This window comes from Phalacrocorax carbo, chromosome 1 (assembly GCF_963921805.1).
Source record: "Phalacrocorax carbo chromosome 1, bPhaCar2.1, whole genome shotgun sequence".
Classification (NCBI taxonomy): Eukaryota; Metazoa; Chordata; class Aves; order Suliformes; family Phalacrocoracidae; genus Phalacrocorax; species Phalacrocorax carbo.
Window position 1 is genome coordinate 78478070 of NC_087513.1, and position 121896 is coordinate 78599965.

The 121896-nt window shown below is 40.2% G+C and overlaps 1 protein-coding gene and 2 long non-coding RNA genes across 9 annotated transcripts; 2 read left to right on the forward strand and 1 right to left on the reverse strand.

Moving 5' to 3' along the window:
- Positions 1-9759: 9759 nt before the first annotated feature.
- On the reverse strand, positions 9760-23041 carry LOC135315132 (uncharacterized). 2 transcript variants are annotated; one of them, XR_010374576.1, is made up of 5 exons: positions 22469-23041; positions 22239-22351; positions 15598-15692; positions 14856-14984; positions 9760-9857 (listed from the first exon to the last, which is right to left on the reverse strand). It is a non-coding gene; the product is annotated as an uncharacterized LOC135315132 (long non-coding RNA). The 2 variants fall into 2 exon arrangements; XR_010374577.1 differs by lacking the exon at positions 9760-9857 and adding an exon at positions 9921-11666.
- Positions 23042-23162: 121 nt separating this feature from the next.
- FBLN1 (fibulin 1) lies at positions 23163-104634 on the forward strand. 5 transcript variants are annotated; one of them, XM_064461275.1, is made up of 17 exons: positions 23163-23961; positions 39087-39186; positions 46888-47023; positions 53059-53230; positions 55742-55801; positions 57979-58080; positions 59158-59295; positions 61523-61660; positions 62798-62941; positions 63757-63885; positions 64388-64513; positions 65066-65185; positions 66013-66144; positions 66709-66832; positions 80231-80373; positions 82356-82487; positions 103487-104634. In XM_064461275.1, the coding sequence occupies exons 1-17, from the start codon at positions 23886-23888 to the stop codon at positions 103624-103626; spliced, it is 2112 nt and encodes a 703-aa protein (XP_064317345.1). In that variant the 5' UTR covers positions 23163-23885; the 3' UTR covers positions 103627-104634. The 5 variants fall into 5 exon arrangements, with proteins under 5 accessions (XP_064317345.1, XP_064317352.1, XP_064317380.1 ...); XM_064461310.1 differs by lacking the exon at positions 23163-23961 and adding an exon at positions 24485-24568; XM_064461291.1 differs by lacking the exon at positions 23163-23961 and adding an exon at positions 31100-31858.
- A 3559-nt stretch (positions 104635-108193) lies between these two features.
- Positions 108194-121315, forward strand: LOC135315135 (uncharacterized). Of its 2 annotated transcripts, XR_010374579.1 has the most exons (4): positions 108194-108350; positions 109765-109802; positions 113170-113269; positions 118257-121315. It is a non-coding gene; the product is annotated as an uncharacterized LOC135315135 (long non-coding RNA). The 2 variants fall into 2 exon arrangements; XR_010374578.1 differs by having other exon boundaries at positions 113170-121315.
- Positions 121316-121896: the final 581 nt, after the last annotated feature.

A 121896-nucleotide genomic window follows, 5' to 3' on the forward strand; every position in this document is an offset into this window, starting at 1 on the left:
ATTAGGGAGTCTCCAGATGATTTCCAGAGGTCACTTCCAACCATAGCCATTCTGTGATTTCATTTCTTGGCTCTAAAGAGAAAAAAAGGAATATATGTGTTGGTGTTTAGATGAAGAATTCTGTTTATAGTAGCATTCAGAGCTATCTTTGTGAAGATAGTTAGCATGTCACAGTGAAAAACTTTTAAAGTTTCCAGTGCAGAAAAGTTAATATGGTTCTCAATTTTCTTCACTGTCTTTCAGTTATTCTCTACTTATTAGTCATCAGCGGGAGAGGAGGCAAATGACTCTGCTGGACTTGATGTGTCTATAGTTGGGACCTAATGAAGACTGAGCAAAAGGACTGAGTGTGATATTCTAGCCAGACAAAGGTTCAGCAAGTGAGAATAAGAAGAATACAGAAAATACTGTACAGATCTCCTTACAGGGAAAAGTGTAGACAACTGTTCTGTGTGTTGTTTTATCTGGATGGCTCCCTTAATAAGTTGGCATTCCTTAGCCAATTTTGATCACATTTGACTGAACAGGAAAGGTCTCGGTGAGAGGTTCCCATAGGTCTGAATACAGGTAATGGAGTAGGATTCGCTAAAGGTCTAGTTGAAGAAAAGCCTGCAGCAGTATTCATTGCCAAAAACACTATATGGGAGAAAAAAAAAGTCTTAATTTCTTCAGCCACAGGAAACACTTCAACTGGACTTTGTATCTTTTTAAACATCTGCTTCAAATAATGATGGGAAAAAAACCCGTCAGGAACCAAGTGTTAGTTTTGATATTTTATTGTGGCTTGTCTTAATATTTACCTAGTGTCCAGGAAAAATGATGAGAAGAGAACAAGAAAGGAAGTGGAAGATTGGAAGAGAAAAAAGAAATGGCATCTATATGAACTTTTTTTTTTTTCCATTTAAAATGTTCATCTATGTATCTAAACATCTTTTCATTTCAATACCACTCTGACATTCAGTGGAACAAAGAAGGAACATCTGTATGTCATCTATATGTCAGCAACATGCCGTACCTTTGTTAAGCATAACCTCCAGACCATTTGGATGACTGTATAATTATCAAGGCAAGTAAGATACGCCATTTCTGAAGTCATATACAAGCAAAGATAGAGTGTTAGTTTCCATAGACTGGTTTCTCACAATTTGAGGCAGCCATGGAGTTACATAGATGCCACACAACTTTTTGTTTAAAACTGGGATAGGGGACCCATCTTTCTTCCATCTTTTCAAATGACATGTTTTTTACTTACTTAATGACAGAATCCAAGAGCTGGTTGCTTTTTTTTAGTTGTTATAATAGGTCTATTACATACAAAAATGTATATTTTCCAGTGTCACATTCCAGTTCAGAGACCCACTCACAGTGATTAGGAATTAATAAACTTTCCTCTAGCATGATACAGAATCTCTTTATCATCTGTAACACAGTCCTCCTCATATAAAACTGGAGTTAAGCAATCATTTTGCAGTTTGCTATGCCAGTTACTAATTTATCACTAATATTTTTTTGAAGAGTTATGTGCAAAATAACTAATGATGCTTGCTTCATATATGTGTCTCAACTTCACAGTTTAAGAACTTCTAGCTGCTAATTTAGTTTTGCCCAAGGCTGAGAAATTTGTACATTCTTTCTCTCACCTGATACCTCTTATGTCATAATTCTCTGGCATCTAATTAAGTAGTGACCTGGGATCAGATAAGGTCATTCTTTATCCAAGTACCTATTGTAACAAGCCTTAATGGAAGTTAATCTTTCACACATTTATGTGTCCATTGAATTTGGCCCAGGCTGTGAAAATAATTTACAAGAGTGAAGTGTGAACGCACTAGGAAAACAAAAGAGCAATGTAATTCAGTTTTTTAAAAATATTTTAGACAATTTTACCTCCTTTCTGCCTCCTTTTTTTTTTTTTTTTTTGGCCTTTAATGTTTGCCCTAGAAGACTTTTTATCAACAAAGATTATACCAACTCAACTAGAAATCATGCAGGACAGTTAAATGTAAAAGGCAACTGGAGTAACGCAGATCAAGCATAAGCTGCAGGCAGGACATTTTAACGTGCTGAGGTTAAAAACTGTTTTTCAAAATTGCCAGTGTGCTGAATAGGCCGGTCTCATACACTGTCCCTTTACATTAGCTCCCTAAGATGTAACACAACCTAAGTGTACTCAGGGAAGCAGCAGTTCACAGTGGGAAGTATTTTTCCATTCATTGGTAAGGCAAGTCATGATCATTTCTATTGTGTTGAGAACAGTCTTCATCTGACGCTGAGGTTCAGTATTTGTACTTTGAGGTACAGTGTTTGGATAGAGAAAGGAGGGATTCCAAATGAGATTATTTACTTAAGAAGTTTCTTCCTAAGATCGTTCTCTTTTGGAAAATTCTTGAGTCTCACATTATATGGTGCACTGAAGAGGCAGGTAAATTGAATTTCAAATTCGTATTGGAGATAAGCCTCCCTTATCAGGGACAGCTAAGTATTCCTAACAGATCAGTTTAGCTAGAAGTGTTAAAAGCAAAGGATTTCCTTTCCACCACCCAGTTCTTAAATCTAGGTATAAAAAGGTTATGGGGTACTGAATGCCTGCTTGCTCTACAGCAGATTTAGTGGCGAACAGACATTGGCCTGGCTATCTGAATTATTTGAATGAAGTTGAATGGATATTGGGCTTTGCTACTATTTTAGACAAAAAAATGTATTTATGCTAAGATGTTTTTTGTTAGAGATGCCCTGCAAACAAATCAAACCTACAACTCATTACACTCTCAAATGATTACAGTACATTGTAAGCTTTACAAAAAAAAAAAAAAATTGAACACACTTTTTCTTCTGTGCAATAGTGTTTAATTGTAACTATTACTATTATAACCACTAAAGGCCAAAACGTTCTTCACTCATCTGCACAGCTTCTATTGCCAAAGACCCAGCAATTGCCCCTAAAATACTCCGATTTTCATCTTGTTGCTCTAGTTGCCTCTTTCGTCCATGCTGATGAAGCTTACAGTAAGAATGCTGTAATTGTAACATGCTCCATGCTGTCTTAAATAGTTTTCACAGCAGTGTTTTCAGAGTGTCTGTGAAGCTTACCATATGGTTTCCACACTTCAGTGCTGACCAGGGTCTGGCTATTACCAACAGTCATGAACAACATATCCTCAGAAACTCGCATTCTTTACTCCTTGCTCTTGCATCAGTTCATTTTTGCAAAAGATCTGTCATAAAGTAGTCTTCATTAAATCAGGAGAAACTGAAATCAATTGTTTTGTATATGTAAAGCTCCTGCTGACACCCAGGACACTAATCTGTGGCTGCTCTTCTAGCACTGTTTGTCCTTGTACACCTCTTGGGTTTACTTTATAGTTACTTTGTGAGCTGAAAATACTTACTAAGAGGGTACTAAGCAGCTCAACTATTATGACAAACAAGACAGCTAATTTATGTGAACACTGACATCTTTCTATTAGCCTGTCCTCCATTTGTGTGTTTGTAGTTTTCTGTCCTAAATTTTGATACGGAACATTTTGGCACACATATGCTTTTGTTTGCCCAGTAACAAGGATTCTGTTTCCCATTTTGTCCCACACGGTGGAGTTTTAAATATAGTGAGGTGGTAATTCATGTTGAATTCGGAGAGAATTAAATACTTTAACAAATATATTTAGAAATGTAGCCAACTTTAATAAAAATACTAATCAGAAATGTATCCACTACATTGGAAATGCCATGATCCAGGCAATGTTTTTTCACTCAGCTTTGATTTTGCACTGTAGGGAGCTTTCATGGATGGGCAAGGAGACAAGTCTTCCTCCACACAGTAGACAAAGAAAATATTTCTGGTTAGGATCAACCTTCTAGGGATTATGAGCCAATGTGGCGTATAGAGGATAGAGGGTAGTGCAGCTGGCCATGGAACACTGGCTCTGGGTATCACTTAAAAAAAGTAACTTTAGTTAGTGCAGTTATTTTTAAATCAAATTCCATCATAGGGAAGAAAAAAGTTCAGTTAAATGCTGTATTTTTCTTTGAAGATTTTCCTAGGTACGTTTAAGTAACCCTTCATCTGGCAAGAAGGGGTTCAAATAATAACTATATAAGTTTGCTTCCCAGACAACTTTAGCTTTCCAGGTTTCTAGGTTTTCACAATTAATTGTTTAGTTCTTTTCCTTCTCATGAATTAAAGAAAAAGAATGAATCATCTGACTTTACATTTTTGGTAAAACCTGTGATTTTGGCTTACAGAATGGTACATTCCAATGAAAGTAAAAGCCAAGCAATCCAGTTTGCCATTGATGTAAATCAATACAGCTTCGTTGGCTGCTGCTTTTGCACACTAAGAAATCTAGTATTTTATGGCATGGCCATGTCCACTGCTCAGGCTACAGTAATATAGACTGAAAATAGCAGAGCCATTTCTCCACCTTGAAAGATAATAGGGTCTTCTGTCTGAGCTGACTCTGCAGGTTTCAGAAGCACAGAATGGCAGATTCTGCTTTGTGAACCTTGCTCACTGAGTAACAAGGTCTCTTTCGTGTGTTCTCAAACCTGAATGGAAGTTTAGAAGATAACAGTTAAGATGCACATCCTTCTCAACTTCGGGATCTGACATGCAAAAGTAAAAGGTGCAATGTATTCACTTGCTCCCCTTCCAGACCAGGCAGCCCGAACATAAATGAAGAGGATTAAATGTAGCTTTGGTGAGCTACTTGCCAAGCTTGGCTACTATTAGCACATGGCAGTGCAAATTTACAGCTAACACAGCCCACAGGTCAGTTTGTATTCTTCAGAAGTGCCAAGATAACAAGAACGAATTTCTGATTTTCTGAGCCATAATTATTTCCCCAGCAATCTAGCAGGACAGTAAGGTATCCTATCCTTTATACCCTGGGCCACTGGAACTATGGCAAGGATGCACTGTCTGACTCTCCTTAAGTCATTGCCTTTCTTCCTTTGCCTTATTGCCCCTGTATTTGTAAAAACATTACCTGTTTGAGTTTGGAAATACTAATTTGTTGGTGTTTATGATGTGCGGTCATCTGTTCCATGCAAAATTCTGTTATGAGTTCATAATAAAGATTAAAATGAGTGGAAACCTAACTAAATACGATCTACATAAGAGACTTGATATGGCTTCTATAAAGGAAAGTTCTGCTTTACGGACCTCTGGGTGATCTTTCAGAGGATCAACACATTTGTGGACAGCACTGTTCCAGGCAATATAGTCTGTGTAGATATGTAATGCATTTAATGAAGTCCCTCACTGAAAGCTTTTAAGAAAATTAATTGGCCATAGAAAAAAAAGGAAGGTCCTTGCATAGCTAAACAGTTGACTAAAATATCGACTAAGAAGGATAAGTGTAAAAAGTCACTTTTACAATGGGCTGGTCATTTGCAAAGTTCAGCAGTGGTCTGTGCTAGGATCTGCCCTATACAACGTACTCATAAATAACCTGGAAGCAGAGGTGAACATTGAGATTAAAAGTTTGTGGAAGATACTAGGATATTCAGGATAGAAAGGAGAATAGAAGACTGTGAAGAAGAACTTATAGAACTGAGTGACTGTGCAATAAAATGGCAGCTGAAATTCAGCGTAGATGGATATGAAGTGATACACATGGTGAAAACAACTCCAAAGTCATATGTAAAATTGAACCAGCTGTTACTGCTCAAAAGCAAGATTCTGAGGTTATCATCTTTAGTTTCATAAAGCATCGATTCATCGCTCAATGACAGTCAAACTCCAAATCAACTGTTAGGCATTTTCAGGATTGAAAACAAAACAAAACACCATTATGCCACACCATTATGCCACCGTGAACATTTACAGTTCAACCATGTTTTGAATACTGTGCAAGTTCTGATCCCTTGATCTCAGAAAGGAGTATATTAAAACTGGAAAATGTTCAAAGAAGGCAAAGAAAGTGATGAAGGTAAGGAGTTTCTACAGAAGTGATGGATTAGCAGGCTAGGCATTTTTAATTGGGAAAAGGGTGATTTAGAGGGCCGATGACAGATCCACAGCACCCTAGCTTTCATGGGGACAGTTGATGCAGATCAGCTGTTCACTGTCTCTTCTCATACAAAAACTAAGGACCACCAAATGAAGCTGGCTAAGCCAACCTCAAAACAAATATAATATGGTAGTTCTTCATGCAAAGGGTAGCAGATCCAAGGAACTGCTCGCCAAAAGGCATTGTAGATGCTCATATTTATGTCTATTTTAGGGGAAGACAGACAAGCACTTAGAAAAGAAATCCACTTAAGATTACTAAACAGAAAAGCTCCATTAAGCTCAGGAAATTGCATGACCTGAATATAACTGGAGGCTGAGGGACTACAGAATGGAAAGTCAAGTCTGTTTTTTCCCTGTTGCTCTTCACTGAGCTCCACTTATGGCTACTGTTAGAAAAACGATACTAGGCTAAATGGACCCCTGGTTTGAATCCATAGATGCATTTCTGATCTTATATGAGCCTTATTTCTTTAGCTCAGCTGCAGATGCTGAGCACACATGCTGAGAATATAAGAAGTGCAAATAATGTGTTTCTTTTTTAAAAACAATAAAGACTGAAGTCACCCAATTAGAGATGGTTGGACATGTGGTGTTCTGTGTTAGTAGGCTATTTAGATATCTAAGGAAGAATTTAGACCTGATATTTGCATATGTCATTAAGAGCGCCTGGCCTCCAGATTGGACTGAATTGCAGTCAGGTTTTGATATTTTGTTGTATTTGTTGTCCTTGAAAACTGGGGCATAAAATAACACACAGGCAGTCTTAGAGAGTAATGATTCCGGTTAAAATTACGTTGACTTTTGCACGTTAATTAGGGATTCATCTCTTCTATTATTCTTTAAAGTTATTAAGCTGCCATACATCCTTTCAATACAGGGTGAGTAGAAAGTCATGTTTCTGTTTTAAATTTTCATCCCCAAAGCCTAAAAAGAAAAAATAGGCATTCAAAACCAAGCTGATATTAATCACAATTTTCCAGGAAACATGACTGTTTCATAAATGTATTCTGTTGTTCATTCAAGCAGGATAGTGCTCTGCATTTGCTGATTCACTGAGGCTCCTATAGCACTCCAGAATGTGTAACCCTTTAGAATGTCTTTTTCTGAAGAATTAGCTGGCAGGTTTTTTTCCACTAAGACTCAACAAAACGTTATGTGGTTCCTTAATGCATATATTTCTTAAAACCTCAAACTAAACAGTTTAAGATCTAGACGAATATTGCTGTCCAAGATTATATTAATGCTTTGAAATATTTCATCTGAGAATTTATGTATGAATGGACATTCCCAAAGCATATGCATTAGATTAACATTGAGTCCACCACAGCTACAATGCATAACGTTTTTCTTTAATGAATTCCAGGGATTTGAGTATATTTTACATTATTAACTTCAGCTTAATGCTATTAACAGCAAGTAATCCTCTTTTTTGTTCAACTTCATGAGCTTTATGCAAGTTTAGGATTTTGAAAATAATACTGTTATACTAGCATAAAACTATTAATGAAGGGATAAATAGTGAAATCACTATTTATTCACTGTCTATCCAGTGAAAATTCACTGTCTATCCAGATGCTACTATGCTGTCCGTCATTAACGTGCCTACTCAGTTCACAGTTAAGTAAATCTTCCAGATAGCAGACTCCTGCTGACCGGTATATCTAGCAATCTAGTACAAGATTACTGATAAAATTAGGAATTTTCTTACTACATTAGGTTTTTGTTTATATTATTTGTTGCTTGCAGTGTATATTAACCCTCTTGAATCTTCTGTAAGGTTAGCAAATCACTTTAGTTCTTAATGTCAGATTAATGTGCAATAAAACAACATCGGGTAGTAGGCAACTGCCTGTTTTTTGGTCTGCACATCTAGTAAATAATATAGTGCAAAAATTCAAAATTTTTGAGTTGGAATAAGTTTTTTTAAGTTTTGAATGAAGGAGGGAAAACTCACTAAGAATTTTGCTACCAGCATCAGTGCATCCAAAACTCAAGCCTAAAAATACAAGCAGAGTAGATCATAATTTTGTTATTTTAATTTTTTCTCCTCCTCTAGCTCTAATAAATAATACTATTAGCCAGTTTGCTTGATGGCATTTAGAATTTTTAATATTTCAGCTTATTACTTAAATCATAAGACAGAGTGCATCAGTTCCTGTGTATTGGGCCTTCATCTGGGAAGATGCTTAATGTAGTTTGTCACTTTAAACAGGAGTCATTTTGTTCAATTAAGAGCATTGTTCAGGTACTTAAAAGTTATGCTCCTGTTTAAATTCCTTGCTGCATAGAAGATCTGTTTCTTAAACTAATGTATGCCACTTTTGACATAACCAAACAATTTCCATCTTGCCAACAGATGATATGTGCTTGGATTGGGGCAAACTGCTGAAAAGGCTCCTCTATATTATCTTTCTCGTATTGTTAAAAAATTGCCCATAGTACCTCAGAGGGCCTACTACAGGCAAAGCTGTTTGAAATTCAGATTCGAAAGTGGTTGTAAATGGCTAGTTTTGGACCAATGAAAATTTTAGTCTACAGCAGAGGTTGCATGGCCTTGTTTTCGTTAGCCCTGTAGGACAGCTTTGAGACCTGTGGCTGTGTGGATATCTTTTAATATGAACAGCATATAGTCTGAAAATTTTACTTCTGATCAGCACAGTAGATTTATTTTTCCTGTTCCTCGCTAGGAAGCCAAACTGGCTGTTTGAAAGGAGACACAGCAGGTACAAAGAAAAAGATTTGCTTTTAAATTACTTTGGGATGTTCAATCTCTTTCTTGTTCTCTTAGTACTTCTAGAAGACTGAGGGAACTGCAAAAATGCTATAATGTTGATTCTTATTCTCATAGTAATCTCAGTGTTTGTATTTAATTTCCATAATGAATTTAATGTACAGCTCATAACTAACAGTAACTACCAGTAAATGCTTTGAGCACACTATGGACGTTATACCAGAAGCAGCATTTGTACCTTTTGCCTCCAGCTAAAGTTTTTTGTTCTTACCCCTTCGAGGTCCATGATAAAATCATGCTCTGCTTCTGCTAGTGCCTCAAGTGGGGACATGTTAGATGCTTACAGACTTGATGCAGTCACAGAGCTGGAAGGGAAGGCCCCAAATTCCAGTACAGCAGAGCAAGTACTTCAGTGAGTATCTTGCTCCTCTCCCTTTGTATACCTGCATTACTAGTCATAAGACATTAGCCTCTGGTTACGCTGGATATGTCTGGCTATCTCTTCAAACAGCTGTACTTCATGTATTTCCAGTGTTTGGTCACATTGCGTGTATATATTTACAATTTGATGGGAGCTGAGTAGCCTATGTCGGTGTTTGCCTGCTCCAGTTCATGGGGGGGAGAAAACATTACTGCACTTTGTAGTGATGCTGCCACCTCAGTGTTTTGTGTCATGAGGATCTGCTTTAAGTCTTCACGCGAGCTTGTTGCATGCACTGAAATTGTCTGTGACTGTGCCTGCTTCTCTTTTCCCAGTCTGGTGTGGAGGTGTATGGCTACGTAACATAATATAAGGCAGATATGAAAATTCCTATCGTCTTCCTTTTCTTCCCTCCACAAGCCAAAGTGGCCACTTCTGCCATTGTTCAGGGTGGATACTATTTTGTTTCCTCACTAAATGTTGAAGATGATAAATTCTGAGCTTGCAAGGGTACTTTGGACACTTCATTCAAGATCTTGAAATATCCTGTAAGACACATTGGTGAAAACTTACTTGTGGCCTTACTTGCCTGTTTTGCACAATTGTTGTAAGAAAACAGCAGTTTGCTTTTCTCCATTTCACCTGCATTGATGAGCCTTCTGAGCTCTTCTGTTTGGTGACTTTATACAAACCTGTTAAAAAAAACAGGGATTAAATGAACAGAAAACTACAGAATCTTTTTAAACCAACAGGAAGATGAATCCCTGATAGAATTCAGGTGCAGCTGCCAGTTGCACTACGTGAAAAATTTACAACAATTTTCTTTTAAGTGAAAAACTCAATTTTTGTTGAAATGCAATTTTAAGTTCCATCTCTGCTTCTCCTGAGCCAAGACTTCCAAAGGGGATACACCTTCCTCAATGCCCAGTGGTTGTCTGGCTCCCACAGTACATCACAGTATGTCAGTGAGAGCAAAGATTACTATAACAGGAAAGGGAGCCAGACTCTCTAGTGTTGCATATCAGAATAATTATAATGACCTATGGATCCAGCAATAAAAAATGGGAAGTGGGCTCTCGCTGTTTAAAACCTTTCTTTTCAGAACCAGTGTACCTCAACTGCAGTATTCAAATGCAGATCTTAAGATTCACAAGACCATGAAATTAAGACTAAAAAGAAATTACACATGAATAAATGACATCCTGAAATAATAAATATATGGTTAATTAGTATACATGTACATACCAACCACTTTATTTGAAGGACAGACTACATCTAAAGTCATCTCCACAACATAAAATGTTTCACATAACTTGGATTGGATCCTATTTCCTATGAAGTAAGGAGAATTTTGCCCGAGAAATTCAGTGGACCTAACTTGCCCAGATGCTTATATAGTCATTTGAGACAAAGCAAAGACAGTGAAAGAAAAATCCCACCATCATTCTGCCTTACTCACATTAGCACCAGTGATAATGATTAACATGAGGCACAGGACAATGAATAATCAGGTTCACAAAATACTGTCATTTGGGGCATGCCAGAATTTATATGTTCAAGTACATTGTTACACGGTACTATAGGAAAAAGTCTTATAAATACTAATTCAACATTTTTAACTGAGCAGAAGTGCCAGTATCTTACTCAAATAATTAGCAGATAGTAAGCTGTATCAGGCAATTTCAACTAGTTAAAATGTGTTGAGAATGGTTAGTTGACTTCAGAGGTCTTTGGACCAAGCTTGCATGTAAATGTACAAACTCTCTTGATTATTTGTAATTAGATCTTTTTATTTTTTTAAAGACTAGATTTCAAATTAAGTATGGCCTATTTTAACCCTGTGGGCAATACGTATTTCCGTTGATTTGTTTAATGCGACTGTAATGTAGTTAGCTTGATCCTTCTACCCTTGAAATTAATGGCAAAATTCTTGCTGATTCCAGCAGCAAAACCAATGCTACATCATAACTAACCACAATTCCCTCTACTCCTTCTTTCCTCTCCAAATATCTTGTTTATTACAGAAAATTAATTTAAAAATGTTCTTTAATGATCTGCTGAAAGACATTTAACTCTTTCAATTTAAATTTACTTCTTAAATGTCAGAAGTTAAGAAACAGGTCACTTGATATGAGAAACAAAATACTTTGATGAATGGATTTCTTTTTCAGTCTGTGCATATGCCAAACCTATGGATAGAAAGGAGATGTTTACATGGTACATGGTATATTGCAAACACTAATAGCATTTAGAAAGACCTGTATTAATGCAATTTTCCTGCTTGAATGTATCCTCTGTGTTTTGCGTGGTACTAGTTAAAGCTTATTATCATACAAACTAAATGAAAGAGCCTAGTGAAATAGGCTGTTGTTAGATCCCACATGATGAATTGTAACTTCAGGCATCTCTGTTTAAATCTCTCTGCTAACCTGTTCCCAATTAGTGACATCTGGGACCAGATTTTCTTTCATTTGAAGCAGAGGCTTTTAGAAGTTTTGACTCTGGGAAAAAAAAAAAAGACGACATAAAAAGGGAGACGGGAAATGTAATAACAGAAAGAACTTTAAATCCAAGTCCTATATATGATTTTACAAGCAGTGTCAGAATATTTTTAAGTATTACAGCTAAGCGTAGTGCTTTATACTATGATGTGTTAAATGTCTGATTTTACAGTGATTGGTATTTTTCCAAGTCTAAGTTTCAAAACTTTGGCTAGGATTTCTTAAAGGGCTTTTTTTTTTTTAATAAAGAGATTAACTAGAATATCTTTGAAGAAACACTAGTAAACTTCCTATCCTACATACAGAAATATACAGGCTACTACACATCCTTTTTTTCTAAGGGTAGGAAATACTCTTCTGCTGCAAATTGGCACAGTTTTGTTGAAAAGAGTGGAGCCATGAGGATTTACACAGTTGAGAATCTTGACACATATATATTTATACTTCCTTTGCATTTTTGGTTATGATATCACTTCTGTGTTTCTTCATGCCATGGATGACTTTTTAGACTATGCATCTGTTCAGTCTTTCCCTGAAATTATGGCTGGAGTGCAGGAGTCCTGAGGCAAAATCATCTAACTTGCTGAAATGTACAAAAGGTCTTTTAAACAAGAATTCTTCATTTTGAGAGACATTAACCTCCCATGCATTTCAGCTGGAACAGGGGATGTGTTGATCCAAAAACCAGGCCAGCATAAAAAAATGCATGCATATAGACACAAATACACAAAAAAGCAAAGAAATACATGCTCAAACTTAGCATTTCTGTGGTGTTTCACAGATAATTATGGGTGTTTTCATATGTATTAGGGTGAAAAGAGAATGTGGTAATTTAAGTACATTTAAGTAATTTTGTGTGTGTGTCCCAGAAAATACAAATCCTGTTCTTGTGATAACTAAGAGTGCTTAAAGAATTCATTGTATAAATGCAATTATACGTGCTATAGTGACAGCTCCAGTCCCACATTGCAAAGGAAATGTCAGTCCACTGTCCTATGTACAGCTATTCCTTTTACTTTTATTTGAGTCCTCTGAAGTAGAGAGGAGCACCATGAAAATGTCTCCAAATAAAATACAACCTGGGTGGTAAATTGGAATGCCAAAGCTAAAGGCAGTACAAACTGAGTACAATGTTAGCCAGACAAACTCACATTGGCTGAGCATTTTCTGATATTCTAAAAAAAAAGTATAAATTTTGAACACTGTCACATGGGACAGACATAGACAGACAGACAGACAGAAATCATTATGTGAGTATTCTGGTTCTCAAGTGGTGTAAGGCCTTTGCTGTAGGTTGCTGTATATGTTCCTCAACTGTGTCTGTTAATACGAAAGAGATTGTACACAAAACCCTTTTGCATTACTCTGAACAGAACAAAGGAACTTTAAAGTGACTATATTAATCAGCATGTCAAAAAAGCTGAGAGAAACTGTGGCATACAATGGTTCCATGACAGTTAAAGCAATCATCAAAATGACTGTAAAGGAAAAAAAGAAGCAAAACCCCAAAGAATACCAGGTATGAAATAATTAAAACATCAGTCTGAGATGGAGGAAAAGTACAAATGACTTGTTGTTCTTGGCTGTATTCTTAAATGGTCGTTCAAAGATATGACAGAAGCTTTCTCTAGGACCCATATTAGTTAAAAAATAAGACATTTTACGAAGCAGTATTTTGAGGTTCCCCTGTCATCATATGTCTAGACGTAAGGGCCATATAGGGCATAAGACCATAGGAAAACATTTAGAATATATTGTGAATGCTCACAATGAGCTTGAAAGAGTCCATGCTGAAAGCAGTATAAAGGCTGATGAAGGCTTTCTGGTAAGTACCTTTTTGACCTTGCTATCCTGCTAGCATAAGAGTAAGGACTGTATGCAGTCACATACACAAGTCTCGTGTCCATCCTGGCTGTGCTCTTAAGAGCAGACTTGTCCTTCCAGCAAGAAAAATCTCTAGTTAATCTTCCATCTCAAATGCCCTGCATCTGATGAGAAGCTGTTAGCAACTTTGATGGCTTAAAGCTCAAGTATTTTAACTGGCATCTAAGGCAAATATTAAGTATTGTGTAAGGAGGAGCCATGGAATGTAGGAAGAGAAAACAGATAAAGGAATTCTTTAGGCTATCATCAAAAAGGGCTTCCCCTTGTTTTTACTGAAAGTACATATACCATTATTACTATTATTAGTTACTGTTCATATCAAGACAATATCTAGGGGTCTGTCTCACAAATGGGATGCCACTGTTCCAGATACTCTAGCAGTATACAGTTAATGTCTGTGTAATCAAATAAAGGAGTGATTCTACTATGTATAGCCGTGCCTGAAACAGCTTGCATTTAGCTAACACAATGAATAATAGTCATGGTGATGTGACAGTATATTTGTCTGTAGTCTATTGAAAGTCCCTACTACTGTGTCTTCACTCCTGATTAAAGTGAACATGGGTTACACTTTCCTGAGGTACAAACACACTCTTGTGTCTGCTGTCCAAGAAAGTAATTACTGAAGAAAAGTTGAATGACAAGCTAGCTAGCTCTTTAAAAAGGAGAACAGTCGTTGCCTCCTTCACAGAAAAAATAAACTCAGAATATCAGAAAAAAAGACTGTTCCACCTTTTCAAAATCTAAGGTCAGTTTTAGACATATAAAAGCAATGCTGACATTATTTTTCATGTCCTCTTCCCCAATACTGACTTGAATAGAAATCTAGCAGTGAAAACTTCAGGAGCTCCAGCACGGATTTTGTTACTAGAAACAGAACAGCAAAACAGGGAGAATTTATGGGCATTTCTAGTAAGGCTGGCTTTTCTAAAAAAGGAAATAGATCACTGTAACAACAAATGAAGTCAAAAGGACCTCAAATTGTGTGAGCTGTCAGAAAATACAGAAGGAGGCATAAGTAGCGTGTATGTGAAAAAGATTCTTTTGACCCATGATGGAGTCTGGCAAATGCTAGCTTTTAAATAGCACTTGAGAAATGGCAGTGAAAGACTACAGTTCCCAACATATACTTTGGAAAATGAAAAGCACGAGTGAGCTTTTCTGTTTAGGATACTTCATATAACCCAGTTCAGTAAAGAATTTAAGGCCATATATAAATTAAGGTGTGTGAGTAATCCCACTGAAGTTAATAAGACTATTAAAAAATGATGAAGTGTTTTGCTATATTGAAATCAGACTACATACCATCTCATGGGAACAAGCCTTACAGCACTCCAATAGAAATATTACCATTTACTTCGGTGGCAGTTACTTGCAAAGTTAAAGCTATTCTTAGCTTTGCTGGTTCAGAGCGAACAGTCAAATTTCTTTCACCTAGGAACAGAACAGCAGTACTTTAACATCTATTGCAAAACTTCCAGAGTTTAAAAAAAAAAATGCATCTAAACAGCTGGAAAGACTTATCAAGGGGACACAGAGATTTATTCAATGACCACTAGCGTGTATCTGCACTCAGTATGTTTAGCAAACCACTTTAAATGTGGAAGATCCTCAGTGTATCATTATAGACAACTCTCCATGGCTGAATTTTAAGGGGTTTTGTTTCACAATGACAATGTTGCTGAATTTTGTGTTACGTGTTGAATGCACTTATCTGGTGACGGTTCAGGACCTGGCTTTCAATCCTTCTGTAGTGGTCAGGGAACGGGCAGAATTAAGTTACACACAATGCATGATACGCGACCAAAGCGGGCATGATTGTAATGTATAGCTAAGTCACAGGACGTGCAGCATAAGGTCAAATTATGATTGATACTAATGCCATGGCTTCAGTAAATGAAGCAAAGGAAACTGTTGGCTTTTGGTATTGCAGCTGCTAGAATGGACCAGATCTGAGGAGCATGGCACGTTATAACTAAATGTAGAAACTTCAGTGGATTACTGAAGTAGATTGCTAAGTGTTTGACGGAAGGTGTGGAAGTGTTACCTGTGTGTCTCCATACTTTGTGCATACACATCCTTTAAGTGCTTTTTTTTTTTCCTATTCACAGTCATCCTCATATTTTGATGGGAAAAGGCAAGCTGAAACATACCAAGAATAGTAATGAATGGTCTGGTGTAAACATATATTTAAATCATCCCTAATTCTGATAGCTTCAGGTGATACAAAATAATACACTAATAATTCACCAGATTTTGTATGTTTTCATGTATTTGTAGTGAAACGTCGGACCTGAGGGCAAAACATTTCATCAGTGTTCATTTAAGAAACATGAGTTTCTTTCCGAAACAGAACAAATCTTTTAATTTCTTAAAAGCAAAACTGTCAGTGAAACTATTGGAAGATGTAAGTCTGCATAGGTGCTTTCACTTATAAAGTGAGGTTTGTTCTACTCCAGGGTAAAAGTTTGGGGATAATTTATGATGCTAGTTTTGTCTTAAGGATTTGGCAAACTCTCAAGAATAACAGCCTCAGTAATGGTAGAAGGTCAGTTCAACTTGTAAGCAGTCTGGATCGTGGTCTTAACAGAGGCAGGTCAGTTTCTTAGGCAATCTGGATTTTCCTTGTAGGGAAGAGTTAACAGCAGTATTGGCCCCACTGAAGTCAGTGGGAATTTTGCCAATGATTTCTGTAGAGCCAAGATTTCACTCGTCTTTAGCAGAGCTATTAAATACAGTATATTGCATAAACTGAGGCAAAAAGTGAAAGCTACAAATAAAGAAACTTCTTTCTCTGGATTCACATTAATGATTCTGCAAATGCTTTTCTTACTAGCTACCCGCTTTACGAGAGTTTGGACACAATTTATGATACCCTTGAATACACAGAGAATACACCTATTTAATGGGAAGTCTAAAATCTTGAAAGAATTCTGTTTTCTGACTTGCAATGAAGGTATTCGTCACACACACAAGTCAGATCTTCATAATGACTGGCCTGTATGTTTGTGGAACACTTCAGAAGTAAAGTACAAATTACGGAATAACTATCAAAGCAAATGTATATATCTTCTATTCAGCTGGAAATTTGGCTGTCTGTATATTTCTAAATTTAGAGAAAAGAATATGAGAGCTATTCTGAACACTAACGTTATTTTAATATAGATGGCTATATAGGATGCTCCTTTTAAACACACAAGTTAAGCTAAAATTGCCCTAAATTACTTCACACCACATTCATGGGAGATTAATGGCTCAAGGTTGCTAGTTTGTAACAGCTAGCTCCTATGCAGCCTGTTTGATTTTATGGAGCTCAAAACATTTTACAAATCAGGTTATTCTTACAGATAAAGTGAGGCACAGAACGGTAAATATCTTGCCAAAAGAAATCTTGTAAGCCAGAGAGAGAGCTGGAAACAGAACCTCTGTTAAAGTCTGCTCAAACTTGCTGTTTCGCAGGCCACATTTCTCCCAGATAATTAATTCCTAAATCGTTAGGACTTGCAGGGGATGGAGGGTCATTTTTGAGAGTAGACTGAGCATGGTTTTTCCACCTCCCTTTGGCGTAAGCTGCTGCTGTCTGTCTATGTTAGATCCTCTTTTCTATACATAGCACCCGGGACTGTTTTTCCCTCTCATAGGAAAACCTCGTTGACCCAGTCCCAAACTCTATGACTAGATCTAAGAACAGTTGTGAGATCACAGTCAAAAGAAATAAGAGTGGGAGGAAAGGGTTTTCTTGAATAAAATGGGTAGTACAGGGCTGGTTGGTTCGAGGTTTTTTAGATGGAACCTAAATTGTGTTGCTAACTCTGCTTCCAGAGCTCAGCCAGGAGCTGAGCAAGGAGTGTCAGAGTAGTCCCTGAGAGACAGAAAATTCAATTTTTATGCAAAACTTAAATTATACTACAGCTCTTCTCCAACAACTCTGAGCCAGTCTCCTCATCTACATGGCCTGTGGCTGATGATGTAGTATACACAAACAAAAATGTCTGCCCTGAGACCTGAGAGTCACAGGGTACATGCAGCATGGAGCAGCTTAACCCATTAAGTTCATTTAACAGGGCTAATATTTTTTTCCCCCTTTGCAGCCGTCCAAAGATATTCTGATCCATCCACCCTTCCAATTAAGAGCCCATGTCCATCAAGGTCACATGTATCAGATGTCAGCCAGTTTCTGTAGAATCGTGCCAGAAAGTATGGTAAGTTTACAATATTTTTCTTCCAAACAGTTTGCTACACTACAATAACTTTTAAATTAATTTGTATTAAGGTGCCCTCCCATAGCCACTGCTCAGAACTGTGTAAGCATTGTGTAAATGCAAGCCCCGCTCCCTGTGTGGAATATTATTAACATGTGTTTGTAGAACCAGGCCACCAAGGATGATCTTGGGTTCCTGGGACAAAGATACTACAGCCCAAGGCTGTAAAGTCTAAAAGATGTGGTACACGAGTAAATAAAGTTTGGGAACCTCTGTTAAAGAAATTGAGACTGAGGAAAAGAAACAGAGGCTGTCTATGAGGCTGAGGGGAAAGGAGGAAACCCGGAATACATGAATTTGTTGTAGAGCTTTATCAGTGTTCATACTGTTTCCGCTGACTGTCTGCTTACATTATACTGAGTTTATATCGCGGTTTCTACTGGTAAGATAAAAATTTTCTGGCAGGCTGGGGCTGTTGGCAGATGGATAGGATGGCTTCTCTCTTTATTGGACTTATGCAAAAGCATTTGTAAATGATACAGCAAATTAATAAAACAATAATGAAATAGCACTGAATGAAGCGGATTTTAAGTGATCATGAGCAAATGTAGAAAACTGCATGCTCCTGATTTTAAGCTATTAGATACAACAGACTACGGAATTTTATTTATGCAAACCTGAAATGTCTTACATTTACTCATTTATTTTCTGTTTCCCAAAGATCATTTGGTCACATACTTGGATATTACTTTTGTTTGACAGGGATGGAGCTCAGATTTATCAGGGATGTCAGGAAGGGAAATGGCCGTTTGCCAGAACAGCCATTTACTTTATTGATGGCTTTCCCCCACCCTTTATAATGAGATTTTATTTTTGTTTAAACAGTGAAAAATAGCCATTGGTACAGATGCTGACTGACAAATTTAAAAGTCACCCTCTGAGAGGTTGCAGCTAAAATAATGACTGATCCCTGCTGTTGATAGATTTGTGAAGGCCCCAAGCAGAGCCTATGGTAGATGGCATTGTCTCCTCCAGCCCATGTGTGCATGCGTCACACTGCTCTCCAGCTTACCCAAACGCGTCCCAGCCTTCCTAGGCCTCAGGTCCCAGAAAACACCTTGCCTCTTCACACATAAGACTAGCTCTGCCTGCAGTGACATGAGAGCGTCTAGAAGGGGGAAGGAAATTTATGGGAAGAGGGAGATCTGAGAGACTGGGAGGATGCATCTCTAGAAGGAGAGGCAGGAAATACCCCATGAATGTCAGATTGAGTTATTCCTGAATTCTACAAGTAACGCCACAAGGGAAATGACATGGATCATCAAAGCATTCCTTTATACCCCAATAAACTCCTCCTTGTCTTAGAAGCAGATCCTATACATATTAATAGAAAACCAGTTTGTGTTTTCAGTGTCCAAGATAGCTATATATTTTTTTTTCTTATTCAGACAGGAAAGAGAAGAAAATGTAGGCAACATTACAAAATGGATACAAATTCCAAAATGGGTAAAAACTCAAAATGCTTAGAAGCAATGATGTTGAAAAGGGCTCAGGTTTATGAGTCCCAGTCTGGAATATTTAACTGATCCATGCAAAGAGAAAAAAAATGTTCAGAGATTAATCTAGCAGTGAAAGGGTTTGTCTGTACAAGGAAAGTCTGTAAAGTAAGCTAAGCCTCTTCTAACAGTCTTTAGGTATTTGAAGCACAGAGCCCAGGCCGATACCCTGGTTTGGATACAAGCATATGTGTTGCTACCCATATGGTATAAGTAGCTTGGTCTATTGGCACTCGCATAATTATATATATATATACACATCTATGTAATATTACTCATATAGGTACTTTTATATATATGTAATATTATTTATATAAAAAACACTCCAAATTTAGGATGTTTATAAATTTGATCTGACATTGTAATTATTCTGGAAGGAGTCCTGAGCCAGCTTCTCTGCCTGACTTTAGCTACAGATAGCATAAAGGTGGTGGCTAGGTCAGCCTTCTTGACTAGACTTGGGAGGCACAGTTTCGTACACACTAGGGCACAGAGGAGGGTGTCAGTCCTCCCACCTTCCTTTGCTTATCTAGGGCCCAGCATGACTCAGGCTGGTATCCATTTGGTGTGGATAGTCAGTAGTTTGGGATTTCAGAAGGAATACGAGCCTGTGGCGTGGGGGACAAAGTGACTTATCTAAGAGGAGGTTTTAATCCAAGCTAATCTCTAACAAGGACATGCTAGGTGCCTATGAAATGTCCACAAGCTACACTACCCTAAGGTGCTTTGACGGTCACTGATGATGCACAAAGCATTGTGTACATAGTGACAGTAACTTCAACATCAGTACAAGCCCAGAGATGTATTAAAAACTAACCTAGACTGATTTAGACTCAAAACAAGCAACAAATGTTATCTGTAATGCCATTAACAGTTTCAAAAAATAACCAAGGATTATGGTGCATCCGTGTCTGAAAACCATGACAAGCTTTTTTTGTAAAGTTCTAGTTCAATTAGAAAACCTGCTTATACTATTCAGAAAGATGGGTAAGATAGTCAGAATGGTAACCATAAACCGTAAACATCCATTTCCAATATTAAGATGCTAAAACCTAAAAATTTCCAAAACTTCCAATATTAGAATGATTATGTGACACAGTTGTTGCCACATGTCTTTTAGACAGAGGTCTTCCTTATTATTCTAATTATTTTTTAATTCACAAAAGATTCAGGTAGTGTTTTCTCCAGAAAAGAAGCCAAATGCCAATTGTACTTTGCACATACCAGGGCCTGGAGCTAAGCTGAATGGATTCTTTATACTCCAAGAGCTATGGATTTGCCCCAAGAGTTTGGGGTCTTATTTTTACAGTGGGAGATGGTAACATCCACACAGGCTTTTCTTAATCCTTGTGGGTCCATAGCAGTCAGCGAAGTATTCTTCCTATTCCTAGGGAAGAGGCCTTTTTATGCATCTTACCTTCATTAGAGCCAAAAAGTAGCTTCATTTTTTGCCATACTGACCAAGCAGTCTCCCTTCAGTAACTATGGGTAGATTTCATTCCTAGGTGAATCTGTTTTCTTGCTTGTAACACCCTTTCTGAAAACAGGGAATATATAGCGATTTCTTTTCCCTCTCTTTCGTTCAACTTCTGGGACAGATGGGTGGAGGAAAAAAAATTCAGGATTTGGGAGCTACAGTAAAACAGAGGAGCTGGGACTATGGGACAGCTTTGTTCACTAGGCAGAGGTTGATGTCCTTACATAGGCTTATTCAGGCCACCTCAAGAACTCCCATTCTCATGAAAACTAAGTAGCCGAATGACAACTGTGAACCTGCTGCCATAGATGGTAATGGATTTATTAGAGTAATTCTAAATTCTTTGTCAGTCTACTTGCGTGTATCTACTCTCAACAAGACCCTTGGAAATTACTTGCGCAATGATTTGTTACACTGTCATTACTCATTAATCTGAGCTTCTGCAAATGATTTTTATTCTTCTGAATTAAAAATAAAATCCTCATTAAAGAATTTGTTTGTTTTAAAAGCTACACAAAGGATTACAGGGCCTTTGCAAACAGATGTAAGAAAAAATGTGGTTATGTAAAATGTTCCCTTTCATAAGCCTTTACTTTCCATTGACTTCCAGGAGCTTTGAATTGAGCCTGAAGTGCATGGCTTAGCTCACTACAAAGCCTGGGGTCAGTAATTAGAATCACATGTACTCGAGGCCACTGAATCTGATTGTAGGTGAGAGTGCCAATTTATTCTGGAAATCTGTATTAATATTATGCAAAAAAACCCACCCCAAACCAAGGGAAAACCTATTATCAGGTCTGCAGATGACCATAGCCAAGATAGTTTCTAGAAATATTTCTTAAACTGTTAGTTGGATTTGCCTCATTTCTGGTAAACAGCTTGTGGTGGCAAACTAAACAGGAACAAGGAATTCTTACTCTGGAGTAAGAATGTCCACACATGGTGTTAATCAGGGTAACTCCATGTGCGGACAGGCTATTACGTGTGACTTTACACTGTTTTAGTCAAACTGGTGAACTTCTTTCTACCTACCTTTAATCAATTAGGAGAGGGTTTGAAATAAAGTGAAACAAGCCAATATTGAACCAAATTCAGGGTTTCTATGGAGGGGATTCCACCTGTTCATTTAAGCTGGTACAAACTTTAGACAAGGTGTGATCTTTGTTAGTTGCCTCCTGCAGCTGTTTCATACATGAAAAACAGTAGCTCGGAGGTCGTGATGAAACGCTGCCAAGCTCCCACTATAAGTGATGTAAGATCCTTGTAAACTGAGTTAGAGCATTTAAATAAGAGACAGAAATAGACATGGATGTGTAGAAAAGGGAAGCAAGAAATACCCCTAAATAATGTTGGCCCTCCATCCTTCTTCCCCTTTTCTAGCTGTCCCTTCCCAATAAAATAGAGAGGGGGAAAAAAACAAATAAAAAAGAAGAATCAGTCAAAAGAAGATGACCTGGGCAGGATATGATAAGGCAGCAAGAGTGTGGATATGGGTCAGTTCTCTGATGTCTTTTCCTGCAGTAGAGTTAGGAGGCACCATGAGAAGGCTGGTGGAGCCAGTTGAACCTGGAACAAAGGAAACGGCCCTTCATGCAGTCACTGGTACATCCATGAAACCTGTTGCCAAAGGATATTTTGGATGATAAAGGTTTACAAGAACTCATGGAAAGGCAGGGTAAATACCTGGTATAGAAATTCACTGCGAGCTACAAGTGCACAGAAACCACATTCTGCCGAGGAAATGCTCCAAAACCAAAGCAGCTGGAGACTGGGAGAGTAGTTGGGAGAATTATCACTGTGTCTTCCTTATTCATACTCTTCCTTTGGTGACCACTTATGATCGTTGCTGAAGAGAGGCTATTGGGAGAGTTGGACCCTTGATCATATGGCCATTTTTATGCTCTTGTGTAAGAAAAAAAAAGAGCAAGCAACCTGGGGCAGAACAAAACACACACGCTTTGAACCCTTACTGCCTTAAGTACTTTTTCCAGATAGACGTTTTGAGGAGAGATATTAAAAAGTTGAGTTATTGAGTAGCTGCAAGAGGAATAGTCCAGTCAGAGTCCATGTGGCACAACTACCAAGTAAACACAAACTAACTTCCAGCTGTTTTTCTGAGTAAAACCGAGGGCAAAGTATAGAGGGGTGATGAAATCTCCATTTGTTTCCATGTGCATTCGCCTGCAAATATCACCCCCCACATTATCTTAAAGATCTTGGCAACAGCATAGCCAACGGGGTGCTTTCAAATCTAGCTCTTCCTTTGACCACTCTCAGTGTTTGTGTTCCTGTTTAAATAAGATAAGGAGGTTTAAAAAAAAAAAGGAAAAAAAAAGAAGGGAGGGGAGAGATAGAGCAGAGCAGACTGCCTCATTTGGGTTGAAATTCTCATCTTGACTTCTTAAGAGGGGGAGGAAAGGTTTTTTTTTTTTTCTTCCCAGTGAATTTCATTGAAAAATTCTAGAACCTCTCTCCTTTTTAAAAACCTTTTTATTGGCCAAAGTTGTGCTGGCGTAAAATCCACGGAAAGGCCAAGAACGGGGGTTGAAAAAATCTCCCCTCCAGAGGTTAAACCCGTCCTTCTCGGCTAGGTGGTTGCCTTTGGTTTGTTTTCCTTTGCTTTGCCTTTGTTTGTGGTTTTCTCTATCTTGGCACCGAGAGAAGTCGCTGCATTTCTCCTTCGCAGAATCTGTCACGCCGGCCCTAGCTTCACGCTGAGTATCTGTAAAAGTTTTCCGAGCTAAAGGGAGTCAGTTTTACAGCGTGTGTGGGGCTGGCAGAGAGAGAGGGAGAGGGAGAGGGAGAGGTAGGGGTATCAGAAGCAACAGGGTGTCTGCCTCCGAGCTGCGGTGGCGGCTCTGTTCTGCTAAGCACTTGCAGGCTGTGTAATTAACCGGGTAGGCAGTGAATTAAATCTTTGTAAAGCCCGCTGAGTGGGGGGTTCCTGCAAGCTCTTTTCCAACCGGTCTCAGGCGGCTGGGATAACATCAGAAACAGCAGCAACAGCAAGCAAAAAGAGGGGAGCCCTCCGGACGCTGCAGGAGAGCCAAGCCCCCGCTCGGTGCGAGTGCTCCCGCCGGCGGGGAGCTGCGGGCGGCCGATGGACAACCTCCGCGGGGCCCGGCCGCTGCGGCTGCTCTTGCTCCTGGCGCTGGTGCCTTCGCTCCGGGGCCAAGGTAAGTGCGGGGAGCGGCGCCGATCCGATCCGCGGGCGTTCACCGGGCTGCACCGCACCGCGCTCTCCCCCCCTCCCGCCACCACGGCCCCGGCGCCCAGCTCTGCCCCCGGGGGGTCCCGGGCACCCCGGCGGGCTGCGGGGCGCCGGCGCGGCCCCGCCTGGCCAGGAGGCTGCCGCCGGCGTCGGCGGGGCGCCGGGCTGCCTCTCCCCTCCGGGCGGGCTGCCCCCGTGGTGCCCGGCTCCACCGCCCCGCAGCCGGAGGGCGCGGGCGGCCGCGCTGCGGGCGGAGCGCGGGGTCGCGCCGCTGCGGGGTGGGAGCGGGCCCACGGGGGATGGGGCTGCGGGGTGGCTGGGATTCCCCTGATGTGTATATGTGCGTGTGTCCCTAGTGCCCCTGGACGTCCCGGGCAGGCTTTAAAGCGCCGCTGCCATGTTCAAGTGAGCAGAAAGGCGTGGCGTGCACCGGCTCCGCCGCAGCCGTCCGCTGCCACCGCCGGCTCCCCCCACCCCGCTTCCCCCGGGGCCGCTGCCACCCGGGCAGGTTAGCTCTGCTCTGGAGGGTCGATACGAGGCTCCACCGGGACCGATTTTGCCGCTGGGTGTCGGTGAGTCGGTCCGTCGCCGGGCTGGGCCGGGCTGCGCTGCCCGCCCGGTCCCCCCTGCCCCGCCCCGGGGCCCCCCGGGGCCGGCCCGGCGGCTCTTGCAGCCTGGTGTCCCGGGAATTGCGACATGTCGGGGCGCCGCTGCGCGAGGAAGGGCGCCCGGCGGTGGGCGTCGGGTTAAACTGCAGGCGGCGGACGGGGTCTGTCCCGAAAGCGGCGGTTAGGTGGGGTGTCAGGTCAGGTCTGGTCTGGTCTGCTGGGGGCCAGGTTGTGCCCCCCCAAACTGAGAATCAGAATCAGTAGTTGCTTGAAATCTCATTGGAGCGGGAGGAGTAGCGAAGCAGAAGATGCGGGCTTTTTGAAGGCAAAATGTGAAACGTTTGTGAATGATATGGTGTGATGTGGTTGGTTTTGAAAGCAGGGCTCTGGATGTGGGCCGTGACACCCCTTCCACACTGTGCGCTTTTTTTCCTGCTCTCTTAATACCCTATAAAAAGAGGATATTCTCTTGATATAATTCAGTGTAGTAGTCCAGCCAAAACACAACTGGTAAGACACGACAAAGAAACAACTTTTCATATAGTGATAATGAATTTATCATAGCTAACAGACAAATGACCTTTTTCTGTTAGCGTAACCCCCAAGGGGGCCGTTCAGAGTTGAGGCTTGATTATGCAGTACTCTAGGCAAACATTCACAAACATATGGTCTCTGGCCCAGGCCTAACAATGGCAGACAAAAGCCAGTGAAGTCAAGTATTTGTTACTATCACAGTGTTTTGGCTCTTGGATTTTCATATAGCAGAGCACTTGTCACAGATACCTCTCAAAATATTTGCTTTTGATAGAGGTGTTACCCACTCCTTTTAAAGAAGGAGGGACAGAATAAAGAAGGTTAGAAAAACCGCATTTAGTGCCAGAATCCCAAGGTAGCTCCTACTTTCTCTCTGACAACAGGGTACATCAGCAAAACTGGTGTTCAAATTTTTTTAACACAAAGTATAGTCAAATTTGGCAATAAAAGGCATATCAAGTTTCTATTCTCAAAAATAAAAATCCATAAAAATCCATACTCCGGTTTCACCAAGAATGTCTACATCCTTAGAACTTTGAAAACAGTACACTGGTTAAAATAAGATCTAAATGTCTAAAAGCAGAGAGGATCCTTGCGTAGCGTACTACTTTTTAAAGAGTAGACTTTGCTCAGCTGAAATACCTACTAGTGATCATAATTAACAACACAATGATTGCTAGTAATTGTAATTGCTGTAAGAAAGATTTTGTTCTGCAATATTTTACATGGCCATCTGTGTTTTGCAGGCAAATGAAGTAATTACCTTGTGAGATCATGTTGTTTAAGTGCAGGCTGTTCGGGGCAGAGCCTGTGATCCTCTGTGTGACTAGTATAAGGGGGCCTGGGGCGAAGCTGAGCTCCTAAGTGCTTTAGTGATACAATTGCCAAGTTACTAGGACAACGTCTGTCTGACATAGAACTTCCTCGTAAGCTTGTTACCATCAGTGTTCTTAACTGCTCTTCCTTACTAAATAATCATCAAATCATCAGTATCTATTAATTAAAGTCCTCATTCTAAAAACAGAAGGGACTGCCTTCAGTGGACTGGCCAGTGCATGTGAATATAGAAATGCACGTCATTCTTTGCAAGAGTAAGGGTCTTAAAAACCTTCTAAGTTTTACAGTGCAGCTTTGTTTTATTGTAACCACTGCATTTTGTAAAAACATTTTTTTTTTGTTTACGATATAAACTACCATCCACTGAAGAAGATGAATTACTCACATCGTTGTGTCCAGCCAGTGTATGAATAGTTCATCCTCTGGCTGTGTCTTTGGCATGTCTTGGTACTGCAGGCACAGACAGTTTAACTCACTAAACATCTGGAAACATGTCTTTTCAGGGTGAGCTTATAGTTTGTAATAAAAAAAAATGTTCCACTGACTTTGTGGAATGAGTTTTATTTTAAGATTATGATTTTTACATGTGCTTTTATAGCAGTAAATTTGTAAGAAGTATATGGGTGGAGGTAGGACTTATAAAAGGCTAAATCTATGCTTTCTTGCCTGTTATCATAGATAAAATCTCCCCCAAAATCACATACTACCAAAAAATGCAGTTCTGAAGTATGAGTGCTATCGCTAAATTAGCCCTCATTTGAGTTTCTTTTTAATAGCCCATTTTCAGACATGAAATTTTATGGCAATCAGTGGAAGAGCAAGATGTTAAACTCTTTTGTTTTTCATGTGCATAATTGAAAGCAGACATGTTAGTGAAATCCAAGATGAAAACCCATAAACTCGCTTATCAAGTTACTGCAGTATATTTATACTATTCTGTCAGATTTCAGGCATTATCTGATAGCAGATCAATGTATTTTCAAAAGTTATTTATTTATTGTTGCACTTCAGCCCATTCTGCAAGTTTCATATCAATTTTACATGTGTTTTTAATAAATAGTTGTGTTAAGACCAGCTTATTCTATAATACTTTTATTAACATTTTCTGAAACGAAAGAGGGATCTTAGCCCTTTGGAACTTGACAGAAGAAGAGTTACTTGGGACCATAAAAGAATTTAAGTTTGCTTTGTGAGCTATGGATAGATTTAAAGAAGTAGGTGGCAAAATCAATTCAGTAAACAGAGAATATGGGTTTACTAGATGTAGTAAAATATCTGTAGATAATAAAAGGGGCTGAGACAGAAAAGGTCAAGAAAGAGAGCTGAAAGCAAAATTTAAAAAAAATCTGTGCACGGGCAAGAATTTTAATGGTAGCGCCAAGTGGTTTAGTATGAAAAAGATAAATGAACAAAAGCTTTGGTGGAAGAGGTAGCAAAAAGCGATGGTTGACAGTGATAGGGAATAATGAAAATGAGTAAAGTGAAAAAAGAACAGAATAAGCATATCATTTTAGTCAGAATAGGAAAAACTTTTTGTAAAGTGCTCAGGAAGTGTCAGGCACGTGTATTTACATGCAGTCTCAATAGAAGGAGATAGGCCAGGTGTTGTTTTTAATAGTTAAGTCATGACATGTAAATAAACTGGGAGACTGGATAACATTGCTGCAACATAAAATGTACAAGTGAAGGCAGGAGATTGAGAAGACTACAGTGTAAGAAAGAATACAAGAATTGTCATAGAATCAGAGAATCATTTAGGTTGGAAGAAGACCTTTAAGACCTTTAAGATCATTGAGTCCAACTGTAAGCCTAACACTGCCAGTCTACCAGTAAACCATGTCCCTAAGCACCACATCTACATGCCTTTTAAATACCTCCAGGGATGGTGACTCAGCCAGCTCCCTGGGCAGCCTGTTCCAATGCTTGACGACCCTTTCAGTGAAGAAATTTTTCCCAATATCCAATCTAAACCTGCCCTGGCACAGCTTGAGGCCATTTCCTCTTGTCCTATCGTGAGTTACTTGGGAGAAGAGACCAACACCCACCTCACTACGACCTCCTTTCAGGTAGTTGTAGAGAGTGATAAGGTCTCCTCTCAGCCTCCTCTTCTCCAGGCTAAACAACCCCAGTTCCCTCAGCCACTTCTCGTAAGACTTGTACTCTAGGCCCTTCGCCAGCTTTGTTGCTCTTCTCTGGACACACTTCAGCATCTCAATGTCTTTCTTGTACCGAGGGGCCCAAAACTCAACACAGTATTCACCCACAAAGAAGTCAATGAAGGAGTCGTCAGGAGCAAGAGGGAAAACAGTGGAAGAGGGCACAAGCAGCAAAAAGGCAGAATATAAAAGAGTGGAAGGGCCAATACAGATCAGTGAAGAGCCCTAGAAGAATGTAAAGAATTACTGGCCATAACATTTTGTGAGTAAAAATTAGTTTAGAAACACTCAGAGTAATGTCAGGTAAGTGGAGAAGGAATAGTCACAGTATCTACAAAGATGATGTACTGGGTAACTTGCAGTGATGGAGACTGCATACAGTAGGGGAAAAATTGTGACAGTAACCTGCCTGTTCGTGAGACCAGGTGATGATTCTTGTCCTGCTGAAATAATCTCTGGCAAGGCACTGGGACAGTCCAGTAAAAGCTGTGTTGAAAGTCTCTGATCAACAGGCTGCACCAGTTGTAAAGAAGGATCTCCAGTCCTAATGCTTTCTGGAATACACTGGCACATCTTTGGCTAATGTAGCACCCACAAACAACAACACTGCACAAGGATATAAGATGTTCCCTGCTAAAGGGTTCACTTTTGAGTCTAGTACTGTCAAAATCTGGATTGAGACCTTAAGCTGAGTAATAAAGGAAGAAATAACAGAGATCTCTATTGTTGCCAAAGTAAGTGTATGGATATAGAAATACTTCATCTGGTATATTCCAGCTTTTTAGGATGTTTCCTAGGATTTACAAAGCACTGAAATGATATACCATACAAATGCTACCAGCACTACATCTGTTCAAAACAGTACAGTGTTCCATCTTTGAAGCACTTATCTCTGACTAAATTCCAGATTCAGAGTACTGAATACTTCTAATACCAATACTGTGGCAGAAAATCTGGAAGAGCTAGATATCAGTTTGCAGCTCAATATATATAATTTCAATAATAAGGCAAATCTCATTGAAGAAGGAGTTTTATTAATTTATTATCCAAAAGAAAACCTTTCCTAAATCATTGCTCTATAAATATATACAAAAAATGGATCTTTATTTTCTCCCTGCTCTGTAAAGTCTGTGGTTTCTTCCTTATTTGTTAGCTACTTGAACCTTGTCCCACTGTGCTATAAATTTTATCCCATCTACACAGTGTTTCCAGACTATTCTTTAAATATGGCAGTAGTAGAATATCAGAACCTTTTGTCATTGTCCATCTTTCTTTTTTATTCTGCAATAAACGTGCCTACAGTCACTTAAGCAGTATATAAAAGCGTAGTTATTCTTGCTAATTCTCAGATGCAAATGGAGAAATCCCAGTGTGAAAATGTTTTTCCTGTAACAGTTTTATATGAGAAGATAAAGGAATACTTGAATATATATATATGTTTGATACTACATGGCGTGCCACTCCGTCATATTCTCATATCAGTCCTATTTCAATTGCTTTAGTTTTAATTTAAAAATATATATACTTGGACCTGATCCAAAGCTCTTTATGGTCTATCTAAAGACTTTCATTTAGTTCAGTATGTTTTGGATCATGGCCTTTCTACAAACGAACAGGACTAATAATAGATTAATTGCAACACCTTATATAAAACTTACTAATCACATTTTTTTTTCAAGATTTGAAATGGGAAATCAAGAGAAGATAAAAATTTGCTCTTACATGAGAAAGAAGTGCCACTTTAGGCTATCAGCACCCTGTGAAGTAATTCAGTATTTGCATGAGTTTTTTTTTCATCCGAGGGAGCGAAGGACAAAATTTAGCATGCGCTTGTCAGAAAGAGCAGTTCCTGTTCTTCTTCCAATTTGGAGTCTTTTTTGCAGGTCCACCCATGTCATCTTGGTGAGACTGGGTTCTTTAGGCCACCTGTGTTCCTCTGTGAATGCACCCTCGTTTTTCATGGTCTTTTGAGTATGTAAAGTCTAGGACAGCCATTACTTATACTAAGCTGTTTATATAGTGCTGGCTCAGTGGACTCTGTAATTAATATTCTCTCAATTTCTTAATGTCTTCTAGAAAACTTCGGAGCAGGCTCAGTCTTCTAGTCTTAATATCTTTTGAACTCCAGCCTCCTCGCAGTCTGAAAAATAACCTATGCAGAAAGATGAAAAAGTTAATTTGTTCCCAGAAAAGATACCTGCATGAAGTAGCTGTCTTCAGATACATAGAAAGTTGAAGTGTGTAAGAGCCTGTGTGTAAGAGGTAGTAACAAAAGAATGGATTTAAGTGGGCTTTTGGAGTGGACAGTGAGGTAATATATTAGGTAACGTATTATTAAAAATTCTCTGTCATTAGGGACATTGAAGCACAATAGCACATTGCCTAGATATGTTGTAGCATCAGCCTCACTTGATACCATTTTGGACAACTAAATAGAAATCTGCCTAAACTGACCAAATTTTATCAGTTCTGCTTGAGAGTAGTGGGCAGGACATGATAACCATCTTGAGGGCTCCTACATCCCTATCTTCTGTGGTATTTATATATAAATAAATATATATATATAATGCCGTATAGCCTTCCTGCAATAGTGGAATCTTCTAATTTTTTTAGTAGCTAGTTGCCTTGCTTTTTTGAAAGATTATTTTTATTAGACCCGAGACAAAAAAAAACCCCACAGTGAAGCACTTTCCACGGCAGAGAAAATAAGACATGTTGCAATATAGCATTGCCTCCTTTAGGCCTATCCTTATTACCAAACACAGCAACTACCTCATCACCAGCTGTTGCCATCAACGATTTTAAGAGCTGCTTTTATAAACTGCAAACAGACACCTCATAAAATGAGGTTTGGCCATATCTGAAAAATCCTCCTAATTGTGTGATGGCCGCTGCTGGTGCTACTAGAGCCACATTCCCCATAAATGAGTGTTCTCCAGACCTAGGAAGACTTCCAGTAAAATGTTGGCTGTTTTAAAGCTAGCCACAAAACACACTAACTTACCAGGCATTTCCTTTAGGGTGCCGCTACTTTAGTGAGTGTGCTAACTGGGTTTCTTCAGTGATTTCAGCTCTCCTGAAATAATCCCATTCAGCTGAGAATTCATCTGAAGGTAAAGGTTCAAACTCTTTAAGCCTGTTTAGGGAAAACATATTTCTTAGCAGCTTGTGAACTGTGAGTGATTGTCAGTCTGTAAAGATCCAATATGACCTCCACACTTTGGGGGGAGAAGCACTGTTGTCATAGGACCTCTCTGAGGGCAAAGAGTAGTCTAGAGCAGTATGGGAGAGGGACAGCTGGTGACGAACACTGCCTTGCAGACTGCAGCAGATGCATTGAAGACTGCTTCCTGGCTCGTGCTGTTATGGGGATTACAAGAAAGTGCATCCTGGCTCCAGGTTTCATGCCTTTGTTACAAAGTTTAAGCTGGTATATTCTTTAAGTGAACCTGTAAGAACAACCTAGTAGAAGGACTAAGAATAGCTTACTGTCCAAAGGTGACTAGTGCAGCAGCTCAGCTGTGGCTATTCATCTTACCCCATCAGTATATTGGCATGTTTGATGTACATATGGTCTTGGGGTAAATAAGAATGTCTGTGCAGAAAAAGAAAAGCTCTTATTCTCTTTACTTCTTTCTCCGCATATAAAATGGATGAGGGACATCTCCATTCCAACTCCTGTCTGAAGAGGTCCAGCAAATAATCACGTCATCTCAGATGGAGAATGGTAATGCTTTCCTGCATTGCTCCAATACTCCCAATTCAAAGCATTTGTTTTAGGGAATCATGAGGCCAGATTTTCTGTTGTATGTTTTTCTCTTTCATAGTTTCGGGTCTTCCCTATCCTTTCCTCTTCTATGTGTGCCTAATCCCTAGGTTTATGCACAAGATCAAGATGCAACAAGTCTGTACTTGTCATGCTAGTTTATTGCCATTTGGGCCTTTGAAGTCAGCTGGCTTCCCACTTGTCTAAACATGACTCTAGGTCTATTTGATGCTTTAAGTGGCCAGCCAGAGTGTATTTGCATTGCCAGAAACAGCAATTCCAGTTTGTTGTAAGGACAGCCAAAAAATCAAGACTAGAAATCCCAGCTGCCAGCAGTTGACTGCCATCCATGCTACAAAAGCAGCTGACATATCCACATAATATTAGCCAGGTGTCGTTGTTTCAAGAACAATTGATTTGACATAACAGATCAGGCCAAGCACACTTTGTCTGCTCTGAACCTACAGCACAGTGGAGCCTTGGCCAAAGGGATACGCAGTTGCTCTGGTTTCGTGTCAGAAGAGTACAGATGTAAAGGGAAGTTGGAAGACAAAAAATATGATCCTGAATAATACAGATGGCTGATCTGTCATTTTGAGGATCAAATTCGGTACATAGACTTCTTTTTACTTTCAGCTGACAGTTAGATGAATGAGCATCAATAGTAAGAGACTTCTCTTGACAGGACAAGAAAGGTTTCATCAGAAAGGTGTGCTGTTTAAGTTGAAAGTATTTTTCTTACTGGAAACCTAAACCAATGCATGTCTGTTGTAAGCATGAGTTCCAAAAAGTCTGGATGACATACTGTTACTGAAACGTGTTGGACTAGTGCTGAACTTTCAGAGAGTCCATCTGCTGCCTGTATCTGCATATGTTGAGAAGTGATAATCATGTTCTGTTTTCTCACATTCCATAGTGCTGAGTCTCTTACCGAGTAAATCAAGTGAAGCACAAGACCTGCACCACATTTTACAAATGTAATCAATTAATGTATTTAAAATATTGAAAATATCTTAATAAGGAGATGTGACTTTGACCCTTTTACCTGGACTCACTTCCAAATTCATACCCAACTATAGCTCATTATGTGGGCTGAGAAGTCAATGAATTTGACAGTGGCATCACTTATTGTACTGAAGAACTGGAAAGCTTTACTAGCACTAGCTTGATAAGCCCACCTAGGCTCAGGTGTAGGTTTGGTTTGATATTACTATCAGCTTTATAACTATTCCTTAGATCAGCACTGAATAATGAACAGCTATCTAAGCCTGGATTGTACATAGGCTTTTCCATCATCAGCAGCTGTACAAAAGAGCTGCTATTGTAGCTTGTTACTTAAAAAAATCTGCCCCTTTTTGATTTAGCTGGTATGCTACTGCCATGAAAATTATCCAGTCCTTTTTACTCTGCTTATTTTTTGCACAATTCCCAGAAACAATTCAGGGTTTCTCATTCCAGGAATCATGCTTTTGGGTAACATTCTTAAGCTTATCTTTCTTTTGCAGAAAATATTCACTGTAGCAGCTGAATAAGCAATTATCACATCATAGAAGTCTAAGATTATACAGATTTTAACCACATTTCTTGCTTTGAACTCCTACACAGTATGGCAATCCTGTTAAGATTAGCAAACTACCTTTTTTTAAAACAACCATATGCTCATACACATTTTGTCTATGTAAGCATAGTTTATAGTTAGCACATGAATGCATTATGCACAAAATGTTTTAATTTGTGTGACCTTTAGTTGCTTCTTATCTGATAGGTCTTCTTCATGACAGCTGTTGTAACATTAGAGATCTGAGTTCCAGCTGTGTTTCTACTGTCCTCTTCCTGAGACTCCTGAAATCTCTCTCGGAATACTACATATACCTCCTTAACATCAGGACAGGCATCCTTGCTGTTATCATACTAGCATGACTCAAGTTCTTTTGGATGCCCTGCTGCTCATACTTTTTTACAGGGGCAAAGTACTGATGAAGCTGCATTTGATTTTATCCAAGATATATTTGGATTTTCTCAATTAGTCAATTAGCATGCAAAATTACTTTATCTGAGTGAAAAGGAAGTAAATATACTACCATCTTAACAGATCTTGGGTTTATCTTCATATTTTTCTGTCTCTTGATACCAAAAAGCTGAACAATTTATTCACAAACTTACAAAATGGACCAGACAGTGTATTCCTGCATGTCACAACTTTCCTGTAGGGTTTCTCCCTCCAAATAAAAGGGCACATTTCAGCTGTACACAGACAATATCATCAGCTTTTCCCAGAAGTGTATTGTCTCTCAGATGCCTGAGAATCTTCTGGCTGATTTGCATGAAACATTATGCACTTGGCAAAATGGTTGAAGGGGCAGCAGGTTCCGAAATGCCGTACTGTAATTCCTATTCGATCATCTTTGGCAATTCCAGCACTGAGGGGTGCCACGAGCCCATCAACTGCAAGTTGATTTACTGCAGTAAAAGACACATGGTCTCATTCAGAGGAAAAAAACCCACCACTTTCTGCACAGTAAGTGAGATTCTTGAAGATGTTGTAATCAGAGTAGTTTCTACCATCCACTTTCCACTATCCTTTCCTTTCAGACACCCTGCATTACGAATGTCTAGTTAGAAGAAACTGAGGAGGGGTGATGGCCACCCCATACTGTTGGTCCCTGAAGAGGATGTAAGGAGGCACTGATGGCCTCAGTGTGAACTGGTTGCCCAAAGATTTCCAACTGGGAGCCATATGAATATGCACATGTACAGTTGTAGCCACAACACTGGAGAAAATACAGTTATGAGACAGTAAGTCTGTCCTGTTTCTAAATAATCATTAAAACTCTTTATGCCAAAATAGTCAGAACTGATTCCAATACAATCAGGAATTGACATCCAAAGTGTGAGACATGGACTTTCTGAGATTTTGAAATAATAGAGATTTGTCCACGGATGACCATTTTTAAAAGCAAACTGCAAAGCCAAGCTAGAGACAATGTTTTTCACTGTTTTATTGTTATGTTTTAGAAGAATGGCCTTGAGGGTGGAGTCCTTTTTTTACCGCTTGTTTTTCACTTCTTTCTATTCTCAAGAGATTTTTGGCAGAATCTTTGGAGGCTATGAATTGTGATGTCACAAAAAAAAATGAGCCTGGACCACAGTTTTCCCTGAACAATCTATCCGAAATCCTTCTTTGTCTGGATGCACTCCTACAGACGAAGTTGCTTAGCTTGGCCTGCTTTGAATTCTTGAGTTATTTGGTTGGAGTAGAGGTGTGTTGCCAGAGCTGGGAGGGAAGAACTGGTGTCCAGAGCCAGGGACTGTCCTTCTGGGGAGGAACTTGGCTAAATATCCATTTGTACAAAGCCCTGCAGAAACCTGCAGCCAGCTCTGCACTTTGGCTATACGTGTATCATTTTTCAACACAGTAAAGATTAATTGCAGACAACAGCACTAAAAATATGGTTATTTGTAACACATTGTATGAAATCTGATGCATATAATATTTGTTAGCAGTACACTGGCAGACAGAGAGCACCAGACAGGGTCCCTATTCCCAAAGAAGAGATCAGACTCAAATTCATGTCTTTCACCACAGGCAGATATTTATTTACAAGACTGATTTTCTCTGTAGCATTATAAACTACAATTAGCTTTCAGACACTGGCATGAATTCTGGACACACTGAGGAATTAAAGAGAAATATTGCCTTGACTTCATAATGACAGAATTTTGAGCGTTATTTTGGGTATGTAAGTAAGACTAGAAGGATGACCTGGGTCATAGAGTACAGAACTCTCATAAACTCACATTTAATGTAATTCTGTTTGTAATTATTTTCTTATTAAAAAATGTCTGGTTTACTTGATCCCATAATTCTGATTATTGTTTACTGCTGTAATATTTGTTGACAGGAACCACATCCTTTCATAAGCTTTACTTATCTAGGCTTAAAATGGTCTATTTCTTCCAGTTTCTCCTCAAACAATAGGGCTTTGATTCCCCTGACCATCCTCCTAACCTTTCTTTACACATTTTCTATTTTAATGTAATCTTTCCTAAAGAAGGGGTAGCCAGTACTCCAGAGCTCTGCACTGTAAAATTGATAACGACCTTAAGAGTACCTACTTTAAGACGACTGATACGTCCTAAAATCTCAATTAACTCTTTCCTTTTTGCTGTGAATTGTTGGATTATAATCACTGGTCAGGAATATAGGTTGTTCCCTGCAAACATCTCAGTTACTGGAGGGGGTTATCCTCTCTACTTGTTTTCAGCTGCTTTTTACTTTCTCACGTATGAAGATCTGCCAGTTGAGGTACTCAAGTAAACTCTGTCTGATATGTGCCAAAGTAAGTGTGATCATGAACATGGTAAGTAATATTTCCCCTTATTTTGATAACTGCAACAGGTTAGGAGGTGGATGTATGGACAGATGGAGGGAGGCTGTAACCCCCATACATCAGGAGCACCTGGGGAATAATGGCTTTGTAACTGGTATAGGGAGAGCCAGAGGAGACAGATGCTTGTCCTTACTAGACTGTGCAGGAAGTCGTTTGTAAAGATTGATAGTCTTGAATATAATGCTGCTTATTGAATTTTGCTCCCTTTAGATGTGCTTGGAGCAAAACTAAGAATGAGACAATCGGGTAAGGCATTTTATGATCCAGTGGAGAGAGGAGACCTGGTGTGTGCTCTCTGCTGTGCCATCAGCTTGCTGTGTACTTTGGGCAAGTCATTTCATCCTTCTGTACTTTGGCTTCTCTGTCAAAAAGAAGTGAGATTTGCCTTCCTTTATGCAGCACAGCAACCTACAGAGGAAAGTGTCTTACTTATTTTTCATTAATTAGTCACAGAATCCTTCAGGTTGGAAGGGACCTCTTGGGATCGTCCAGTGTTTGTACAATCCCGCAGTGAAGAAATATTTTCTTCTCTTCAGGAGAAACTTCATGTGGTATAATTTGTGCCAATTACCTCTTGTCCTGTCAGTGGACACTACTGAGAGGAGTCTGTCTCCCTCTTTTTCATCCCCTCCTATCAGGTATTTATAAACATTGATTAGGTCTCCCCTGAGCCTTCTTTCCTCCAGGCTAAACAGTCCCAGCTCTCTCTGTCTCTCCTCATACAAAACATATTCCAGTGAATAAATAATCTTGGTGGCCCTCCACTGGACTCACTCCAATAAGTCCATATCTTTCTTGAACTGGGGATTCCAGGACTGGACATAGCAGACCAGGTGTGGCTTCATTCATTCTGAGCAGAGGAGAAGGATTGCCTCCCTCAACCTTCTGTCAGTGCTCTGTCTAGTGCAGCCCAGGATGCTGCTGGCCTTCTTTGTTGCAAAGGTGCATTGCTGGCTCATGATCAACTTGATGTCCATCAGGACATTTGTGTCCTTCTCTGCCAGTTTTCCAGCTGGTAAGCCCCCAGTATGTACTGGTGCATAGGGCTTATTCCTCCCCACATGCAGGACTTTGCATTTCCCTTTGCTGAACTTCATGAGTTTCCTCACTGCCCATTTCTCCAGCCTGTTGAGATCCCTCTGGATGGCAGCACAACCATCTGGTGCATCAGCCACTACTCCCAGATTTGTATCGTCTGTGAACTTGTTGAGGGTGCATTCTTTCCCAGTGTCCAGGTCATTAATGAAGATGCTGAACAGTATTGGAACCAGTATTGACCTCTGAGGTACACCACTAGTGACTTGCCTCCATTTGGACTTTGTGCCATCAATCACACACCTCTGGGCCTGGCCATTCAGCCAGTTTTCAGTCCCTCTCACTGTCCACTTACTTAACCTGTCTATGAGGGTGACAGTGTCAAAAGCCTTACTGATGCCAAGGTATATGTCATCCACTGCCCTCCCCTCATCCAACGGGCTAGCCCGGTGACACAGTACAAGGCTATGAGGTTGGTTAAGTGTGATATCCCTTTCACAAATCCAATCTGACTTCTCATCACCTTCTTGTTCTTCATGTGTTTAGACATTGTTTCCAGGAGGATTTGTGCCATCACCTTCCAAGACAGTGAGAAGAGGTTGACCAGACTGTATTTTCCCAGATCTTCTCTCTTGTCTTTCCTGAAGACAGGGGAGCATTTGTTCTCTTCCATTCTTCAGGAATTCCTCTCATTTTCATGACCTCTCAAAGATAATCGTGAGTAGCCTGGCAAGGACATCAGATAGCTCCCTCAGCACTTGTGGGTGCAGCCTGTCAGGGCCATCAGTCAAAAAACTTATGAAACAAAGAGAAAACAAGAGAAAGCTGTCCCTCTTGGTAATCAGATGTTTTTAACACAGATTGCGTATTTGTTACACAAGGAGCTGTTCAGTGTCTGGACCACAAAATAACTAATAGGAAAATGTGACTCATTTTATTCCAAGTCCTGTTACACCTGCTGTGCAGTGAACTTTTGCACTTGGAGTATGAAGCAAACCTGTAGTGCTTGTCAGTTCATTAACAGTATTTAATTTCATTAAGTCGGAGACTTTTGCAAAAATCATACTCTGCACAAATAATTATCTTCACTATGCTTTTCTCTTTAGTTTCAGGGTTGGTATCAGTTTGCATCTATATTAATTTTTCTTTCACATGTTAAGTGATCAAAATACTGTATACCATTCTGTCTCTCAGTACAATACCTTTGCATTTACAGACATACTTTTGAGTAAAACAGATTAATTGGCTAATAACCTCAGGAAAAAATAGTTCTCCAATTTAACTGGTAATGATATTCATCTGTTTTTCATATCAGACGGTTATTTGACTTTCCTGTATTCTACAGGATTTTAAAAGGTTGCTTATTACTACTGCTGCTTTTGAGAATACAGGAGTGCAACCCAACAGATCATTTTGGAGCTCTATCTGAACTGTTTTCTGATGCAGCATCAGGTCCCTAGACTGTGTCTTTATGTGGAAGGTTAAGGGAAACAGAAGTTTGCTTCGCTGAAGAAGGAATACCTCCAGCACTTGGGCTAATTGCAAGGTGCTAACAGATGCTTCATTTGGCCATGGTTGCCTTTTGGATGGGTACATTATTCTGTGTGTAGATTAGCATTGGGAAAAAAACCTGACTCTCGTGGGGTTTGGGTTTTTTTTTGTTTGATGTTTTTTTGTTTTGTTTTTTAAACTGGCAGATGCAATACCATTTACTAAGGTTGTATTAAATATGTTGTTGTGTTTGTCTTTCCTCATTTCTGCAGATCTTTCAATGGAAGAATGCTGTGACAAGGGTATTGAATGGGCAAACAAAAACAGAATATGTACTTCTCTACCGTTAATATCCGAGGCCAGAGAATGCAGGTATATAGTTATGTATTATATATTAAACTATAGTTTATACTTTCATGTAAAACCATGGGAATGGCAGGTGTGAAAGCTGGTTCAGAAGATGAAAAACTCAGCTCTTAAATCCAAGGTTTTCAAATCCACGTTTTTCAAATCCACATCTAGTCTTGCAGAGTACCTACTGAGTACCCACTTGTCATCCATTACGTCCTTTAGATTTTTGCTGTTAGTCTAGCATAGAGTCACCCGGCTCTGATCTGTTTGACATGTACTGTCTCTTAGTCAGAAGTTTTTCCACTGTACTCTACTCACAGGGCTTGGACTCTGCTTACAGTCAATACATCTCAGCATGGCTCCCCCAACGTCAGCAAAGCTTATTCACTTTATACTGATTGTGAATCTAGGCCAACGATGGTTCAAATTCTTGAGCAAAAGTTTATCAAGAAACATAACTGATCCTGTACCTGAATAATCTATAGGTTGCATAAGTACATATGTATACATATAAGACAGTCTTTTAAAACTGTTTCTCCTGTGTGGTGCCACACAGATAGTTGTCCTGCAGTTCTCAGCTGAAATGCCGGATGGGGGAACTTAAAGATTAACTAGGAGTCTCCCTGACCTAGGTATTGTGTCTGACTTCTGTCAAAAGTATTTGACCACAGGAAATACTAACCTTTAGTTAATAAATAGATTTTGTAATTCTACTGACGTTTAATGGGATACTAATTTATGTTATGTAATCTAGCAAATGAAATAATTAAGTTAAATGTTAAAATTACATGCAGAGTAGTATTTTGGTTATACTGGATCTCTTATATGGTTGGGGCATTGATTTTTTTTTTATGTCAATGATAGCTTGCATTATTTTGGCTGCTTTTAAGCACTTGTTACATTTAATTTGTGGAGCTAACAATTTGTGATTGGTAGTTTGAGGGGCAGTTTCACGAAGGACTTTGTATTTAAAACACATTACATTGCTCCCCTCTATCTTTTCAAACGGATTGCAAAGTGATTTAACCTTGCTTATTGTAGAAGTGTTTGATTCATCTTTATTACGGAAATAACATGTCTTGCAGGCAAGTGTGTCCATGTTTTCTGACTTCTGCATTTATATTGGCATACCAAGCAGTCTCTTACACAGAAGAATTGACAGGTAGAAGTTTAAATCCTGATTTAGGAAATACTTGAAGAGTCAGAAGAGTTACAGACAAAACAGAGGCAGGATTAAAAGGAAACCAAGTTTATTGAATAATCTGGGAGCGAGAATCTTGATGATTTAATGATCATTTGATTAATGTGAGTTGCAGTTCTGCTGTAAATGTAATTTATCCTTCTAAAGATTGCCATTTTAGAGAGTCTTCAGGACTATTCATAGGAACTGGAAAAAACTTCCTAATACTTCATCTGGCTTTTGTGCATAACTGATATGTAATTAAAAAAAATTATAGTGAAGTAATGGTAAATCTGAAATGGGTAAATGCAAATATTCTGTGAGAGGCGTGAGCACTTATTGACAAAAAAATAAGTGGATAAATTCAGTTCAGTTGCATTTATTCATGACTGTACAACAAATAAACACAGCCCCCCCTGAAGCTTGTCTTCACTATAAAAATGAGTAAGTAAAATTGGCACCTTTGACTACTTTCTTTAAAGGCAATATTATTTTACTCCAGTTATAATTGCAAACTAGCATATCTGTGAGAGGTATAGAAAAATCACTCTGATGCCATTTCAGACGCAAAAGTAATTGTAACTTAGTAATTAATTGTAATGTACATGTAATGTAATGTAAAGTAATCAAAACCAGGTTCATTGCACTTGCTGAGAGATCTAGGCAGGTGAGAATATGGCACAGAATGCCTTACTGGTTACAGATTTTCAGAAGAACTTGCTTCCTATTAAGACACCTACATGCAGTGGGAGCTGCTGGGCCAGATACCTGTTATTTCTGTGGTCACTTAAACCCCAGCTGGGATCTTTTGACTGTGTAGTGCAGAACAGTTTGGACAGCGTAGATATCTGACTTTGAGTGCTCTAAAAAACATGGGCTCTTGGGTGTACAAACCCATATTACTTCATGCCAGAAGGAAGTCTGTTTGCCCTGCATATTTCAGCTTCAGTTTGCAAGGTTAGCAGTTGAATACAAGGGAAAAATACATTGTAAAGTGAGCAGATTTTATGAAGTTACTGAAGTAAAAATGATTTTGCACAGTTACATTGTGAAGACCACAACACAGAACAGATTGGATGTGAGTACCTTCCCCAACACGCGTTACAAGAATTTGCCTGCTGGTTTCAGATTCAGTCCTTCCCTCAAAGCAAGCCCACTGCTAGAGTTTCTTTTGCTTTTCTGATCACCCTTTCTTTTGTTTGTGTGAGGAACAAGCTGCCTTACTGAATTAGAAGTGCATCCACTTGACTTTTTCAGAGCCATTTAAAGTGCATTCATAGCAATCAAGAAGGGTTTCCACGCAAGCACTGACATTCTCATATCTGCCGTGCATCCTAGAAACAAGCTGACAGTTGTGGGTTTTAAAATCTTTTTTCAATTCTTCCCCCAAAGTTTCTTGTTGTTCTCAAGGGACTTGCCATCTGTGTGAGCATCACTTGCTGAATATGGTACAGTTCAGACTGCAGATGTGCTCACTTTCTTGGCCTACACCACAGGTGAGCCAGCCCTCTGTGTGAAGTTCACATCATTTCGTAAGATCCATCTGGCTACTGTTACTCAGTTGCATTTAAGTTGAAACAAGGCTCTTGGCTCGATCTCCAGCCATGTCTGCAAACTCTTATTGTGGGCAATTGTCCCACAAATGAGTGTACTTCATTGTATTATCACTCTGGAAAATGACAGTATTTTTCTGTGTCTTCATGACTCAGTAAATATGACTGTAGAGTTTTAATGAATGATATCTTTGGCTGTCATAACAGCAGCTTTTTGCCCATTCATCCATTTTCTTATGATGTGGTTAAACTCACAGCAGCTGGAAACAGATGCCATTTATTTTTGAAACTCAACCTGCCCAATAAATCTTCCTTTCAAAATGAAGAGTTTCCCCTGCCCAGAGCTCGTAGCAAGTGAATTTAATTCCTGGGCCAGAAACAGCATATCTCCATATAGGAATTGCATGCCTTTAGCACTGTGTAAAGTCTTTTTGGAGGTACATTGGGAATAACATTATTTATTTATTATTGCTGCAAAAATGCATAAAAGAAGAAGCTACAGAACACTGCTAGGTGCTGTGCAAAAACAGAACAAAAAGGTGATCTGTGTTCCCAAGCAGAGAAGAGCAGAGATACAGATTCAGATGGGAACACAAGGAAATAATTAGACAAGAGTGGAGTGATAGGCACCAGATGCTTAACTGCTGGTAGATGCTTATTGATTTATGCCATTTTAAGTCTGGAAGAGCCTGAGATTTTGGACGTCAAAGTTGTGACAGTTTTATGTCTGAAAAAGCTGTTTAATAAAGACAACTTCTCCAAAAATAACTTTAATTATTACCTCTTCTCTGTAGCCTGCTAAGTGCACCTCAGTCACTAAGATTTTTAGCTTTACAGTCAGAGGGAAGACAGAAGAACATTCTGCTATGTTGTCAGGGTTTTATTGCCACTCATTTAGGATAACTTGCTTATTTCACTTTGTGAATGATGTCAAACTCAGTCCTTTCTCTGCCACAACATTATCAGTATTGTTTCTCTCCATAATATATGATATCAATATAATTTTACCCTTTACCCTCAAGAAAACTTTTATTAAGTAAAGTACAAAGTTGTTTATGGATTGCAGCTGATTAATTTCAAGGTCTGTCAAAGCAATTATTTTTACTTGAGTCTCTTGCTAATTTATAACGTGTTCAAATATATGTATTTTCATTGTTGAGGCACTCTCTAATATTTCAATTTGTCATACTGTGTCACTCATAATACCAGATCTTGCTCTTAACTTTCCTAAGTTCATTTCTCTTCCATGTTAAACTGCAAACTGAAAGGACTAAGGGTGGAAGACCCAGCTTATTTTTGCAAAATAATTCTGGAGTGGAATTGTTCCCTTTTTAATTTTAATATTTTTTGACAAAGACCTTCCACTGTGCACATGAATAGCACTGACATAGTTTGAAGACAGGCTAATAAATAGGAGAGAGGCAGAGGGGAATGAAATTAGGCTGACAACAAAGGCATTGTTTTCAGAGCTAAGTTAACTTTTAATGCCTTTATGGAAAGGAATGAAAGGAAAACTAAGTGATTATGAAATCTGTGCTGGTTTATGAGTGCATCCTCTGGGAAGGAGAATAATAAATGTGAAAGGATGGTGGAGGTAAATGGACATGTAGCTTTTCAGCTGGAAATTTATTCCATGAAAATCTGTAACATTGGTTAAATTTTAACAGAAAGATAAAGTGAGAATAGAAAACATGATTTCTTAACTTGATTCATAATCAAATTACCTAGTAATGAAATAACCTTCATTTTGGATCAGCATCTGCAAAAAAGAGTAAGGATTTTTTAAATGTCTGGGTGACTTCTGTTCACTAGTGAGGCATGAATAAAGCTCATCTTTCAGAGAAACCAGAAAATGCATTATTTTACATGAAATATCCTGCGTGGATGTCAGTTATGACGCTTCGTGCTGCTAGAGATTCTGTGTTTAGTGTTTCAAGATTTCAGCCATATTGTAAATACCTATTTATTTTAATAAAGTTCTGTTGCACTGTTGTAACTGAAGATCAGAATATGGCAGATAAGAAGCAGCTTTTGGCTTTTTTAATTATTAGGAGTAATTACAAAAAAAACCCAAACCACAGGAAAGTACTCCTCTACTTTCTCTTTTTTTAGAGACCAATATTGTAAGCCATCCATAGACATGAAGCTAGTAGGAATGCTAGACAGGAAGACTTGAAAGGTTTTATGTGAAGAGACAAATCTAAGATGTCCTATTAGCCATTAGAGGTGGCACCTTTACTCTGCTGTGAAGTAGAAAGTGGGTATGTGTTATATTGGGGTCTAAGCCAGGGAGACACACATAACTTAGCAAAGACAGGGACAGATACTCTTCGTCTCAAAAGTCTTGGAGTCTGAAGAGCTTGTGGTGGTGTGCTTTAGCAACCATGGGCTGATGTGCAAAGGGAAAAGGATCGTCAGCTGGGTGGGCTAAGTTGCAGCTGGAAGACTGGTACTGTACAGACTTTTCTAGCATTTTTCTCTGCCATCTTTCAAGGATTTCTACCTCTGTAACAGCCACACAAGTGTTTGCAGTCTCCAGCAATATTTGCTACCAGTGCAACTTCACTGTAGGATTTGAGCAATGAAGTGATTTAATTGTTGTTGCTCTGAGAATGAACAAATGGTGTTTTAATCTAGCATTCAACTGATGTTTAATTCCTTATTACAGTTGGGGTGGGCCACATGACTTATGAATACAACTGTGGGAAACATTTTAAGAAACTTTTTTGTTTTAGTTGAAATTGACAATTTGTCAGATTTCAAAGAGACAACTTAAAAAAAAAAAAAGCCACATTGGAAAGCAAACAGATCTACTGAAAGACTGCTGTTTGTTTGTTTGTTTATCTGTGGCTAACATATCTAGCTCCCCAACAGGACTTGGAGGGCTAAAGGAGCTGGAAAGTCTTAGCTCCCGCTCTCTTGGGCTTGAAGATCAGGTTTTACAGGCTTCCAAAGGCCTGACAGTCAGACCACCCCAGAGCTGGGCAGGGAACGGAAATTCTGCTTCAGAGGGAATTTCAGCAACAAAAGAGCTACATATTCTTCCAAACTGGAACTAAATCAAATTTCAAAAACTTCAAATATTCTGCCAAATAAAGTTACTGTCCTGGGCTTAATTTCTTGCTATGACTTTAGAGTCTATTTTTGAATAATTTGTTCATTAACTTATCCTGGTTTTTGTTCCTATGCAATGAAGTATCATAGCTGTTTTTGTCCAAGTGAGAACTGCACAGTCATACCATTACAAAATCCAGTAAATAAGAATCGGGGATCTTCAGAAACATAGCTTGACAACCTCTCCTCACCAATATGCACAGAGTTGCAGAATTGGAGCCCAGTGCCCATGTGTCCCCTGCTTTTAGTGGCCTGGACTGGGTAGCCCAGCCTTAGAGGTGAGGGAATCCCTCAGGCCACCTGGGAGCTGAAAGCTCATCCTATGGTCATCGAGGGCAGGTCACCTCCAGAGGTGATGCATGGGAATCCACTTACTTCAGATGACAGTAGGAGAAGCCTGTGGTTCAGTGGTGCAACTAACCCACCCCTCTTCCTTATACTCCTAAAATTTCCAACAGTGTAAATAAAAGATTTTTTAAGAGTAAAGGGTATTGGTTTGCTGAATATCTTTATATAATTTTATGTATTTCTAGGTAACCCTTGAAAAGATTTTACTCATCAGTTTAAATAACTAGAGCTGAGGAAAAAAAAAGGCGAATACTCGTGACAGCAAAGAGTTATTGGTCTGTAAGATGTAGAAGATTTCTGATACCAATGGGCATAAATATGCCTTTATAGGCTTTCTCTCTGCATTTTTTTGTAGACCTCTAACATACCAGGGCATGCCTTTTAGGTGCCCCTTTTGTACTATGAATAGAATTTATCAGCTTGGGATAGCCTTTGGGATAGCTTCCTTTCCCCCCAGCAACTCCGTAACATTATCTGTAGTGAAATTGGGTTATCACTGATTACATGGATATGTTTATATCCTTATATGTATAATCTGATTACTTACTCTTCTTTTACTTTTTTCTCTGTTTCCCAGTGTCTGTTACAGGAAGTAGTTGTGGAAGAGCTTTAAACTGCAAGCTCCACCCACAGTGCTACCCAGCAAGGCAGAGTTGCACATAAAAACATAGTGGAGGGAGGGGAGATATCTCCTTGAATGGGCTTTGCATGCAAGTGGCAGTAGCAACAGGAGTGGAGGAGTTTAAAGCCTCCTCACACAGATTATTTTCCACAGGAATGAGTTTTCAATTGATTCACTGAAACTGAGATAAAATAGAATGGTTTTATGAGCAATGGAAGTTACAAAGATGAGTTTCTTGTAGATTTATATCCTGTCTCCTCTCCACATCTTCGTGCCCTGTAATACTCTTCTCTCCCTTGTCTGTCTTCACCTCTTGCTTGCAATACGCTCCCTTTCCTTTCTCACTATGACATTCCTCAGCATCTTCACTTCTCCCTGTATCTCCAGTTGTCTCACATAGCAACACTATGAGCTTCCTTCAACATGCCATACCTGTTTGTTTGAGCAAGAAGCAGCAGGTACCAGGGTTGACTGCTGTAGGATTGCAGACTCTCACAATGTCCAGGGCCTGTCTTCTCATTATATCAGGCAGAACACTGATCTGGTTCTCGCCATCCTCTGTTCAGCCACCAGCTGTCACAAAGCATGCAAGAGTGCAAGTCCTGGAGACCTTGAGCCCTTCAGCAAATGTGGCTGAAGTCATCCATTTGCTTCAAAAAATTGTTAAGACAGACTGCAAGGTAGACAAGCAGTTAAACTGTACTGAACGTATGACCTTAACTGTATTAAACATATCACCTAGACATTTTGCCTTCTAGAGAATATTTTTACTTTGTAACTAAAATGTGTGCCCAAAGGAGCCTCTTTCCATGAGACTAGTACAAGTGCTAGTTTTCAAAACTTGCATTATCTGTTCTTTACCTGTATATGACATTCTTCTCCTATTGCTTCCATCCTTTTGTCAGCATGACTCAGGTACAGTGCTGCCACAGCCAGTTGGAGAAGCAGTACTGTTCAGATGGGATTGAATTTGCCAACGTGCGGGAGGAGTGTGATTCACATATCGGTGAAAATTCCACCTGTGAAGCTGCATACTTTAAGGTGAGACATTAGAGCTACTCCTGTTCATCTTTAAGAAATGGTATTGACTGTCTAGATTGGTATTAAGAGTTGATCCTGAAGGTCACCATACTCAGTTTGATGCACATAAATAGTTTTTTCCCACCTACACTCGTGCCTCTGTTAAGGGTGTCCACTTTGTGCTTCTTTGAGAGAAGCAGTTCCTCACTGAGTGGAGCAGACTGTCTCATTACACTTTAGCAAAGGCAGAGGGTTCAATGCAGAAGGATGGGAGGTCTTGAGTGGGTAATTGGCTAAGGAACTACTTTTGCATGAAGGGAAGACATCAAAAGTGTAGGAAGGAATCATTTTTAGACTTTAGCTTTCATTAGAGCTTCATGACCTAAGGTCAAACTCAGTAGTTTTCAGTATCGGTGGTCCAAAGGGGTAGGACTGAAGTTAATCCTCTCAATGTACTTAAAATTCCAGCTTGTGTACATGTCCTTAGTTAACATGACTTTGATTTACAATTGAATGGAGACATCTGTAAGTTTATGATAATAGCATTTGGCATTAGAATAAAAATGCCTGTCATTGGCATCGTTAGTTAATCTGTGCCCTGCCTTCCACCTTTATTACTATCCTTGTCTCTCCTTTCTTGAAAGTGAGCATATTCATACCGCTCTGCAGAGTGTTTTTGGAAGAAAGTCCCACCAGTAAGATTGTGACCTTGACCGTGACCCAGTAATGAACAGCTCTGGTCCTATTACAAATTTCTTTCAGTGGTCATGAAAATAGATGAGAGTGGTTTTACTTCTGCCCACGCCAAAGACACTGAATATTTTGGTTTATTCAGTTAAAAAAAAAATCTACTATATAGAAGATGGCAGACAATGTCTGAACTATAAGTTGCGTATCTCCAAAATGACGGGTTGATCATGTTCCTAGCAGTAGGATGCCACTGATGCCAGGGCTGTGAAGTAATCCACATTCTCGCTGTGAGTAGAAGAAAGGTAACACATGCTGATGAGGCTGACATTGCTGGGTTGTCACAAACTTGTCTGCATGTTCAGTGTGATTTTGTCCCACAGTGGAGCATGTCCCACAGCGGGGACGTATCTCACCAGTTGACCATGTCCAGGGTATGCCCTGCTCCTGGCACGGAGATTCCTCTCGGCAGCCTGTAACTGTTAGAAGCCTGTCCACCCCAGTCTGCATGTGGCATGAAAAAATATTTGGCCGTCTGTGTCAGTACTTTGAAGGACTATGAACAGATGAGCAAGGACTGTGATGGCAAGTACTCTGCAGATTCAAGTGCTTTCTACCAGAGACAACAGCACTATTTTAAACACATGCCATGGGACAACTTTAAAACAGAATGCAACTGTTCAAGGAAACCCACTTTCCCATCAATTGACTGATGTTTCCCTATGTGGGCTTGCAGCATGAGGAAGAAGAGTTAATGATGTTGTTTTTTAAAATGGTCAGACTTCTGCAAAGGTGGCAGGTTTTCAGGGTGACAGCTCTATTACTAAAATAAATGGACTGGGCCTTGATCTCTGGCCCTGAGAATAAATGGCTCAGCACAGCTCATGTCATGTAACTGACATCTTTCCCCTGCAAAACACAGTGCGTGAGGGCTGTTGGGAACACTCGCTGGCCTGTGCTAACCCCAAAATGTGCTTCAGCATTGTCTGAGAGGATGTTAGTTGCCATTAGAGCTTGCTAATGTTTAAACATTACAGACGATTGCAGGATAATGCCTGAGCCCGTATTCTAACGCTGTTTAATTTACTGGTATAAACATAGTCAGTGTTATTTAATCTGTGTGAACCATGTTCTGCCCACCCGCTCCCTAATCGGAATATCCTACACTTAACTGTGCTGAGGTAGCTGTAGGAGTATCTTTGCAGATAATATCTTTCATCGATGATGGACATAGATGACTTATGATCTAATATCAGTGAACAATCTTTTCTTTTGTTGAATACGTTTTTAATCTGGTGACTCTGAGACATACAATTTATCTGGTAATTGTGCCCTGCTGTGGTAGACTTACACATTCACACCATGTGCTTGAATCTCATTTTGCCTAAGTTGGTCTGGTTTAGTTTAGCTTCGGTAGCATGGGAAATCTTTTGGATCTTTTTTGTCTCCTTCAAGGAAGCAGAAAGAGTGATTTAGTAATTCAGTTAGTAGAATTAATCGCAGCACTTTGCAGCAAATGAGGCAGCTAATCTTTCTTTTGAATCCAAAACTTGTGTTTGGAAAGAAGATAAAAAGGCCATATTTTGAAAACACTTGCCTCAGCTTTTACACTTTAAAGGTGGTAGGCAAAGGTAACAATGGGCATAATTTTACTCCTCTGTTTTTTTGGGACCATAGCTTTTCTTGCCTTGAAAAGAGGATGCAAAATTAATCATTAATCTTTAAAGCGTTCATCAAAATACAGTAATCAATTTCCAGATTTATTGCTGTACAGGAGATGTAGAAATGTTTTTATGAAAGTTTCCATCACAACAGCCCTGCAGAAAGGAGTGAAACTTGTAGAAATTTTACCTTCTTTAAGGTGCTTAGACATTTTCCCCAAAACTTGTCATAGGTACTTTCTTTTTCCAAAGATTGAGAAACGGCCTTATCTCCCCAATTTTGTCAAGAATACTTCAGTTTTGTATATTAGGTGAGCACAAAAGTTTTATTGCTTTGGATTGTTGAACGTATTTTTAATTTTTGTTCAGATCTTCAAAAGTTCTGAAAAATTCTGCTGAGTTATTTGTATTCTCTTCATCTGATTTTCATAGCATCTACTAGTCTGGATTTCGGCAATTGAGAGACCTCTTGTGGACAGATACACAAAAGCAATGTTAATAGATGGTTCATCCTTCCAGATCTGGTAACTAAAATGGTGACATAAATAATAAGGAACTTGTAAAATTTAACTGATTAAGAGAGCTTACTGATGAAAGCAATTTCAGGTGCTTCCTAATCACACCAAAAATAAATCTTCAAGCTTCTTACATGTAACTATTTATTCTTTTATTCCTTTCATCTTTATTCCTTTCTGTGAGAAGGCAAGGTATAAGAGCAGTCAAGGGATCAGAGGACTTGAAGTAGGGCACAGCTTTCTATCCAAACACGAAGGTCAAGGCACAGCTTTGAAGCTGTATGGGCTTTTGCTAATTACAGGGGAGAGGCAAAGGAAAAAACGTTTGAGATTATTATCGGGATCATTTAAGAAGCAAAGGCTTACAGGTAGTGAAAGTGTGTAATAACAGCTCGATCGTTAGGTTGTACCATCCATGAAGGCAGCGATGGTTCTAGGAAGTGGGTGAATGGTCATTGGAACATGCCTCTGGGCAGCTGGCAACCTCCGGAAAATGGCTGCAAACAGATAAAGAACCAAACTGGTATGGAGTCTAGACTGCACTCTGGACTAAAGGATCAACGTCTTTCAGAATAGGCTAACAACCCTGAAAAAAATAGTGTGAAAAAGGAAATACTGAGATTAATCTTACCAGGATAGTGATAGTAGTTATGACATACTGCTTTGTGTGTTGAGTACCAGAGTACTCCAGAACATGAGTTAACCTAGCCTTATCACTGCTACATTATTACCATTCCACAATGGGAGAACTGAAAGGAAAGGTGACTTTCCAAGTTCACAGGTGAGATGTGGAGACATATGTGGGTCTGCAGAGTCCTGTGGGTGCTCTGAGCACAAGTCCATTCATCAGCTTCTCCATCTTTTCCTTTAGTTGAGCTGGAAAAATTAGCCTTCAGGACTGCCAATGCAGAATCTTCTAGGGTCAGTATTAAAAGCCCATTACTACAAACATCAGTTAAGAAAACAATTGGCACTTTCCATTTTTGGATCATTTTGGGTGTGGTATAGCAACATAAATCATTATCAAGATGTTAAATCAAGATGCATCATGCACAGTTAGAATAAATACAGGTTGGAACAAATAGTTCAATGCATACAATTATGTTAAACGAAGATACAGTTTCTTACAGAAATTGCAAGACTTAGCAAGCTCTGTACTTGAATATTCACGTGAGCTGGAGACAGAGGTCTTTCAAGTGGTGGCTCAACCTGGAAGAAATAAAGAACATAAGGTTATTCAGCGCTTCACGAATGGCAAGATTAATGATCACTCTTTACAAAAACGTTCAGAGAAACTCTGTAACTCCCAATTTGTGCATTGTGTGACAAGGCAAAGAAATAGATTGAGTCAATTTGTATGCCTAACAGTAGAAGCCAGTGAGGATATCCAGAAATACATCATGTCAAAATTTGGCAAGGCATCAGCTGTGTTCAGGAACTTAAATAAGATTTTGTTATCAAAAATATGCAAGCTTAAGTCAAACAATTGAATCTTCAGCTCAGTTTTCATTTCTGCCTTCTAATTTATGGTTATGAAAATTGGAAATCTAACAAAATTATAGACAGATGTTAAAACTTTGAGAAAGATGCCTCAGGAGAATGTTAGACATGTTAGACAGAATAAATATTCGAAATGTTGCAATTCTTGGAAGAGATCATCAAGTATTTATTTCTAAAGTCACCCAGAAAAGCCAGAAAAGATGGAAATATCCCAGACATACTAGTGATGAAAGCAGAGCATCTGCCACTGAATGGAAGTAGTTGGAGAACCAAGTAAAAAGGTGGGTAGTGAGGAACCATCCCACCAAACAGTAGTGAATAAGGGAAGATATGTATCTTAATGTTATGATGGGCATGAAAACAACACCCCAGCACTGGCCAGGAGACAAGAGTTCCTGCTGTACAGCATTCTGCAGCAGGGAAAGGATTCAGTTGTGTATTTAAAGACCGAGTAGAAAGTAGCATGCTTATATACTTCCAAATGCTGCAAAGTAAAAAAAAAAGACTGAAGAAAAGGGAAAAAGGATTTTATTATTTTACTTTCACACTGCTTTGGATTTTAAAAGAACCTTTCACTGCAGTACAGAGAGAGAAAAATACATAATACCTTATAAGGGAAAACATAGAATATTGGTAGGGGTATACATCTCAGAGTAGTGAAGTAAATGTAATAGTTGTCTTCAATAGGTGTGCTTAAAGCACCAGATTACAGAAATTTAGTTCACTGTTTGGTTATTTTGTATTCCATCTGTTCCGTTTAATGGTGCAGGCTATTTTCTTCAAGCAAAAAAGAGCCTGGAAGAGTAACAAAATTAACAATAAAAGCTTAAATCTGCTTTTACATGGCAGTAGCAATTGGCAGACACCAGTTCCAGAGAACCAAACATCTTTGCTGCTTTCTAATAGCAAGGAAGAAAACTGAATAAATCAGCAGCGTTCCCTCAATTTAAAATAAAAGGAAACCTCCGTGGGATTAACTGGTCCTGTGTTCACTTCTGTAGTGTATTCTGGGGCCATAGTTCAGCAGGTCTGGAAGAGGTGGATCGTGTTTCATTGCTGGAATCCATGTCAGGACTGTGATGCTTTTAAATAATGTTTGACTATGTAGTCCGTTTTTCAGAGCAGAATAGCTTCTATTCATGACCTGTTAACACTAACCTTGGATGAATCATGTTTGTTCACTTGTTTGTCTGTTAGTTCAGAGGGGTATTTTTTGCTGGGAAGTTGAGTAGGCAGTTTAATTATAAACTGAGTCATGTACTTCACTGATTGTGTCCCAGTTTAATTGAACTGGACTCAAATGGGAAGCAGAGGTGTTAAGAGTTCCCACTGTTCGCTGGTGTTTGAAACTGGGCTATGCAGGCAGGGAGCAATGAAATTCCATGTACGTGTGTGGACCATTCTGGCCCTCCACATCACCCTGCACACACATTCACACATACACAATATTTGTGAGACTGGATCCAGGTTCTGTGCTTGGGTCTATGTAGGCCAGATGCAGAGCTCACTGAACTCAAGTACAGCTTGAAATGTCTGAGCCTAAGTATACCAGGACACCCTAAAGAGTTTGCAGGAAATTTTTTTCATCCATTTGCCAAGGTGAGATAACACTATTCACGCTACTGGCAAAATTTGCATTGATTGATTCAGGGCTAGGATTTGACTTTTTTTATTATTATTATTTTTAAAACAGATATGTTGCTACTGTTGTTTGCTGGGAAAGGCTGCTCAAGTTCAAGGCCACAGTTGTGAACCCAACCCGAAGATAGGATACCAGTGTGGAATTGTCTTCAGAGCTTGCTGTGTGAAGGGTCAAGAAGGCATTGATGTGTCCATCAGCGATGATGCTCCTAAAAAGGAGCAAGGTATTTGATATTGCAAATTATAAAAATGTGAGACACAAAATGATATAGGGTACAAGGAGTGCTTGTAATTTAGGTTATTTCTGTTGGACTTCCTCTAACTTGAGATGTCCTCTGAGTATTTTAATGATGCGTGTTTTGGAGCTCATTTTTTCTGGCTAGTGATAGCTGAAACATTGTATGCCACAGGAAGCTAAAAAAGCTGGAAGTGGTCACTTAGTTCCTGGTGTCAGAACTTAACTATGAGACAGATTATTTTGGCCACTAATGATCTTATCTTGGAAACTGAGTATAAGCTATTAATTTTTAATAGCATTTTGTCCACTGATAAATTCTTAATTAAAAAGAAAATCAACAACCAATTCTTTTGATTAGATTTAAAAGCCAGATGGCCTTTGCCAGCTCAGAGAATTCAAATGTTGCCTTTTGTGTGAGAGGCAAATGCCCACAAACTGGGGGCATTTGAAATGCCTGGACTGTCTGGGAGAACTGAACATTTCTGGGAAACATGTCATCTGCATTTCTTTTGATGCTATCAAAAGAGAGGGGCATCCAGGTGGCAGCAGCTCCTGATACCCTTCTCCACACCTAGTCCACAGTGCAGAAGAGAATGAATGCGGACATACTGACCCTTACAGACCTGGGTTTGGGGTTTTTTTTTGGCCTTTTTCACTTAGCAGACAGTCCTGAAACTGCAGAAAAGTCATAGTGTGTAGCCTTGTCTCCTTCATGGGCAGTTGAGCACTGAAAACATGCAGTCTGGCTTGGAGATCACCAGTGACAGATTTTGGGACACATCATCCTAATCAATCGCTTAAATTCAAACCCAAATCCCACCACAAAAGCGTGCATTGATCTGCTTGAGCCAGTGTGGTATCAAACTTGTTTCAGGTATTTCAAACTGGCTTCCATCGGTGTATGCTGTTATCAAGTAACGTTTAGAAATGCCCTGCCAGTTCCTTTGTGTACCACTATCTCAGCAGGGGAATTCCCCTTGTCCATTATCACTGGATGAAGTGACTGGACTGGTAGATACCTTGTGCTCAGACCACTTTGCTAATAAGAAAATTTGCAGGCTCAGTCTACCTGCATGACATGAGAAATATATCAACACATGAAAATCCAGAATTGTGAGCACACTTTTCCACTTGGCCTTGTGAACAGGCGGCAGGCATAATCACCATTATGCATATGGTTAGTATGGTTATTACGGCACACATAATAACCATTATGCATTGCAAAGATGGGTCTATGTCAACAAGCAGGGCAGGGCAATGTTCTCATCATTAAACTAAGAAACAAGCAGGTGGTTGAACATATATCAACTATCCCTATCGACAATAAAAATTGCCTGTAGAAAGGCAGAGCAAGCAACATGGGTAGACACCTTTGTTAGTCATGAAAGGGAGATCAGTCTCCATTTTGTAAGGCAGCTTCTTGGACTAGCGCCTTGTCTTTATGTTATGTAATAGCAGGGCATTGCAAGGCACTCTGCAGCAGAGGGAAGGGCAGGCTGACTCCCGGTATGACGCTTAGTCACGTAAAGAACACTCCCTGGTACTATGCCCCCAGAGACCTCCACAAAATCAGACCTGACTTGGGCAAACTGTTTTCATTAGTTTCTGTGTGACCAAGATGTACCCCTATGGCTTGAGGATTCAGTGTACCAACCCAGCCTTGTGCCACTGCAGAAAAACTTGCTTTCACATCCGTGATGTATTATTTGCTTGTAAGTGACCGCTGGTTCATTAGGCTTATGGACAATCACTAAATGAGACTAAGCTTCCTATTCAATAACCAGAGTATTCTGAGACTGTTTTTTTACTAATCTCACTATCAACCTACCATTTACCCTGTGTTCAAAGTGGTGGGATTGGAGGAAGTCTATTAGCTAGTCCTTTGGGCAGGCAATGGGTTCAGGCAGTGGATGTGTTCAGCACTTTTATGTCCTCTGTGTGGAGAGAAAGAACTCTCAGGACACATGCACATAGCAGAAGTACAGCTGATCGAAACTCTCTGAGTTAAGGTATACGAAGTACATTTGAAAGAGTGCCATAAGAGGGTGCCCAAAAGTTGGGTGTGGCATTCTTTTTGGAATTAAGTCTAAATAAATAGCAGGTTAATCTGATTTTCATTAAAACTGTGAGTACCCCAAGCTACTAAAAAGTCAGTGGAAGCCAAGCATGCCTCAACAACACGTCTTATGAAAATGAGGTTAAACTCTGGTTAAAAGCCTAATGTTAAGAACTTGCATTTGAAAATCTCAGCCCATATGTAATCTATGATCACAGCGTGACTTTCATATTGAATCAGTCAGACGGAAAATGCCCCATGGCCATGTGCATTTGAATGTAAAATTTAAGTATGAAATAGCTGTAAAATATGTAAATAATGCTCTTTAATTTTGTCCTGGTTTATCCAAAACCCTCGTCTGAGTCCCGTCCCAAGCAGGCAGCTTTTCACTGTGAGAAGAAAAGTGCTTTCTCCTCTAATGCCTCTCTCTCCTCTTTTTAGTTGAAATTTCAAAGGAGGAACTAGACCAAGAAGATCCTTATCTGCATGATGGCTGCAGAGGTAAGTCAGGTGACTAGTCCTGTTAGCCAGCTCTTTTGTGATTGCCTCCAATAAAAGCGAAGCAAACTTAGATTTAGAGATTAGCCAAAACCTTTTGCCTAGGCTAGTTATGGATAAAAATAACAGAATGAAGATCCTTTCTAAGAAATAGTAGGCCATTATGTGATACCTCCATAGTTCTTGAATACAAGGGAGGTATTGTCTCCTGTAGTGGAGTTTCTCTTACCCAGCTGAAGCTTGGACTATACATTTAACTTTTATTTAACTTCTAGTGGGTAATGCCTCAGAGATGTTACCTGTTGAACCCGTGGAGTACTCTGGATTCTACAGAACGTGGGGATCATATATTAAATATGTGTATTCTTTTACCCTCATCTTGGGATGATCAGGGTGACTGAATATGAAATGAAACTTGTTTCCTTTTGAGATGCATCACCTGAAAAAAAAAGGAAGAAAAGCAGCTATTGTCCGCATTAGTCAGGCTGTTCTGCCTCCTGGGAAGAATGTGTTATTGGGATATTGTTCTGCTAAGTATTCTGATTTATTGCTTGTCACATGTGATTTACACGTCTATAAACTTAAACCAGCAGTGATTTATTATTTTCTACAAGCATTTCAGAACTAAGTAATTTATTTAGGATAAAATCAATTTAATAGACTTATATTCCAGTTAAGAGATGATTTACTGTGCTGCACGTTGTATAGCTATTACACTCTAGAGAGGATGAAAATGTCTCCTAGGTCATTAGGTAGTCAAAGCCAACACTGGTTCTCTTCCTTGTCTCCAGCTGCTAATTACAAGAGATGACATAGAAAAATATGTTATATCTTTTCCTAGCATTATTTCTTTATGTAATCAATTGTTGCATTTGTCAGTTAATCAGCTGCCTGCAAGAGATGGATTGGTATGGCTAATTACAAATTAGAGTTTCTTTCTACAGTATATTTTCTGATAAACTTGGCATGCCACAATTACTTGTGACTTTCTGATCTTCACCGGGGGAAGCTTAAATTTCCCAGGCAGCAGAACTTCCAGTAGTTTGTTTTGCAGCACCTTCATGGTATACGAGGAAATCAATTCTGTTCTTCTAACAACTCCACAATAGGTTTTACTGTGACTGACAGGAACTCACAGTATTAGCAAAGGTTCAGAAAGTAGTAGCTGTCCATCTCAACCACAAGCCTATGGTCCCTTTTAATGTCATTGCTTTTGCCAGTATTGTATACAGACTTAATTTTCTGTCGTGCATTAATGACCTTTTCCTCATTAGAATTTGTTGCACTTTTAAACATAATTTTAATTCACTCAAAAGTTTAAAGTATTAGAGCTGCATTTGCCCACATTGATTGTGCTTATCTCAGACCTTTTGTTTAATGCCTATCCAGCCATTCTGAAAAACGGAAGAAGACAGGTTCTATTTGTACTAGGAATATCAACACCCTAGAAACAAATAGTTGGAAGTATATAACCTTTTCTCTATTGTAAGAATATGAAATTCTTTTTAATATTGATTTATTTTTCATCAAGACCAGAAAAACTTCCTCTAGTATCCTCTTTCTGTCTGTCAGAGTAACCCCAGCTCTCCTTCACATTCTTTGTGACTCCTGCACACACCTCACTAGGTCCTTAGTACCCCAGTAGTAAGTCTTGATTCCTTTAGGTTCTCTGAAGACTTTGTCACCCACAATACCTTATTTTCCCTTTCATGTTTCCTGCCTGCTGAGCACATGCTATAGCTAATTCAGAAGTATGGTCCTAACAACGATGGACTAAAAGTAAAGCCTAATGCAGCTAATAGTGTGAATGTTTCATGAACTTACAGTGATACATCTTGTCTTCTTTATCGTACAGTAATCACCATACAAAATTTTAACTTCGCAGCCAAAACCTGAGGAGGTGTCTGAGCTCATCAGCGTTTTCCCTTCAACTTCTAACAATGATGGGCTATGAGTGAGCAGCTCCTTAATTTACTTCCTTCTTATATTAATTTTCAGAGATAAAAGAATTCAGTGATTACAAACACTTCTTTCAGTGTTTAGCTCTTTCCTTCTTTTGTATATGTGTTTAGTTATCAGCTTTCTCAATAAATCAGCAAGCATCCTGTTAATCAATGGTTTGTTTCAGTTCCTGTGGAGAGCCTCTTAATTATATAAGACTTCTTAAAATATCCAATTAGGTGGTGGTCCCTGCTCTCAGCAGTGCAGAGACACAGGATCCAGTTATGTCTGCTCCTGCTTTGTTGGGTATCAGCTTCAACCAGATGGTGTCAACTGTGAAGGTAAAAGAAATAAAACCATTGCCTTGATTATCAACATCTTTGTTTTAAAGGAGCAAGAACAGATTAAGAAAGATCCAGGCAGAAAAGATCAGAATATGCTTATGCCAACTGGGGAAAGAGATGAGATCATAAAAAGTTGATTTAAATGGAGTGTTGGAATGAGAGTTGTGGGAAGATGGAGTTAAGAAGGAATCAGTAGAACAGGTGAAGGATTTAGAGTGGAGAAAAAGCAGACCATCTTGAATCTATTGCTGTGAATAAAACCAAAATATGTTCAATGAGGACATCTGCTTCTGCACTAGTTAGCCTAGGCTCCTTCTGTTGCTAACTGAGAGAAACGAGCACTTCCAGGGCACAGTTTATCTTGTCTATTTTGCATAGCTATTGTAGGAGGAAAGGCATTACTCATCAGAGTGCCTTTTTCTCTCAGTGACAGAAAAGGGAGTCTAGGCAAGTAACTCAGATACAAACTTCAGGATATAAAATAGATATTGATCATGGGTCAGATTAACACTAACCTAGTGTGAAATATAAAAAGGAAGAACTTTTACAGTTGATATATGTGGATGCCAAATGTTCTTATGCGTTCAAAGAGAAAATTAAACAAATCACAGAAGAAATGTCTAGTAGTAGCCACAAAATAGAAACTTGCAACTTGTGGCTCAGGGAGTCCCTAAGCCATATGTGGGTGGGATGCAGAGCAAGGGAAGGATTTCTGAAAGTTTTCCTCATTCATGTAGTCACTATAATCATCTGCTACTGGACTCAGTCAGATGACGGCCCTTTGCTCTCACTCACTACATCTTCGTCCTCTTTCTGAAGTACAGTGCATCAGCAGTCAGAAGTCCTGTTAATAACAGGGTCAAAATGTCTTTACTGACTCATGCTCTGAGAACAGAGGTGAGCAGCCATGTTGTGGGTGTGTGAGTGTGAGGCCAAATCTGCACCATTCTTTGTATCCTGATGCTCAAACTAATGGAGGTGTGCCCACAGCTAGCCTTTGATCTCATCTCCTCCTACTGATTTCATGTTTCTTATTTACTTTTTTTTTTTTTAAAATAACTTCTCATATTCTAGATATTAATGAGTGTATCACTGGGACACACAGCTGTGGGATTGGGCAAACTTGTGTCAATACACTAGGATCCTTTCGCTGTCAGCGGGACACGAGCTGTGGAACTGGTTATGAACTAACGGATGATAGTCGTTGCAAAGGTATGTCCCATGCAGGGAATCTTCCAGACTTAAGTAAAAAAATAAGTACATCATCATGTCATACTCCTACCTTCAGTAAATACACTTGTAAGCTATAGTTACGCAGGGACACACAGGCAGGGCTAGTTCTTCTGGGACAGCAGTTTTCTACCTGTCACCTTGCAGATACCAGATCAGGCTGTCTGTAGACTACAACAAAGACTTCCAGGAGAGATAACTACATTTATTTTACACTGGCAATTTGTGTTGTGCGACAGGAGCTGGTCTGGGGACTGAAACAGTTGATTTTGAAGCCCCAGCACTCACACTGTACGCATTTTTCTGGTGTTTACTTCTGGCTGGCTCTAGTCTGGTCCTATGAATTGCTTGCTCATTAGTGAGTGGAGTGTCTGAGTCCTGCTCCTGAAGCATATCTAATGGTTTAGTTTCACCTAGAAGAATCAAGTTTGCACACTTCGGAGTGTGAAATGAAGTGTGGAAAGTGGAATGACCAGGTGATGCACTTTGAAAATGCTAAAGGCAAATGCATATTTCAAAAAAAAGTAAGCCTTTTTCCTCAGGAGGTTTAAATTTGTTACAAAGGGATTTATTTCTTAATCACAGCTTTCTTAAGGATTTAAAAATGAAAAGGGGTTTAAAGCATTTTCTTGACTACCTATGTTTGAATGCAAGGGTACTAGTTTTACTTAGTAAAGTAATGACTGTTTTCAAGTTGCATCTAGCTCAAAGTATACCCGTTACGTGCATCCATAACTTCACCTGACATGCTACCTTCACAGAGATATAAATTAGCAGCAAACTCCATTTGATGTGGAATTGGTTTCTACTGTGAGAAAGTCTGTTCCCCCAGAGCTTAGAATTGTTTATAAACAGACAAATTTCATTCCACGGAGTAAATTAACTCAACCAAAATTCTGGGTAAGGTTTTATTGTATGAACTGATCAGTGATGAATAACAGATTGAATAAAAAGCTGATGAGCAAACTCCCAATGCAAAAATCTGCAGAACATCCAATGTTTTTCAAAGTAACGTTATCGAACTTTGATCCCTTTGAAATAAAATTTCTGCTGATTTGAATTACATCAGATTTAGGCCAAAAAATGGCTTACCAGCAAGTATTAACAACCTTTTTCTGGTGGAAAAAAAAGAGTACAGACAGTAAATTATGCATGCCATTAATGTTATAAATTTCTTATCTGCATAAGTTAATAATGTCAATTATTGTTATGTTAATAGTAATGAAAATAGAAAATGAATAATCTTTATGTATGATTTTTAAATGCCAAGTAAAATGACAGTTGTGCAACATGCAGAACCCTGCTGAACCCAATTCAGTATTAACCCACTCTAAACTTAAAACAGGCTCCACAATCATTACTTAAGTCTCACAAAGCTTTAGGGTTAACCAGTTGCATCTACTGTTGCGTCAACTGCATAAATGGGAAACCTGAGGCATTCTATTGCTAGATAGTTTCTATATTTTAATAGTTTAAGGAGACTTCATCCCATTGCAAGGTGCCAAACATTAAATTTTAGCTGCTTTTATGTGGACAGGGTTACATTTGTGAATGAAGCCTCATCAGCCTTTGTCTGCTTTGTGTGAATCACAGTTTATTCACAAATATTTATTGTCTATTTTGAACTGAAAGGGAATATTAAAGTGAGCAGAAATCATATTTATGTGGATTTTAAAGCACAGTAATGCAAGGATATTGCAAGCCTTAATACGGATGAGAATCAAGGCCAATTAATTCACTTATGAAAGAAATTAACAATGTCTGTATTTGATCTAAAGTTAAAATTAAAATTGCACTTGGACATATAATTAAATCTTACTGACTTCAAAGCTGAGCCCATGTATAAGCGCACTGCTGAATCAATGCTGAACACTGCTGAACATGGTGCTTGAGGTGCTCTGTAATAATTTTGAATCATTTAGTTGTGAGAACTAAACTTGTAAAACATAATACACACACATACCCCCCCCCCCCCCATATATAACGTTAATAACAAAAGAGTAAAAAACCCTTAACTTATTCTACCTGTTTTTACTGAGATTCTGTTTGAGGTAGTAGGTCAGAATGATCGTGGTTCACTGCGCTGAGTTGCATGAAGATATGCTGCTGATTAATCTGTCTGACATTTTTGACTATGTCTTTTGTTTTAAATGTGAAGAAAAAGCTTCTGTCAAACTCCTGCTAACGATTTTTTTTTGTGATGTACCAGATATTGACGAATGTGAGACTGGTACTCATAACTGCCCCCCCGATTTTATCTGTCAGAATACTCCCGGATCTTTCCGTTGCCGACCCAAGCTACAGTGCATGAATGGGTTTATACAAGATGCGCTAGGCAACTGTATTGGTAAGGCATATTCTTATTTCAGTGAATACTTAAGTGTTGCCTGTGAGATAAGTTGTACTTTCACTGGGTGAGTTTTGAGCTTCTAAAGTCATTCTTCATGCACATATGCATTCCTTTGCTATGTATTTTTTCTGCTTCTTTAAAGGCAAGCTTGGTCCCACAGGTAAGATTTACAGACAAAAAACACATTTAAGTAAAAGACTTACCTACTAGATCTCTGGTTTTAATGAGAGTTGGTTACCTATGGCACTTAGCTGTGTTTGAACATTTTCATTAAGTCTTTGGGGATTTTATCGGAAAGAAAACTTGTAAAAAATTTGTTATATGTTTTATTTCTCTCTATCCAAAAGGTTTCAGCTAAAGCTTAGTGTAAAAAGCTGTCATTTATGACATCCTTTGTAAACCACTTTGTTGATATTAGTAGTGTGGTTCTACAGGTATGTAGGTATTTCCAGACCTGTCCCGTTTTAGTTATAGCTTATCAAGAATCTTACTATGTTTGAGAATGATGGGCCAGTTACAATACACTGCGGAGAGGAGTTTTATTTTGAAGGCTGATTACAATCTGTCGGGCTAATGCCTTGTTTCCAAGACTCCTACAAAACAGAATTATAACCTTTATATAAATACGTTAGAATTACTGTTTTCCAGCAGACTCTAAATGGAATTGTCTAATGTGACCTACAAATCTATCAGTTATTCCCTTGAGTAGTATTTTCAAGTCTCAACTTAAACTTTGAATTCCCCCAGCGGCGTAGCATGTCTTGGACTTGTGGAACTGGCTGAGCGGCAGCAGCTGCCAAGTCTAGCTCATTGTCAACCCCTCGTTCTTCTGACCATATCATACCCTGTAGTGCCGAAATCTGACACTGGAAACACGGAGGCTGAAAACCAAATTGCAGCCTTTAAAATGAAGGGGCCAGGGCTTGTGCACAGCAAACCCTTTGACGACGTGTATCAGCCATAGCTAGTGCCAGGTCCACAGTTGTTAGAAGTTAGCGTGTTTTCACTGACATTAGCAAAACCACATCAATTTGCTGGTGAATACCTGCAAGCAGTAGTTTATCTCTGTAAAAATGGAGTCTTGCCTTAAACGTCTTCAGACAGAGATAGTTACACTGATTTGTGCTCTTGTAGATATCAACGAATGCCTAAGCACCAACATGCCATGCCCAGCTGGGCAGATATGTATTAACACTGATGGCTCTTATACCTGCCAGCGAATCTCACCCAGCTGTGGCCGAGGTTATCATCTCAATGAAGACGGAACAAGATGCATAGGTAAGTAACAGTTTTGAAAACAAAACAGTTTGAGGAAAATAAATCACATCTTTTGATTTACATTTACCAGTTTCTTGCACTTTGCCCAAGTTTTTCTCATTCCCACAGTCAATTCTTGATCCTGTTCTTTCCCTCATGGCAGTCCCAACAAGTGAAAAATGATAAGGATCCACTCTCTGTTCTTCATATAACTCATGAAACCCTATATTCTGAGGAGAAATTATAATCATGCCCCAAAAATGGCATTGACTGTGACTATATTAGTGTATTGGAACAATGCCATGTGGTCTCAAATCGCCCCAATACAGAGGTATAACACAATGTCCCACATTAGCCATTCAAGTAATGTTGAAAGGCATATATGCCTTTGGCTGGCTTTTAACTAAGGTGGCTTTTGCAAAGAGAGGTGTTTTTGCATGTGTTTTCAATTTTTGTAAATGGCTTATCAAAGCACTACTGACTGTGGGTCTCTGGCATCTTGCACTAGCTGAAGATCTGGTCCATGAATATTGAGTGTGCATAATAAAACAAGTTTGCACCTGATTTCCTCCATATATTGTGTGATTTCCTGATTTATTTTCTGTCCCAAGTCCATCAATATTACCAGGACACCTGAGAGGTAATCTGTTTCAGAAAGAATAGTTTGGATTTGTGACTCCGATCTTCTTGTGGAAGCTGAAAGCTAGATCAAAATCTTGCTTTCTGTTTCAAAACACTTTATAACTACTAGGGGAATCAAATATGTTAAGATCTTGTTCTTCTCTCAACCTGCATGCTCAGAAGTGTACTTTCAATCCCTTCTCTCCTTTTTTTAGATGTGGATGAGTGCTCATCCTCTAATCAGCCTTGTGGAGAAGGACATGTTTGTATAAATGCCCCAGGCAATTACCGTTGTGAGTGCAAATCTGGCTATTCTTTTGATGTCATCAGTAGAACTTGTACTGGTAAGTTGCACCTATTCACTTGAATACAGGCAACCATAGCATTTTAAAAAATGATCCCATGTAAAGAATGTTATTGCTCTCTGTATAGCCTGTTTCATCCGAATGTAAAATTGACTACTATATTATTTGTATAACTCTAATACCATATTAAAGAGATGCTGATACTTCAAAGGAAGCTGTATTGGTATTGTCAACATGTTATCTGTTACCATGTTAAAAGGTAAGATTAAGAGAGTGTGTAATTGTTTTCTGTGATACTTTTATATGCACCTACAGCAAAACATTCCTTTGGAAGATCAAAGCAACTTTCTTCTTTATAGATCTGATTCAAATAGGCACTTGGGTGCTTCTAAATGAGCATTTGAGCAAGTTCTTCCCTCTCTAGTACAAAATTTAGATCTGGAAAATAAAACCCAAATTTTCATGACCACATTCTTGTCTAGACTACTACTGCGGTGAAGCCAGCCAATACATAGACGTCTGTGTGTATTTATCATTGCAGATATCAATGAATGCAGACGCTATCCAGGCCGCCTTTGTGCTCACAAGTGTGAGAATACTCCTGGTTCCTATTACTGCACTTGTACTATGGGATTCAAGCTTTCAACTGACGGCAGGTCATGTGAAGGTACGGCTGTCATATGCTTTGGCGTATAGTGTGTGATACAGCTCATTGCTGTTTAGCTATTTCCATTTTATTTTAGCTTGTCAGACTGCAGTGGAATAGCATGAGAAATCAATGTAGTTATGATTAATCAAGGCCACTGTAGCCCACAGCTCCAATATATTGCCTTTTGGCTGGATCATGCAGAGATGTACGAGTCTGCCTTTACTGTGTTTTGACGGGTGATTCAGCTAGATCGATTCAAGACCTTCACAACCAGCCTTGCTGATATCCAGATATAAAAATGCAGGTGTGGTCCTAAATACTCCCTCAAAGTCACACACCTTGAAGGACAGAGGGAAATAATAGCACAGTGCAGATTAATCTGTACTGCCAGACCCTGTTGAGACTAATACACCCCAAAAAAGCCCCCTATTTCCAGCTTACTCAGTGACATGCATATCATCCTTTTTTTAATTTAAAAAATTGTTTTCCAAAGCTTTGCCTTAGTCCTGTAATAGGAGTGATGAATATAGCAAGAAATTTGGGGTTCAGGTATATAATTTTGCATTTCAGATTTAAATGAGTGTGAGAGCAGCCCCTGTAGTCAAGAGTGTGCCAATGTGTATGGCTCCTATCAGTGTTACTGCCGCCGTGGCTTTCAACTTAGTGACATAGATGGGATTTCATGTGAAGGTAAGCATTATTGTTTTGCAGGTAGAGAAGGAGTAAGCATTTCTTATTTTCACTGTAACGTACACGAACAGTTCCATGTTCCTGTAATTGTTTCATTTTAACATTTGATTCTCTTTGGTATTTTCCTGTGAAACTATGAAACTGTATTTAATGAAGGTCTTCCACCCATGTCATAGACTCAAAATATCTCTGCCTGTGTGGTATCAGTTTTGCTGTTTGCACTGAATTGTAGCTTGGCATACTTTTGTAACTTACCAGAATTTCTTTTTTTCCTGAGGAACCAACAGAATTTCTAGTCTTCAGGAAGTGAAGATGCAAACACATTTATATGTTACATATGTAATACATGATATTGCTAGGTAGTATTTCATATATCCTCTTTTTGTGGGTGGTTCTGAACTAATGTAGAAGTAGGTTTTCCTCAAATACAAGGAGGATGTGAATTTCGACTTAGGTCTCCAGGACTTACTAGGCAGTAAGACCTGGGGCAGAACGCCTCACCTCAATTTTCTTTTTGTAAGAACAGAGAAAACTGTGCCTCTCCCTCCCTTTTGTAAAGTACTATGATACATGTCACTGTAAAGTGCTTGCTCTTCTCCATTTACTTTGTCTCATGGGGCCATATATGGATATTAATTTTCTTCACACCTCCATTTATTCCTGACAGCCTTTATTGACTACAGCCACCCCTATCTGATGATCTTTTTCCTTGCCAAGCAATTAGAATCATGAAATTGTGTTTGAAGCTTGCAGCAGGAGCACTATACATGTGCACTTGTTTGAGTGTCATGAACACATAATAAGTTAGTGGTGTTTTCTTCTTGCAGATATTGATGAATGTGCTTTACCTACTGGAGGGCATATCTGTTCCTTTCGATGTATTAATATTCCTGGAAGCTTTCAATGTACCTGTCCCTCCACTGGTTATAGGTTGGCACCCAATGCACGCAGCTGCCAAGGTGAGTTCAGTAACAGGAGGGGTACCTAACTGGACTGTGGACTTCTGAAAAGTTCTAGCAAGTTTTTGTGTTTAAAGATATGCCTTTCCTACAATAATACAGGTGAAGCAGTAAACATGAGCTTGAACTGACTCTGAAGAAACCGGTATTTTACAATAAATATACAGGAATTTTCTCTTATAAACTCTAGAATGCAGTGGAGAATACTTTTTATAACATTATTAAAGAATTCTAACAAATTCTGAAGATGAAGATTCCCACTGTGAAATGGTATGAGTTAGTTTAGCCATTAAAAGGAAATATCATGCTATAAACTTTTCAGCAAATATTTTGGTCTTGTCCACTTAGTGGCACTGCTGCTCTTCCTTTTCCTGTTCTTGCCTGTGGTTTGCGTTAGTTTTCTTCTTCTTTTTTTTTTTTTTGTTCTCCTGCCCTCCCCTTCCAATCCTGTAATAACATTTAATTGCATCCCATGTTCTGTAGTATCTGGTACTTTCATCATCTGGCACCTGCAAGTAGAGGAAAGGCATGTGTTTAATCCACTCACGTTTTTCCATTTGGCAGATATTGATGAGTGTGTTGCAGAAAGCCACAACTGCTCTTTCAATGAGACCTGCTTTAACATCCAGGGGGGCTTTCGCTGCCTGTCTTTGGAATGTCCAGAAAATTACCGCAAGTCAGGAGATACGTAAGTACTTCCTTTTTCAAGGTTGAACAGCCTTTTGGTGACATGATCTCCTTTATGTCATGCCACTGCTGTCCGAATACATAACAGATTCTGGCAAATATGTATTTTGTTGGTAGGCCTACCCTGTGTTTTGCACACACAGGTTTGGTCCCTTTCTCATGCTCCTATTTCAGTTTAAGAAAAAGGTATTCCCTTAAAAAAATGCCATGTCTCAGTGGTTTGCATCATAACGATCTCTAGAGCCATAAACTGATGTTCTCTCTGGCTACCTTGCAGGCAAACTGTTAGGAAGGTTACATTCAGCTTCAGAATTCTGACTTGAATTTCCTTTCACACATAGACTTTCCTTACTATTACACTCCAGTAAAAGAGTTCTTTTTAGCTCCCTCTCTTGAGTTCTTAACAGTCCGTTGCAAAGCATTGCAAGAATGTCTTATTTTTAGTACCATTTCACCTCTGTTAAAAAAGCTGGGAATCCTAGCAAGGGTGGTATGTTAGCTGCTGCTCATATTTGTGTCTCTTAACCTAGCTCAGAGAAAGTCTGTGCGTTCTGGTGTTGAAAACATGAGACAGCTTTGGGAGGAGGGGCAGCTGGCAGCTCATTTATACCCATCAAATGGTGCTAGCACGGTGGAGAAGTTGTCGCAATATTTCAGTCACATAGCTAGTTTATGGCTGATGCTTTTCCTCACACCCTGTGGCTTCGTGGCCACCCTGTACTGCAGCGATTCTTCCAAAGGCTGCTCCACGGTCCCCCCCATGTGCCCCATACCCAGGTAAGTGTATGCTCAACCAGCTAGGTAGGAAAGCTGATAAATCACATTTGTCATCAGCCTGCTATTGCTTTTCCCAGTCAGTGTTCATATGCCCACCATCTTTTAGATAAAATTGATTACTCTGTGCCTCTTCTGTAGAATGAAGCTAATGCTGATCTTCAACAGAGGGACTTTGTGGGGATTACTTAGTTTCCATTTAAAACTTAATCTGTGAAGTGCCATAGTAGTGGCACAGCAGATGGATTTGATCAGAATGCTGTCGAGGGAGTTCATGGTTTAAAAACAGATATTTATAAAATATGTTTGTATTCTGAGAAGTGTCAATAGTAATTAAATTTTAAATTATATTTGTCACATCAATAAACAAGCAGTGCCTTGTGATGCAGGTGTTCTCTGTATTTGTAATATTGTGGGTTCATTTGTATCCTAAATAAAAAAGAAGTCATTTGCAATGGGCCACTCAGCAGAATTAGCAGATTACTGCTCTTATGGACATCCCTGAGCTGCAAAGTTCAGTTTATAAAATGTGCATCATACACACACATTCCATTTCATCTTCTTTCTTATCTATATTTTTATGAATGCGTTGAAATTGATGGCTGTTAGAGATGTAAGGAATCTTTCGGGGAAGTAGTAGAATGTCTGAATTGTTTTGCTGTGCCTGGTTTGCTGGGGCCCTGTAATGGCTTACTCTGCCTAACTTGAACAGACTCATAGGGAGAGATTCTTCTGATGTGCTAGGGCTATAATTAGGCTATGAGTCAGACACAAATCCTGTAGCTGCTCAGTGAAGTTCTAATTATTTTAATTCCTTGAGTTGTTATCTTGTTGGATTTATTAGGTTTTTCCCTCTCAACAGCTACAGACACAGTTACTAAATTTATTGTCGAAAATGTGTTTGCATAAACCAAAGAGAATATGAGTTTGTTATCTCTATTGCAAAAAGTCCAAGTTAGTTCAATGGGGAGATAGGTACTCTCATACTTAGCCGGTATAGGAGTATTATACCAACATGCCAGAATCAGGGTTTTTGTATTGGGTTACCTTGTGCCCACTGGGGAGCAGTTTCATAAGACAGCTCTTTAGCACCCTTTTTGCATCCAAACTAATTTACATATTCTTGAATAATTTAATTTTGGCAAATATAACCCAACATAGCTGATAGCTAGCATATCTTCATTAGCTTTTGCATGATAATGACATTAAATCACTTTTCCACCCAACCCTGTGCCAGGACTCTAAAATAAAAATATTTGGCTTCTCATAACATTGTATCTGTTACAGATACCACTTTCCTCTCCTTTTTATTCAAAACACATTCCAGTTTCACCAACTTGGCATATCATAAGAAAGACAACACATTTTCCATTCCCATCAAGTTGGCACCCCATGGGATATTTTTACCCTATTCTCCAATATTTTCTTTGGAACAGTTATAATTTAATAGGCCTCAGCCCTGCAAATCCAAGTTGTTCTTTCATGTTTTTCCTTAAAATCCTTATGTACAGGCAACAGTCCTCAGTGATCGAGAAGCTTCCTTACCCAATACCTCTAAAGCAGGGATTTTTGCATGGTGGCTGTTGCAGTGGTGATAGTCACCAGGTGAAGTTAGTTGCAGGATCATCCCATGCTACAGGCTGAAAGCTCAGGATTCTGTATAGATACTCTGAATTTCAGGAGGAAACAGCCTGTGCAACCGTCCCCAAGACCAGCAAAGTGCCTGGCATGGTCTGATCCTTAATGGTAACAATTTTATTGAAGGCCTCATCTCTTTTGCTTAAATTCTGCCTTTTTTTTTTCTTCTTGATCAGCCTATAGGCTTGGTATTTTTCCAAGGTTAATTAAGATCTACTGCTACTGACAATAGGACTTAACTTGCTGCACTGCCTTGCCAAACACTTTTTGTTTTCAAATTGCATAACAATTAAGTTCTCTTTATGCGACACTGAAGCCTAACATTTGTAACATTTAAGCCAAGAAAAATAGTAGAAAAGATAAAGAAGCAGTTATGGCGACGTGTCAGAAATGTTTGCTGCATTGAGCCAGATTGGGAAATATTTTTATATTCTAGACATGTCTGCATATTATTAAGGTTGCCTTCACTTCTCATTATTAGGACCTGTTTTTAACTGCTTAGAATTTTGCCAAAATGTAACCAACGGCTGAAATTTTACATGCCAGGTGTCTGACTCAGGCTCAAGTTTTGGCAAATTTCAGCCAAAGCAGTTCACTCATTTCCAAGAATACGGGTAGGGAGGAACACATTGTTTTGTGCATTTAAGAGGTTTTAGTGATTTTTATTTTTTTCTTTTAACAGTTTGCTGTCATGTTTTGGAGCAGAAATCTGAAATTTGTTCAGAGATTACTTTTGTACTTTCTGTCATACTTACCAAAAACCACTGAAACTTCTGAAATTACAAACTTTGTGAAATTGCATTTAACCTTTTTTCATAAGCCTTAGGAAATTAGGACCTTGATGGATAATCTTAATCCACCCCTGTATGCCAAAACAGAGTCAGGTCTACCTGGAGTATTTCTGAGAGTTGTTTGTTTAACTTTTGCTTCAAGTCCTTGAACGATAAGGATTTCATAGCCTCAGTGGCAATCTGTCTTTGTGTTTGACTATCTTCCTAGTGCAATTTAATCCTTCCTATCAGTAGAGAGGTCTTTCTTTTTTAGCAACAATTCTCTTCTGATTTAGCAGACCTGAGCTTCTTCCAGCTCTTTAAAGCAGTCTAAAATGTGCAGGAACCAACTCCACAGACTGTCTGAGCCTGCTCCCACACATAGCCACAGGAAAGAAGCCCGATTTTCCCCATAATGTCAGTTCCTATCTGTCCTGGGTGAGGTGCTTCTGGCGCTGACATCCCCAGAGCCTGTTTCTTCTGCTCTTTCAAAGACCACCCAGACTCCATGGATGAGAAAGCTGTTTCTAGCACGGGTGAGAGAAGAGCTGACTTGGTAAGAAGATAAGGCATACTTAGGGATAAGGAGGCTGAATGTAGGGAGGGAAGAGTCTGAAGGTATGGCAAGGTAAGGACAATGAAACCGGGAGATGCTTGAGGGGTAGAAGGTAAAATTGGGTAAAACAGTTTAGAGACAAGGGGGAAACCAACTGTAGGACTCAGGAGCTTATGGTTAAGGGTGATTGCTACTAGACTTGGATGAAGACCATCAGAGCAAGGAATAATTTGGGATGGCTGCACAAAGATACTGAGGGAAGGGGTGTATGCTTTGGGACTAGGGCTGTGAGGTAGAAACTGAGAACCAAATGTCAGCCAGGGGAGGATAGAGGAAGAAGAGGAGGATTGGCACTGTCTGAGTAGACAGTCCTGATGCCAAATGTTTGAGTGAGCAGGAAGGGCAGTAGGCAAGGAGAGGGGATAGGAAGAAGGAGCCAGGTTGGGAAATATAGGTGGAGACAAGGATAGGACATCAAGGCTCAGTGTTGAGGGAAAACAAAGATGGGTCTGTCACTTCTATAGCTTGAAAACTCCTTGACACTTTCCAGCTCCAGACAGGAGGAACATGCAGAGTACTACGGTACTGCTGTATACTGTATTCCTGCCTGAGCCTGAAGTGGGACTTCAGGTTCTCCTCTGGTTAAGAAATATCTGTGAAAACCAACCATCAGTTGGTTTCATTCCAAGTTTTGGTCTGTTTAAGACAAAAACCACTGTCCCTACACAGCTGCTCTATTAACATAAATATAGAGATCCATGATGTGGTGATACAGCCTGGCCAATGGCTTATCTGGGCCTCAAAGTGTGGTGCAACCTGCTGAAAAGAAATCCACACCAATGAGAGCATAAATGAGTGCCTTTGTAGTGGAGCATATTCATCCTAAGAGGTCCAGAAGACTGCTACAGCTCTGGAAATCTACAGGGTTGAATTTCAGACATGTATAGTGTGTATAGTTTGATAATATTACTTGGCTAGTTGTTCAGCAGGTCAAGATGTTTTCCTCGTATGAAGTAAATTACAAAGCCACAAATCCTGCTAGCAAAAAGTTCTTTTCCCTTCAGCGCATGAGGGATTGTTGTATACCACTCAACTCCTTTGGGCACAATGGAGTAAAATCCAGGCTCAGAAACTAACAGGAGGGAAGGCAGAAAATACTTTCTTCTCATCTCTCCATTAGGAAATGTTGTATTCATTATCTGAAATGGAATCTCTCTAGTTTTGGTAGCTCTCCTTTATGAGTAACCGGTGTTTGGTACATGAAATTGAAACTATGAATAATTCTTTGAAACCAGTATTTCAGCCACATAAATAAACCTAAGAGAACAGAGTAGTAAATGAGCTAAAATAATCAGGAACAAATTCAGGAATAAGCGTTTAGCAGCAGTATATGCGTATTTTTCTAGCCCATGCACCTAATTGTAGAGGTTTGTGAAGGTGTATATAAAACTGTGTCACTGCAAAGCAGTGCATATTTTACTTGGGCTCTGGGCTGGGTTTCTCTGGTAGCATCTTGCTGCCTCCTCAGCACTCCCCTTTTCCCACCAGGTCCCCCATGCTCTCTCCCACAGCGACACGGCGTGGTGGCAGGGCGCGGTAGCTGTAGGGCCAGCTCATCCGTCCTGAGATGCCACAGAGCTGGAACAGCACTGGGGGTCTTGGGCTGCTCACTCACTAGCAATAGATTGTTGGATTCCCCCACTGTATGATTTTCTTCTGCCCAGTGAAGGGCAGCGTTTCAATAAGGTCTAAAGAGTACACTGGGATTTAAATGCTCATTGCTTATTGCCTTTGTGGTGCACGACCCCAGAATGAACTCTGGTTCTTGAAAGCAATAATACTTGCTATCTCTCCTTTGTGGTTATTTGATGGAACAATTAGTGCACGTTAACTAAACATATAGTGAAGTGTGCAGTATATAGTGTGCACCACCAAAGAATAAGATAAAAGATGATGAATTTTGAATAATTCTAACTCCTAGCTGCGGGCACATCTGTCTCCACAAATAAATTTCTGAATCAGCAGAATGTCCTTTTTCAAATCTTAGCAAGCTGGGAACTTCGCTTTTATTTTCTCTTACGATTCTGGCTATTATTTTAAAGTGCATTTTATTCTTTTAAAAGAATAAATCATGTCATCTTTATAAGCATGGAAGTGCCCATGAGCATGGAAGCGCTTCCAAAAAGATTTACATGAAGAAAACATTTCCTACTAAGAAATTAACTGCCTTGACTTGCTTCATGATTTCAGCAAAACCAAGTAGCCTTATGATTTCAACAAATCCAAGTCATTCTTTTTAGTGGAGTTATTGATGACATTTCAGAAAAGAATGCAGAACTCACTGTACCTGAAAATATTCCAAGAGTATCCACACCTAATTAGCCGGCCATCCTGTGAAGACTTGTGTGTGCTCTTTACACACATGAATAAAATTAAGAATGCATTTAAGTCTTCAAAGAATTGCTTTGTACTTTGGTTTGCAAGCAGTATTAAAAGAAAACAGAACACATTAACTGAAGAACTGAGGGTGCTTTTAACTACTCTTTTTGAAAATCTTTATTTTGCATATAATGAGAAGTTCCTGGAATTCAGGTCACCATGCCCTGGCAACAAAGCAGTGCTTGCTTATGAGCCACAGTTCTATTGATACCAGATACTCTTGATAGAAGCTCAATTTTATCTGTCAAAATAAAATAAATGAAATAGGCACTCAAATTTCCTTGTGTTATTTAGAAGCAAACCATGCTTTCATGCTGGAGCATTTCTTAGTAAAGAAATGAATTAATAGTTTAGGTTCCAAAACCTCAGCTTGTGGACTGAATATTGCTTTTGAGTGGAGAGACTCTTATACATGATTTAATTGATTTATAGTTGTGTATGAAGCAGGTTTGGAGCTAAATGCACAACCCGATCATCCCCAAATTTTGCAAAATCAACATCCAGCTGAGATCATCATGTCTTATCTCTACTTCCATGTACCTGTCTGAGAGGATGTTCGGATACCAACTTGAATGTGGTGATTTGGACATATCTTTAATCTGAAATTCATATAATCTTTCCTTGTATGCAATTCTCTGAAGACTTCTCAAATCTACCAGGTAGCAAGACATGTCAGATCTTCAATAATATGCTGGTGAACTCCAACATTCTTCAATAGCAGTTACTTTAATGCCCATACCTGTCTGTGCTGTATTTTACAGGACAAAGTTCACTTCTCTTAGTTACAGAAAGGGAGAAGATTCCTCCCTCCATGCAGATCCTGATTTCTAGTGCTAACATTCATTGTTCACTTTCAGCCTGTACGGGTGATCTCTTCCTAGTTCTCTGGTTTTGAAGCTGTAAAACAGTGCCTAGTGATAAGGGAAGGAAATGGCAGAGGGCAACTTGCTCACTCATTCCTGTGACTCAAGGCTGCATAAGAGTGGACTGAACGTGTAGGGCACATGCTGGAGACGTCAGGCTGTTGGATCTTGTTTTCAGTGCTTGCCTAGGTGTGTGTTGGACTGACTCAGGTTTGTTCTCCTGGTACCACAGCAAAATACTGTGCCACATCAGGAGGAGGGTTTGCCGTCGAAGCAAATAAACCTTAATATACAGGTAGTGTTGGAAATAAGTTTTACATTTCTTTGTATGCTGTCAGATGATGAACATAAATAGTGCAGCATCTAGAGTGCCTCTTCTCTCTCAGAAAGACCAACTCCTTGTACATTTGTGGTTTTCAGACTACTTTGCTTGGTCTTAAAATCCATCCAGACATCCCTTGTAGGACACAGTTAACTCACTAACCACTTAGCATCTCTTCCTTTATTTAACATATGCCCAGTCCACGAAAGCATAAAACTGGGGGGGGGGGGGGGGGGGGGAGGGAGGGAGCCAGTGTTCTCCATAGGAGAAAAGCTTAGCTGATCTAGATGCAAATAAACTCTTACCCACGATGAGGTGCCAGACTCAATCCATCTGTGCGTGCAAAGAAAGGGCAACACTTCTGAAAATGGCAACATTCTCCAAAAGCACCAACTAAAGACCAGTTCATCCTTATTTAATAAATGTCCATTTGCAATATGACTGGGGTGCCAGGCTGAAGAATGGATACAGTATGCAAGTCAGCATACCTTTTCCCACCCCCACTGCCCTTGCTCTCCTATCACGCTTGCTAAATGTACGCTAATCTTCCTCTTGTCTTGTGTTCTCACTTTTCTTGCAGTCGCTGTGAGCGCTTGCCTTGTAATGAAAATAAGGAGTGCCAGAGCCTGCCTCTGAGAATAACCTACTATCACCTCTCTTTTCCTACCAACATTCAAGTACCCACCGACATTTTCCGCATGGGCCCTTCCAATGCTGTCCCAGGGGATAAAATTCTGCTGTCCATCATCAGCGGGAACCAGGAGGGTTTTTTCACCATAAAAAAAGTGAACAACCACAGTGGCATTGTGGTCATGCAGCGGCAAATCACAGAGCCCAGAGATCTTCTTCTGACAATTCAAATGCAACTTTCCCGCCATGGAACTGTCAACACATTTATTGCCAAACTTTTTATCTTTGTCTCTGCACAGCTTTGATCCCTAACTTAGAGGCATCAGTGGCTACTTTTTCTCTTCTAAGAGTAGCTTTTTTTTCCCCAATTTTAATAAAGTTTTAGTTCATCTGTTGCATGCTGCCCTTGCATTTTATTTACCATCATCATTACAGTTCTCCACTTTCATCTGTCACTGAATGTCTCAATTTGGGGAGATTCTTATGTGTACTCTGCTTCATCATAAAGCAGAAATTGGTGTCCAAGAGCTTATTATCTGAATATACTGAGGACTGAAAACTATTAATTTACTTCACACAGTAGTGGAGTTGGTCTCATTTGATGATACACAGCTGCATGTGTTTAGGTCTAAAATTTCAAAACAATATAGGTATGTAATTGGAGCTGTCTTAACTGAGACATCTTTAGAGAGTTTCGTCACTTACAGGTCAAATACTGTGCATTTTCTGAAAGTCTATTAAAAGGGCATAACTTAGGACCTTAGAGGTGCCCCAGCACACAAGTCACTTTGGAAGTGTGGAGGCAGATTCTCAAGCTGCACTATTTATCATTGCTCTGTTGTAGCCAGTGGGCTTGTGCTGATATCCACAAGGTACAGATCCCAGTTCTAATTTTTAAGGATGGTACAAAAGAGAATCTCCTCTAAAGAACATTTATTTTAGAGTTTTTTCATCTTCCTTTCTGTGGAATTTCCACTGAATTGAAAACCTAATGATGGGAAAACAGCAATAAACTTCTTAACAGCACTCAGCTAGTAGCAGAGCTCCTTTCTGTTCCACAGGCTATATCCTGAGATGTGTCTACAGGAACATTTGAAAAAGATACCTAATTGGTCTCATAACATTTTTGTCTCTCCAACTTCCGTATCAAAGCTGATTAATTTTTAACTGTAAAGACTCTACCCACCCCTGCCACCAAAAAACCCCCAACCAAACCCTAGCAGCCCTGAAAGGTCAGCCAGAATTCCAATATCCAAATCTTTCTTCCTTTACTTCTACAACTTCCTTCCTTTACTTCTATGCAATCAAGAACAATGTAGACTATACAACTGGAATTTCTTTGGAATTCTTTTGTTTCGTGGGCTGGAAAAGGATTTGTTTTACTCTTCAGTCCTTGTATTGCTAAATATTAAAAACTCAGTCCCAGAGGTATGGTCTAAAAATTAATGTTCTTTTACACCATCCCGGGCTCAGATATCTCTTCTGCACAGTACATAGACAGAATAATCAGTCCATAGAGAAAGGAGGGATAATCCGTGTGAATGCACATATTAAAAATATGCCTCACTATGTAAATACAGACAGCACAGGCAAGGTACATGGTTAGAAACTGGGAACGTTCTAAACCCAGATCACAAGCCTTAATCACCTGAGCCCAAAGAATTACTCTATTAGCTGTAAGCTGCAGGCTCTCAGGCTCATCATCAGCCAAGGACTAGATTGGGGCATGATCGCAGCACTCTGCCAGAGTATTACATATTCCCTAAGGCAAAGTTTATCCCAGCTGGCTGACAGGAGTTCAAGTCTCATGCGGAATGCCAGTGTTTAATAAGTCTGTTGACACATACTTATAAAGCTGCCAGAAGTTGCCAGTGGGGATAGAGTCCCAGCTTTAAATATTGAAAGCGCAAGCCTGTGCTATTTGAGTTAATGGGGTTTCTTACCACCACAGAAGATGCTTGTATATAAATGCCCTCTGGCTACCAGTTCATTATGAGGCCATAATTAAGTAGGATAAAGATTCAAAAATAAACTTCATTTTTGCAAGCATTTATATATTTGTTTGGCAGGAAAAGAAGGGAGTGTGAGAATTTGGCCCTCAGTATTGTAAAATGCTACCATATTAATTGCATTCAGCAAGTAATTCAAGAACACGAAGCTCAGGTTCTCCTGTATTAGATGCTTCAATGCTGCAGTGTAGCTGGAACTTTCAAGAACATGAATGTAATTATGTAGCGCCATTTATGTGTGTGATTCTTTCCAATGAAAATGAAATCATGGCTCCTGGTCCAAAGAACTTACTGATTGAATCCAATGGAGAATACGAAAAGAAATTACACCAGGACCCAAGAAGAAAAGAAAATTATATTCAGGAAAGGATTATTTGCAAAATAATCAGAGCAACTAAGCTGTTTCTTAGCTTTTTTTCTCTTTTAAATGAAAAAGGCTGGGAGGAGGTACCAGGACCAAAGCTGTAATTTTTGTTAGAGGGAGAAAACTTGAAGGAAAGATTTGAATAAGGAAAGTTCTCAGCACTTAAGAAGAAACTTTTGTCAGTGACAGTCTCTACTATAGGAGGAAATGAGCAAAAAGGAAAACGTCAACTAATCAGAAGATCAAATGCAAAGATTATGTGTAAGGATTAAAAAAAAGTATTTTGAGATCAGAGCACATCATTAGTAGCAAATATCAGGATTTTAAATAGATGCTGGTTGTCAAAGAAGTTGGTCCAGAAGATGTCTAAAGATGTGCTGTTGAAGCAACGAGAGAACAGCGTTACTGACTGCACTTTGGATATGCTGAAGCAATTAGCAGGGATATCAAAAGAAAGGAGATGAGAGAATGAGTATTTAGGCAGGGGAAAATGAAAGCACAAACTCAAGTTTAGTAGTGTGGACAAGAGCATGCAAAAATAAAAGGTTCTAAGATTTGTAAGAGGAGAGTGAAATGGTGCAGAGGAATAGAGCTGACACAAATACTTATCTGTCACACGTATGGTTACAAGCTGGATGGATCTAGAAACTAGTCTTAGTTAGGAACTAACACAGATCACTTGTGATCATGGTGATCCTCCATTTCTGTATTTGGGGTACCTAATTCATGTCAGAATGCTTTACTCCAGTGAATCAGAAGTGAGAAATATGAACATAAGTCTTACTTACTACTTCATCTTCAATGAATTAATGGCTTTATTGGATAACAGTTTCAGAAATGTTTGTATTTGCCAAATTCTGCTCCAGCCAAGGTCAAGAGTAAAGATCCGTTTCCTTCCCAGGAAGGAGCAAAGGCAGACCAATACTGAATGCTTCAGACACTCCCACCACAATGCTTTTGCATACAAATTCTGTTATCCAAATACAGCTATGAAAATTTAGGATGCTGTATGTATTGTATCAGTACTCCATTAGTAATAATGTCACAAAGTGAGTTATGCAAGCTATTGTTTATTGGTATCCCTACAATCTTCAGGTGATGTTTAGGTATAGTTATTATTTATGTGTTATATAATGCAAAGAGAAAAACTTCTAAAGGAGCTTTTCATAATTTGTAAACATGTTATTGGAAGTAAAACCAGCCTGACTTGGCTGTTGTGACCCCAGCTCACCAGGGTACTGAATAAAGATGCAGTGTTTGTATGGCTGTATAGATGTAAATGCCTACTAAACTCCTCTATACACAGGACAAATAAAAGGGAGAGAGGGAAACAACCATGAATTTTGTACATTTTGCCTCAATTCTATTTGTTACAGATTTTGAAATAGACTGTTTTACGCTGGAACTAGACTATGTAATTTAGCTGATCCTTATTTCACAGACATGAGAGTCAGCTAGGTGGAAGTCCCTTTTTAACTTGTCAGCTGAGGTTTAAAATAAGGGAATGGAATCTTTTATGGTAGGACAAACTATTATGTCCATATATCCAGATTTAATTTGTTCTAAAATGACCAGCATGAGGCATTTCAGCAGAAAGCCCTATTCTGTTCCCTGTGAGATGTCTAAGAAATGATGAAATTGTGTACCCAGGTAAAGGTGGGAAGTAAAAGGTCTCTCCTGGCGAATCTCAAAACATCAACTCTAGAATGAGAATAACAAGTCAGACTCAGCTGGTGGAAATTAACCCAGCTTCATTGCCTTCCCCTGGACTGTGCCAGTTCACATCTGTTGAAGCATGATTTCCTTAATGTTGATTCATGTTTTCTCTTTTATCTTCATTATAGCTTCATACAATATCAGCGTGTTTGGCTTTGTTTTCTTTGATGAGCAAATGTGGGTAGCATATAATAAGAAGTTACTGATGTATTTACTATTAATAGAGCCATAAAGTCCCTTTGAACATCTGAAAAAAGATGGCTTGTAGGTGTGGACTTGGGTAACACGTTTTGAAAAGAGCAAGAACCATTTGTTTCTAGAGGTATCTGACAAACTGAAGCTTCCATTTTTGTTTCCCTTTTTCTCAGTGAATTTTTCTTCCTTTTAATCTTTTAATTCCCCCCCTCTGACACTGCAGTCTTTTCTTTTTTCCACTTAGAAATATGAAGAAATGGGCAGGTCAAAGTTGAGATCATTTGTGGGGCTTAGTCACATTGTAAGTCCCAGCATAGCCCTTTCATCTCTCATGAACACAGACCGGGTATTGTGTGAAGTTCTTGAACTGTAAGTGACTTTAAATTCACTCTAGTGGACAAGGGTGAGAATAAGTCATTTAACTTTTAATAGACTTTCAAGGACGAATGAGCAGCTGGTTGAGATGGAATATGAAATGACCCCTACCATTTCCCCTTCCCCAAACTCAGAATTCAATCTTTGAGGTTTCAAATAATGTGGTTAACTTTTTTCCTCCCCCAGCTTCCACTCCTTTCCATTTTTTTCAGTTTAGATGGAAAAGGGTGTGTGTGAAAAAAAGACTTAAGAAAGGCCTTCCTGCCTCTTGGTGCCCTGAAAATTGTGAAAGTTGGCCCTTAAGATATTTCTTGCCAGATTTCCAGAATGGAAACAATTGTTTCTGCTTTATATGACCGATATCACATGGAGTACAAAAAGGCTTGTGCAAATAAGTGTAGCTCCACTGAAAGTGGTGAAACCACACCAGTGCACTGCAGCTCTGGCCCTACTTGTTTGGTCCTGTTTGTACTTGGAAAGAGACTTTACATGGCATTTTATGCAGTCCAATTCTCCCTATTTTTACATGCCTGACTTGAAGAACTGGGTTTGACGGGGTTTTGACTGCAACTCTTCACCAAGCCAAATTTTTCAGTGGTCCAGCAGTTCTGATGATCTGCATTTGTCAGTTTTTGATCTGCAGTTTTTGAGGTGAACACATCAATTTAAGTTTCTAGCTCCTCAGATTGCAAAGCACAAAGTAATTCATTTTCAGGATATATATGCACCTCTCTCTCATTTCTCTTAGTGTCAGACTTGAAAAGACAGATACTATCCGTTGCATTAAGTCTTGTCGACCAAATGATGTCAACTGTGTGTTGGATCCAGTCCACACAATTTCCCACACTGTCATTTCACTGCCCACGTTCAAAGAATTTACAAGACCTGAAGGTAAGTGGTTTGTTCGTTGTTCCATTTAATAGACTACAACATATAAAACCTCCACCGGAAATCCTTGCCTAAAGCCAGACTAGCTACCGGTGCAGTAAAATGTTTGCACAGTTCCAAATTATAGTGTACTATTCATTTAATTAAAACCTTCGATATCCAGGACTTTTAATTTTATGGGGCGAAGAAAGTCATTCTGAGCTCTAACTCATGCAGCTTCCCAGTCTAAGGAAATACTGAGTCTGAATTCCCATTTACCACATAATTCACATTTATTCACATAATAGCCATGTGCCCCATGACTTGTTTCTTTCTTTTTTTGCAGATTTTGCCATAGGAAGTAGGTGCTCGTTATATTTCTCTCATCTGTTTATGGTCTGTTGTTTGCTATTGACAGGTGGCTTGTTCCAAGAATATAGCCTTTATCTACATGCAAACATTAATCACAAAATACATTATATTGAATATACTATCTAGTACTGCGATTTGCTGATTTTTGACCTATGAAAAAAAAAAAGTGTTGTTTTTTAAAAATATAGAATAAAGGAAGGGAAATTCCAAGGACTGGACAGAAAGATTTAAGCGAAGATTTTCAAACAGCATCCAAGTGAGTGGCTGTCCAGTCATCCAAAGTGAGATTTCCAGCCCCAGATGCTGCACTCTCATGGGCGTTCATGTATTTCTTTAGTCCCTTCAGCCTCTGCAGTACGTGTGAGATTTTCAGTCCTGTAGTTTCATACAGATCACACTCACTTTGCTTATATGTATTTAAAAATCAAGAGCCAATTTTTGCTCCTTGGCACTTGTATTTCTTTTCTGGCAGCTTCACTGTGGACTGCGTACACGTCCATAGGCGGGCTGACTGCCTTCAGCCCTTCTTCTCTGAGGATGAGCCCCCTCAGCAACTTACTGTGTGGCACAGACACAGGGAGAGAAGAAGGCAATGGAGGAAAGGAAGATTATTTTGGAGGGGTTTTTAAAGAACTTAAATCCTGAGTTCTGATGCACCGAGAGTCTCAGCCTTGCTATCCCAGAAGGTTGTCCTAAATGAAAGGCAAAGCTGATTCTTCACTTCTGTACCAGGCAGAAGGAGCAGGGCAAGAAATGTCCCATATATTGCTCATATAGGAACAATTTAACCACTAATAACTTAGCTGCGAAGAGCTGCTGTAGATTGTGTCAGGCCTGTTTCAGGCCTTGGCTGGCCCTACTTCACAGGGAATGGAGGAATGCCCCATAGTCACTTCTACTCCCATACACACCCCTTCAGCTTCACCAGGTGTACTGGCAGCAGAGCCAAGGATTTGGCCCAGGATGCTTCCCAAACTGTTCCCTCATTAGTCCATCCTCCTGATTTAGTAAAAAGAGATGAGACCTCGCAATCTGAGAGTACTACTGAAGCCCAGAAGATGTTCCTGAACTGTAATTCAGCACGTGGCCTTGGGTGAATTCTTACAGTCGCATGGTTTAGTTTCATCATCTGTAGAGTGAGGATAATAATGAGAATAATAATACTTACCTCCCTCACAAGAGGCTTGAAAAATAGTTTCACTTTTTTTTAAACCTAAACCTCTCCTCCAGTCCTCAAAACGACTCTGTAATTTGTAACAACAATACTTCGTGTAACTGCCTATGGGAATCGGAGTTCAGGGGTTTATCTCTTTGGTCCCCTTCCACTGCCCACCCTGTGGACCCTCAGTGTTGCCCTCTTTGGGTACATGCTGGAAGTCCAACTGGTTTCTAAGAGTGGTCTTTCTGGACTCTCAAAGTAAGAGTGTTTTGCCTTCAGGGCTTCTTGGATGGTGCAGGAGGAGAAAATAAATCTATCCAAATCCTCCCTTCCCCCAGATGTTCTTTTTTCCATATTAAAGGACAAACTGTTCACCAGCTTTGAGGACAAGTTGTTTGGGATCAAATTCTGTTGTGTTCTTCAGTGATGTTTTCAAATACTTCTCAGTACATTCTGTGATACTCTTTATTTGCAGAGATTATTTTTCTTCGTGCCATCACACCTACATATCCAGCCAACCAGGCAGATATCATATTTGACATAACAGAAGGAAATTTAAGAGATTCCTTTGATATCATCAAGCGTTACATGGATGGTATGACAGTGGGTGAGTAGAGTGTTTTCTGCTTACTTTCTTCCCTAAGTAATATTGTAGAACGAGGTCGAAGAAATTAACTCAAGTAATTAATTCCCACCTTGATTTTCCATCCTATATTGATTTAATATGCTCCAGTCCAGTAAGTTTAATTTGAACCAATATTACAGATTTTTTTTAATTCAAAATACCAGAGGGGTAAACTTTGAGAAATATTTTAACTTTTTTCAGTACTGGCTTTAATTACAAATGCAAATAGCTTAGCTTTAAAATTATGAGGTTTTCCCATTATAATCAAACCAAATATAAAATATGAAGTAAGTCTGCAAAGAGACTGTAAATTTAATTAACTGCTCTTTCTTGTTTAAACAGCATTGCACCAATTTTTGGATAATAATCAAATTTCTAAAGTAGGATTGAATGTACTGAAACTGTTAACTGTTTTATTTTTTAATGACAGGCTGTTTCAGTTTTAAATAAATACCTCTGCTGAGGGTAAAAGGGATCTGTCAAATGCTGTGGTTTAGGAAAAAACTTCAGAATGGAACATACACATTTGATTTACAGTCTCAGTTTGGCAGGGAGGAGACATGGCAGGAGGTATACCTGTATATATGGGTCATACGCTAGACCTGCATCTCATCATATAGCAGGGAGGGGCTGCAGCACAACCTGGGGTCGTGCTTTCTGGTAGGTTTCTTTCAGAGCAGGGCCCTTTTGGGGAGGGCATAAAATGCATACTATATCCAGTGTGTAATGTGTATAGTGTATCTAGGATTTATACATATATGCATACAGATATATGTTTACAGTGTATACTGTAGCTTGGCTCTCACTGTGGGACTCAACATGCCCAGGCATAGTTGTCAAATTACGTGAAAGTCGCAGAGCAGGAGCTGGTCCCAACTGATGTGCTGCTTTGCCCAAAGTGAGTTGGTCGTGCAGTGGCAGAGGAATATGCTGTGATCCTCATGCTTAGAGAATGAATATACCAGGTATTAAAAAGTAGTATTTGATGGCTCTTTGTTAATGTTTATTTATGAAGGTAAAGGGCCACTGTTCATAGTGAACATTGTGCTTCAGTATGTGAATGAGCACATTCTGCTCAGGTTTATGCATGTGCTTCAGGGCTTTCTAGCAGGACTGGTCTGGATGAAAAGAAGAATCACTGCTGTGCTTCTTTCATACTGATGGTTTGTGAAAAAGTCATATTTAGCATGATCTGAAGGTGGCACTGTTGCATTTCAGAAGCATGATAATACAGTGTCAGCTGTGCAAAGCTTTTATGAACTGTAGATAAAAATCATAAGTCATTAGGTTTGTATTTCTTTCTTTATCAAAAAGAAGTATACATGTGAATGCTGAGAAAGAGGGAGAGTGTATTAAAGCAGGATGATAAGATTACAGATTTCAGGTATTGGGTTGATTCTTTAGAAGAGTATAAATGTTATCAGATCCCACAGTAGTTACAGTAGTTTGCTTTTCATGCTGCGTTCTTCTTTCTGTCTGAAATAAGAAAAAAGGATGGGTTTAGAAATTAGACTGGCCAAGGTATTCGCCTGAGGCAAGCGTTTCTGTTTTGAATAATAGGACTATGTGTCAATGGTATTTTACTTGGTAAACTGGATATCTGCCTCACAACGTTAGCAGGGAAAGGATATTCTTATACACCAGGCTGAGAGGATATGATATATGCCTAAGTACATTCCCAGCTCTGCAAAAGAATTGGACAACTCTTTCTTCACCTCAGTTCCCCCATATGCAACATGGAGATGATAAAACATGCCTACTACTGTCTTAATTAATTCTTGTATGTAAGAGTCTTAATTAATTCCTCTATGTAAAAGTACTTTGAGATTAATGGATGGAGGCCACAAAGTAAACTGCCTGCAGCAGAATTGGAAAAGGAAAAACAAAACAAAACCCCAGCTGATATTACCTGGAGGGGCAGATGTTCAGGACAGCATGTTGTATGAAATTAGGATTGCAAATAATTCTGCCAGCAGTAGTTCTGCTGCTCTCATCATAATATAATTTTTCTTGTTATTAATAATCAGAATGTTAGATGTTCCCATAAAAGTGCTGGGAAGTTGTCGAGACAAATAAGATGGGATTCTAGTCCACAGGGGTTCATAAAGTGAGTCCCTCTTGTAAAGAAAGGGGAAGGTTTTGTATAAAGGTGGAAAAAGACAAAGGGCATAGACAATATCAGAAAGATTTATTGGTTATCAGAAATATTTATTGGCTATCCTATTAAGCATAGCAACGTAAGAACTGTGGGGATGTAACACAGGGACTCTAGCAGAGCAAATGCCCAACTAGCCCAGTAACATATGGGCCAGTAACAGACGCATATACAGGAATCTTTCTCCAAATATAATGTTCCAAGTTGCTGCTTCTGGAAAAGCATCCAGGACCATCATGTTTGATGACCACTGATAGGCGTATGCCTCTTGAATCTGTGTAGCCTATTTTTTTAACCTTTTTTTTTTGCTGCCTGTATTGTAGAGGAAAGAGTACATTTAGTCTGGTAATAAATTATAGATCCATGGGTAAAAGGAATAATAAGCATGTTTCATTCTGTTGTAATTTTGTAGGAGAAATGACCAGAGTATCAAAACTATTTTATCTGCTAATGGAAATTAGATCACCAAGTATCTTTTCTATACAAGACAAATTTTCTCTACAGGAGAAAAGATAGGAAACCTCTATGGGTGTTGTGTTTTGTTTTTTTTTAAAGAAAAGACATGCACTAGTTCAGAGAGGGATTAAATACATAAGAGCCTATAGAAAAGAACATGAAAACAGTGACTAGTGTTACGGAAAGAGCTGAGTGTAATAAACCTTGACTTGATGTCAGAGCAGAGGAAACCAATGAAGGGATTCAAAGAAATGAGGGAGCACTAGGAAAAGGGGGAGAGAAAGGGCAGATCAGTGAAGATGCTCTTGCAGGAAGTCCTTCATTAGTAAAACAGTTTTTTACTAGGTTGTCTCAAACAAGAAGAGATGATGCCTTAAAAAGGACCTGTATCTAAACTGTGTTTGTGTGAATGGAAAGGAACAAGATGCTCTCAAAAGTGTAACACTAAAAAAAAGTGAAAAGGTACAGGTTTCTTTTAGTAAAAGTTTAGAGAGTAGGAGGAGCTAGTGGAGATGGAGTCACAGAAGAAAAGTGAGGACTTCAAGACTGACAGAGAACTGTGGACTGAAGAGAGCCAGGTCATCAGTTTTAGCCATTATCCCTTGAAGCTGACACTGAGACATCAAGGAGAAGATGTTAGTGAAGCCGAGAAATACGTAGGATTGGATGGAGAGGGGCTGATCAGGCTGGTTTGTGATTTGTTGATGGAGAGACAGCAGCTGAGGTAATAGGAGATAAGAGTGTGTAGGAGCAGGTTGTGAGGAAGAAAAAAGAAGAAACTAGAAAGAGAGGAAAGAGCTGCCCCAGGAAATGTTGGAAGAATAAGGAACGTGGTCTCTCTCTCAAAGGCAGTGTAGGAGGAGCAGCCACAAAGGTAGGAGAAGAAAGCAGCAAGGACAGTATTGCAGAATCAAGGAAAGAAAATATGTCAAATGGGAATCAATGATCAACAGTATCAGCTAGGGAGGAGCCAAAAGTAGTACAAACAGACTCCAAAACTAGCTATGCTGACCTACAGAGACTATCCTCCAGTGGAAGAGAAGGAAGAAAAGCCAGCCTGCTGGAGTGGCAGTGTATAGACTTTGTGCAAGCTGAAAAAAAAGAACCGTGTAAAAAGTTGCCTCCAATATTTCTACCCTATTCTATTAAAAAGAGATATGAAATCCCATTCTTCCCTGGTTCAGGAAGTGCTGTAAGACTCTCTGGCCTGCTGTGGTTACAGGCCATGGTGGCACTGAAGCCAAAAGATACTGTTAGCAGCTGCACATCACTTATTAGCATGGGTGGGAGAAAAACAGAAGTGCAGACCTATTCAGTTTTTTTTTAAAAGCTTTTATAGACTTTCCACTGCATTCCTCCTTTAACCAGCTGTCAGTGAAAAATGAAGAATGCATTTTCAACCTGTACAAAAATGTCCTATCGATGCCTAAGGTATTATCAGATACTATAAAACATTTTCCCCCTCAGCTATGCATTCATTTCCTTAGGTGACTGTAATACCACCTTATAGTCTGGTAGACTTCAGGAAGATCTTAAAATTTCATAATACAGCAAAAAGTAGTTTTGATAGGCCAAACCATACCCCCATTTGATACTAACATAAGCATATATTCTTGCCTATTAAGCAGAATGGTACTATTCTTATCAAAAGCATCCAAAGCCAATAGAATTATAAAATTTCACTTGTACCTGTAGAGCTTCTCAGAGATGTTGTGCTGGTGCTTGAATACACTGATATGAATGGTTGCTTAGGATTTTACACATACATACTACCGTTCTTCATTGTTATTTGCAAGGATTTCACTGCTAACTCTGTCCTGAATTTCCAGCCTCTTCTACACATGTGATAGGTCATGATGTTACCTTTGAACTATTACAGCAAGTGTCTCAACTTCTGATAGCACAACACTGGCTTTATTAGTAGTCTGATTTTAACTATGGCACCACGATTGTGTAGTGTGTTCCAGAGGCTGGGGAGAGACTTTTAAAAAATGATCAGAAGGTAAACAAAAACAGATACCATAAGACAGTGTGCTTGTGGGATCCATATTGGCTGGAGGCAGGAGAAGGAGACTGGAAGTTTATTGGACTTTTTGGGAAACTTGTCCTTAGCACAGGGGTAGTAGTTCTGTATCTCATAAGTAGCTTCACCATTCCCAGTGTGGCAAAGTCTTTTCGTAGTCCGCCGGGCAAATGTTTATATGGTCTGACATTAAATTCAGAGTCACTGGTTTGCAAACGATTTGGTTCTGAACTTTGTTCCTGGACCCACTCAGCAGTGCTGGGCAAGTACCTTCACATTCCTCTCTGCTTCTCCCTTATCCTCTGTTGCTCTAGACTCTTTATCTTTGGGCCAGAGGCTGGCTGGCTCTTACCGTGCATTTGTTACGGTGTTTAGCATAATGAGATCCTCGGACTGATTTGGGCTTCCTGGCACGGCTGTGATGCTGAAAGTAGCAGTTCTCCTACAACTGCTTTTCTGTGGGGAAATGGAGGCTAGGTGTAGGCAGAGGCAGAGTGTCCAGGAGAGCTCTGCTGTTCACAGGGGCAAGGATTTCAGCACATCTGAAATGTGCTCCCCTTCTGGATACTCTAATAGAAAGTAAGCAACAATAGGCACCTTTTGTCATGACTATAATGTCATTAGCATGAAACAACAATGGTGTCTGGCAGTACAAAACCAGTGCTGTCCAGTCATTCACAGTGAGCACACAGAGCAGGGACATAATTCAGCAGGTTTTTCGACAGGGTCTTGCAGCCTTACATTAAAAAAGACACAGTCCCTTTCAGTATCTTTGTTCTTGTTTCATCTAGGCTTCCCCCTTTTCACAAGAGGAGCCCCTCAGAAAAGAATATTTTGTGAGTTTTTCTCTATGCCAGGTTGCCCTGTCGAAATTAGTAGCTACGCATTCGAGACAAGGGTGCCCAGAAGCCATTTGGTAAACGGGATCCTAGATTTATTGCCTGAACCTGCCCTTTCGGGATGCTGATGACTGTGCTGTTCAGTAGTCAAATCTCTCAACACCCTCCCTCCCCTCCAGAAAAAATGTCAGGCTGGAGAGCTCTTCTGGAGGCAAACAAGCAACTCGAGCAGGAGGTGAATTTTCATTTTGTATCTGAGAAATGCTGAAGGTGCTCTTCTGGTGAGAATGAGTCTCGTGCTCCAGTGGAGCAACATTCCTAATGCCAAATTTCACTCTAGCACATTGCAAGTATCTGGTTAATCAAACGCTCCTCCTTAATCAATGTTCATCTCATCCCTCAGGTAGGAATGTGTAACCTATTACAAAACATTTATACAGACCACCTTCAGTTACAGTTTCCATAAAGCCAGCAGACAAATATGCTGCAACTCTGACAAAGGTTTGTGGACTGTGCTGTGAAGTATAAAGCCTGACAACTTGGGAAAGAAATGGAGTGAGTCAGGGGACTCAGTCCCCTGCTAAGGGGACCGCTGAAGGTCCTTGATTCAGATTATGTAGCATGCATTTTTTGGTCCTAATTTTAAACAGTGGGCTGAGATATTACATAAATGAGCAAATAAAGCCAGATTTGGAACCCAGTACACCGAGAAACATACTATAGCAATTCCTCTGAAAGATGTGTGAATTTAGCCTTCTGAGGTGCTTTGCCCTGGTTTAGAGTAGTCAGAGACCTGCTTTTCTGAGGATCTCCAAGTGTGCAGTATTTGTGCAACTGATTCAGCTGCTTCTGCTGCTGCTCCTGAGTTTGTGTGTTGATAACAAGCACCTCATTCCTGTAGTAGCGCCTACATACCCTATGCAACTGGAGATGAAGGTAAGAGACTCAAGGCATATCATAAATCTTTCCCAGTATGATGCACAGATGCATGTTTCACTTTAAAAAAAACCCACCCTAACTTTTATTTTTTAAAGGGGTCAAATGTTGTGAAGTGACCCCTTATTTCAGCCTTATTTTGGGAATTTGGTCACACACATTAAGATTCAGAAAGCTTCCCTCGTCAGAAGTTCTGCTAACAATACCAGCAGAGCTGTCGCCTCTAGGTGATGACTGAGTGGCTATATAAGGGCTTTCATGTCAAATCCTCAGGATTAGGTACTTTTTCTTCCATGGTAAATTGAATCACGGAGCCATATCGTGCTGTGTGCCATAATGTGGCTCTTTGCCAAGAAATGCTTAGGGTTACAATAATTAATTGTCCAGGTGTCATGGATATGCTACTGTATCAAAGCTTGGCTCAAACTCAATAATGTGGTCGTGGGACAGGTAGGGTAAATTAAGCCACTCTACCTAAATGGAGAGGTTGCATGTGTGCGATAATATACGGTGATGGACACTAAACCCCCTGTAAATAAGATAGTGGGAATAAAGTATCAGGGGGCTGATATATGTGATTTTGCACATTTTGGACATTCAGCCTTGAAGTTTTTCCACCTGTTTTTGTAATATATAAGATTCTTATACTACATAAAACATGTCACGTTCTCAAAGGTGGAACAGGAAGGATTAAAAATACATGGTGGAAACTATTTTTTAATGAGGCTACTTCAAGTACAGTTATTGCATTTTAGGCATGAGTGATTTCGCAGCATTGTCAACATTAAAACCCATTGCGAGGTTTGGCTGGAAGGCAAACCAGAGATCTAAAAGCACTTCAAGTTTGCCAAACCAAGATAAGAGCACATCTCTCTGAAGTTATTTGGTATCTTTAATAAAGATCATAGTATTTGTAAGCTAGCCAAACCTCAGTAAAATCAAAGGTTGTTTTTAATTCTTTCATAATACCAAGGCTCCATATGATCCAACATGACAGATAATAGCTCTGAAAATATTTACCATTTGTTTCTGGCCAAAAAATGTATTAATACCATGAGGCCTCTTTATTGCCTCTTTATTTGATGCATTTCAGCAATCAAAGCTTTCTAGAGAAGCCCAAGTGTTAATGAAATTAAACTTTGTTGAGTGGTTGAAGGATAGCATTTATAATAAATTGAGTCCCAAATTTCTGATCTGTTAAATAAGGCTAATCAGAAAGATCCTTTTTCATGCTGAAATGTAACTCATGTACTGTAGTTTCCTTTTTCTTTTTTCTTCAGAGGTGAAATGAAAGGCAAAAAGAGAAGCAGATTCAGTTATAGCTAAACTTAAACTGATACTTGTACCCTAGGTGAAAACTTCAAAGGCGGGAGAGTTTGGGAGGCAATTGTTTGGACAGTCTTGAAATGAGAGCTTTGTCTTTACATGGTTTATAAATGATTACTATGGTCAACAGATACTGTGAGCATGGAAGTGATCTGGGCTGTTGCTTATGGTCACAGGTGCAGTGCAGACCCTCCTCTTTTTTTCTGAGGGGTGTCTTGCCCTACTTCTGATGCTCTTCTACACCTCTCAGAGAAGGATACACTGCACTATTGGGTTGCGCTTATTGAATTGCTCTGGGGACACAGGCATTTCTGCCTGTCCCTGAGATAACATGCCAGTGGGGTAAGCACTGGACCAACTGGCCCAAGTCATTAGGGGTCCTGTTTATGCCACTGGTGCAATGTTCACTGTTACAGTACCTAAATCACCATTGCATTTTTGTTCCCTAATAGGGAGTGTTGGGATTGTATTAAGTGATCTGGAGCTTTGTTGGTACTCAAAAGGGAAATCCCCCTCTCCTGTCTACCTCTGAACAAACACTCTAGCCTTTTCCCTGTTGCCACCATTACTGCTTGTGCAGCAGGCTACATTTTCGTTGTGTTTTGTTTTTTTTTTTTCTTACAGGTGTTAATCCAAGGGAAGGGGTGGAGGATATAGCAGGGCTACTGTTTTTGATCAGCTTAAACCAACAGTGAAATTGCCCCGAGTGTCATGTAGGTTATGAAAGTGCGATTTTATATGTCCAAACTGACTTCTAAAGCATTTAATAAGCACTTGGTTGCTCAACAGGTGAACACTAGGCCATTTTCTTATGAATTTGAATAAAGATCTGGGAGGTCCATGTTTGAAAAGTATATTTTTTTGAAAATCTTGTCCCCAGATACTTCAGCTAAGATATATGTAGCCAGCCACATTCCTGTGAAGCAGTTCTCCATCAGCATGGAAACCTTTTTAACATCCAACTTGAACTTGACTGTCCAAATCTATTATTTTGCCAAGTGTTCACCGTCAAACTTGAGTGAAGGTCTAATTCACAATGTTATGGGGGCACTACACTTCAAAGCAAGAGGAAATCTATTTCAGTACTTCTATTTTGATTAATGAGGCTTCTGAATCCTTTAACCATATTTATGTTTGTCAGGTGTAGCAGCTTAAGGATTAATGATATCTTCAGAGCTATTTTTCTGTATATGATTTGATGCCTGCAGTGATGATTACCAAGAAATATTTCATTTTCCAAAGAGCAGCCACTTACTAATAAAACAGATTATATCAGAGACTAGAGAGCACCACATAGCAGGAGCCTACATTGCTATTGCTATTGTCACAAATAATTGAGAGAAATATAGGTAACTTGCACAAAAAAAAAAAAGAGTCAATTACAATGACTATTTAGCTTTTGAGAGATGGTGGAATCTAAGGTGTACATTAACTTTATGAAGTCAGCAGACATCTGGTGGTCTGGGAAGTGCTGCAAATTGACAGCTAGATTGTGCCTTTAGGCACAGTCATGAACTAGAGAAGACTGGAGGAACATAATGCCTGTAAGTGCCTATGGAGGCACAGCCCCCTGCTGTGAAGGGCAAAAAGAAGGGCTTCTACAAGTACATCAACAGCAAAAGGAAGACTATCAAAAACGTAGGTCTGCTTCTGAATGGGGTAGGACACCTGGTGGCAAAAGACATAGAGAAAGCCGATGTATTCAAAGAAGTATTCAATGCCTTCTTTGGCTTGGTCTTTACTGATAAGACTGGCCTTCAGGAGGCCCAGGGCCCTCAGAGCAATAGGAAGGTCTGGAGCAAGAAATACTCACCCTCAATGGAGGAGGATCTGTTCTTAACCTGATTTAAACAAACTGGACATACCCAAGACCATGGGAGCTGATAAGGTACCCCCACAAGTGCTGAGGGAACTGGCTGATGTCACTGTGAGACCACTCTCTATTATCTTTGAAAGATTGTGGTGATTGGAAGTTCCCGTGGACTGGAAGAAGGCAAATGTCACTCCAGCCTTCAAGAGGCCAGGAAGGAGGATCTAGGGGGACCTACAGGCTGGTCAGGCTCACCTCAGTCCCTGGGAAGGTGATGGAGCAAACCCACCTGGAAAACTTCCAAACATATTAAGGACAAGAAGGTGACTGGGAGTAGTCAGCAAGGATTTATGAAGGGGAAATCATGCCTGACCAACCCGACAGCCTTCTACAAAGAGATGACTGGATTAGTGGATGAGAGAAGAGTGGATGTTGCTTATCTTGACTTTAGTAAGGCTTTCAACATCATCTCCCTTAATATCTTCATAGGCAACCTGAGGAAATGTAGACTAGACAAGCTGACAGTGAGGTGGATTGAAAAATGGCTGAACTGCCAGACTTAAGGGGTCGAGATCAGTAGCACACCTAGCAGCCAGTCACCAGTGGTGTATCTGAAGGATCAATAGTGGGGCCAATTTCTTCATTAATGACCTGGATGATGGGTCAGTGCACCATGACAGGTGTGAAGAGGAAACAAAACTGTGATGAATGGTTGATACACCAGAGTGTTGTGCTGCCATTCAGAGGGACCTCAACAGGCTGGAATAATGGGCTGACAGGAACCTCATGAAGTTCAGCAAAGGGAAATGCTAAGTCCTGCCCCAGGTGAGCAATAACCCTATGTACCAGTACACACTCGGGGCTTACCAGCTGGAAAGCAGCTCTGCAGAGAAAGACCTGGGGGTTCTGGTGGACACCAGGTTGATCATGAGTTAATGGTATGCCCTTGTGCCAAAAGCAGCCAATGGGCTGCATTAGGAAGCATGTTGCCAGCAGGCTGAAGTAGGTCATCCTTTTCCTCTACTCAGCACTGGTGAGGTCACCACTGGAGTGCTGTGTCCAGTTCTGGGCTTCCTGGTACAAGAAAGATGTGGACATAGTGGGCAGAGTCAAGAAGAGGGTGATGAAGATGATTAAGGCATTGGAGCATCTGTCGTACAAGGAGAGGCTGAGAGAGCTGGGACTGTTTAGCCTGGAGAAGAGGAGACGCAGGGGGAATCTGATCAATGTATTGGGAGGGAGTAAAGAAGACAGAGGCAGACTCTTCTCAGTGGTGTGGAAAGGACAAGAGTCAATGGACAGAAATTGAAATACAGGGCATTCCATTTAAACGTATGAAACAAAATTATTTTCTATACTGTTAAGTTGGTTGAGCACTGCAACAGGTTGCCTAGAGCTGTGGACTCTCCATCCTTAGAGATATTCTGTGGTGGGTTGACCGTGGCTGGACACCAGGTGCCCACCAAGCCGCTCCATCACTCCCCCTCCTCAGCTGGACAGGGGGAGAAAAATATGATGAAAGGCTTTTGGGCTGAGATAAGGACAGGGAGACATTACTCAGCATTTACCGTCATGGGCAAAACAGACTCGACTTGAGGAAATTAGTTTAATTTATTACGAATCAAATCAGAGTAAGGTAATGAGAAATAAAAACAAATCATAAAACACCTTCCCCTCACCCCTCCCTTCTTCCCAGGCTCAACTTCACTCCTGATTTTCTCTGCCTTCTCCCCTCTGAGCAGTGCAGGGGGATGGGGAATGGGAGTTGTGCTCAGTTCATCACAAGTTGTCTCTGTCGCTCCTTCCTCCTCATGGGGAGGACTCCTCACACTCTTCCCCTGCTCCAGCGTGGGGTCCCTCCCACAGGAGACAGTCCTCCACAAACTTCTCCAATGTGGGTCCTTCCCATGGGCTGCATTTCTTCACAAACCGCTCCAGCGCGGGTCCCTTCCCTGGGGTGTAGTCCTTCAGGAACAGGCTGCTCCAGCGTGGGTCCCCCACGGGGTCACAAGTCCTGCCAGCAAACCTGCTCCAGCGTGGGCTCCTCTCTCCACAGGTCCACAGGTCCTGCCAGGAGCCTGCTCCAGTGTGGGCTTCCCAGGAGGTCACAGCCTCCTTTGGGCATCTGCCTGCTCTGGTGTGGGGTCGTCCATGGGCTGCAGGTGGATATCTGCTCCACTGTTAACCTCCATAGGCTGCAGGGGGACAGCCTGCCTCACCATGGTCTTCACCACAGGCTGCAGGGGAATCTCTGCTCTGGCACCTGCAGCATCTCCTCCCCTGCTTCTTCACCGGCCTTGGTGTCTGCAGGGTTGTTCCTCTCAAAAATACTCACTCCTCTCTCCATCTGCTGTTTCACAGCAGTTTTTCCCCCCCTTCTTAAATACGTTGTCCCAGAGGTGCTACCACTGTTGCTGATGGGCCCAGCTTTGGCTGGCAGCAGGTCCGTCTTGAAGCTGGCTGGCATTGGCTCTGTTGGACATAGGGGAAGCTTCTAGCAGCTTCTCATGAAGCCACACCTGTAGCCCACCTGCTACCAAAACCTTGCCATGCAAACCAGACTGAACACAGCCCAGAGCAGGGTGGTCCAGGTGACTCTGCTTTGAGCAAGGGGTTGTACAGATGGTCTTCAGAGGTGCTTCCCACCTCAACTATTCTGTGATTCTAATTCTGGATTGTGGCTGTGCTGAAAACATGACAGGACTGGATTGCTACAAAAGGAAAAACTTTGCAGCTTTCACTCTACCAAATGCAGTAAGACATTCCCTGTTGTGCAATGTTTGAAGCATATTTTCAAAGCTAGGATACATTAAGCAATTACCCAACAGTTGATTCATTTCCCTTCTCCCTTGGCATGGCATAGGTCAGTAAGTACTCTAGGATTGGCAGAGCAGTTTAAGCACTGAAAATCATTACTTTGGCATAACATTTTGAATAAAGAGCAGCTTTTAGGAAAAGCATTTAATTAAATTATAATGTATGCAAAGCCCCAAAGCTTTTTACAGGGGAAAAAAATGGAAAAAAACCAGCCTGAAATATATGTTTTCTGTTTGTGAACAGGATGTGAATTATTTTTCAACCTTATTGATGAACTTTCTATTTGTAATGAATGCTGAATAAGAAATAACTTTTTTCTTACAAATCTTAACATGACTTCTTTGAGTTGAGGTCTACAGAGCCAAAAAGCAATTTGACTATATAGTTTTGGCTTCACACTGTAGATATGTATTTACATGTTCTAGACTGAGATAGTCTGGTATTCAAGCCTAACCTGCAACTCGTGTCTGGATTTTTTTTTCTCTTGCTCATTTCTGGAATGATCCTATCAATTCTGCCTTTTAAAATAGCCACTACAATGAGCATTTCCATAGTCCTAAACTTCCTAATTGCTTGAACATCTCTTTTGAAACTAGGACTAGGCTCTTAAGTAACACTGATGCATTTGAGATGTGTACTCTTAATTTTGAAAATCTTGGCCAGCAGTATAAAGCAAGAGGCCCTGAGGAGAAAAGCAAACTGGAAATTATAGTCCAGGATCCTGCATTAACATGAGGAGATCGGTCTTCTTGTATTGCTTTAGGGAAACTCATAAACATGCTTTTCCCCTACAAAGAGTTGTTCATCACACATTACCGCTAGCGTACCGGTGTTTTGGGCTACTTTCCTTTAACAGCCATGCAATGTCTTTAGGTTCCAGGAGGCTGAGATAACCTCTCAGCTTCATTACTGCAACGTCCACATGGGATTAAAGAAGTCTGCTAACGTTAGAGGAGAGCCTATGTCCGTCCTTCATGCATAATCATACATACCCATGGCCTGACACCGACTAGCAGACTATTTAAAAGCTGTTTTTGTGATTCCCAGAGATCCACTGCTTAAAAAAAGTTAGTTACTGTTGCGGTGTGGCAGCTAGGGCTATTCATCTCTGGCAAGGCTGTAAAATGGACCAGAGCAGGTTTCGTGGAGAAACACAGATCCAGGAACAGCCAAATGTAGGACTTCAGAACATATGCTGATATTATTTGGAAGTTCATATAAAGCCCAATAAATTACCTCAGTTTCAGTTGAGTTTAGGCTCCAGCTCCACAGCTCTCACCACATTCTCTGGTACTTGAATTTTTCCAAATCAATCATTTCATGTTCCAAGTATCCATTTAAAGCACAAGGAAAATAGCTAGAGGAAAAATTATAAGGTGTTTTTTGTGTTATTGAAATGTCTCTCTTGTAGGTGTCGCTAGCAGCTCATCCCCAAAGTTCTGTCTGAAAACAGACAGCACTAACTCTCACCATGCAATAGCACATTCTCTTGACAAGCCTTCTGTGCTTTTTTGGCAGGGGCCACATTTTGTGATGGACTTTAGCTTTCACTTACAATCAGACCTATAGATTCATAGCCAGAGGATTAGGAAAATTAGAGGGGAAAACTGATTTGCTTGGGTTTGCTGATTTGCTTATGCATCTCACATGGGATTTTATTTATCTCATGAGGAATAGAAATTAGTGTATTGCTACCAAAATGTCATACATTCTGCACAAACAAGCTACACATTTTTCAGCCCTGGTATGTATTCCTGCCTCTCACCTGTTAAACCTTATACCCTGCTCAGCTTTTTGACCCAGCTGACCTACCTGCCTTGCTGGTGTGTACTAGATTAGAAATTGCCTGGGGATCTCAGAGCTAGGCAGCCAGTGAAACAGGCCGTGTATTGGGCAAAGAAACATCATCACACATCAGAATTACCAAGAAGGTCCTAGGAGATTTCAGCTTTCCTCAGCCCTTAGTCCCTTTGCTGTCTATGACTGTATTTTGCAGTGGAGCTGATATTAACATTCTTAAGGAGCCATATTTCATGCAATAATTCATATCATATTTCATATACCAGGTTGCTGTTAATTCTAACGAATGCAAAATATTCTTTTTTTTATGGTTCAACTTGCAGTAGAGTGAATGAAGACTAATTCTCAGTTGTGATATCAGTTTCTGATTTGTGAAAGTTAACTTTAATAATGCATGGCCAGGATGCAAACACACACACAAAAAAATCGAATAGCAGTGTGTGCTTATTTTGAAGGTAAAGTGAACAATTAGCTATGCTCAGACTTGTTTGTCTGCCTTTGGTATTTCAAATATATATCCCATTCTTAATATTTCAGGTACTTTTTACAGAGTATTTAATTTAAAATAGATCTCAGAATGAATTAAAAGATGTGTTTTGTTCTATTTAGGACCAGATTAATATATTAACTATAGATCAATGATTCAGAGAAATAGATCATTCTTTTCACCACTTCATGCTCTCTCAGTAACTCCTCACCATCCATCCCAAAATCATACAATTAACTGATGAAAAAAATTAGCAAATTATCCTAAATAAATTGTTTCTTCCCAGAAAAACTGGCTAAATTAGTACCCGCCTATAATATCAAGTGTGAAGTCTTGCAGGATTGAAAAAGGAGCAATACTGTTGGATTCAACTGACAGCAAAAAGCCACGTCTCTGTTAACTTGCAGCCTGAGAAGAATCACAGAAAGAAGACTGTGTGCTTGCTGTGAGCACAAAGGAAAATTAAAAAAAAGTAGTTTTGTTACTATCCTTTGGCATGTGACAATATAGCTGCAACCCATGTCTGGGGGAAGAGATGGGAAGGTGGTAAGAGGAAAAGAGCTCTTGTGCTCGTTACTTAACACAGAGCTTGAAATGTGGTGGAGGGGATTGATCACATTTTTGATAACTGTGTTTATTGTATTTTCCTGAGGTTATTTGGAAGAACAATTTTTGATTTGGCAGTAGTTTGGATTGTTTATGTATACACAAACACATACATCTGCATGTGCATATGCAGGTAAGGCAAGAGGGAGGTTTACTTCAGCACATCCCCTCTTCTGCCAGCAGTCATCAGATACAGCTCCCCAGTAATCAGGAGTCCCTGTTGCCTCTCCCTTCATCCTCTGATCCCGTGCCCACTCCACTAACACTTCTCAGCTTGATTTTGGGGGGGTCTTTAGAAGTTTAGGTTATCTGAGGCTCTCTTTTTGAGGAATGGGTGCATCTTAAGTCTGTACTGTTTTCTTATGATGATACAGATTGAAATATTTGACTGGACTCAGGAATCAATCCCTGTGGGAAATCTTGCAACCTTCACCTCTGCAACAGAAAACATAACATAATGCACCCTCTCTACCACCCAAAACAGCCTTTTCTAGTGGCAGTATGAAAATAAGCTGCTTTGGTTCTGCTTTGCTTTCCAGCAAACTGTGGAGATCCCTGTTAGAGGAACTTTCTCTAGAGAAAATGCAAATGCAGCGTTCAGCAAGAGGTGTAAGGAACACGATGACCCAGATTCATTGCAAGTGTAATTGCTGCAGATTTTGTGATTAGCAGTGGAAAAAAAAAAAGAAGAAAAGTTCTTTATCTTAAAGAGTTTTGCAAGTGCTCCTTCAGCATACTGGGCAGTGAGCTTAGCACAGAAGTCAGAATCAGCAGTCTGGATTTCTGGAGACAAAATGTTAATGCATGATAACGCAGGGACTTGTCATCCAGAATGGGTTAATGTGGTAACAAAACAGCAGTGTTTCTCCTAAGTTCAAAATGGACCTTCTTAGCAAATCAGCTGCATAATGCAAAAATACAAGCAGAAACCAGACACAGAGGTGAATTGCCTGAGGGTCGCACATATTTCAAAGCAGAGAAATGTAATGATATCTTAAAGAGGTATAGACAAGCCAAGGAATACCTGTGGCATCTGATTACAATAATAGAAATTCTGCTGAAAGGCTTAGGAAGATTAACAATATTAACCTTGCTGTCTTATTTATCCCATCTTCTTTGATAAGCAAAGCCTCAGTAATCCAGCGACAATGGCTCTAAGATTGTTGGTTGTTGTCATTATTCTCACTTGAAAATAAGTATTATATATTATTTAGGTTAATGTCCTCGCTACACATGGTGACATACTTTTACCTGAGACAAAATCAAATTACAAAACATGAAAGAAGAAATGGGGCAAGAGAGCAGCTCAGTGTATTAATTACAGAGCTTTAAAAGTTCTGGGCCACAGTCAGACTACCGCTGCAGAAATAACTGTGACATCCAAAAACTTTCTGCCTCTCAAGCCAAGGCTGTTTGCTTACACAGATTAGCAGATGGAAAGGGTTGGCGTAGATCCTGTTTACAATAAGGGCAAAGTGTGCAAGAAAAAGAAGTCTTACTGTTGTTTTCTAAAAGGAGGTCAGCAAACCATGAAGATACCCAAGCAGATTTGGGACGTGTAATAACATCTCTACTCAGCTAACAAAAAAGCAAACCCAAACAAAGGTGAGCTGATGGAAAGTAGTCTGCCTGGCCTGTGACATGTAGGGTTTTCTGTAGGCTGAGTCTGTGTTTTGGTCATAGATTATGAACCGAAGAGTATAAAGAGCGACAGCAGCACAACAGACTGGAGGGCAACAGCACTTGCTTGCATAGATGTGCCTGTAGGCAAGATGCTTGAGATTGCCTGGCACCAGGATTCAGAAGCAGTGCGAATCAACTTGTTCATTTATTATCAGTGATTTGCCCTGTTTTAATATAGACAAATATTCTCCTGGCATTTTTTGTGCAAAATGCTAACCTAGCTGAAATCTAATTTTGTTGGAAAGGGATTTGGGTGAACTTGCTTAAATAAACTCACCCCATTTACCAACTGTAGAGTCTTCAGCTTTGGACCCAGAAAGGACCAGCTGATGTTGGTCTGTGAGAGCACTCTGTTTTCACATCATTTAATGAGCAACACCATTGTTCTCCTGGCATCCTATAGAAAGTGACTCATGGGACAGTGTGTACTGATACAGTGATCCAGGACCAAGTCCCAGTCTGCAATTATCCCCATGTCAAATCTGAGTGGCTCCACCCAGCTACTTTGGATTTAGACTGTTAAAAAAGAGATCAAAAAGCAGCTGCTTAATTTCTAAATTTCCTGACTTTTCAGTACATTTAAAAATTGTAACCTTCCTATTACGATAAAGTATGTTTTTACATTTATTATTCAGCAATAAATGCTGAAGGATGTCAGACCACAAATCCAGACCCAGTATTAGTTTGCCAAAAGGCATAATGGAACAACTTGTTTATGCAAATGTTGCAGTAACTAATAAATCCACGTCACTTAAAAACACCCAGAATTACTACACATGGCATCTTCACATGTGTCCTGTGCTAAATGCTCTCAAGATACAGATTCACTGAGCCACGTATGTGAATTACATGTACCAGGCCCAAATCTCAAGCTTTTTCTTTAGACACCTATTTGTGAGAACAGGCACAAGGCACTGCTGACCTTGTTTGGGTCTAGCATAGCTGAGCCTCCCTTGTACCTGTCATGAAAGGCACAAGACGTTAGAGAATCAGGCACGGGTAGTGTCAAAAGGGAGTGACACGTTATAGCAGATAGCCTTTAACAGCATTTCTGAGACAAGTCCTAGGAACGCTGCGACACGATCGCTGGGAATTGGGTAAACGAGTAGCCAGGTTTCAGCCTCTGAGCAGCTTTGCTACTGCATGGTTTCCACCCACATTTGTCCTTGAGTTTGGTGGAGAAAAATGCTCAGGTTTCCCATTTTAGCACTTTTTGCCAAAAAAATTGAAAGCTCTTAATGAGTGAATCTGCCAAGAGCTGAAAACCTGTCATATGCTTTTGTCCAGTAGAACATTTCAAGGGTTTTTTCTTACTCTTTTGGTTTTTCCTTCTACCCGTTTAGAACAACTGCACCCTTATACACATGCTGTAGTGCAAACCCATCCAACTGCATCACCCCATTTATTTAGCAGGAGAGGAAGGGAAATAGTTCTTTTGCACTGGTGGTCATTTCAGGACCATCTAGGACATTGGCACAGCAATGAGTATTGTGTTTCTTTGTACATTCCTTCAGTTTCTTGTTTCAATATAGCTGTCTTAACACGTGCGGCATTCACTTTCAAACCATTATTAGGGTTGATTTTAAAACTGCAGCAAGAGAACTGTGTGGAAAGGTACCGCCACATGGATCACAGTGTGCTTGCCTGCTCGACCTCAAAAATAAATGGTCCATTTTTTCTACCTATTAGCAGAATACATCCAAACAAGAGTGAGAAAGTTACCAGTTGCTTTGAATGCTACATCAATAATGTACAGATAGATGCCATACTGTGGCAGAGACCATCTTGAATGGAATTGCATCACGTCAGAAATAAACAGTTTGCAATCCCACTTCTAGACTAGAGCAGAACACGAAAGTATAAAAAGATTGCTAAATGGCAACAGCAACCTTCGCCATCTGAGGCTTGGTGATTACTGCATGAGCCGCTAACAGGGTAGGTTAAAGAGCCTGCCAGTACTGAGTGATTCCAATGCTGCGTATTTCCGTGGTTGTCAGTTAAAGCGCTGCCTGCAATAATGTGATGTGTTGTTAGCAAAATGCTTTAAATGCTACCCTAAAGGGAGGGCAATTTTAGCAAGGCTTTTCTTTGTCAATATATCATCGGCCAAGCCCAGTCATTTTTATAAGGTGCAGGAGAATAGCCAAGAAAACTAAGTAAAAAAAAGAAAAAAAAGCATATATATATATATATGTATGTACATATAAATTGTAGGGGGAAGGATGCTCTAAAAAGTGTGTTCATCAAATATGGCAAGCAAAGTGAATGTGGTGAAAAGTTCGCAATTTTACTGCATGCTGAAGATATTAGTTGGTATTTAAACAGGACAAAACTGTAATGTCATCACTGCTTTAGAAAAAGGTGCTGACAGCCTGCATAAGCAAACATTTATCTCTCCCATCAGATCTCAAGCCAATGTGTTCGTAAGGGACTGCTCTAGGAGCTTGGCTGGGACTCTGAGAAGGCTCTGGTGTGTTGCCTGCTTGTGAAACATAACCCCCAGCATGCAGAAGGAATGCACCTTAAATAATCCTTTCTTAAACTGTATATTTCCTTCTGAATCAAATGTCCTGTCAGATAAGTCAGTTGTCAGCAGGAGAGGGCTGAGGAGGGGGTCTCTGCCAGACTTTCTGTGTCTGCTGGCTGACCTTGGGTTTATGTGATTTTGACCTTTTGGACACATCCTTTCGGATGTGAGCTGTTTGATAGCTCCCTACCATAATAACACCGGACCTAGAAAATAACTGTGAAGGGAGAACATGCTTACGGTCTGATCCTGAGCCTTTGGAGTAAATGGCAAAACTCCTTGCTTTTTTGTAGGTCTGATGCTGCAATGCTATTCTGTTTAGCCACATTGTTTCAAGGCATTAATAAGACCTTATAGCCCAGATGAGCCTCCACAGGGTCCTTTCCCATACTCTGCTCAGAGGCCAGGAGCCCCATTTCAGCTTCAGTCCCTGCCTGAGCTGTGCTGGAAGAGAGCTGGTCTCCACCTCCCTCATGATTGTGGGTCCTCTTCTTCTGGACCTGACCCATATGTTGCCTTCCTAGTTTGACTTTGGCCCTGCATCATCACCAGGAACTTGCGCAGTGACCTGGGCCCTTGGTTGAACCTGGCTGCCCCCTGGCCTGCCCTGCTGCCTGGCTGGGGTGGTGGGACAAGCCCTGGCTGGAGAAGCCCTGCCCTGCCACCTCCCTGAGGCCCTCATCGCTCAGCCCCCAGCAGTCCCCATCCTGCTCCACCCCAGCGCTGGGGATCCTCTGTGTAAAACAAACCGGAAGACTAGAGCCCTAAAAGACACAGCTCACTTCTCCTTTACCGCTTCCTTCCTCATTATCCACCCCGGTGCTGGTGAGGGAATGGCTACCGTCCATGCGAGGCATGAATCAGGGACAGACGCTGTGATAGTCCCCCTTTCCTCATTAAACTCTCCTCCTTTTATTCCAATTGCTTCCAGTGGGGTTATCCATTCACAATGCAACACACTGTCAATTTACAAATTAGTTTTACCAGATATTTTTAGGGAAAGTGTTGATTTTTAAGCTGCACCGTAATTGCCATTACAAGCAGTTTCTACTGTTCCAAATGAAATGTGGTTTTCAACACAGTACCAGAAGTCGCATGGCATTCCTGGGTGTACGTGCTTATGTACTCCTCAGGGCAATGTGTGTGCTGGCTTGCCTAGGGAAAGTCTCCTTATGTCCTACTTAAAAAGCAGTGTTGCAGACTTCTTAAAGAGTTTATCACCCTGATTAAAAGGTAAACCAAAAATTCTCATTTCAGAATATATAGCTTTTCTGCCATTAGCAACACTTTAGTGTTCTTTCTAGATCTTCTGCAGGATATCTTCATGCAAAGTTTTATTCTTATTTTGCAAACTTTCATGCAGGCCATTTACAGATCCCATAGATAAAATAACTTTTCGTCACTGATACTGAAAATGAAGGGGAGTTTTTCTCTTGCTGAAATGCAACAAGGTGTAGCTCATCCAAACCCGTCTGATTCCCTTATTGATCTCAGCAACCTATTTCTATCCCAACAGGTGTAGTTCGCCAGGTGAGGCCCATTGTTGGACCTTTCCATGCCATCCTGAAACTGGAGATGAACTACGTCATGGGTGGAGTGGTATCTCATCGTAACATTGTCAATGTTCACATCTTCGTCTCCAAGTACTGGTTCTGAGAGACCGTGTAAAATCCCAGACAAGCAAGCCACTCCAACCTAAATCATTACCACAATTATGTCATATACTTGTTTGTAAAACCCAATAGTGATTCTTTTGTTTTATTTTTAAATATTTGGTTTATAGTTTAAGACAAATAACAAGCTATTATGTTGATTAGACATAGGGTGGAGCAAATTAAGTGAGCCTGATGTAGTAGTTGTCTGTATAAGTAAGTAGTGTGTAAGAGTGCTCAGCTGCCTAGTGAAATGTAAAACTTTTCTAAATGTTTAGGCAGATCTTAACTATTGCTCCTTGGCCGGATAACCAGAGTGACTGAGAATGTGGAACAGAACAGATGTCAGAGTTCATTGGGATGAATATATGGTATCTTTGGATGGAAGCAGTTTGGTAAGGATTAGTACTTTCACCTCAATATTAACTACCTTGAAGGAGTAAGATCATCAGAAAGTGCCAAATATTCGCTTTTGGACCCCAGTAGGATAACTCTGAATAGGCACCCAGAATTGCTAATCATTTCTGAAAAGTTTAGCCTAGATATTGAAAAAGCGCCATTCAGCTACGGCTACAAGAGGAAGTGCAAAAGGAATTAGAAATAGTAAGGGACTAACAAGCTATTGCACATATTAAAAAATACTCTTTTTTGTACTTATTATTTGATTGCAGGATTATGTTTGATTCTAATTAAACAAATACCTCTCATTGAAATTAACCTCTTACAAAGATAAGGCATATTGCTTAAATTCCAGTCTCATCTGTACTCAGCAATACATGGGAAGCTCAGACCTGTATCTCCTGTCTATTATAGAGTAAAGCTCCAGACCTTTTTTTTAAGTTGGTAATAAAATCAGCATGTTAAACTGTACACTTCCTATGCACCAAACCAAGGCATATGTAATAATATAATGAAACTCTCACAAATAAATGAATGTTTAATGTATTTTCTGGGCATCAAAGTAATGTATCTTTCTTATTACAGAACAGAAAATAAATAGCTCCATGTTTCAGTTTGTTATGTTTGTTAAGATATGGGGAAATAAAGTCAGATAGGAAAGGCTCAAACATATGCTATGGTTTCTGCTTACCAGAAAAATCATATAATTTACAAAAATATGTCTCCTGTAAGCAAATTAATTATATGTATGTTCTGTACGAAATGTACACTCAAAACAGTCACTATTTCATTGGTCATTATTGGCGCTAGGCATTTGTCTCTTCCTTTTACACAAAAGCCCCTGAAGCTTAAGGGAATCTTCCCATTGACCTGAATGATCTTTGAATAAGACTAATGAAGACCCTCCTCTCTGATCCATTGCAAATAAAACACCATAACAACTTCACTGTGTAGACATAAAAGTCTTCGTTACATCTCTGTGGCCAGGAAGCTTCTCTGCCTGCAGCATTCTCCTCAAATGAAGATTTTATGATAACGTATTCTTATAAATAGAATTTGACTAAAGAGTACCCTCTTGACAGTATTTGTTCCCCCCACACCTACAAAGCATCCCAGCCCCATACATCGCCTGGTTTTCAGGATGCCATCATCTTAAGACATGTTCAGTGCTGTTAGTGGCCACCTCTAGAGTCCTTCTGATTTCAATAAATAGTTATATATTTGCACAGAAAAATGCTATGAAGCAGATATATTTATAGCAGGTGACCTTCATCATTCAACTAACTAATGGAGATTTTTGAAAACTCCAAAGCACATGAGATACTGTTGACTTCAGGGATTACTAGACTAAGTAATTTCAATTTAGACTGGAAAGTAAAATGTTTTATTACACTAACACAGTCCAATAAAAGGAGGATGGGAGCCTTTCCTTAAAATGTCAAGTTCTTTTTCTTGCCAGTGTAGGAAAAGTAAGTAGCCTTATTACCAAAAATACAAAAACTGTTTCCATCTGATTTTCTAGACTGTAATTTTTGATCCTTTATATCCTCTGTAAGTGGTATTTAGTTGCAGTGGGAAGAACTTCAGGACAGCAGAAATCTAATTTTAGGATCCAGCTGATGAAGAAACTAATTCACAAACTTCTTTCTGTAAAGGAGAAACCACACACCACCACACACACACAGCCCTCTCCCCTTCTTCTGTCTGCATTTCTGAATAAAAAGAGGATAGAAGAAGGATTACCACTACTTCCTGGAAAATGGTTTTCCTACATTGTCCCAAATAATCTTTGAAAATTACAAGCAGCTTTTTAAATAGTCCTGATGTCATATGAGAACGTTGATCCAGTAGATGATTTTGTGTTTTGTGTATAATAAAATCAAAGAGTGCTTAGTGCCACAATCACTGTGACATGTCTTAACTTTTAATAGATCAGCATAGAAAAACTAGTTAATTCAGTAACGATAGGAAAGATTAAATATTTCTCTCATCCAAACCTGTGAAAATAAAGTTTCTCTGGTTGCAAATGGGACAAAACTATTTGTAATTTTTATTGGCAAATCGTTAAAGCTGTTCAAGTGGGAGAATGGACTTATGGAATTGTCACCGAGACCCACTCACTTTGAGGGTTCTTCTTTTGCTGCACATTTTTTGGATTGATTAGATCTAAATTCAAACCATTTTAATTGTAGGGAAAGAGAATGACAAGTAAATGAGCATTTAGAAGAAAATAACGAGAACAACGAGACTGCTGAGTGTTCATTAGTCTGGTTTTTAAGAGTCATCTGCTCAGTCATACACAGAATGGTATCGTGTGCCTTGGAAAAATGATTGTACATCATTAAAAGAATAAGTAGTAATGACACGCAATTACAGATACTACACAGGATCAAATTACCTGATAAACTGTCTTATTTGACACTAAATGAGTATGGAGAGACAAAAGTCACTCGAATGAGCAAAGGCTCACAGGTGCTAGCCAGATTCCCAACGGGAGGAGCAGCGGGTCTCAAGTTGTTATGCCAGAAGTCAGGCATCCTGTGTAGATGGGAAGGCTTCTTGTGTGCTACAGGGACTGCTTCTTGGACAAGTCTTACAGCAGGAAAACTTGCCTCAGAGTTATTTCCAGTGGGATCAGGACAGTTTGCCTGAGTAAGCATCCAGTGCACATAGACGGCTCTGAGTAATTGGGGCTATAGCCTCAGTGAAATAATAACAAACCAGGGATATTTCAAATCAATTTACTGATAGACTGATCTACTTTCCACTTCTTCAGTTTAAAAATCACTTATTGATGGATCTGTAATTTAGTGGCAGATAGAGAAGGCAAAATAGCGTGGTGTATGTAATCCTAGCATAGTTACTCCTTTTGCAGAGGGAGGGCACGACAGCCAAGGACAATACCGATGGAGAACAAACAAGTTTCGTAACAGTGTTCAAATAAATCAGTACATTCCATGTACGATAGCTGGACAAGCTTGTGCAGTGATGACAAAAGTCATTTCATGATTTGGAGAGAAATACTGTGTGCCTTTCCAGGGTAGCTCTCCTAACTACAGTGCATGGTAGTTCTTGGAAGCTGCTGGTGACTGACTAATACTCCAACATGGCAAATTGCTGGTCAGCACTTTGAATACGTCCATTATTTGGAGCTTGTGCAGCATTAATGTGGTCCTGTCTCAACCACAAAATCACACGATGCCTGAGTTTGGCCCATGAAAAATATTATAGCATCCACTTCACCCGTGCAGTTTGTGACTGCTTCTGTGCCTGAACACAGGCAATCAATCAGTTCTGTGAACATGGCCCTGGTGAAATCTCCTGCCTCGTGCAATGCGGGGTCGACTGAAAAGCAAGGCCCACGCTGACTTCTGGAGCAGAGTGAGTTACATCAGTGTCACCAACACGTGATAGACCGCACTTTTTACAGCAGCAGGTTCAATGCAGTAGTGTTCTCACGTCCGTGCCAATATAAAGGAATTAAAACAGAGATGATTTCCAGATTACATACAGTAATTCTTTATAATGATCTGTAGTTCAATTAGCAAGTGAGTGCTGATGACAGCCCATGTTTCAAGCCAGTTAAAACCATGCTTACTGGTAACTTGAGTGAATGCGATTATTATTTAATATCTAATTCTGAAGAGTGGTACAAAGCCACCAATTCAACACCGGCTGCTTTATATCATCTGGTATGTATTTCACCCTGTGAAGACAACTCCCTCCAGGAGCGAGCGTCAGAAGATGTTTACATATGCTGTTTGTTCCACTGAACACAGAGAATATGCTCTGCTCTTAAGTCAATGTGATCTTGCTACCTTTGTTTTTTAAATGAGTATTTGTATTTTTGGTCTGTTTGTGAGAATGTTGTTGATGCAGAAGAAGGTAGGTGCCAGCTGTGGCAGGTGAAAAGAGGGTGAGCTCTTAGAAACATTGTCTGTGAACGATAGCCTCTAGCAATCCTCTTGCAACATTTCAGCAGCTTGGATTTAGCATTCCATAAAAGCCTTTTACAGGGACGCTGACAAATGACTTTTCTGTGTTCTGTGGTGGAGTTAATCCATGCTGCACAAGAAGACTGCGTATATGTACGTAATGGGTGTAGTTTGCTAGGTAGCTCTTTAGAGCAAGAAATCCTGAGGCCTGAGGAGCAATTCACAGCTGCTGGAATGGAGCCGTTCATGCCATGACCATATTGCCTTTGTCTTCACCAGCTGAGCTTGACAGCTTGTTTCCCAAGTCTCTCACTCTTGATACTAGCATGATCACTAATGCAACTGGACAAGAAACCCACCCCAGGGGTGCTGCCTATGGAATGGGCTTTCCCAGGTAGGTAGTCCTTCACCGAAGTTAAACAAAGGATCTGTTTCCTTTGCAATCAGGTATGTTACATACATTTTAATGTCATGTATATTCCAAACTTCCCATGAAATTGCAGCAAAATCTAGCCTGTGTCCAGTCAGGAGTAATTGCTATTAACAGATAAACCAGGGGAAGCTCATTCTGAGTTTTTCCTGAGTTAAATTCCATAAAGGTTTAGAAGCAGTTGGGTAAAAATTTATTTCATGAGAAGCAACGGTGACACACTTAGCACTGTCCCTGTTAAATATGCTGTGAGATGATGCACTTTTTGAACAGGACAATAATCTTAGTTGACAGCATTTACTGGCCAGCTGAATCCAAGACATGAAAGCCTGGACAAGAAAACCCCATATTGCTGCTGCTGGAAGCACCAAGGCCAAGCCCAGGCCATGGGGAGGATTGGTGAAGCTTGGCCGTGTTGAGGATTGGTGAAGCTTGGCCATGTTTGACATGGTTGGGCGCAGCACATGTGTAGCAGAGCTCAGGCAAGGACCAAGGCTGAGGGCTGCAGTGCAGCTCCCAGATCGATCTGTGCAGGGCCCAGCTGAGGCTTCTGGCAGCCCTTCCTCACACCACTTTCTCCACAGTGGCCAGCTCAGTGTCACCCAGCTGCCCTATGTCAAAGCTGGCCTGGAGCATGGGTGGCCAAGCCCCAAGGAGGAGCAGGGTGGGAAGCAGCTGTAGGGGAGAGTTACAGAGAAAGGCCATTACAGGTTGGTCGTGCTAATTAGGGCTTGTTGGTGTATTCAAGGCTGTGACAGGCCTTCGTACCCTCACAGCTGCCATTATGGGCAAATAAATCTGATGGTAATGGAGAAATTGAAGAGCATGGAAAATATGTGGAGGAGATTGAGAAACCAGGCAAGTCAGAACAACTGCTTTTATAGGTTGCTGATGAAACAACAGCAACTTGCACAAATAAATTGTTTACGAATACCCTGTGAGCAATCAGTGAATAGCGCTACAAGGATTTTGAGAAAGGAACATCAATTACTTTAGCTTACTTCCACCTGAAGTCAAAAACCAGGTGTCCTGTGGGAATGTCCCTTGCGTTTGCTATGCTGGCTGTCACCCAGCATTTGAGAACCCACACACCAGTTTCAGTGGCCAGATGCACCCTGTCTGGCTTCCCGTGGGCCCTGCACCCATTGACAGCTGGGCCTTCTGGCGGCTTCTTCATGGGAAGTCCCAGGGCTCACAAACCAACACCCGCAGCAGCCTGTGCATGTACCGGGGCTCAGGGTCCAGCCTTGCTGTACGTATCAGATGAGCAGATTCCTCCACAGCCTCTCAAGTAGTAACTCCCCTTACATCATGTCACCATGACTTATTTCAGAGACCTTTTGTGAATGTAAAAATATTGCTCATGCTTCCTCTACAGAAATGGCCACACGACCGAGGGATGTCGGCTTGCTTGCAGTAAGTGCGTGCCTTATCTGCATTTTGTCTTTGTCTAAATGACATTGTCAAGTGTCTGGAAATTGATCTTGTCTTTTGAATATGATCTGTGTGCTGTATTAGAACAGCACAAAAGTAAGAGTTAACGTAGAAAATTGTTTGGTTGGTTCTCCCCCCACCAGTTTCATTTAACTTTTTTTGCTAGTAAATTGCGAGGGTACCATTTATAAGAATAGCAGGAAAAATATTCATGCAGTGGTAAATTCCACTTTAATCTATTTTTTGTATGATGATCTAGTGCATCTCAAAATAAGCAAACGATGCTATACAGCAGAGTAACTTAAGTTTTGGGGGTTCAAAATGAATCCGATGTAGTTCCAAGCAGAATTCAAGACAAGGCTGTCGGAATTCAGTTGAATCAAAATAAATAAATGTGCTGCTTAATATGATTCTTTTTTCGAGAAAATCAAAATCTGCTTATAAAAGCATTCTGCAATCTTTTTCTTCTGTGGGCATACCTACTGCCTTGATTGGTATTTGTTTTCCACAGCAAGGTTCAAGTTTGGGTCCATTGGCTGCCACTTTGCTTTTGTTTTTCAGTATGTTTAACACCCAGTCAGAACTATTTAAACATATTCCTTTTGATTTGTGGAAAAGGCCATTCTCTCTGAAAGGAAAAAAAAAAATCCTTCACTTCCCTAAGTTGGGATTTTTGCTGGCTCTTTAAAAGATGTCAGCTGAGGTCTCCCAGGGATGCTCATTCCAAGGGCGTGCAGTCAGTCACCCTCGAAAATAACACTTGATTGTTCTCTCTTGGCCGAGTCTGAGGCAAGCGCAGTTTTGATAAAAATTGCCAGAGCAACTTCTGGTTGATCAGCGTGTGCTTAGCCATTAGTTAAGAGATACTGTTTTTCCTAAGGAGAAAAAATGAGAGGGACCAGCATCTGATTTATATCTCAGGGTCCTGAATTTGGCTGTGGTTTCAAACCTCCCTGCAGGCAGTCCCGCACCCTCGCCTGCCCTCTACGCACCTCAGCCTCTGCCCATCACAGCCGGGGCTCCCCGGGCGGCCCCGCGTGCCTGTGGAGGACGCCCTTCCCTCAAATTACCCGTTTGGTCTGATGCTGAATGGTCCTCCCTGCTCTGCAACAGCAAGGAATGCCAAAGCCCTTCCCAACATCACTTCTGCTTTCTGAGCGCCTTTGTTCCCTGCTGCCTGTGGTGAGCGCAGGAGGTGTGAGGCTGTGTGGAAATTGCTGCTACTAGACAAGAGAGACATAAAGTACACCCACCAAGTCTCCAAAATCATTGATCTGATGAAAGATTTTTCATTCCTGCTGTGGCTAAGAATGCGCTATCTGTTCTGTAATGAGCCCCTTTTTTTTTTTTTTTGCTTTCACCTTATCCTATTTCATCTCTTTTTTTTCCTCTCCTTTTCCCTTTATTGGATTCTCTTCTCCCTCTTCTTATTTTCACTCCCCACATCCATCTTTTTCTTTTCTATCACTGGCTGAGTGTTTACTTGTAACTAAGCAACTGAAGTTAAACATGTCCACCAGACCCAGAAAAGAGATCTCGAAGGGCCGCAGAAAGAAAACCTGTCCTGGGGTCACCGCAGACAGACAGAGGCACGCTGTGCTTTCATACCCCAAATGTTTTACCATGGCACTCTGTATCGCATCTAGAATATGCCATCATGGACGCACCTCCATAGGACAGTTTATGGCCTCCCTCTTTTAAACTTATTTCTTACAGTTAAATCCATGTAGCCCATCACTTCAAGGTGCAGTAGCCAATGTGAAGCATGAGGCAATACGGAAGACTCAAAAGCCCTTTTCTGTAAGGTATTCCCATTTGGGATGGTACTCTGTCACTATCTCTTTCTCTGTCTGGGAAGAAAGGCCACACAGGGGGTGTCTGAGCTTCCTGCATCTGTGGCAAACCAAATACGTGAATCAATCATGCTTCATCTACATTGAGTCAGAGGATGCAGGTTAAATCCCTGCTGTCTGTGGCTAATGCAGAGAAGCAATATGAACATAAGATATAAACATACTTTCTCCCTTCTGCTTGTAGACCTGTTTTTCTGAGGGTTTCTCTGTGTGTGCTGCAGATGAGAGAACTGGCTGGTATCTGTTGCGGCCCTTCAGGCCTGCATGGCCATTTGGGGGACCCACCATGCTCTTTGCAAGCTTCAGTCATGGGTGACACTTCTGCCAGTACTGCTGAAGCAAACAGTCAGTCCCTCATCATGGGCCCAGTCTAACATATTGCAGCAAGGGGCACTGGGTCAGGGGCGTGAGGAGCCACCTCATGGAGCCTGCACCACTTGCAGACAGAGGTTTCCCGCACTAATTCCCATGTCTTACTGATAGCCTGTTCTCACTTGCCACAAAATGTCACGGGCCCTCCATGAACTCATGCTACAGTTAGGTTTTTAAGACATTTGGGGTCTGCCTGTGTTAAAAGGGAACTGGCAGAGCTGGTTTGTCCCATCAGAAGACCTGGGACTTTGAGCAACAGTAGGGTAGGACTTTCATTCCTCTCCTGCAACCAGTGCTGGTCACTTTCTGGGCAGATTGGTGTCCAGAAGCCCAAGAAGAGCTCTTCTCTGGAACTTAATCACTGAACTAGGTTAACTAAATGTCATGTAGGTAACTATGATCAACTTAGAAGTTTTATGATTATATCATCAGGATATTCTCCACCTCAGGATGAAATGAGGTTTGGTACTGATAAAAAGTGAGAATTAAAGATCTGGGCTCCTTGATGCTACTCTGGTAACTGGATATATCATATCCAGCCCCTCCACGCCTTCACTTACACATCTGCTCATGGCTCTAGTAACCTCATAACTTCACTGAGCCGCTGACCACAAGGAGCAAGGAGACAGGAGTCATAACTCACTACCCTTTACTTCATCAGCAGTGTCTGAGCTACAGGAGTTCCTCCACTCTGCAGCGAGGGGGGCAGGTCATCAGCTGGTGCCCAACAATCCACGTGGAGGTGCAATTTGGGATTTAAGGGTATGCAAACTGTTGGTGATCCCATGAGGGCAAAGCGCTGTTATTTTATGATCACACCAAGCTTAAGTCTAGCATTGGTACTGCTCTGATGGAAATGGATTCCCTCACTCCATTTAAATTAAAAAATAAATTAAAAAAAAAAACACAAAAAAACCCAGAAGCTGTGTCTGACACCATGGGTGATAAATATCTTGGCCTAGCGATTCTTGCAGAATGACCTTTGCAGGTTGATTCCCAAGATGATGATTAGCTCTTTTATTTTGGCGTTAGCTGATTGTTCTCACATGAGTGAGTGTGGCGCAGGCAACACAGTGGTGGTGGAGGAGAGCTGATAAAAGACAAATGCTTTTGGTTTCCTCTAGTCAGACTGATCTAGCAAAGGCAAGAGCAACTTTCTCTGAACCTGCCCCACCAGTGACCTTGGACCTGAGCAGAGGGACCACCCTCAACTCTGGATGTGAGGTAAGTTAAATTACACGCTGCTGAATTGTCCTAATACTGCCAGCATTTTGGGCAGAAGTTGTAATAATGATAAAAAAGCACCAGTGTAATGGATACCATCATAACTCTGTAACTACAGTTTAGGTTTTGAAAATTACAAATATGTGTTTAACTAAGGCTAACCAGAAAGTACTAGATGGTGCTTTAACTGTGGCCAGCTGTCTAGTATTTAGAAATTAGAAAAAAATGTTTTTTCCTTCCAAAGTGGAAAAATTGCTGTCCGTTTGTACATATTGAGCTGGTGACCATTTGTCCAGCTCTACCAGGAAGCATCAGGTTATCTGTTTTATCAATAGATTATAAAGTACTTTGTAGAACACCTGTACAAAACATAAGAAAAAAGGACTCTCTAGCCTTCAACTTAGGATGCACTTCACCTCTCATAGATTAGAGACCTCCTTTGAAGTCACTAAATTTCATAGTTTTGGGGTTATTTATCAAGTCCCATCAGTTAATGGGTCATGGTAAACTTCATTTTCTTTAGTAAGAATGAGTTGGGTTTTTTCCTTGAATTATATGTGAGACTTATTTCAGTGATATTTCTTCAACTTATGCAGGGCAGCTCTGTTCTTTCCAACTCATGTACCTTTGGCTGTAGATCTCTCTGTAAATGTTGATGATTATAATTCCTTTTTACCCCTACCCTGACTAAGCTTCACACCTGTCCCTTGTTCCACCTCCCTCTCCTTAACTTTCTCAGATGTGGAACAGCTGGGAACATGGAAAGAGTATTTCAGCTGCCAATGTCTGTGTCAAACAGAAAGGAGATGTTCTGCCTCCATAAGCAGCTGTGTTTGTAGAGCTGCTGGCTCCATGTCAGACAGAGACCTAGTGAAGAAGGTTACGTGGATGAGATGGGCAGATAAATGCAGAAAAGCATCTATGTTAGCAAGCCAAGAAGTGGACGTTAATGCAGTTTAGAAACGTGTGGGCTTTCCTGAACTCCTCCTAGGCAAAGGGTATACTGAAATGGTTGGTGGTTCAGGCTTGACTTTGTTTTTGATGTCTGGCCAAACACAGTTAGCTGATAGGCGTGGGTGGCTGAAAGATTGCTCTCATTGAAGGGCATTGACAGAATGAGCTTTTTTTCTTTTCCTCCTCCCCTAACCCCCAACGATTTCCCAGATCTACAGACAAACAACTTACTGAGACAGGGTTAGACAGGAGCTAAAACAGAACCCCACATCTTGGGTAGAGATGGGCTTACCTAGGCAGCAGCAGCAGGACTCTCAACAGGCACAAAAGGGTCAGTTGAGGTTGGATCAGGAGCCTCTCTCTTTAGTGGTGGTTTTGTACTCAGTACTTGCTCTAGAGGCTGCCTCTGCAGCAGCCTTTCTGTAAGGAGACTGGAGGGAGAAGGAGCAGTTCAAAGAACAGGCTGGCCGGCTCTCTGATATTGCCACAGCAAAACTCAAGACCCCCTTTCTCTGGACCACCATCTCCTCTGAAACAGAGGCAGTGTGTTGGCAAGATGGACTGGAAACACCTGGTTTGATCTCTTTTCCACGGCAGTCAGTTATGTTCTAGTGAAATAGAGAAAACACTCCTACTGGAGCAAGGAGGAGGGAAAAAATATGAGCCAACAGGATTGACCTCTCAGCTGGGAAGCACTGGGCAGAGCTGGATGGACAGTTGCGCACATTCAGAGGTGGGGTGTCCAGCAGCAGTTGTGGGGAACTGCATAAGCCATGGAGGGGAGGAATGCAATTGTAAATGAGGAAGGGTTTGTTGTGTCTTTGCTCTCTATGCAACACAAGGTGCACAAGGAAACCACACTGGCTCCACTTGTTTCCAGCTGACTGTGCTTATTGTACCAGACCGGGCTTCCTATCTGCTTGGCTGCTGTGGCAGTGGTCTGCATAGCTTCTCCAGTGCAAGCCAAGGAGGCCCGGTGGGGGGTTCCCGAGCTATCTAAAGCAATATTATCCAATTACTCTCCATGACTACACCAGGGTCAGGACACTTTGACTTTTATTTCATCTCCTGGCAATAACACTAAAAGCCTAATTTGGCGTCCATTGAAGTTAATTAAAAGTTCATGCTTTGTCAGGCACCCAACATTATTAAGAGACCTTGGGCAAATGTTTCACCTCTTCACACCATGTTTTACCTGTTTCTTCTGTCTATGGAGACTATGTAGATGTGTACCTGAAAAAGCTGCTTTTTGATGTTTTGTTAATAAATGAAAGTTGTGCTAAACCCTTGGGTGGCAGAGACTCCAGGGAAGAACAAGAAAATTTTATTAATTGGTTAACAATTTTATGAATGGGTTAACCTTAATAGGTAGCTTTATCTATTAAAATATTAAGACAGTTTGTGGAAATAATTTAAATTCATAATGCAGAAACTTCACAGGAACAACGGAAAGGCTGGCTGGGACCACTGCAAGGTGGCAATAATAACTGGGGTGGCCAAAATGAAGAGTATCTTCTGCAGTCCTGAGCTCTGTGCAGAGATCCAGCTTGGCACCCATGTTGCTGAGGGATCCTTACTACCATGTGCTAACAGGGTGCCTTTCATGGGCTCCTGCAGTCTGCAATGGGATATCCTGAGCCGCGAGGGTCCCAAAGGGGTGGTTTAATCCTGCAGAGCCACTCTAAGTGTTCAATGCCATGTAGTGCAACACTCGCACCTGGAGCTCTTGGTCCCTCTTTCCTTGAACTGACTGAAGTCTTTAAAATGACATAAATACCTGCTTTTGGTGTGGGAGAGAGATTTTTCTTCTGGTGAGAGGATGGGAAGCAAAGGTCTACCAGGCAGCAGAACCAGCTGGTTGAGCATGCAGGCAGGAGGGAGGAGAGGCAGCGGCAGCCTGGGAGACCAGAGACCATGTTGTCAAGCCACCCCCTAAGGAAACAGTGGCTCCCTGGAACAGCCACCTCTCTTCAGTCTGAAAACACCTACTGATGGAGGTGCAGGTCTACCTGAAATGCAACTGTGAAATAAAAGTGAGACAGGGCTGGTAATCTGTAAGGAGCAGTCTGGGGTCTCCAGGGAATTTGGTGAGTTGATAGCTTGTAGTACTCGGCTGCAGAGGCTCCTCCCCAACACACCAGTCCCTGTGCATTAGTGCCTTGTGGCCTTCAGCCAGCCCACCCAGTCCTGCCACAATGACCCCAGGCAGACGGGTAAGCAAAAAGAACCTTGTCTGAATTTGTCCTGCTCCCTTCCATGTGGCTGCAAGATCACATGCTGTGAAGGTAGATGATCAGTCAGAAATATGACTGTCGGCAAGGACCTGACAGGTGGAATTCAGTTGCTTAACCATGGGCTTCTAGTGCAATTTTAGATGTCTCAGAATGTCCAAGGCCTCTGTGTGCAGCCTGGGATATGATAGAGGACTTCCAGGAGACCCACACCCTTCTGGAAGAGGATGGAGACCAAGGAGCTGTCACTAACTACCTGGATTTCAGCATCTGAACCCCATCCCAGTGCCAGGTCCAGGGCACCCTAAAGCACCGAGCCCTCCTGGTGGGGAGACACAGGGTGGGTACAGCTGGTATGGCCATATCTAAACTGGTAATACCCTTCCCTCCCTCCAGTAGGCAAGAGCTGGCTTTATTCATACGGGGCTGGATCCAGTCATTGTTGTCAACAGGAATTTCACCACTGAATTCAGCAGAATAAAAGCCAGCACAGCTTCATGCTGATGGGCTTTATAACCTTCTGTTGACAAGCCACTGTAAAAGGGAAAATGAGGTTTAATCTAACAGAGATAATGGGAAAAATATAGAATTGTGTAGACAAAAAAAGCTGTTTTCTGTCATCTCACCACACTCCTTGGAGAGGATAAGCAAAAGCAGATGCTATCAGTAGAGGAAGGTGCCTATAAGCAATGAAGCAAATCTGGAGAAGATTGTTCAGTATTATCTTACTTAGCTGGAAGATGGAAAATGCAGACCAGAAAGCGATGGGGCAAAGAAACTGAAAATGTTCAACCAAGAACTGATGAAAATGGAATAACAATGTAGGCAGAAAGAAAGATTGAACAAGGAGCTGGGGAGAGTGGAAAGCTTATGGTTTTGCTTTTCCCTTTCTCATCTGATTAAAGTAATTTCAGCCCAATGGATTTACATCTAAGTGGTTAAGTGACTGCCAGATAGTATCACTGTAACTGCTCAGATGAAAGAAGAGCATTTGATAGCTACCTGTATGTAAATCAGGTAAGTTATTTATAGACCACAGACTCCAGTGTATGAATGAGAGGTGCTATCACTTGGCTGACTCTTATCAGGGGTAAAAAAAAAAGACCTCGCAGTCTGCCGACAGCTATGCCCAGGGAGACCTCTGTGTGAAGTACTTCTGAGGGTCTCTTGGGATCCATCTTTGTGGATCTACAGGTAGGAACTAGTAGCAGCAGGCTAGAAAGTTTAAATCCTATTATTTTTCTGTTATGTATGAAAAAGCAGAGTTAAACTGATATTTTTCCCCCCCATTCACAGAAAGCATGTAGAGAATATGGTTTAGGATGACTTATTGATGAAGCAGGAATGTAACAACACTCTTTTAAATAATTCTCTATCGGTCTCCAATAACTTGAATCTTTTAATTATTTTTTTGTGTAAATGTACATATAACAAACACAGACACATTTTACAAAAGTAAAAAATAATTAATGGAATAATATAGGAAACCACATAATCTGTATGTCATAAATAAACAAAGACCATCAATGTGTTGTCAGAGGAAACTCTTATTGAAGGAACTCAATTCTAGCAACAATATTTGTTGCCCAGTGAATCTTACCAGAGGCCAACAAGGGTCTGTAACTGAATCTTCTTAAAAAGGCTGTTGAAATGAATTTACTTCAATATCAGGGACTTTTTATGGAAACTGGTGGGAGCTTTAGATGCAAAACTCTAAATCAACCTGTTTTGCTCCATTTGACCGGAGTTTGAGGACTTTAGTCAAAGAGGAGTCTGAAAAAGAAATCTTATTGTATTGACAGGTCCCCAGACTGGGAGGGAGGCTGCAGGCTTGATTTGACAGGGAAAGAGAGCTACAAATACTTGTTTTCCTGTCTTTGTAAACAGTGGATAGGAAATGGCTAGAAGTCTAAATGGTTCTCCATGGTTCTCTGTGCTCACGGCTCAGGTTAAGGTAATGGGGTTCGCTTTTTCTCCTGATCATGAACATTTGGAAAAGTATACACAGGTGAGGTAAATGCAGCGAGGATAGTGCTCATTCTGAGAGAGGATGTCATAACAACAACAAAAAAGAGATAAAACATAGTTATAACCAAATTAGCCATGACTAATTTACAATGCTGTGTCAGGGACTATCAGATACAGGTAGGTTCAACAAATCAGCTTCAAACCACAGGTGCCTCAGTATAGGTTTTAAGTCCCATATATGTGAGATTAAAGGAAATTCAAGAATGTAATTACATGCAGTATGTTAAAGAGTTTACATGACATTTTTCTGAATGAGGAGTTTGTAAAAGCAGGTATATTGTAGACTGTTTACAGGCTAAATATGAACCTGGCAATTATGTTCTGCTATTTCATTTCCTTTGCAATTCCAGTTGCATACACAAGTTTTCTTCCTCCCTGCCTTCTTTGGTTCTTCGGTACCTGCCATGCTCCTTGGAATATCGTGTAAGCCAGCATGTCAATATAAACAAGCACTGCTTTGTTCTGCAGCTAGCAAATGTTATATGAAACTTAATTCACACGCAAATAAGGAGCGCTCAGGTAACTGCAGCCCTGGTTTTGGCTCATAAATGCAACATGCTAAAATAACAGTAGCATCCATGTCCAAATTTACACTGCACGTATATCTTGTCCAGACAATACGCTTTTATTCTCCTCTTCCAATTGCAGTGCATGGGCTGAATTGGCTTTCCTGAAGTCAATGGACCATTGCCAGTAGTTCTGACCAGAGAATTTAATTAAAGACTGAACCTCTTTTTCTCTCTCCCCACCCCATTTTATTTTTGTTTGATTCTTCTACAATGCTAATGCATTAGACCTTCTATAACACATCAACCTTATTTTTTGTTTACAAAAAAGGAAACTCTTGGGGAAAATTAAAAAGAAAGCCACCAAACAAATAAACCAACAATAAATATTTGATAAGTTCTGTGGATGGGAAACAATTTTCCACATGGCCAGATTTCTGAAGCTCTGCAGATGCCTTGTGAGATTGTCATAAGAGTCAAGAAAGATTAGCTATGTGTCATATTTAGCTATGTTAATGCTTTTTTCTTTTTTTTAAACTTGTCCTTATTGCCTCAAAATCTGTGTGTATAACAAATAAGAAGTATGTGCTAAGGTATTTACAGCAAGGCATTTTTTAAATACCATGCTTTCCTGACTAGAACATGAAAATAAAATATATTGGACTTGGTAGAAAGTAATGTTGTACTTTCCCACTGCCCACCCTTAAATTTAAATGAAGGATTATATACATAAAACTTGAAGTAAATTGACAATTGTATTGGTTCTTCAGCTGGGACTGAGGAATAGAAATGCTGATATCCTGTAAGATACCAAGCAATATGATTCAACTAACCGTAAAATGCCTACACAGCAGAGCAAATAATTACTTGTTAAACAGTGGAAGAAAGTCTACTGATGGAATGACTTGCAGCTTCTTCATCTGCAGCTTACGGCCAATAAATCTCATTTAAAAAGTAACACTGGCCACTCATCCTTTCAGCACGAAGAGACTGTCATCACCATCCTATATTATTTCTGGCCTCACAGTATTTGCACTGTTTACCTATTATTAATCAAGTTATATCATCATCCATGACTAAGTTGGTCTGTCAAAAGCCATTAGGTGGAATTGTCCCAGGTCACTGTGGTGCTCACTGATGGAAATAAAAGCACTTTTCTGTGGGAAGGAAAGAAAGATGAGAGGGGCAGGTCCACGTGATGGGGGGCACCTTGTCTGATTGCAGCTGGTGACAGATCAGATGTGCATCCTCATATGAGGCCATATGTAGCCCAAGATGGTTGGATGCAGTAGGTTATAACTGCACACTTAATTGTGTTACATGTCTTGAAGAGGTAAGAGGCAGCTCAGGAGGGCTGAGCTTTATCTTCACACTGTCCTTGATGTTCTCTATGGCTTGGAGCAAATTGTGTAGGCTTTGCCTACACTAGCAAGCGCTGAAGCGTAAAATGATCAGATCTGGAGACTGAAACAGCTGAAGGTAAGAAGTTGATGTTCACTTTTCACGAACACACAAACCCTACAGATTTATTTATTTTTTCGTAAAAAAGTCTAGTCTGATCTGTAGTACCAAACATCCATGAGGCTGGAGCACATCAGGAGCCCTTTTGGTATGCATCTTGATTTAGTTTCATCCAGGGTGAATCCAGCTATTACTCTGCCCTTTCCACAGTAAAAACCGAAGCACATTAGGTGGAGACAACCAGGAGATTAACTAATGGTACAAACTGAAATGCCAATACGGATAACCCTTTCATTCTTGCTGTCTCATAGGGATATTCCTACACTAGGTTCATTTATATGTGACCTCTTTAGCTACTATGATAATGACAGTAGATGTGATAGCATATTCCATTTCAGCATTCACTTGACAGTATGTAAGCAAAGATTAAATGATGTTTAATAGGTGCATAATTAGCAGAGGTTAGACTGTAAATGAACAAGAAGGAGGTGGTTCTTCACACAATGGGCAATTAAGCTGTGGGGTTCCCTTCTACAGGATATTGTAGATACTAAAACTTCACAAGGTTACAAAAGAGGCTCCACAGACTCCCAGAAGTAAAATTCACGGAGGGATACGTTTGTCAAAGACTTTTCCTGTGTGTTGGGAACGCTGAGCTGTGAGTTGCTGGAGCACCTGAGAGTGTCCTTGGGAAGAATCACCATGTGCTTGCCCCAAGTACCTGGTATCGGTGGCTGCCAGAGACGGGTTAATGAAGCAAGACAGACTTCTGATCTAACATGTTTCAACAATTCTTGAATTGATTGCTTCTTTCTTTAGAAAGCTTTAGTTTTTTTCAAATTCACTCATTCAAATAAAATCATCCAAATAATTTAAATTATTTATGCTTTGAGTTATTTGAAATATATCTCTTTGGAAATGATATTGTGCTTCCCCAGGGAGAGGGAAACTGGATATTCCTTCTTCTAGAACAGCTGAAGTCCTTCTACAGACTCAGTCTCACAATAATGCCACAAGTCTTCCCCTGTAGTTGGGAAGTGGTCCATGATGGGATAGGACACAGAGTCTGTTGTCTCAATTATGTTGTGGTAGAGTACTGAAAACTGAGCATTGCTTCTTCAGCCTCAATACTTTGGGGACTGAGCTTTTATGTTTTTTACCCAGAACTGTGATTTCCCCAGAATCCAGATGCTTTTTATGAGAACAAATCTGTTCAGTCCAAATCTTAGCATCGCAGCAAAAAAGAAAAAAAATCCCTTACTGGCTCACAGTGAAGCTTTTCATCTGGCACTGCTGGAAAGCCTAAGTGTGCACATATGATGCAGTATAAATCTGCAGCTTATACGGACACAAGCAGCTAGTGTTGCTGTTGGCCAAGCTCAGACTTGATCAGGGGATCAGATGTTCTGGTGGCTCGAATCGGGTCTGAGAGAGCAGCTCCATAATA

What these genes read in the sequence shown, in the direction of transcription:
- FBLN1 (XM_064461275.1), top strand. Translation starts at nt 23,886, where the DNA reads ATGGACAACCTCCGCGGGGCCCGGCCGCTGCGGCTGCTCTTGCTCCTG. An exon ending in GCCTTCGCTCCGGGGCCAAG is followed by an intron (nt 23,962 to 39,086) that starts GTAAGTGCGGGG and finishes TCATTTCTGCAG; the next exon opens with ATCTTTCAATGGAAGAATGC. An exon ending in TGCGCTAGGCAACTGTATTG is followed by an intron (nt 61,661 to 62,797) that starts GTAAGGCATATT and finishes GTGCTCTTGTAG; the next exon opens with ATATCAACGAATGCCTAAGC.